General features: G+C 41.8%; 5 protein-coding genes and 1 non-coding gene across 10 annotated transcripts; 4 read left to right on the top strand and 2 right to left on the bottom strand.

The window, feature by feature from the left end:
* The first annotated feature begins 22,475 nt into the window (after window positions 1-22,475).
* On the top strand, window positions 22,476-23,884 carry LOC131246911 (zingipain-2-like). The gene is made up of 2 exons (XM_058247377.1): window positions 22,476-22,911; window positions 23,140-23,884. The coding sequence occupies exons 1-2, from the start codon at window positions 22,476-22,478 to the stop codon at window positions 23,730-23,732; spliced, it is 1,029 nt and encodes a 342-aa protein (XP_058103360.1). The 3' UTR covers window positions 23,733-23,884.
* Window positions 23,885-26,585: 2,701 nt separating this feature from the next.
* On the top strand, window positions 26,586-41,773 carry LOC131245318 (cell division control protein 48 homolog C). 3 transcript variants are annotated; one of them, XR_009170827.1, is made up of 11 exons: window positions 26,586-27,633; window positions 30,733-31,343; window positions 32,611-32,763; window positions 33,848-33,964; window positions 34,107-34,211; window positions 39,865-39,930; window positions 40,030-40,094; window positions 40,192-40,393; window positions 40,518-40,658; window positions 41,252-41,469; window positions 41,545-41,773. XR_009170827.1 is itself a non-coding variant. In XM_058244681.1 (10 exons), exons 1-10 carry the CDS (start codon window positions 26,676-26,678, stop codon window positions 41,297-41,299), a joined length of 2,466 nt encoding a protein of 821 aa, XP_058100664.1. In that variant the 5' UTR covers window positions 26,586-26,675; the 3' UTR covers window positions 41,300-41,773. The 3 variants fall into 3 exon arrangements, 2 of the variants coding, with proteins under 2 accessions (XP_058100664.1, XP_058100665.1); XM_058244681.1 differs by having other exon boundaries at window positions 41,252-41,773; XM_058244682.1 differs by lacking the exons at window positions 40,030-40,094; window positions 40,518-40,658; window positions 41,252-41,469; window positions 41,545-41,773 and having other exon boundaries at window positions 40,095-40,335.
* Window positions 41,774-43,388: 1,615 nt separating this feature from the next.
* LOC131245317 (pentatricopeptide repeat-containing protein At1g06270) lies at window positions 43,389-44,569 on the bottom strand. The gene has a single exon (XM_058244680.1). The coding sequence runs from the start codon at window positions 44,519-44,521 to the stop codon at window positions 43,472-43,474; it is 1,050 nt and encodes a 349-aa protein (XP_058100663.1). The 5' UTR covers window positions 44,522-44,569; the 3' UTR covers window positions 43,389-43,471.
* Window positions 44,570-66,793: 22,224 nt separating this feature from the next.
* On the top strand, window positions 66,794-72,910 carry LOC131245316 (peroxidase 19-like). Of its 2 annotated transcripts, none has more exons than XM_058244678.1 (3): window positions 66,794-67,188; window positions 67,574-67,774; window positions 72,190-72,910. In XM_058244678.1, the coding sequence occupies exons 1-3, from the start codon at window positions 66,940-66,942 to the stop codon at window positions 72,763-72,765; spliced, it is 1,026 nt and encodes a 341-aa protein (XP_058100661.1). In that variant the 5' UTR covers window positions 66,794-66,939; the 3' UTR covers window positions 72,766-72,910. The 2 variants fall into 2 exon arrangements, with proteins under 2 accessions (XP_058100661.1, XP_058100662.1); XM_058244679.1 differs by having other exon boundaries at window positions 66,795-67,185; window positions 72,190-72,812.
* An 11,499-nt stretch (window positions 72,911-84,409) lies between these two features.
* LOC131245315 (uncharacterized) lies at window positions 84,410-103,133 on the top strand. 2 transcript variants are annotated; one of them, XM_058244676.1, is made up of 8 exons: window positions 84,411-84,589; window positions 84,681-84,772; window positions 97,237-97,303; window positions 98,210-98,240; window positions 98,379-98,519; window positions 102,219-102,244; window positions 102,333-102,397; window positions 102,842-103,133. In XM_058244676.1, exons 1-8 carry the CDS (start codon window positions 84,548-84,550, stop codon window positions 102,882-102,884), a joined length of 507 nt encoding a protein of 168 aa, XP_058100659.1. In that variant the 5' UTR covers window positions 84,411-84,547; the 3' UTR covers window positions 102,885-103,133. The 2 variants fall into 2 exon arrangements, with proteins under 2 accessions (XP_058100660.1, XP_058100659.1); XM_058244677.1 differs by lacking the exon at window positions 102,219-102,244 and having other exon boundaries at window positions 84,410-84,589.
* Window positions 103,134-104,834: 1,701 nt separating this feature from the next.
* Window positions 104,835-104,907, bottom strand: TRNAE-UUC (transfer RNA glutamic acid (anticodon UUC)). Its single transcript has one exon. It is a non-coding gene; the product is annotated as a tRNA-Glu (tRNA).
* Window positions 104,908-120,001: the final 15,094 nt, after the last annotated feature.

The raw sequence follows: 120,001 nt of genomic DNA, 5'->3' as shown, positions 1-120,001 counted from the left end.
AGTCTGCAGCCCTGCTTGACACTTGTGGGGCCACGATTTGTCTGCCTAGAGAGCCCACAAGCCTACCTGGCCATGGTCCAATAACAATGTTGAGTTTGACCAGCGGTGGCCCGGGCTACTATTGTGCCCGTTTCTCTTATTCCTAGGTCTTGCGATCGGTTTTCCAGACCGAGCCTGTGGTGGGCTACTCATGAGCCTAATGTTTATGCCTCTGGAGTGGGTGGGCCAGGCCAAAGTTCAGGCATGATTAATATCACCCCTGGCAATTTAATACAAAGTATGCAATTCATATTCAAGTCACGGTGCATGACTTATACGTTGAGTGTACTTAAATTAATGGGTCGCCATATTTGCTTAGAGGCGTAACATTATATGTATTCCAAGTTTTCATTTCATGCACCATTCACATGCGTTAGTCATCAAAATATTTATAAACATCTAACCCACGTATATTTAATTTTCATACACATTTAAGACTTTATTAAATCATTAACCAAACAGATATTTTTAAAAAAAAGTCACAAATTTAATTTTCAAAACTATAATAAATTATAGAGCATAAATGAACAAAAAAATATTAATTCCATTTCAACATGGTACTGATCCAACACATTCGACTCATTTTCCTTTAAATAAGGTCACTGCCCATGTGGATCATCCACTAGCTGAGTGAACCTAATATGGTTCATGCACGTTGTAATTATAATAGTAAATGCGTGAATGCTATGCAATGTGTCATAAATGCGTTAAGTTGATTGATCCATCCACTAGCTTGACTTGCATATCCATCAGCCCGTATCTACCTCTCTATGGGCATGCTTCTATGACCTTGATAGGCTTCCACACTGTAACGCCTTAAATTTTTGCTATTTTCGATTGCAAAAAATAATAAATTTTTTATTATTATTATATATTACTAGCCTACGTTGTCACTTATTGACTCTTGTTGTTCGGGGTAAACCTATACGTAGGAGGTATCAGTAAAGAATTCGCCAGATCACTTAAACCTTAAGTCTAGCCTCGTGAATTGTTCATTTATGGTCCAAATTTAACTAACTTATCACTGACTAATCAAGACAGGCATAACTAAATTAAAAATCTAACCAAAACTGAGTTAGTTATGGCCTAGATCTTAACAACGGACCAAGTCAAATTATTTACCCATTTAGCCTGAGAACCAACAGTTTAGAGTGATCATGACTGAATCACCATCTTTGCTAATTTCAAATAGGCCACATTATTAACTTAATTAATCCAATTCCTAACAACTGCACCCAAGAAATCTCCTTACCCAATCCATCCGAAAAATGTACCGATTATCCGAACAAGATCCAGACCACTCGTCAGTGGGCCACTAGTTTTGAAATTATAGAATAATGTCTGTCTCATTGCGTTTGTTGTCCATCGCGGGTGGTGAACTACGAAACTGCCCGAACTGTTCAAGTTGGGCCAAAAGTTAAATACTTGAAACGCGCAAATCCCTTAAGCTAAAATTTGAAAACTCAAGTGAAATAGACATTCCGCTCTTCCGCGAAGTGGTGACTTTTCGACCATTAGATCACAACCAAACTCGAGGCATGAGGTAAAGATATTTCTCTACTCATATTTGTATGATTGTGGGCCCGGTCAATCATCAACGACCGCTGATCGCAAATCAGGGCCCCGTGGCCAATCGGGTCATCTGTTTGCCGTCAAATTCGAACCAACTACTCATCCAATAATGGGGCACCTACCTCATGACACATATGGGCCAGGGGGCCATTGGAATAGCCCTATGGGCCAAGATCCAATACACTAGGGGCATGCATATTTGAAAAAGAACTCATAAGGTCATAAAAACACAATGGACTCTGCAATGGAGAGAGGGAGTGGAGAGAGTATAGGAAGGGAGCTCCTTGGGGGAGCTGATTGGGAAAAATCTCTCTTGACGTTGCCCATAATGGACTCTGCAACCACGCCACACCATAGAGAGCAGCCCACCGACGATAGAAAGCTAACCATCTAACCCCTTTCCCAAATTTCAGCATCTAAGGTCACTTGCATACATTCTAACATGCAAATCATATTGATACAGGGCTCCAACACTCTAATCCGCGGAATCGGCATTGTAACACCCCGTCCAAATATAAACAGTGTCTTAAGGCACCCACGTACGAACTGGCGCAGTACCATATAAATTAACTACACGTGTGAATGGATTTTCAATAAATTAATTTAAGTCAAGCCACTAATGAGATGTTAATCCAACTATGCTTGAGCTGAGCACGGGTCGTAGAACCAATCAGTCCAATAGCCCTGGCGATTGCTTGTGCGAGCCGTACACTGCACGGGTTAAGACCGAAATCCCCAGATTTTGTGGAGGACTAGGGCCTCACTGGACTTGAGGTCCATGGCGGACGTCAGGCTCAGATGATGCTCAGAAATGGTCAATTTGTGTTGTCCAATCAGCACTTGCAATCCGCAAGTCGCCTCACTCAAAAATAAGTAGCTGAATTTTTAAAACAATTGACCTTATGACTTAAGCCAATGATTATGGTCATTTCAGCCATTGGATCTCTTCTAAATTTACATCGAAGGCCATAAATAATTCTCTATACTTGCACATAAAATCTGATCGTTGATTGAGGGATGGTAACCGCTGATAGCAAATCGGGTCATTGCGCTAAAACCCTGCATCCATTTGCGATTAAACTTTGCTCAGCCCTTCATCAGGCTATCACGCACATGTTCCATGAATTAGATGGGCCATGGGTCCATCAGGACAGTCCCAATAATAAAAAATGGGACCGCAGGGCCATTGGAGGAATTTCACCAAACTACGGGACCAACTGAAATAAATCTGGACATATAAATATCCAGCCCTCTTTCTCACCCTTATAAACTCCAGCAACTAAGAGAGAGCAAGGGAGGAGAGAGAAAGAGGATTTTGGGGGTGTAATTGGTTGTGGTGCTTGGGATTTGGGAATCGCCACACCTACACCTCCCTATTGCCGGAAAACGTTGACCTAAATATCCGTTGGAGCGAAATTTCGCCCAATCTAAGGTAAGATAGGGCTCCAAATTATGTTTCCCTTGATTCTAGCTACATGCATGTGATTTACCCTCTACTCCATGCAATGCAGGGCCCCGGCACATCGAGTTTGCGGATCAAACAGCGCTAAGATGATCTCAGCAACTTCTGGTCAACAATAGGTGTGGAACATTACCTTAGGCGACCGATTGTCGTGCCTAGCTTGGGTTTAGTGAATGTGTGTGGTGCATTGTAAGTACATGTGCTGAAAAATTTCATTGGATTGCATGAATATGACTTTAGGGCTAGGACCTCTTAAAATTTCGAAAAGGGGCTTTGGCCCGAGCATCTCAATTGCATGGAATGCTAAATTGCATGTTTAATTAGGATATAAACTTCAATTTCTTCAAGTAATATTGATCCATTGATTTGACCTTGTTGCATGCCATGTATGTGTGGTGTTGTGGTGATTAATGTTGATAATTTTCAAAATTGCTGAATTATTTTCATTCAATTCTCATTTCATGGCTGTTTGGTGTAATTTATGTTGAAATTTGTGAAATTGAACTACTATATTTTGATGTATGGCTGCCCTTATGAATGTATAGGCTGAATCATGTTAGACATGACCTGTATGTTTGATGGAACTTCATGTGTTGCTATCCATGTACTAAATTTACTACTTTATGTCTCTCATGTGTGAATGGTCCATAAAGTAGACAATGTTTATTGTGCATAGATGCATATACCCTTATGGATCGGTCAATTATCTGGAATTATTTGGGCGATCTCTTACTGGACCTGCCCGCAAGTAATTCTGGCTCGATTAGCTGAACTGTTGAGTTGTTAGCCGTAGTTGGACTACACGAGACACCATTCTCAGGCCGATTAGTTATGGTTCAGCTTATTGGGGTACATTAACTCATAATCGGTCATCTTTGTACGTTAATCATGTTTGATCATGCCTGTATGAACCCGAAGTATCCTAAGACCTTTGCGCCCACTATTAACTGTAATTTACAGCCCACAAGACTCATGAACCATAGATAGTGGTATGGGATACTATGCCCGTACTGTCGGCCTGTGCTGTGGTGGCGACCTCCCTATAATGATCGCGAGTAGGACATTTAAGTCTCAATTATCTTCATCTGAGGTTAAGGATTTCGAGATTGACGACCCCATATAGGGCTAAGGTTCCGAGAGTCATACGACCACAGCCCTTGAGCCACGCGATCGGATTTGGGTAATAACTCCACTAAGGGTATTCTGATTTTCCCAACATGCCGGATGAAAGAACCTACTTAATCAACTAGGCTAACATGTTTCACAACGTTGCATTAATATTGTGGCGATTCGATAGTCGAGATCGCAACTGAGGGAGTGTTGGTCATTGTGAACATTAGATGTCGTCACTTGAGGGAGTATTGGTGGTGAGGGGCATGCACCATATTATTAAGACATGCATTGCATTAACCAATAGCATCTAGGATTCTATGATGCATGTTATTCATTAAATGTATTTTATGCATGATAATTTATGTAGCCTATTGCTAATGGTACTACTGAGTTAGCTACTCACACCTACTCTAGGATTGTGACACCTGTATCCTATCCCGTACCATTCCGTATGCCCCCACAATCCTCCCGGTCGAATTTCGACTACTCGCGATTTATTGTCGGTATTTGCGTGCCATCCTAAGTCGTGTGCAGTATATTAAAGTTGGCTTGACTCGAAACTTGTACTCTTACAACCGCACCGTCGCCGCGTATTATGCGCCAAGGCGATACCCAGGCCAGGAGATGTGGGCTTGCGTTCAGTTCAAGGAAAATGTCGCGCGTTGCAAATACTGAGAAAATCTCTACGATACATCACATCAATCAAGTACACATCACACCCCATCACTCACCCATCCCCAAGTACAACCACCCCTCCCCTAAAGTCAACTCTCTCTTAAACAAGTACACATCACTCACACCCATCACACCCATCTCTCTCTCTCTCTTACACCTCTCTCTCTCATCTCTCTCTCATTTTCAAACTCCACCTCTCCAAGCAACCCACGTCCATAGCTTCCAATAGGAGAAGCTAGTGTGGCCCACCTTCCTAACTCTCATTTCCACCATCCATGATCCATCTCAACCGCTGAAGTTCGTCCATTAGAGCTCTAGGATGCTTTGGCAATAGAAGGAGGGGAAGATCAAAGGTGGGTGTTTCTTTTAAGGTTTGATTTGTGTGATTATGATGGTTTAAGGGCCCACTTGAGGTGGGACCCATCTTGATGTACGTATTATGATCTAAGAGGGGCCCATACTGGCAAGGTCCCTCCTCTACTCCGATCTCTCTCTATCTCTCTCTTTCCCTCTCTCTTTTGATGTCGTGCGGTCCACCTAATGCGCATGGTGTATCCATGCCGCCCATCACGGTGGAGCCCACCTTTGTATATGTGAGAAATCCATGCCATCCAGCCCCACGAGGGAACTCACCTGACTGAACGGATTGACCAAGTACCTCACACCAGTTATATAGCTAGTGTAATTAACGCCACCAAGCTCAGTGGGTCCCACTACTGTGGCATCAGCAAGCTCTATGGGGCCCACAACGGGGTAATGCTAGGTCCAGACCGTCCAAAGGGATGGTGGGCCCCAGCAGCATCAACTGCTGATAACGTCAGTAAGCTTCATGGACCCCACTGTAATGAATGTTTTGTATTCCACAGTCTTTCTGTTTTGAGATGAGGGCCACCCCACACTTGTGACACGTGTGGAGTGGGACCCACCTTGATGTAAGTATTTTACATCCATACTGTCCAATCATTTGGGATGTGGAGCCCACCATGCTGTATGGATTTCATCTGCATCGTCCGTGAAGGGCCACTGTGATGTACCTGTTAACCCTGTCATCCATGCATTTGCAGCCATGTGGGGCCCACCCCACACTTGCTACACGTGTGGGAATGGGCCCACCTCATGTACACGTATTTTAGCATCCAGGCCGTCTGTTCCTCTCTGGACGTTGGATGCTAGATGCATCGCATTTTTTTATATATATGATATTATAATATAATATAATGTATATTATAATACTGCATTATGATGGCCCCATGTGGGACCCACCAGCAATATTGCTAACATTTGATGTCAGCAAGACCTGTGGAGCTCACGTGCAGTCTGTGTTATATCCTGACCCTCCATCTGAGGGTTTAATCATGAGATCTATGTTATATTCGTGTCGTCCGTCCGTTTTGGATGCTTAGGGCACACCACACCTATGATACATGAGGGATGGTGGGACCCACCTTAATTTATATTTTGTATCTATACCGCCTATCTAGACAGGCAGGTGTAGGCCACCTTGATGTAGTTGTTTTATCCACACCGCCCAGACCATCTAGACGGTGTTGGATAATTTGGATAGTGCTACGTGGCCCCCCTTTGATATATGTGTTTAAGCACACCAGACTATTTGAACGGCGTTGATGTGCTGACCAATGTTTGGACGGTGCTAATATACATAGATAATGTTTGGATGGTGTTGATGCACCTGAACAATGTTTGGATGGTGCTGATTTATATGGACAATGTTTGGGCAGTGCTGGTCATCATTAATGGGTCATGTGCCCCATGGATTAATGGTGTACGATGATACACATGTTACATGTGCAACTATTGAAATGATTTTTGATATAATCCAAGCTCCCGTCTGTGAGGCCCACCTTGATGTATTTTATGGCCCATTCGAGAAGCCCACTTTGATATAATTGTAGCCCACCTATGAGGCCCATTAGTGCAGCCCATTGATGCAACCCACTTGATATGTATAAGGCCCATTAGTGCGGCCCATTGATGCAACCCACTTGATGTGTATGAGGTCCCTTAGTGCGGCCCATTGATGCAACCCACTTGGTGTGTATTAGGTCCATATCGTGCGGCCCATTGTGAAATGTATTAGGCCCATTGTGAAATGTATTAGGTCCATTGGTGTGGCCCATTTGATGCATATGAGACCCATGCATAGGGCCCACATGTTATGTATTTGAGACCCATGTGCAGGACCCACCTGTTGTGTATTTGAAGACTATATATTCCGATCCTTGAATGAGGCTCGAATTGATGTATTCATGGCCCATTGTGATATATTTTCGGCCCATACGATGAGGCCCATTATGTTGTGTATGAGGCCCTTGTGAGAGGCTAGGGGCCCACTATATGTTTGGCCCTATGAGGGCCACTCCTTAAGAGCAATATTGGCTAAATGGCCACGTTGTTGGGAGATGATGGTTGAATGTCCATATTAATAGGCAATGATGGTTGAATGTCCACATTGTGACATTCCCTTAGGCCTTGTTAGGCCCATTCTCGCCGATTCTGATTTTCATGACCGATTACCGATTTCGATTGACGTGACCTATTTTGTCGATTCTAATTATCGATCGATTCTGATTATCGATCGATTCTGATTGTTGTGACCGATTTACCGATTCTGATTATCTATCGATTCTGATTGTCATGACCGATTGCCGATTCTGACTGACGTGACCGATTTATCGATTTTAATTATTGATTGATTCCGATTGTCATGACTGATTGTCGATTCTGATTGACGTGACCGATTTATCGATTTCGATCATCGATTGATTCCGATTGTAGTGGCCGATTGTCGATTAGCGATCGAGGTCGATTATCATTACCGATTGTCGATTCCGATTGACATGACCGATTTATTGATTCTGATTATCGATCGATTCCGATTGTCGTGGCCGATTGCCGATTAGCGATCGATGCAGATTATCGTGATTGATTGTCGATTCCGATTGACGTGATGAATTTGCCGATTCTGATTATTGATCGATCCCGATTCATCGAAGCTGAGTATCAAGGCTGATTCCGATTTGTCGAGGCTGAGTATCAAGGCCGATTCCGATTTGTTGACGCCAATTGTATAGCCTTATTCTGATTGTCGAGGCTGAGTATAGAGGCTGATCTCAATTGTTGAGGCCGAGTATCAAGGCCGATTTCGATTTGTCGAGGCCGATTGTACAAGCCGATCCTGATTATCGAGGCCGGGTATTAAGGTCGATTCTGATTTGTCTAGGCCGATTGTATAGGCCGATTCTGATTGTCAAGGCTGAGTATAGAGGCCGATTCTAATTTGTTGAGGCCAATTTTATAGGCTATTTCCGATTGTCAAAGCCGAGTATCGAGACCGATTCCGATTGTTGAAGTCGATTTCGATTGTCGAGGCCGATTTTGATTGCCGAGGTTGATTGTTGAGACCTATATGATGTATATGCGACCCAAAGTTGAGGCCCGTTGTGATGTGTATTCGGCCTGTGTGATGTATATGCAGCCCATGTTTAAGGCCCAATGTAATGTATATACGGCCCATATTTAAGGCCCATTGTGATGTGTGTTCAACCCGTGTTTAAGGCCTAATGTGATGAATATGAGGTTTATGTGATGAGGCCTATTATGATGCATTGGAGGGTCATGCGATGGAGTCCATTGTGATGAGGTCCATCGTAATGTGTTAAGCACTTGAGTGAGGCCCAGGGTATTGTATATTTAGCCCTTATGTGAGGTTATGGGTCCACTATATATTAGGTTCTATGTGGGTCATTCCTTGGGGGAAATGTTCGTTAAATGTCCATATTGTCGAGGTCGATTGTTGATTGCCAGTTATTGATGCCGATTATGAGTATGTGACAGCATGGCATCATGATACAGGCCCATACGCATCATCTGTATGTTTGTTATGAGATGTGGTTGACCATTACATATGTCATTGGATAGGTTGTTATGAGACTCCCCGATAGACGGTGATTGTCTCACATAAGCGTACGGTATACGCAAGATTGATGCATGACTAGATTGTATGACTCATGCATCTTGCATTGTGTGTTGTGATTACTTTACGCCTTAGCGACATCAGGGTCGTAGCCTCCACAAACATGTCGTGGATGACTAGATGGGATACCAAAAATCTGTTATTAGCATCGGGCTGCCATAGATGGCCCTAGGTGAAAATCCCTAAACCCTCTTGGTACTAGAGGATGCCCCAATGTCGAGACCGAGTGGATATACATGAGCGCCCGAGTGCCGAATACCAGGAAGCGGCGTCTCCCACCGTGTCATGGTCGGTTGAGAGGAGGTTAACCTTACCCGCCCAAGGGAGTAGGCATAGCTAGGCTGAGTTTGACCAGCTCATGAATATGTCCACTATCGACGTGCCGGGTAGATATTGGATGACTACTGGCTAGGCGGATAGTGATGTCTCTTCCACTTACTCAATTGCGCGCTTGATGGGGCGGCAAGCTGGGTAGAGTGTACTAAACTCCGGTGATGATCCCAAAGATGAACTGTACTGATATGTAGACATATTGAATAGGAGTTGCATACTCATTTATTCATCCATTCACTATCCACTCAGGTTAGTGGTGCGCAACTATTTGTTACGTGTACCTTCGCAATAACCAGGATTTCGATTAGGGCTCGCGACTAACTTGAGATCAGGAGTTTACCACATCGAGTCTGACTATCCAAATTTAGGTATAGGACTGGTTTGGATAAAAGTCCCTTGTGATGGACCCTACAACCTGCGATACTATGTACTATTATCCCGACTTCACACTCAAGCATGGTCGTTTTATTCGCACTGCATATTACATTACATCCATGACATATGACATTTTTGGTTTCTATGTTTCTGCGTTTATATGGTCTAGATACGGTTGACGCTATTCGTGAACTCATCAGAAATTGCATGTTGCATCACATCCTTGGCATATGATATTTGGCTCTTTATGACCCCTCATTCGCATAGCTATTCTATATTGCGTATTCTGATATTGATTGACTCATGGACTTATCCGTATTTCTATTTACTCGTGTTATCGTATGATTTATGATCTTGTCAGTATTTCTGCTTACTCTGATAATTAATGATCTTGTCAGTATTCTTGCTTATTCCGATAATGTACGATTTATGGAATACCAGTATTTTCGGTATTGTATGATGATGGCATTGTATTAAATACTTGACACTTACCTTGTGCACACACTCTCACCATCTTTTAAGCTTTTTATAAGCTTATGCACGATAGATATATGCAGGTGATGTTGGGTTGCAGCAGTGTTGAGCTTGGAGTGTGCAACGGTCTTCTGGAACTTGATTTTCGATTTATGTATTTCCCTTCCAGTATTATACTCAGTGATTATATTAGTGGATATGTGATGATGATGTTGCCTTTGTGAATTGAGTAATCTTGTGGTTATGCTTATTACGAGTCAAATGTACATTAAAAAAAATCCTCCTTGTAGGATTTCAGGATTGGAATCTGGTGTATGGACGCTAGGAACCGAAAATGGGGTACTACGGATGTTGTCGACACCAGATTCGGTGATCAAAATTCCTGTAAATCCGATTTTCAGTTTTGGGCATGACAAGGATGGTGTTCAAAAACACCAACCAGAATCCGGCGTAGATGCAGGTACCCTGGAGCAGGATGCGCTGGACGATGTCGGTGGAGATAACGACGAGGAGCGAGCATATTTCCAAACATTTAATGGACCCTACTAGCGAGATGGATGATGGCGGGATTGGGCCAAAGCCCAAATCATTTTGGGGAGTGACGTGTGGATGGAACAGGATCCCTAAATGACGATACTATGAATTGTTGGGTTTATTTATGGAGATTGAATTTATGTTAGAGAATTTATTTAATTTAGTAGCGCTTGGATCTTGTTTAATTGGTTGAATGTTAAACATGCTTAGTTTAATTCTCCATTGCCTACTAATACCTGATATTTACATGCATTCGTGACTCATCAGTGCACACATGCCATTTGAAAATTCGGTAGCCGAGTTCTTACTCGGCCCTTGAATTTCGGGCCATTACAGGCACCTTGGGAGCAGCTCTGCAAGCCGTCAAACCATTATAAGTATGAACCATTATCCTCAGGTAGCCATTTATCAAACCTAACCTAAGATTAATGAATTTATATGAGAATTTTGTTGTGCATGTTATTTTCTAAATGAAATAATAATAGACATTCGTTTTAATTTGATTAAACTTGACTAGAAGGGAAATACTTTAGCTCCAAGCTATCTGATGTTTTCCTTGTTTGAGTTCATTTTCACTATGAGAAATTTGAGTATAGCCCATCCCCAAACTTGTAGTAATTTTGGAAAAATGTGTTGCGTGCCTTCCATGCATATGAATTGAGATAATTGACTGCATAATTAATTGCATGCATGTTTAAATTTCTGCAATTAAGAATAGTATATGTTATTTTTACAATATTAAGTGAATTGAAACTCTTATATGCTTGCTTAGAACTCCCTTATAATTTGATTTTTAGCAATATCAAATATATGAATTTACTACTTATCCGTGCTTAAATTTTCAACAACTAGAAGTAGATCGTAATATATATATATGTGTGTGTGTGTGTGTGTGTGTGTACACACACACACACACACATATATATGTCTAAAAATACAATCTCCCTTACTGGGTTGGCCAGCAAACACAGAAGCCCGTAGTGGCAGCCCCGTCGATAGGGCTATCTAACGACCAATTTGGCCCATTTAGTTCGAGAACGGATAGCTGATAGTAGTTGGACTACATGGGACGCTCGCTCCCAATGTCGTGTTCCGTAACTTACTTGAATGGGGCAAATTGGCTCAGTAGCTGACCAATTATGTATGTTAACCATGTATAGTCATGCTTGCTTGAATTCGAAGCGTCTCATACCTTTGAGAGGCCTATTGATAACCGTTAGTGATTCGATCATATTAAGACTCATGAGCTGGGCATGGTGGAATGGGACATCGTGTCCCAGCTGTCAGCCTACTCGGGGTGATGTGCCTCCTCGTAGTGACCAGTGAGCAACCAAGTTTTGGGAGCTGGACATGGTGGAATGTGACACTATATCCGTGCTGTCGGCCTACGCTGGGGTGACGAGCCTCCCCGTAGTGACCAACGAGCATAAGAGGTGACAGGTCCTTATTTGAACGGCCCCATCAAATTACCCGGTTAATGTTTTCGTGTTAGAGTACCATTCGAACGACCCACACATGAATGAGATTGGGTGACGAGCCCTTCCCTATAGTGATTTGGTTTGTAACAAGCTCACACCTTGAAACTAAGTGATCATACTCGTTGCTTGGGTGACGACTCATACTGAGTTGATCCTCGTATCTTTGGGTATCATGGCTTACCTTTGAAATTATTAATTTGTGAGACCGATGGATAATACTTGAATTTGGATCATGAATTGCAGGCTTAGAGCCGCTACGACCGTCTTGGGCCTAGTGATCTAAATAAGGTCATTGATTAAATGGAGGTATTTCAGTTTTCTCAATCTTGCTGGATGAACGGACTTAACTAAATACTTGGCTAACATATTCATGATTGCATCGCCTTAATTAGGTTGGCGACTCAGCAGTCGAGGTCACATTGAAAGAGTATTGGTCATTTGTGATAGTAAAATGAAGTCGCTTGAGGGAGTGTTGTATGACAAGGGCACGCATTATATCACAATAACATTCACATGAATTAATAAGAATAGCTAGGAGCTTTGTGTTTAGATGCTTCTCATTAATTTCACCTATAGAATTGATAAGCTGTGTAACTTATTGCTATTGGAATCCATTGAGTTGATCACTCACTCCCACTCTGAGACGGTGTTTTAAAATACTAACCAGACACTTTTGTAGATGCAGGTAGTATTTTCAGCTCTTGGGAGGGCCATTGTAGGTTACCTTAGGGCCAAGACATTTTATTTTTTGAAACCGTGTGTATTTTACTGAGATACGGACCTATATATATATATATATCTTGTTAGTTGGATTTTGAGTTTTAGTTATAATAATTTTAGTGTATGTTGCATGATCCATTTTAATTCTTCAAATGCTTACATGCCAAGTAAAATGAACCATAGAACTAGCTTCCGCAAGGCATAAGTGACACTCGTGATATAGAGAGTCGAGTATATACTCGGCCTCCGAAATCCGGGGCATTACATACATGTTGTGGACATACAAGGATAGTCTCATAGATCACCTGGTACCGCATGTACCTACATGTCTTTCAAGGCGTGCTTACAGGAGTTTGCGCGAAAGCACTATACATGAAATGATTGATACATTATATTAACAATTTGTCGTATACATCATCATATTTGAGTAAAAGTGTTTTAGCTTAAACAAATTATAGTAAAGCAAACAATATGATGAATACAATTAATGTGGCAATCAAATGGATAATTTAATCATAAGAGAGAGGGAGCGTGTTGGGTTTGCTCACCTATATTTTGGTGATGTAAATTTCAAAATGTTATTCAAAGTTTGATCAATTGACCACCACCTAAATAAATATCATAATCATACATATTTTATGTCTCAATGGTTACATAATCAGTCTCACTTGGTTAATCACATCTAATTTAGGACCCACACAAAGCATTTAACCATTAATTTGAATTCATTTAAACCACACTCTAACATATGACCATGGATGGTTATTCTTCAATATGGGGTCCACTTAATCAACCAAAAGTGGTACACTTATCGTTATGATTTCAAAATCAAAATATCACATTCCGAAATTTTAACAAGATTTCCAAGGCTCCATCTATCGATATCGATCAGTCGATGATCATTTTAATCGATCAAACTCCAATTGAATACTACGTTGATTGATAAAAAATAAAAATAAATAAAAAAATATTAATTTTCTTTCCCAACTATATGGGCATTTTTTTTTGTCTCTTTTGATTGATTGGAATTGCTCTCTCAATCAACGAACACACTTTCAATCAATCAAACTTTCTACTTGATCGATTTAAAATCATTTCAAGATTTAGAATTAATTGTTGGACATATTTTTACTGCTTTCGATCAATCAAAGAAAATAAGAATTTTACGCTTAATTAATCAACTCAGTGTTGTTACACATAGCTTACACAATCCAAAATTTATAACCTTTTATTATTCACTTTATTTTTCATACTTTTTAATGATTTACTAAACTTATGGATCAGATCATATACGAACAATCCATTGACTCCTACACTCCCAAATTAGGGACGGGTTAATAAACCGCTTAGATCCGAACCGTCTATGATTTGAAATTCTAAATCAATGCATGATTGTACAAATTTCCTTTCATCTATCCTTATGGCCCACCTAAACAGTCATATCCTTCTCAAATTTCGATTATCGATCGCCATGGATCCGATTAATCATTTGTATAGATGACTCATATTAAATATAATATGGCCGATGGTTCATAATCTTAATTTATATATGATTTCATATATGTGATTAGATCTTATTGTTGTGGCCCACTTGTTGATTAAATTGATATGGAATCTAGGGCTCTCCTGAATTCTGGCCTTAGAAGTCGTTTAATCTGCTCAAATTCGATTCGATACAACCAAATAACACCAAATTAATATATATATATATATATATATATATATATATATATATATATATATATATATATATATATATATATGGGAAAAGGTACTATGCGCTCGACCTCACGATAAGCTCCCGTGAGGTCGAGCTGTGTGGGGCCCACCGTGATGCGTGTCGACCATCAACATTGTGCATTTGATGGGTCCCCTCTAAATTATAGGATATCCCAAAAATCAACTGTATATGGAACTCAGGTGGGCCATACCATCTAAAATCATGTGAAGACACCGTTAAAACATATAAAAGCACTTGGTGGGGCCCACCTGAGTTTTTAATGCTCCTGAAACTTGGTCTAAACCCTCATCCAAGTGGGACACACATAATGGATGGGCTGGATTTGCACATCACATCTCGATGGGCCCAAAAAACTGATTGTGAATGTTTTAATGGTGCATGGCCCCTCCCCACTTCTGTATGTGGTGTGGCCCACACAAGTCACGGATTGACTTGATTTTTGAGACCTAGGCCCATGATGGAATGGTGCATCTGACTGATGGGGTAGATTTTCAAAACGCATCACGGTGGGGCCCACACAGCTCGACCTCATGGGACAGACTCGTGAGGTCGAGCGCGTGGTACCTTTTCCCTATATATATATATATATATATATATATATATATATATATATATATATATATATATATATATATATATATATATATTGGCTGGCCCACCTCTTATTATAATGCTCCTAGGCTTGGGCCTAATTTTAGGCCCATTATAAAAATGTTGGCCTACACACATGAGTCTTAACTTAAAAGCCCAAGGGTGGGAGGCGGTTTGCTTAGTGACCCTAACACCTGGAGGTGTATATGAGTCGAGTTAGCTCATTAGCTTGCTTGGATCGACTCCAAAAAGCTTGACTCGCCTCGGATCAAAACTGTGTTCGAGCCTAGCTGAGTCGGTTTTAATGAGCTTGAAACATTTTGAGTCGAGTTCGAGTTGGACCCAGCTCGACTTGACTCGACTTGGTATTGAGCTCAACTCAACTCGGTTTAGCTCGAATTGATTTTTGAGTTGAGTATATATAGGTTTTTTTTATTTTTTTTATAAAAAAAACCTTTCCCGTTTGCCCAACCCTAACCCCAGCGGCCAGTGCCCAAATCCTAACCCGTTTGTCCAACCCTAATCTCCATTCGGCCAAATCCCCTCGGCCGTTTGCCCAAATATTCTTAGCCGTCCGTTTGCCCAAATTCAAACCAACTGTTTGATGAAATGACCCAATCAAGTGTCGGCTGGTGGCAAGGAAGGTACGTATGTGAAACAAATACCCCCTTTTCTTGATTTTCATGTTGCATATGAGGTGTTTGATGAAATACTTGTAAAAACTGCTGCCGCTGTTTTACAGACAATGAAATTTTGAGATGTTGTCCATGTGTTTGTGAAAATGCCATAGTGGCAAACTCAACTCGATCTTGGCTTGAACTAGGCTTGAATTGACCCGAGCTATTGATCGAACTAAGCCGAGCTGGCCAATCAGGCTCGAGGACTAAGCCAAGCCAAGTTCGAGCTGGGGTCGGCTAGTGGCCGAGCCAAGTCGAGTTGTGCCAAGCTCAACTCGGATCAACTTGTGTACACCTAACACCAGACAACCAGCTAGTGTCTAAGCTCTGTGGGCCCCACCATGATGTTATGTTTTATCCATGTCATCCATCTACTTTTGCCATATCATTTTAAGTCATTAGCCTAAAAATGAATTAGATCAAAGTCTTAAGTGGATTACACCACGCAAAATCCGTGTTGACTAAATGCCCACCATTAAAAACTTACTAGGGCCCACCATAATGTTTATTTGCCATCCAACCTATTGATAAGGTCATGCAAGCATGGACGAAGGGAAGACAAGTATCAACTTGATCCAAAACTTTTGTGGCACAAATGTTTTTTTAGTGACAAACAGACCATAATAATATTTATTTACCATGTAACCTGTTGATAAGGTTGCACAAACCTAAATGCAGAAAAAACACAAATATCATCTTAATTCAAATATTTTGTGGCCCAAAAATGTTTTCAATGGTAAGCGTTCAATCCCTATTGTCTTTGTGCTGTGGTCCACCTAAGATTTGGATCTGCCTAATTTCGGGCTCATGCCCTAAAATAAGCTAGCAAAATAGATGGATGGCGTGGATAAAATAGATACATCACGGTGGGCCCAGAGAGCTTTGACACCAACTAGTTGGCTGGTGTTGGGGTCACTAGCTAAACTGCCTCCAGAGGTCCGTTAGGGCCTATTTGGATGGTGGGATTAGAAGGGATTAGGTGGGATGGGTTTTAAAAAAGGTAATAATTGGCTTTGTCAGAGAATTGTCTCAATACCGTGGGTTTTCTAATTCCATCGACTCCCGTGCCATGGTGTTTAGATGGCATAGGAATGAAAGGTTTTTACAACTCCTATTCTACATGATGTTTGGATGGGAGGTTTAGATGGCTGCATTTTAACTCCCATCCCATAGGATGTTTAGATGAGAGGTTTTCTACAACTCCCATACCGTACGTAGAATATAAAGTTAAAACGAATGTGGTGTGCATATATTTATATATAGATATAATTGCTGGGGCTGTGTGGGGCCCACAGAGATGGGCATGACAAAGACACTCCGTTTATCTTTTTTCAAATATGACAATCGGTCGGGACTTTAAACCTCAGGTGGGCCACACAAAATGAAATACTAAAAACAGAAACATCCACCATCGAAAGCTTCTTGAAGTCGATCCTCCAACTATTTCCAAAGATCAAATGTATCATGGACCAAAAGCTACGCCTTATTTTATAAGGACGATTTTTAGATTGGTGGACATTTATTGGACGGTTAAAACTGAAAATATACAATGGTCCATCACACTGCCAAAATATCAAATGACTCCCCGCAGTCTCTCTCTCTCTCTCTCACTCTCACTCTCTCATTACAGCAGCAACAGTAAAGGAGGAGAAGAAGAGAAGAGGCCGTGACTCTCATCTCTTGATACATCTAATCACAACCATCAAATTATGCCTATAGATCTCATCTACCTTCTTCTCCTAGCCTTCCTCATCTGTACTTCCCCTTGCCCAACATCATCATCATCATCATCCATAGACGAACCATCATCATCATCATCTTGGTCCGACGATAAAAACCTACTAGATCTGCTTCTGGAGCTCAAAAGCCACACCGCAGGCCCCATCCTCACTCTTCCCCTCTTCTGCTCCATCCACACCCTCAATTCCTTCGAAGTCTGATCGCATCGCCATCCCATCACCATCATCCACCATTGAAAGCTTCTTGGGTTGGCGTAAGATTTCCGAGGCGGGATTGGGTGGGATTTGCTTTCATCCCTCCAATCCTTTGCAATCCCGTGCATCTTAAATTGATCATCTTCAATGTCGGCACGATATCTAAGAAATCTCATCAATTCCACCTTGAGCCCATCCCCAAACAGCCGGCACCTGGAAGAGTGGGATTACGAAACCCACTCCCACTTACGCCTACTTAATCCCACCGCCCAAACAGGCCCTTACCACCCATACTCGTCTCCATTATCTCCACCGCAAAACATGGCATGTCCAGATTATACCGGCCATGGCCTAAAAACCACATTGATTTGACAATCCCACCCATCAGATGAGTGCAACAAGTTTAATGGGCTTGATTTGGACCCATTTACACCTTTGATTGTTTCCAGCATTTCCACCATACACTTGGCCTGTATAGGGTGTTTGGAGCCGTTCATATGGCGGATCACTACGTGCACATGCCATAGCCCAAAAAACACATTGATTTGATCATCCTACCTATTAGATGAGCTCGGCCTGATTGTGGCCCATTACCCTCCATACTTGTCTCTATCATCTCCACTATACATGAAGCCTAACTATGGCACGCGGATCCTTGACTCGGTGGATCACTGGTTTCATGGGCCATTGTCCAAAAACCACATTGATTCGATCATTCTACCCAGAAGATGAGTGCAATTAGTCTTATGAAATGCCTTTTCTAGCTCTTTTGGATAGTCCCACAGGCAAACAAAGGTGCGGCTGCACATATCTGCCATACACGGAGCATGTTGATACTCTGAAATAATTATCGACTATATCACTAAAATCACAGCAGTAGAATGATATAAAATGTCTAGAGGTTGGCCAGCTAAATGGACCGTTGAAAAATATCGTACCATGTCAATCAATCAACCTGCCTACTTTACTACATCTTGACCAACCTCATGTATATGGATCCACCATATCAACGGCCTTATACCCACACTGTTGGAGATTCGCCAAACCCACCATCATCGTTGCGTGTCATGATAGACGGTGATGGAACCACCGAACAATCTACCACTGTAAGTCTTGGTTCTTGTAAGAGGAGTTCGACGCTAACCCATGTTCGGATCAAGTGACAGCAATAGCAGTGGACCAAATGACATTGGTAACAATGGTGGACTGACTAGTAGATGTGGCAAATGCAAACATGAATGTGGGGGACATGGAGATGCTCATTCTATTATATCTCGTCTTCCCAACCATCTAAAGGGTCATTTGGGAGCACTTTACTTAATATGCATGGACAATTACCATATAATTGGTGATAAATTGAAATCCCTAAATCTATGTACTATGTCTGGCAAATTATATTTGGAATGCATTTTATATTATATTTGACAACCTACATTTGGAATGCACCAGCGGAGAGAGAATAAAAGAGAGTAGAGTCCATGGTAATTAGTATAAACTGCGCTCGCATGCCTACGTTGGGATTTCAAAACACTCCCTTTGTGTATTTGATGTGAATTGGATTCAAATTCATAAATCAAACACACTTTCCCAAATGCATTAATTATTACTGATTCATTACATGCTGTTGGGGGACCATGGAAGTATAATGAATTAAGTAGTGTAATCCAATTGCACAGAGAAAGCATAATGCAAACATTCTGAATTTTGCATCGTAAAAACCCTTTACGTTGAAAAACACTAAGCCGATTAGGATTTGGGCCTCCGGGTTAGATATGTTTGGGAATAATAGCATGTAATTGGGTCCTGTTGGGTTTTGGGTGTAGTGGATATCCGGTTGGGTTCAGGTTCTTCACCTTTGGTTAGAATTTGGTACGGGTTGGGTTCTCTTAAGATTGCGTTGTGCTCAGGTCTAACATAAACCTTGACCTGACCTATCCTACTCGAGTTGCACAGACGGTGTCTGGAACTCCCCAAACCGCAAACACGCTAGCCGACACGACCCATTTGCATCGGACACAGCACCTGTTCCGTGCAGTGTGGGGAACACCCAAGCTCTGTAGGCTTACCATGTTGCGCTTGTAAAATCCATTCCATACAACAGACTCCATTCTTGATTCTAGGCGCAGGGGCAATATAACAGCCAGATCCACAAATCAGGTGGGCCACACTACAGGCGAAAGTGAGGATGGTATGCTAGCTATAGGTTTGCGTGAGGGGAAACCATGGTGTGGATCTCTTATCAGACCTGTTAATCAGGTTCAAATACCAAGATGGAGTGAAGATACAGCAATCAAAACTCAAGTGTATCGTGCGGAGTGAACTTAGAGGTGTCAGGAGCAATTTTACATTGATCCCATTAATGTGGCCCATCCGAGTTTTTATCGGCTGATTTTTTGTTTGTATCGTTACAATAAGGATCTTGCCTGATGGACGGAGTGGATTTACATAAATCCATGATGGGCCCCACGGACATTGGGTGTTTTAGGCTCTGTGCAAATCAGGTGTTGCAGACGATTCCGGTTCGTTTGCATCCTGGACCACTGGTACGAACGGAAACGCCGCGCCAGCGTGAGTCGCGCACGTATATTGGGCGTACCTTCTCCTAAGCGAGTGCCACGTGGGGGAGCGTGCATGAAATCCAGTCCGTCCATCGGGTGCGCCACCTCATGTTTACCCTCGCGCAGAAATTTCAGGCTTCTTGAAAGCTCAGGTAGGCTACACCATAGGAAAGAGCTGAGATGGAACGCCCACCTTTATTTCTATTTGGGGCCCACAATGGTATTTACATGACATCCAATCCATTCATCCCCACGCTGGGATGAAGAGAACAAAGCACGTTATTCCAGACCTCAAGCGTGCTGCAACACGTGAATTTATATTTTCTCGTTTTGATTTTACAATGTTCCTTGGTGTGGCCCCCCGAGTTTTGGATGGTCTGATTCTTGGGAGAGGGTCAGACAGACTGGTAGTGGTGGCGCACCGGACGAGCATGGTGGATCTCATGCATCCATGATACCTCTTCTGGCGGATGGATCACACGGAAATGATTCAGTGGGGCCCACTAAGCAGGCCTACTTCCCATTAGTGGTCCATGTTGGTTAGCCAGCAGTTCGGAAATTTAAACAGAAAATGGTTAACCGTCCACATTCAGCACAAAGACGTGGCAAAGTGATTGCCAGGTTATCTGCCAATCGTGGCTCTTGAACTGCTGGACCACTGATGGACGACCCCACTTCACTACCTCCCCATGCTGGAAAATAGGCTCTGCTGAGCCATAGGTGGTGGGGAATACAACTTTCAGTGCAATCATGCACACTGAGCGAGATACGGGCCTATTCCCTGCAAGAGTAGGGCTGGGCTATCGGCCACCCTACCAATGGTCTAGATCTAGACCCAGCAAATGCAAAATTTTGAATAAGCGGCCCTGATGGCCCAGCCCAAACAGTTCAGAACCTGGGCCCCATTGACAACTTTGCTGCATGTACATTGACTGTGAACCATTTGGTATTCCCTTTTAACTGTCTATATTTTTTTTCTTAGAAGTGTGGCCCACTCGGACAGGAGCTAACCTAAATTAAACCAAAGAGCCCGCTAGATGAACGACCTAGATCTCAAACACGTGCCATCTTGGTACCTGGGGTGCTTTGTTGGGCTACTTGCAGTTGCAAGTAGCATTCGTCTTATGTTTGTACAGTACAGGCCTCCCTCATACCAGCAACGTGTGATCCATCTTCAAGTCCTATTGGATTATGAGGACTGCCCATTTTAAGGCCCAGATGATGAACGGTAGGAATCTCATCCACATGTTCAGTGCAAGAGAGTCTGGATGGAGAATATTCGAGTTCCTCTTACATCCCCATCAAAGAAACAGATATCTAGCTAATTGGAGACTGATGGTTCCAGTGCAGTTAAGGAATCTCTGAATTTACAAACCTATATTGGATTGTTTGGCAAGGATGCCAAGAAGAGAAGTGGGCCCGTTTGATCACACCGCCTCGAAGAAAATCCAAACACATGGCACCGCTCCTGATCACCGTCCATCGTCATCGGACGGCGATAAGAAGTAGAGCATTCCTTGCATTGATAGTGTCAGTGGGGATATGAAAACTGGCAACATCAAGACAGAAAATCTAAACAGAATCATTCTAATCATCTCATGAGGCCAGATCCACTGGAATGCTATGTAGGTTAGGCTTAACCTCCAATGTGGGGCCCATCGTATAGTGTGCTTCACATCTGATCCATCCATCATTTCCGCCCCCTCAATTTCTCTTCAGCGCCCAAAAACCAGGCGGATCTAAGGCTAAGATGTGCTGCACCATTCGAGGTAACACCTAAAACCTTTAACTCACTTGATGTGGCCCACATGAGATATGGAATAGTCTGTTTCTTGGAGTTTCCGTTCATCCTGATGTGATTCATCTTCTGAATGGATTGGATGGCATATGAAAAACAAGATAGCCCCACACTTTTAAATGTTGATCGTCCCCATCAAACAGTTGTGCAGGCCCACCTGAGTTTTGGATTATCCTATATCTGGGTTCGAAGAGAACATGGGTGGCGCACATGATAGATGGATCGGATGCCGTGTACATATCATGATGGCCCCACACATTGCTTGTAGGTTAAGTTTTAACCTACAAAGCGGTAGTGAAACCCGGCTTCTTGTAGGATTATCTCTCATATCATCATCACATACTCAACCCTCATTGATCCATTGCCTATATAACACAAAGGTCCACTTCTCACACTGCATTCCAACCATGGCTGAACAGATTCCAGACCGTGTGAGTTTGTCTCTTTTGCTCGTGTGGGTGCTTTGGATTTCCCTGGCCTCATGCAGGACTAAAGAGACCGAAATGGAGCCCATGATGAGCAGGTTCGAGCAATGGATGGCCAAACACGGCCGAAACTACACTGACGCATATGAGAAGGAACGACGATTCAAGATTTACCAGACCAACGTCGGCTTCATCGAAACATTCAACTCTCAAAATCGCTCCTACAAGCTCATAGACAACAAGTTCGCCGACCTGACAAACGAGGAGTTTAGAGCTACTCACATGGGTTATAGGTCCCACGTCGCACGTCCATACAAGGTGGGATGGTTCATGTACGAGAACAAGACCTGGACTCCTGAGAAGATGGATTGGAGGCAGAAAGGGGCCGTGACGCCAATCAAGGATCAAGGCGCATGTGGTATGTATGCCGCTCTTTTTTATCTCCATTGATTGATGGTGTGGGGGAATTTCGACAGGCTTATTTCTCCGTACTTTTTGAAATTTCAGTATGAAATATGCATCTAAATTCCCCCACGCCGCCAATTTACAGTGAATGTCATGTTGGTATTTTTTTAAGTTGTCCACATAGCCATTATAGTTTTTATTGAGGTTGAAATGGCTTGCTAAGAGTGTCCTGTTTTCACAGGCTCTTGCTGGGCCTTCTCGGCAGTGGCAGCTGTGGAGGGCATCAACAAGATCAAGACTGGGAAGTTGGTGTCGCTATCGGAGCAAGAGCTAGTCGACTGCGACATTAGCGAGGATGACGGCTGCAATGGAGGATTCATGGACTACGCTTTCAAATTCATTGAAAGGAACCATGGCCTCACGACGGAAGAGAACTATCCTTACGAGGGACGTGATGGCGTCTGCAACACTAAGAAGCGAAGGAATCATGCGGTCACGATAAGTGGCCACGAGGACGTGCCGGCCAACAGTGAAAAGAGTTTGTTAGTTGCCGTTGCTCACCAACCAGTGTCCGTTGCGATCGATGGCGGCAGCACGGAGTTCCAGTTCTACTCTGAAGGGGTGTTTAACGGCGACTGCACAACTAATCTCAATCATGGGGTTGTGGCGGTTGGGTATGGAAAGGGAGACCAAGACAAATACTGGCTGGTGAAGAACTCTTGGGGAACTGATTGGGGTGAAAATGGCTACATAAGGATGAGAAGAGGCATTAAGGCTAAGGAAGGACTGTGTGGCATTGCCATGGATGCTTCGTACCCTCTGAAGGAGTGTTAGGCTCCTTTGAATGTGTGGCTGTCAATGGGCTGGGGTCTGGCCCACTTAAACTGACAAAATGTCTAGGGCTGGTCGGATAGGCCTGGCCCGACTAGCCCAAATCAAACCGGGGCCTGGTCTGACCGTTGACTGGCCTAATAATAATCTTCAATATTAATAAACATGTTTTTAAGGGCATAACAAGCTTTTGTTAGGGAATCCCTATTTCATCATTTTCATCCAAACAGTTACATAGCAAGGTTGTGGCATGTAAAATAAGGGTCATGCAAGCAGGCTATCCTACATGTTCGACAGGGTTATCCTGCCATGAAAGTTTGATGGCTAGTTGAACCGGCCATCATGTGGGCTACCATATGAATTTAGAGGTTTTCCGTAGTTATTAATTATTTTATACGGCTTGCCCCATCTAATGATTGGATATGCTGATCTTGAGCTCTTAATTCTATGGGATATGCATAGAAAAGTAGGCTAGCTTCACAGAGGCAACAGCGCATAAATGGCTGAGTATGGGCATGAATGGGCAGGTGAATGCCATCAAATCTACATTGAATAACTTTTTACATTCATATGCATGACTTCTAAAATAACCTTGCTCTACAAGTACTCTTAGAGAAACCAGCATGAGTAACAGGGTTCTGCTTATGGGGAAATGGTTCTGCCATCCAAGCTGTTGATATAATGAGCCTCAACGCATATAATGCCTTGGAGTTCTCTTAGATTGACACATACGGTGCCTTGGAAGCCTCTCTTAGATTGACCTCAGGGCCCTTTAGGATGCTTATAAATTTTTAAGTTGTAAATAACTTTCACCTGGAAGTGCATGCTACCTGTTTGGATGCAAGTCACGCACTGAGAAGTAACTTCTAACCCCAGCCTCATGAAGTTTCCCAATAGTTTTGCCTATAAGTGATTAATGTTGGGTGCTTAAATCTTTTAATGGATGTGGAAGAAACCTCAAAACAAATCAAACACACAATAAATAATGAAAAAGAACAAGTAACTACAAAGATTTCCGCTTACATAAAAGTAGGCTAGTGCCTGTGGAATGCTGCGTAGCCTTTTAGAGTGCATTTGGATTGCAAGTTGCTTTACACAGGCTACTTAGTATGACAGAGGGTGAAGAACTATGTGATCAGGGTGAATTTAATATAAACATCACGGTAGGGCCCATCGGAACTACTGTTAAGGGACACGGATTGCGTGCTGACTCTGCTAGTAGTGGCTAGTGGAGAATGCTCCAGTGGCCCCACCATGATATATGTGTTTTATCCATGCCATCGATCTATTTTTCCAGGTCATTTTAGAGCATGGGCCCCAAAACGAAGCAGATTCAAATTTTAAGTGGACCACACCATGAGAAAACAATGGTGATTGAATGACCACTATTAAAAACTTCCTAAAGGCCACTCTAATGTTCATCTGCCATCCAACCTGTTGATTAGGTCACATGGACCTGGATGAAGGGAAAACACAAATATCAACTTCTTCCAAAACTTTTATTGGCCAGGAAGTTTTTAATGGTGCCTTCAATAACCATTGTTTCAGTAGTGTGTTCCATATGAGATTTATATATGCTTCATTTTCGGGCTCATGCCCTAAAATGATACAAGTCCGTAGAACATCGTCAGTCACGTAGCTAGTCGCTATGGACAGCGTGAGCAGGCAATCCGCATCTGCGGTTAAGAAATCTATGGTTGCATGACATTACTAGCTAATTGAAAGCCTTTTAAAATGTTTAGGAGAGAGGGACACGATCCTTGTTTTTTAGGGGCACACCATGAGATCTGCTCCCATAATTGAATGTGTTATCCTACTTAAAAAATCAATTTGACGTGTGATTTAGGTGGGCCATACCAAAGGAAACGGGTGATAGAGAGAAGTCCACCATAGATTTTTAAAGGGTCTACCGCGATGATTCTATAAATCTACTCTAACCATTAGATACCACACCAAAATATAGGCCCTGGGGCCATAAATCAGGTTCATAAGTGATTCAGGTGGGCCACACCAAAGGAAATAGTTGGGAGGATAAACGTTAACATGTACACTGTTTTCCATCGTGTGGTCCACCTAAATCACAGCTGGAGTTGAGATTTGGGACCTAAGCCTAACACCTAATGGTCAAGGTAGATTTCACATAAACATTAGGGTGGGGCCCACCCGAGCCATTACCTCTTTGTTGGCAAAGGCTGATCCAAGCTCTTAGAGATCGTTTGGCACCGTTAAGTAGGAGCCTCGAATCAATGGTAAGAGCTTGGGTTACATCTAAAATCCCTATGATAGTTGCATGTGTAATATGTGTGTCACTAGACTACACATGACCCACCAATGATATCCCAAAACAACTAGGGTATCAATTGCATCCCAATTTACTTTAATATGATGATCAGCGCCGTCCAAATATTGTCCATTTAAATCATCAGTTAAAAATCATTGATTAGTCACTAGGACATGATCTTGTACTCGTCGTCCATCCGAAACTTGAAATTTCATCATTTTTGGCCAAGTATATATTTCAGCGGGCTTATTATAACCATTATATCAAACATTACCTACATTCACTAATTAGAGAGAGTAAAATTGATTCAATAATTAAATTCACTAATTAAAAATATTAAAATTGATTTAATAATTAAATTCAAACTCATGTAAATATACCATGCATGTCTACTTTTGGATTAAAATTGATTCCCAATCTAGCCTATAAGGATTTCAGGAGTTTCCGAATCCACGCTCCCAAACGGGGCCCTTAGCTTATCGAAGACTTTTCTGAAAAAGATGGAAATGTGAATTCTATGACATTAAGGTAGTCTTTTGTAAAATTCCCAATAACTTTCAATAGAGTCTTCCTCTCAGCGAGAATCAGTTCCAGTCGCGAAAACCCTCGAGAAATCCTCCTCCGCTTTTCGCGAGCCAGAGAGAGAGAGAGAGAGAGAGAGAGAGATGGGGAAGAGAGTGAGAGGCGGCGGCGGCCGCCCTCCTTCGCACGAACTCCTCCGCCGCATCCAAGCCTGCAATTTCGACACATATAACGTCGAGCAAATCGTCGAACGCCTTCGCTTCAAGCATCCCGAATACCGCCGCATGAAGCAACAGCCCTTCAATAGGCTCGTCACTCAAACCCTAGAATTCCAGAAACAGAGGAAGAAAAACCTCTCTTCCCCCACCAACACTACTGCCGTCGACAACGAAGATGCAGATGATGACGACAACAACAACAACACCAGCAACAATCCCTTCCGCAGCCCTGCCCGTAAAAAGCCCAAGAAATCCGACCTTGACGAAGAACGCCTCCTCCGTACTGAAGGTGAATTCCTCCACAGGAGAAACAAGCAACGGATTCCATCATCGTCCTCGTCATCGTCATCTTCAACGGGGGACGAAGAGGACGGAGCTGTTTCGACTTCCGATGATGCAATCTATGGAATGAAGCTGGATCCGGAATTTGATCTGATGAAGTCGATGCTACGGTCAAATTACAGCGCTCCGAAGCCTGCTGTCGTGGCGAAGAAAGCAAAAGAAGAGAAGAATATGGAAGTAGAGGTCGTTGATAAGGCAAGAAAGATTGTTTCGCCGGATGAGGTGAAAAATGGTTTGGATGGGATGGAATTGAAGAGCAGTGGCAACGGGGGTGGGGATTTTGAAATCAAGGGACGAGATGGACCGAGGTTCCGGAATTTCGGAGGGATTAAAGGTGTTCTGGATGAGTTGATGATGGAGGTGATCGTTCCACTTTACCATCCGCAGCTGCCGCGGTGGTTGGGTGTTCGCCCGATGGCTGGGATTCTCTTGCATGGGCCACCTGGCTGCGGGAAAACAAAGCTTGCCCATGCGATTGCCAATGAGACAGGAGTGCCATTTTACAAGATTTCTGCAACTGAAGTTGTCTCTGGTGTCTCAGGTTTGTTTTTTTTTGTTTTTTTTTTTTTTTGACATCGCAACTACAAAAGATCTAATTCTATGCTGCACTGCTCCTGTACTGTGTTGCAATTTTGGGACAAATTGTTGTTTGGTTCTGAGGTTTTGCTTTTCTAGAATGTAATTATTTATTTATGGAAGCCAACTAAATATCACTTAAAAAAGAAGACAAAACCACAATATATACACCTAGGAATGAGTGCGAGGTGACCCTCTTCTCACTCCTCTTAAGCCAGAATATTGGCCACAACATTCCCAAGTTGGCCACTAATGATTTATCTTTAAAATACGGGAATCAGGTCTCCACAGCACCGCCTGATCAGACGTAGCACACTGAATAGCAATCTCCTTCAATGATCAACCTTTTCCATAATAAAAGGAAAAACATTGTAGAGTGGACAACTCGTAACATTCAACCCCACTCGCCAGATGGCCCAGTGAACGCCATGGCAACCTTCTCAATTTTATTTCTTCAGACACTACCCCAACGTGCACCCATTGAAATTGTCTTAAGAAGCCCAACTGAGGCAGCTCGAATTTAACCCCCATCCAATCCCACCATCTAGTCCCCAAGAAGATTCGACAATGAAATCCTTGGGAGCCCAAGTCTAGCAAGAGTCTTATCAATAATCTAAAAATGGGTGATTCTTTTGTGATAAAGTCAACTGAAGCTTCATTCTTGTAGAAAAATCCTCCTTTTCCTTTACTTCCAAAGACCCTACATAATTGGACCATAAGTTGTCATACACCAAAGCATGTTCCCTCTTGGCTGAGATAGGATGGCCTGTGTTGATGTCCGATTTACAGTTCCTGTCACGTGACAAGTGCGGGCGTGCCAAAATTGAATGTGCGGCTCAATTCAAACCGAGCAACTATGACCCCAAGCACCAAGATAGGCATATATGTAGTATGTGACCAAAATTGAATAAGATTAGTCGCCTATTCAACTACTCACACAGTGTGTTAAAAGGATCAGGCGATAGTCCGAGGGTAGGGTTTATCCTCTGATAATGGGTTACACCTTACTTTTGTATGAAATGACTTCTTAATATAGATATAAAAGAGGAGAATTTTTAGAATCGGTAGCAGATAACAACTGTAAAACACCTTCCCAAATGGAGAACGCTAATTGATGCTCAAACTGAATCCATCGTATGAGCGTAGATCTGAATTACAACTAAAGTTACCAGCTACTTGATTAATGCTACGGATTACACTATAGAATGTAAGCAGCGGACAAAAGTAAAGGCTTACACTAAGAAATGTAATTAACTGGTAGAAAAAGTAAAGGATTACACTAAGGAATGTAATTGACTAGATAATTGAAAAATAAATTTGGTTTGATTGGGTTAGTATGAGACCCTTTGCTTTATTGGATTCCTTTGATATTTATAGCCTTAACCTGATCATCTGGATGCTTCTCATGTTCTAACGATTGCTATAACTGTTTTAACATTACTGACCTTCTGGATGCTTCCCACGTTCTAACAGTTACTGTAATTGTTTAAGCACTATATGACATTCTAGAGACTTCCTTCTAAACCTGCCACCTATCTTATTAACCGCTCCTGGCCTCCTTGTTGACTCGACTGCATTCTACTTAGCTGCTCGGTCGAGCTCCTTGATGACTATTAGCCTATTGGTTTGCCTTTTGGATGGCTATCGGCCGCTTGGTTTGCTTTTGAATTTCTTTCAATTGCTCATTGTCTTGTCATTCTGTCAGCTGTTATTCTGCAAAAAAACACTCTAATCATTTCCCCATCTTCCAAAATCTGACCCGTTATTTCTAAGCTGTTTATGGTATTCACTTTTTAATGCAGGGACATTTTCACACCGGACTCGAGTGGGGTGGCCTGTGGGGTGCAAGGGCACACTCGGGGTGGGCGGCCTGTGTGAGGTGGAACCCATGTGATGTGGGGCCCACGAGAGGGGTTCGGTTGAGGTCCTAACTCATGGGATGTGGGGCCTGGGCTATGAGATAAATGGATTGATTCGCCATGCTCTATCAGTTCGAGCTTTTAGAGCAAGTAGTTAATTGTCCTACATCACTTTTCTTCTGAAATTCACTTCACTATCCCTTTGCTTCTAATATTTGGTCTCGGGTCCTCGCCCTGGTGGAAGTCTCATGGGTGATGCCTTCCTCCATTGATGGGTTCTTCTGTTTGTGGCATGCAGGAGTCGGGGGGCCCCTTGGCAGAAAAAAGTGGAGGATCATCTTCTTAGCTATCCTTTGGGCTATTTGGGTTGAAAGAAATAATCGTTGTTTTCGTAATTTAAGCATTTCCTCAGCTGGGGTGTTCAGCCATGTCTTATTGTTTTTAAGGTATTGGGCGTCTTGAGGGATCTAGTGCAGGGGCCTTTTCAGTCATGGGTCTGGTTTTGTTGTATTTTATATTTCTTTCTCTTTCATTTGTTTTTGTTTTGTTGTTTTATGTTTTTTGGCTCTATCTAATAAATTGCTTCATCTTTCACACACACACACACACACACACACACACACACACACACAAAAGAGGTAGAAAGTTGTGTTTCGATTGCTTCCTTCAGCCATGGGGCTTTTGAGCATTGCCTCCATGCTGTATCTTCTCGCTTCCATCACCTCTTGCAACGGCTTGTGCTCACTTGGTGAGGGCCTCTACCAACCACTTTCATTGGTACTCTGAAGTCGTTTTTTATAACATTTGAAGTGTTTTTAATGTGTGCTTCTAAGCATGAAATACTAATTGAAACAATTTTGGACATTTAAATAGGTAATAACAATGATTTATCATGGATTCGTATGATTATTGACTTTGTGTCTGCACTTATTTCATTTCACTTCTAATTACAGAAAGATGCTTGATGTGCATTCAAAAGAATTTCCATGATAAAGTACTCATGGGATGATGCACTTGACGCTTATTTTCCGGAATTTATATTGCGACTTTATTTTTGCTTATAAATACCTCTAAATCCTTCAGTTGGAAAGTTTGGAGGAATCTCTACCTTGTTTTCTTTAGTTATTTTGCTTAAGTGCATTCTCATTCTTGTTAACTCCATGCAGTATTATTTTAGCATGAATTTGATATAATAACTATTTCAGGGGCGTCTGAAGAGAATATACGTGACCTTTTCTCTAAGGCATACAGGACTGCCCCTTCAATTGTATTCATTGATGAGATTGATGCCATCGCTTCAAAGAGGGAAAATTTGCAGAGGGAGATGGAAAGGCGGATTGTAACGCAACTGATGACTTGCATGGACGAGTCACACCAGACTCTTGGTTCAGTTGATGAAGATTCAGAATCATCTGAGAAAAGACCTGGATATGTTCTTGTAATTGGAGCCACAAACAGACCTGATGCTGTTGATCCTGCCTTAAGGAGGCCTGGGCGATTTGACCGAGAGATTGTTTTGGGTGTCCCAGATGAAAATGCCCGGGTGGAGATCCTGTCTGTGCTTACGCAAAACCTTAGACTTGAGGGCACTTTTGATCTGCTGAAAATAGCCAGGTCTACACCTGGCTTTGTTGGTGCTGATCTGGCAGCACTGGCGAACAAGGCAGGAAACCTAGCAATGAAGAGAATAATAGATAGAAGGAAGCGTGAGCTCTCTATAGACATGGCAAACAAGGAGAAAAATGAAGATTGGTGGAGGCAGCCCTGGGTACCTGAAGAGATGGAGAGTCTTAGCATCACCATGGCTGATTTTGAGGTAATCTAGACATAGCATGACCATGTGCATTTCCTAGCTGATTACTTGACAGTAATATTTTCTCTGATTTCTTTCTGATTATAGAGGTTTTTAATTATGCTCAACCCACAACATATAAAATTTCTCGTTGGTCTCATATCTAATCTAGCTTGAGATATTTTGTTTTATTAGGACTCAGAAAACAATTGCTTTTTGAAGAACTAACTTCAAGTGGATCCTTAGATGTTGAACATCCTAGTTACATATTTATATTTTCCCTTAGTAGGAACTAAAGGGACATTCTTTGTCTGCTGGGCATCAGGTTTCACATTGCTTTCAACATAAAACTGTCCTAGCACTCCAACCTTCTGGAGCTTTGTAGCTGCGTCCAGATGGTATTGATGGAATGGATGCATCTTTTCTTCATATAAAATAGAATGGGTGAGAAACTGAAAATTACATTCTGTTACTTGTTAATTAAAGATTACTGAGACCCACATGGGGCTTGGGCGAATGGCTAGCGCCGTGGGTTTGCTCCCCACAAACGTGAGTTTGATTCCCTTCCCTGGGATTACCCAATGAACGTGATTTGCGGGTGATTGCGTGCATCCGCAGGGATTAGTCCCGCCTTAAAAAGGGGTGGGGACACCCTGCCGTCATCAAAAAAGAAAAAAAGAGAGTAGAAGATCAGTGAGAGTTCAACATAGAAGTACAGTGTATTCAAAGAAGGGTCCTGCCACGAGCTTTTTGCCTGATTTAACAAGTAATTGGGACTCAGATTAATAACTTTAGTATTAAGTCCCTGTATGTGATCTGGTATTCTAAACATGATTTATTTTCCATATTGTGTGCCACCATCTCCACGTGTGAGTGGCATGAAAAGATTTTGATAAATGATGAACATATATGTATACAGATGAATGCATAGTGATTGAATCTTCGATGATGTTCTGCACTTACATGTATTCACTCATTGCTGCTGTTTTCACTGTTTTGTAATGAGTTTCAATTTTGCTATCATGCAATCCTTGCATTCTTCACTGTGCTGTAGTCTTAACCACATCTAATATAGTTGAAGAACCTACAGCTTGTGTGGTATATACTTTTCAGAGAAGTCATGGAAATATATTCATGCTTAGCTTACCTGTAAAATGAACTTCAACTGCTTCTAAAATAAGCGTTACTTTTCCCTTCAGAAAAATTTACCGGAAATTCACGGGGATTTATTGTTTATGATTGATTTACTTAGTTGGAAATACCAACGGTTTTCTTGCATGTGCTTCTGCAGGAAGCAGCTAAGATTGTTCAACCATCTTCTAGAAGAGAAGGATTCTCGACAATACCTAATGTTAAATGGGAGGATGTTGGAGCCCTCGATTCTTTGAGAAAGGAGTTTGACCGTTATATTGTTAGGCGTATAAAGCACCCTGAGGATTATGAGGTAATTATTGCCCTTCTGTTCTAAGGTATATTGAGATCACAACGTATGTTGACTCTCAAGTAATATGTTGGGCTTTGTGCTGGATTACATCTTCAAACTAATATTCTTTTTATCATAAAAAGATTCATAAATAAAAAAGAATGAGCATTCGAATTCAAAATAAGTGAGAAAAATAAAGTTTAAATGGAACTATTAGATTTGGGACATCTATGTAATTGTAAAGAAACTGGAAGTTGAAATTCAATAGAAATCTTAAATGTTGGAATATCACCTAGCTTGGATATCACTCTTTCTTCTTGGTCTAAAGTGCATGATCTACTAGTTAGAGGAGATTGAGATGCCAGGGCAGCTTTGGGGATGAGTTCTAAATCGTGAAAATTAAACCACTTTTAATGCCAAAAGATCAGATGGAAGAAGATTAGATCAAGATAGGATAGAAGGTTCTTACAGAAAACTAAGTTTTTTTTTTTTTTTTGGGTAATTCACCTATCAATAAAGAAGAAACAAGTCTGAACACGTTTTGAGATATAACAAATGGGCATTTCAATTTTTTATGTTTATTTTTTAAAATCTTATGAAGGAAGAATTGAAACAAGTACTTCCGTGACTAAGGTGAAGCATCTACCTATCTGGCAAGTTTTGGGTGGTAGGGACTTATTATGCTGAATTGTAGTGCCCCTATAATCACAATCTGATGAATAAACACCAACCTTAGCTTTCAATTTTACTATCAGTTTTTTTTTTTTTTTTTAAATCTGAAAGACTCAGTCTGATTTTTCATAAGAGCAAATTCTAGAAAATCATCCCTTCACTCTGTAATGCTTGCTTCAATCAAATCTATATTGTAGTCACACATCCACTGTTGGTGATTTTTTCGACAAACTCAATGGATCTCATTGATTTCAATTCATCTTCAGGGAATCATGGTGCCAATCAGTTTCGTAGGTGGTTGGCTCATCTGTATATAAACTCAGAATGTCGTATCCTTTAATGCTTCCAAATGCAATTCCTTTGTGCTCTAAAAGTTCTCCTTTTAAGGTTAGGAATCTTTTGTGAGTTGTGACAAATCAGCTTTGTCTTTTAGGAATTTGGAGTGGATTTGGAGACTGGCTTCTTGCTGTATGGACCTCCAGGCTGTGGTAAAACACTGATTGCCAAAGCTGTAGCAAATGAGGCAGGTGCCAATTTTATACACATCAAGGTACGGCCCTCCCTTTTCTTCATTCTGTCTATCAGTTATAGTGTTGTCTGGTCTTTCTTCACCCTCTTTCCTGTAGTTTCCTGATATTGTTGTGCCTTTGTCTGTTGTTCTCATACGTTGCTTGTTGTTGGCTGGTTTGTAGGGTCCTGAACTTCTGAACAAGTATGTTGGGGAAAGTGAGTTGGCAGTTCGAACAATTTTTAGCCGTGCCCGTACATGTGCTCCATGTATACTTTTCTTTGATGAGGTAATGTCCAATGGTCACCATCTGATCTTTGTTTTGACAAATCATATATAAAACCAAGGGGCCAACGGCATCAGCTCTTCCCTGTTGAGTCTGAGCCTGCCGTGAGTAACTCTTGCAACAGCAGTGGTAAGGGCTGGCTTCCCTATAGTTGAGTTTATAGTAGCACGAAGAGGGACACAAAGCAGCAACAGATTTGGGTGAGGGAGGGGGGATTTGTCTGTTTCAAAATGTTAACTAACTATATATAAAAGAAGCAAACAAAAATGACAACAAGAAGATGGGTGTGCTGAGGAGGCGACCTGCTTACAACCCAAGGAAATACAAATTACAATCCTTTAGCTTGGAAACACTAGAGGCCTACTTAACAACAAGCAGCCTAGCCCTTTGGGAAATTCTTTCCACCTTGTGTTTCTTTCCTCCCAAACAGTCCACCAAATTGTAAGTAGAGCCATTCTCCACCATGACTTCGTCGTCTTCCCAATGTTCATCTCTTGTCAAGCATGCAAAAGATCATTTAGCGACATTGGGAAAGACCAAGAGACTTGTAAACGGCCTAGAAAATCTGACTAGATCGACCCCACAAAGGAGCAAGGCACATAGAGATGATCCACCGTCTCCTCATCATGCATTCATAAGAGGCAAATATTAGGAATCAACATGGACCTTTTCCGCAGATTGCCAATAATAAGAACTTTCTTCCTATCAATCAGCCACCCAAAAGCCGCTATTTTTGGAGGAACGTAATAGTGCCAAACGAACCTGATTTGCCCCAAATCCTGATGCCGATCTACTTCACACGCACAAGGGAATATAGGGATTTAACCGAGAATGATCCTGACTTGTCGGCCTTCCACAACCTCTTTTCCGGGCGGGAGCTAATCGAGGAGCAAAGGCAAATACGATTCATAAGAGCCACGAATTCGTCAACTTCCTCATCTCAAAGAAACCGCATACATGGGGGTTCCCCTACTACTTCCCTACCGACGTGGGAAAAACAATCGGTCACCAACACGGAAGGATCCAGAGCTAGCCAAAAAATACTAGGGAAATCGGCTTTAAGGGAGAGCTCCTCACCTAGACATCTTCTCAAAACCAAATATTTTCGCCATTCCCCAAAGTGAATCCTACCCCTCCCATAGAAGCCAGCTTCATGGAGGAGACCCCTTTCCACAAGGCCAACGCTCTATAGCTCGAAGAGTCCCTAGTCCGCCATCCTCTTTCCAAGCACCCATATTTATTGTTAACTACTGCCTTCCATAATGTGCAATCTTCCGCCCCGAATCTCCAAAGCCACTTCCTGAGCAACATCACATTCATGGTTTATATATATATATAAAGACCACTTTCCACAAGGCCAACGCTCTATAGCTCGAAGAGTCCCTAGTCCACCATCCTCTTTCGAAGCACCCATATTTATTGTTAACTACTACCTTCCATAATGCGCAATCTGCTGCCCCGAATCTCCAAAGCCACTTCCTAAGCAACATCACATTCATGGTTTTTAGATATATATACATACTTGCTCCTCCCTCTTCATATACCTTGCAAGCCTCATTCCAAACCACCAAATGGAATTTCTTCTTATCCTCCACCCTTGCCACAAAAAATCACTCCTAGGTCTCTTGAGCCTTGCAAGCACTGAAACCGGGCATTTAAAGAGTGAGCGATATGATATAAAGAGGAAGATTCAAGAGAGCCGCTTTAATAAGAGTAATGTGGCCGCCAAGCGAAAGATATCGACTTATTTATTTATTTATTTATTTATTATTATTATTTTAATGGAGCTAGCCTCCTCTCAAATCTCTCCACGACCTTATCCCAAAGATTAATAGGTGGTTTACTAACACAGAGGAAGACCCACGAGCATAGCCAGAAGTGCCCCAGCCGCACACCCAAAAACCTTGGCCAAATGCTCCACTTCAGCCTCCTCCATCTGCATCCTAAACATTTTGCTTTTAGTAATGTTAACCTTAAGACCCGAGATTGCCTCAAAATATTGAATAATTGTTCTCAACTTGTCCACCATATGTTCATATCGAGGTCCATATCACAAAATAGGAGAGTACCATCCACGAATTGGAGGTGAGAAATGGGAGAAGCCATCCCCTCCACCTTAAACCCACTTATCAAACCCTCTTCTTCCACCTTAGCTAGTTTCCTTCCCCAAAAGTTCTGCCATTATAACAAAAGAGGATAAGAGAGAAAGTGTCCTTGAAGACCCCTAGAGCATTTGAAGAACCTTTTTGGGTAACCATTAAGCAGAATTGAGAAGCACGCAGATCCGACACACTCGCGGATCCAACATTGCCATTTCTCCCTGCATCCCATCCACTGCAACATGCAATTAAGAAAGCCCCAATCAATAAGGTCGCAAGCCTTCTCAATATTCAGCTTGCACACGATTCCTTCAACTACCCTTTTGTCTCGAGTCGAGGCATTCGTGAGTGGTTAAAGCACCATCCAAGATTTGCCAGCTCGGGACAAAGGCACTCTGATTTTTGGAGATGACACTCTCTATAACGCTTTGCAACCAAGATGCATGCACTTTAGCTAGAATATTATGTGGCCCTTCAATAATGCTAATTGGCTTAAAGCCCTTTAATGACTCTGCACTAGAAACCTTTGGAATAATGGCTATGAAGGAAGCCCCTAGATCGCTCAACAGCCAACCCCTATTAGAAAATTCAGCCATAACATTCATAATATCAACTTTGACTACCTCCTAAAGAACTTGATAAAAGGCCATTGTGAAGCCATCTGGACCCAGGGCTTTGTCCCCGCCCAACGAGTCCACGGCCTTTTTCACCTCATCCTCCGAGAGCGGGGATTCAATCAAATTAGCCTCTTCAACTGTGAGGTGCTTGAAAGGAAGATTATTCAATCTTGGTCTTCTCCACTCCTTTGAAAGCAAATCCTTATAAAACCAAGATACCTCTTCTAAGAGACGGTCCTTGTCTTCAACGGGTCCCATTAATCACTATACTGCTTATTTTGTTAATTCTTGCTTGTACACGAGCAATGCTATGGAAGAACTTTGTATTTCGTCACATTCCTTAATCCATAAGCTCCTCGAACGTTGCCCCCATTTTATTTTATCTTCCTTCATCCTGGTCACATAGTCCTGAATTAAGTTGACCCTCTAGGACATTTCATCGGTGGAGAGCTCACATCCTTCAGCCTTGACATCAAGGGCCTGCAACTCTAACATAATTCTAGTATTTTCTTCTACCCTTTTCCTGAACTCCTCCTTTTCCATAACTTGATTTTATCCTTAAGTAATTTTAGCTCACGGCTTAGCTTCAACCTGACAAATTCTTCCATGTCAAAGGACCTCCACCAATCCTTTATCTTTTGAGAAAAACCTTTCATTTCGAACCAAAAAAAGCTCAAACCTGAAAGGTTTTGTGCTCCAGTTCTCCCCATTAACTGCAAGCAACACTGGACAGTGATATGAAGTTGGCTTTGGCAGGGCATCCTGAGATACCAGGGGATGTTTCTCAATACAACCTGAGGAGACGATGAAATGATCCATTCTGGACGTAACTGGCCTAGACTGCCCATTAGACCACATGTACTTACCTCCCTCCACAGGCAGATTAGACAGCTTGTGGAAATCCACCCAGCCAGTGAAGGCTTGCATGCTCCCAGTAACTTAACCCCCCTCAAATGCACCAAGGCCCACTGAATGTATTGCGGCAAGCTGATGGCTCTTCCCAGAAGTTCTATCTTCTCTCTTCCTGCTTAGGGCCATCGATTGAGGTGAACATCCAAAGAAAGTCAGAAGAAGAATCCTTCAGCAGTACTGAAACTAAATAATAATAATAATAATAATAAAGATCCTCCCCACCAATCTTCCTTAAACCATGAGTCTGAATCTCACTCCATGACCACACCACCAGATCTACCAGAAGCATCAATGGACACCCAATCCGCACTCTTTAACATCCCACAAAGTTCCCAGCAGCTTCCTGTTAAAGTTTTGCACCTTCGTTTCCTGTAGCGTAACCATACGACCTTTACATCTTCTGTAAACATCCTTAATTTGCCTTCTTTTTTGCTTGCTCCCCACCCCCTCGCATTCCCGGAAATAATCGTCATTTGGGAACGAACCTTCCCCTTCTTCCCTTTCTGGAACCCCCAGCTGAACCCCCCTGAAACAAAATTAATATCTGAGGAAAGACCTAACAGTTCCCTATTGCTTCTGGAGGGCCTGATAGAATTTTTGGGGGATCTCAAGCCACCCCTCGCCTGACCTCACTTCTCTTCAAATTGGAATAGCCTGTGGTAGTCCTCTACCCTATCACCAAAAGATAGACCAATCAACCTACCAATGTGGCCCAAAGCCTTCCTAATCCATCTCTTCTCTCTGACAACTTCCACCAGATTAGCCCATCTCAGAGCGGGCAGGCCTTCGAGCACTTGTGTGAACTCCGCGCCAACTTGCACCGCATCCTTAGATGCCACAACCACCTGGAGAGAAGCAACTTCTAGCATGTCTCTATCTACCCATTTAGACAACGCCCCTGAGAAATCAACTGTCTAGAAATAGCTCAACCAACGCTTGCTCTGCCCTCGCGTCAGTATTACTTCTGGTTGTCACCGAGATTCACTCCAAATCTTGATCCTCCATGCTAGGCGCAAGAGAAGACCCATCCTCTAGAGAACTCATGACCTCCCCATGAAGTAACTCTAGAAAAAGAGAAGAATCTCGACTTAGAGATAAAAACTCATTCTCCAATATGCGAGAAATAAGTTGGGATCAGACACATGCCAGTTTCAACGAGAAATCCACATGAATCAAAATGTTAACAGTAAACAGCTAGGAAGCGGTAGTGGGAACGTGAGCTTGAAGCCCAACTAGAAATGGCAGTGGCCTCTGGTTTGAGGATTGCGCCTCGTTGTAACCACCCTACAGCTATATAGTTGTTAACATCTGCTGTTGAGTTCACTTGTGCACATGAGTAGTTCTTGAAGCCTTATATTGAACCCTGCAATATTTCACACATGAGCACTGTTTAACTTTTTCATTTGGTATTTAATCCTGTAGTTCTTGGAATTTTCTTTAAACACGTTGCCTTTTAGATGTAACTTGTCTGCTCTCACTCATTGAGCTCAGAGCAACTGTCACTAGGCTGGGTGGGGGAAAGTTCTGAAATAACAAGTTTTTAGAGCTTGCTTTATTTGAATGTTGCACCCACAAATTTATCATGACCCGAAATTACCTATTAAAAAATAACCTATGAGAATTCATTGACTATCTACTGAAATATTGGTCAGTGATGCGTTTCCACCATGCCCATTCTTGGAACCATTTAACTTATGCCTGTTGGTTCAGTCGACAGCAGAAAATGCTCCTACGATTTTCTGACCCTATGGGCAGCTGGGCACTCTTGGGCCCGTGTTGAGTGTAACTCTGAAACAGATGCTGAATCATTTTATTGTTTGAAGGAAATTGTTTCTTGATGTTGCTTTAAAAAATCATTCCACTGCAGCTTGGTGGCATGATTTAGGTTGGTTTACGATCTTACTTCCAGCTGATGGCCCTTGTTTGTTGGCAGAGAAATGTAGGCATTTTAATTAGAAGGGCAGCCTTATCTAATTGCTTTGGAATTCATTATAACCTTGGGCATATGTTGCTCTTACACTTCTGCAGGTGGATGCTCTAACAACAAAACGTGGAAAAGAAGGGGGATGGGTCGTCGAGCGGCTTCTGAACCAGGTTTAACCAGTCTTTATTCCACTACCTATTAAGTATTTTCACCTCTAGTACAGATTTTATGCCAGGAGTCTGAGGTTGAACCATTGCTTCTAATTCCAGCTGCTCATAGAGCTAGATGGTGCTGAACAGCGTCGGGGTGTTTATGTTATTGGTGCTACAAACAGGTCAGGTCAATCTTATGTGGTCAATCTGCTGCTCTTGAATTGCTACTACGATGTCATCTTCCCAGTATTTATATCAGCTCTTGGTATCCATGGGCAGACCTGAAGTGATTGACCGTGCTGTCCTGCGACCAGGCAGATTTGGGAAGCTTCTATATGTCCCTATACCTGATGACATTGGACGTGGATTAATTCTAAAAGCCCATGCTCGGAAGAAGCCTCTTGCTGCTGATGTGGATTTGTATGCCATTGGACGGAGCAAGGCATGTGAAAATCTAAGTGGGGCTGATCTTGCCGCTTTGGTATGACTTTAAAATTTCTGCAAGGCTTTCTATGATTGCTGATGCTGGCTTCTTCTGTGGATTCTTTTTAGAGCTTGAGGGCAACATAAACTATTTATAAATGCTCTATTTTACGTTTCACCAGATGAATGAAGCTGCCATGGCTGCCCTGGAAGAGAAGCAGATGACAGAATGTGAAGGCAGTTCAGATATGAGACCATGGGTTATTATGGCATCACATTTTGAGCAAGCATTGAAGAAGATCTCCCCATCCGTCTCCAACAAGGTATTTGAATCTTCGGAATTGTTTGGGAACATTGAAAACATTGGAGAAGAAAATGATTTCTTTGGATATCTATTTTCCCCTATTTGAGGAAAAAGAAGTAGCTATGGAAAATTGTTTTCCATTTCCACATTTTTTTTCCTCAAAAAACATGGATATCAATTTCTTTAGAGCCTGTTAAATATAGATTTCCAAGGTCTTGACTCTTGAGAGAGCCATCTGACCTTTGGACTTTTAACATTTCCAGGGAGAACTATTCTCCAAACAAAACAATAGAATTACTGTTGGGATCTGCAATTTTCTGTTCCCTTAGGATTACATGTTAGTTTTCCATGTCCACCTGTTGGTTTTCTGTATCCAAACCCCTCAGGAAAAGCTACTGCTGCTGCTGCTGCCTCTCTCTCTCTCTCTCTCTCTCTCTCTCTCTTTTAAAGCATATATTTACTCATTATCTTTAGAAGCAAGAATCATATTTCTTGTCATCCACAGCTATATCCTATTTCCCTAAATAATCATCTAAAGTTGCACAGATGATGTTTTCCTTTTTTTCTTTTCTTTTCTTTTGTTTATTCATTTATTTATTTTGGTGGAAGCAGCAAAAGAGCTACTATGAGGTCCTCTCGCAGAGCTTCTGCACAGCTTGAGAGGAGAATCCCGATGCATACAATATTCTTTTTCTTGACTTGGTTGAGGCTGTTTTGGCAAAGCTGCCGGTGATCAGCCCACTGTACTGGAGCAGGGAAGATGTGCATAATAATGTAATGGCATATTGGGTTATAGTATTATGGTCTCTACCTCTTAACAACCACAACAGGTATATAGAAACAGAAAAAGAGAGTGAGATGGCGGCTGATTTGGATGTTGAAAGCGAGTTATTTGCTCTTTGTAGGTCCCATTTGGTAGTCTGCCTTCTGAGCTGCAGCAACAACATTGGTGGCAGAAATAAGTGGGCATATGAAGCGTTATCCCATCCTACCAGTTTTGTATTCAAGGTGGGTCTTGCTTGGGATTGGAGCACTTAGACTGTGTGATTTACCCCTTTATTTATGCATGTTATTTATGTATATTAGTGAACTGCAATTTGTTTTTGAAATGTAGGAACAAAATGGAGTGGCTAATGTCTCTCTTTTTATTGGTCTTTCATGCACATCAGTTTACTTTGCATGTTGCCCAAGGCGAAAAATCTGGTACCATAAGATGCAGGTCATCGGATTTACCGAACAATATACTTGTCGGTGTGCCATTGGTGGACAAGATGGGACCCTCAGAAATGTGATGGTTATGGTTGTGAGAAATGTTTGCTGCATGTGAACATCCATATACATTGCTTTCTTTCCCACCATCATGTCACTTGGCTAGAGCATCCCATTTGTGCAAAGCTCATACATATCACACAATCAATGCATTAGCAGAATAAGTATCTAGGCGAACACTTGTCCATGAAATTACCCAATGTTACAGCCTTTTGGGGCAATGGCCGCAGGGTGGTGAGTTCACTGGGCTGGTTCAAGCCTGGCCTTGGTTGAGCCGGGCTGGCATGTTGGTTGGGGGTCATAGAGATTGTAGATGAGTATGGTGGCAAAGCACCTAAGCTTCAGCGACTGTAGATCAGTATGATTGCAAGGCACCTAAGCTTGCGGTGTGGGCCTGCCCAGGAGTGAGCCTTGAGTCAGTTGAGGGAAGCTCTCATGAGATGAACTCGTGCATGTGGTGAGCTTGGGTTTGCTCCAAGCACCCTAGGAGGTATACTTGGGTGATTGTCTTGTTCTGGTAGGTTGGCACCGTGCTTTATGATGGTGAGAGGCCCACCAACAGCCGTTTGGGGTTAGGTCGGCAAGTTGGAATTATACATTAGTGCCCAAGCAAAGGGGAGTGGCGTGTACAAAGCTCATACAATAGGTTACCCAAGCATTGGCAGCAGGTACAAGGCAAGGTTGGCGTTAGGGATGGCAATGGACTCGGGTCAGCCGGCTGGTCAACTGGCCTCACCTGCTTTTGACGTGGGTTCCAGCCAAGCTAAATGGGTGGCATGGCGGGTCGGCAGGGCCCAGACCCGACCTGACCCACCCATATAGGTTATCAATGGCCAAAAACACAAAACAAAAGAGAGGAGAAATGAATTGATAATTGTTTTTTGCGTATACATGAATCCAGTCAAATGGGTCTGGTAGATTGAGAGGATAATGGGTCAGAATTCTTGGCCCACTTCATAAATGGGTCGGGCTTGACCTGACCCCGACCAATTGCTACCCCTATTTGGGGACCGTTGGAATCGAAGTGGGTAAGGGTTTGTGGATGGTTAGACAGCCTTTACGTTTTTCTTTTCAACGGGTGCGTTTGGTTGCACTAAATATCATCTGATTAATCAAATCTAATTTGGGGCAAAATATCATGAATTTGTTGCAATCAAACACGGCCTAAACTACTGAAAAAGTATTCAATTGAAATCTGAATATCCATAGAAAAATCTCCTCTTTTTTTTTTCTCCTTTATATTTGAAATATTAGAGAAACATTCAATTCACCATCAAACCAAAGGAAACGAGCACCATTCATTGGACCTGCAAGTTCACACGTCCGCCCCTGCTGACAGATTGCAGGCTTGATCCACTGATCACAGACCCTCTGGCCGTACCTTGGATTTATCTCAAGCACCTGACTTACCTCGATCAGTCAGCGGCAAGAATTCCCGTCGCACCGGTTCAGTCAGCTGGGATCCTGTTTGCAAAACACCGCTCCGCACAAGGTCATCTACAACCAGATTGATTCACCTACAGCGACAATCTCGATGCGGGTGCCTACCTCCGGAAGCAATCGCTACGAACTCAATTCAGCGAGCTTTCGCCTCACAGCACTTGCAAGATCCCTCTCCCCGATCACAGTAAGACCCTCCACCACCTTCTGCCTCACATGGATATATGGTATAAATCCCCTCCCCGCCATTTCCATCACCGCCTTCCCGGCAGCCACAAACTCCTTCCTCTCCAAACACCCTTCCACAACCATTTCATGGCTCTGGAATCCCACCCCGCATCCCTCCCTCTCTAAGAATTCCACCATCTCCGCGGCCCGCAGAACCTCCCGATTCGCTCGCATCGCTGCCACGATGCGCACCACCGTCCCCTGCCTCGGCGTCAGCCTTAGCTCCGCCACCATCTCCCTCACCAGCTCAGCCGCCGCGTCCGTCCGCCTCGCCTCGCATGCTGCGGCGATCACCGCCCCGTAGCTCTCCGAGTCGGGCTCGCACCCGGCACCGCGCATATCCCTGAGGATCGCCACCGCCTCGGCCAGCTCGTCGACCGCGCAGAGCGACGACAGCAGGTAATTGCAGGTGGTGCGGTCGGGAGAGTAGCCAATTGCGCGCACCTCGGAGAGAATCTGAGCGACGGATTTGCGGTGCCCGCTGCGACGGCAGTCGAGCCAGGCGACGGAGAGGGAGAGGCGGGTCTGCAGGGCGGGAGGGCAGCCAGATCGGAGGGTTGATTGGAGGACAGCAAGGGATAGAGGGAGGGAAATTGGGGATTTCTGGAGGGTATAGGAGAGAAGGAGAGAGTAGGCAGGAAAAGGGAGAGAGCGGGGGCGGAGAGGGATGAAAGATTGGAGGATTTCGTCGATGATTTGGGTTTGGAGGGGTTGTGGGAAAGAAGAGAGGAAGGAGAAGGGGTTTTCTGGAATTTTGTGAGGGGGTTTTGGGCATTTTGAGGAAGAGAGGAGGTGGAGAATCTGATGGAAGTTCTTGGTTTCGATTGCTGTTCTGATGGAGTCTTGGAGTGTTTGGGTGGTTGGAGAGGAAGGAATGGAATTGAAACGGCGGGTGTTTGGAAGAGAAAGAAAAAGGGTTTTGTAGAGCGACGTTGGTGGGGACATTGCTCTTCGTCGTTTGGAGGGATCTTGGGGGAAGATGAGAGTTTTGTGTTTTGCTGCTGGTGGGGTAAAAGGACTTTTGGTGATGGCTTAACAATAGGGCTGTCAATGGGCCGGTCTGACCCGCTTTGGTCCGGGCTTGGGTTCGAATACTAGGCCCGATGGCTGGGCCGGACTGGGTTTTACAATTTAAGCCTGTTTAATAGCTGGGCAGGACGAGGGCTGATTAGGTGAGACCCATCAGCTTTTGTGGCCCATTAATTGTCAATCACCACTGTTTCTTATGGTATGGTCCACCTGATAATTGGATCTGCTTCACTTTCGGATAATGCCCTAAATGATCTGGAAGAATGGATGAACGGTGTGGATACATAATAAATACATCAAGGTGGGCCCCATTCTAACCCCATGGTAAGGGCCGCATTGTCTTGGGTGAGGCTAGGGGTCTCATCGTATCCGCTCAGGACACGGGCTTCATTTTTTTTTTGGTTAGCTTGTTAGTACACCCTACTGTCAGTTCACACTTCACCGTTAGCCACCCCCACTAGGGAATCGATACCAAGACCTAAGTGTTGAAACGAGGTATTTCACTTAGTCCACCACTTAGCTATGGATCAGGGTGTAACTCGGGCTTCATTTAAGAGCCCGTCAGATTGGCTCCAGCCTTGCCATTTATAATGCTCCTAGTTGCATCCGTTCAGTTCCCAGACGAATAATCTGAACTGTCTGGTAACTCCTAAACACATTTCATGGAGTACCATGCAAAAAATCAGACTGATCAGATCATCCAATCCATCCTTGATTTGGCATTATTTTCTCTAGCCATCCCTTTTCAAAACCCATGAATGGGATGGTTATAGGCTTATGGCTAAATAAAGGGTTCTTTAGAGTCATAAGCAATCCATGACGGGCACTAATAAATAGATGGATCAAAATGTTTATTGGACATATTTTTATATGAATATGTTAAAGTCTCTTACCAGGGTGGTAGACTCCTTAGAGTTTCAACACCGGGTTAAGGGTTCGAGTACCCATGGTGGTGAAATCCCACGGCGTGCGTGTGTGGGGTGTGTGCGCATGTGGCGTGAGTGTGTGGGGGTGTAAAAAAAATAAAAATAAAAATAAAAAAAATGTTAAAAGTCCATTGATCAAATTGTTAATATTTTTTTCGAACTGGTGTGTTGTTGGCATGGTAGCTCATGAATGTGTTGGATGTAATAAACAGTCTAGATCAATGAATTGGACCAAGTGTACCAACACAATTAAGGGTACTATAACTTATATGGTGCTTTTAGAGCACTAAAGCATTTCTCTTCTGTTAAATCTCTTGCACGGTAGGCCATGCTTATGAAAAGGCTAAATGTTTCACAAAAGTGGTGTTTGGGCTCATGTTGCTAGTGTTGTGTGCTTGCAAAGCTACTGTTGATTTGAAGATCTTGACTTATGATGACCATAAATTCGTCATTAATGCCACAACTAGTATGTGGATATATTTTAAATTGTACGTGTATTTGAGTTCAGGGAGAAGGATTCCTTTAGTTGTGCTTGGGAACTCAGGATTGGACACCAGAACTAATTGAGGGAATGTTGTGTTCAATGGATCTTAACATCCTGTAATTCCATGATTACCTAGCAGGTTGTAAGATAAATTTGTAGTTGTTGTCATTCTTGTATGATCACCATGCATGAGAGAATCCATGATGAATTGGGATGAAAATTCTCCACCATTAGGTTTGATGACTAGTTGGTGTGCTTGTTCCCTACTCTACTTAAAGAGTGTGAGCGTGCCATGGGATAAGCCCTTGGTATTGGACATGTTAGACACTTATATTGGAGGATCAATTTAAGTCTTTAGATGAGGAGACTAATCATGCTTGGGCTATGATTGACTTGCGTATATACTAGATTTAACTAATCTTTGAATCTGAGGACGTATGAGAGTTTAAGTTCCTGATGTAATATACCTTGCCTTGCCTTACGAAGCCAATTGTAATAGCTCGTATGTAAGTGTTGATAAGTTCATGCATTAGAATGTGATTGATGTCTATATGATTTAACAAGGGATTTATTGATGTTTTAAGAGCACTTATGACCAAGCTATAATACTTATTGGTGAGGGACTTCATCATATATAGATCTTCTAGTTTCCTTTATATATTTAGGATTGATTTCTCATCTAGAACGTTGTACATAACTTCATCCAACGAACAAAGACGAATGATGCTCATAGCCTTCTCCCTAAATTTATTATAGTTGTTGTTGATGCAAAAATCCAGTTGATCCTTCCTAACTTCCTACTACCAGAGTACCTGTGATTTAATGGAAAATAGTTTCCTCCCTTGATTTATCTCACCTGCGCACCTTCTTACATGATCACCCATGCACGCCTTTGCACATGTGTCATATACACAAAATTCGAACGGTGCACGTGATGTGGCACCCCTCGATGTTGGGGGCGTTGCACAAAAACCTTAGGATCTCGCCTCCCAAAAATACCAAAATTATGGGATAATAAAGTAATGAAATAAATCAAAGCATAAACCACATGACACGAGATTTTTATGTGGAAAACTCTCAAAGAGATAAAAACCACGGGACCTCGTCCAGATAAACAATCCACTATGAAGTAGAACATTACAACCGATCACAAGCACACATCGCTTAGATTAAACCTTCTTCACTCACGCAGGACTGGATAAACAATAAGAGAATAAAGAAAAACGGAGAGATTTAACCGATTACGAGGTCGTAGAAGCGCTGAGATGTCGTGTGCACAATAGATCACCTCTATGAGTAGAACCTCCCTTCCACAAACTTTCTCTCTCTCTCTCTCTCTCACACCTTTGATAGCCCTAAATCCTTTAGTAAACCCTTGTAAAGCTTTATGAAACCCTCTTGCATTGCCTAGAAAGCTCTAGGTACCTCCTATTTATAGTTTAGGAAACTCCCTTTCGCATGGGTGCGAAAACTGCCTCAAAATTCCGTAATCCGCATAAATCGCGGAACGAATCTGCGTAAGCTTGACTGGTCGAGCAAAGTCCTCGACTAGTCGAGCGGCCCACTTGACTGGTCGAGCACCTCGAAAATTCGAAACCCATTACTTGTTGTACTTTAAGTCGAGCACCACTCGATTGGTCGAGTAGTGCTCTCGACTGGTCGAGCAGCGCGGTGATTCCATTGTTTGTGGCATCCGAACCGTACCACATCTCCTCTGACCTGGGAAGGAAAACTCGATCAAATATTTTCCTTTCCGACTCAGGAGGAATTCGCCATCTAAGAACTTGCGCGTGAACACACAGTGGTCCGACTCCGTACTGTCATACCCATGCTTCAACATAAACAAGTCAAACTTCTTGTACCATTGCCGTGGAGCTTTTTTCAGCCCATACAAGCTCTTCCTTAGCTTACACACCATATACTCCTTGCCATTGACTTCGATCTACTCGGCCTTTATCGTCGACAATGCTACGACCTTCTGTAGCTTACTTTGTCAAGAAACCGCTCCCCTTGTAAACGTGAACATTAACCTTGATGTAGACTTCCTGGAGTCTATGTCACCTGCCATAACTGCATTTGTGTAGCCCTCTAACACAGGTTTTCTGTCACCATAGTATAGGCTCAACCTGGATGAGCCTCTTAGATACCGCATTATCCATTTCACCATAACATAGGTATGATTTTTATGCAAGGATCTCATATCCTCTTGCATAGCTTTCAACTACCCCCCCTTATACTTGTCAGCCAGGGCCTCAAAATAATCTTTTAGATCTTCCCCATCAGTGAGCATAATGTACTCATGCGGCGAGTACCTCTTGAACGACTGTCTGTCCCTAGATGACTTCCTCACCTGTGGCTCAACAGGTGGATAGGTGAGGGCTGCTCCCCCGGTCCATCTTTTATAGGAACTCCCTTGTCCTTTACACCTTACTGTACTCCTCCGTCATCAGGCACCATGGGAGGAATAACCAGATCCATATCCTCTAGCTCACCTGAACTAAGCTGGTTCTTCTCTGGCTTACCAATGTCTTCTATACACTGATCTTCAAAGAAAACCACATCTCTGCTCCTGACGAGCTTCTTCTCGGCCGGATCCTACAATCTGTAGTCGAATTTTTCATCACCGTACCTTAAGAACACATACTGTCTGATCTTCATATCGAGTTTGGACCTCTCGTCCTTTAGTACGTGAACGAATGCCCTGCATCCAAACACCCTTAGATGACTATACGATGGATCTTGTCCAGTCCACACCTTCTCGAGTACATCTCCATTCAACGAGGTTGATGAAGACCTGTTTATCAAATACACTACTGTATGTATTGCTTCTCCCCAGAACATCTTGGGCAACTTTGCATGGGATAACATGCATCTAATTCTCTTAACAATGGTGCGATTCAATCGCTCAGCCACACCATTATACTGGGGAGTCTTGGGAATCGTTTGTTCATGCCACATATATAGGGACTTACAATACTTATGAAAGTCACCGATGTATTCACCACTATTGTCAGTGCGGATGTACTTCAATGATTTGCCTATCTCTCTATCGACCATAGCATAAAACAATTTAAACACACTAAAGACTCGTCCTTAGATTTCAAAGCATAAACCCAAACCGTCCTAGTTGCATCATCTATAAAAGTGATAAATACAATGCCCCACTTAAGGTTTTTGTCCTCATAGGACCACAAATATCAGAATAAACTAAATTTAATACATGCACTTGATTAATATGAGAAACAGTTTTAACAAATGAAACTCTATGATGTTTCCCTGATAAACAATTAATACAGGTTTTGAGAGGTATACCTATCACATCTGGAAGGAGCCGCTTCTTTGCTAGTACGTGAAGCTCTTTTTCACTCATGTGGCCTAGACGCCTATGCCACATGTCAATAGCTGAATCTTCCGCTGTGTTCAACCCACCCTTGCATACACTGACACTTGCTTTGTACAGGGTGCAACACTTCTTTCCTCTAGCTGTGATCAACGAACCCTTGATGAGCTTCCAACACCCACCAGCAAACCGGCTTTTATAGCCATCATCATCCAACCTTCCCATCGACATCAAGTTGAGGCGAAGGTTTAAGATATGCCTCACATCCCTATGAACCAATGTGCAGCTCACATCGGTCTTCACACAAATATCACCAACCCTTACGATCTTCGATATGCTAGAATTTTCCATCTTCACGGTCTCAAAGTCACCTGACTTGTAGCTTATGAAGAAGTCCTTGCGTGGAGTCGCATGAAACGAGGCTCCTGAGTCTATCACCTAGTCGGTGTCCTGACTCGTAGCCATGAGACAAACATCATGATCTGTAGAAAGAATAACTACAACGTCGCCATCTGAAGCGACCGCAGTGAAATCTGATTCATCTTCCTTCTCATTTCCTTTTCCTTTCTTATCGTTCTTATTCTTATAACATTTATGTTTATAGTGGTCCTTCTTGCCACAATTTTAGCATTCAATATCCTTCTTGGTGTTCGACTTGCCTCTTGATTTATGTCGGGCCTTCCCGTCCTTTCTGTTCTTTCCTCTCCCCCGTTCTTGTGTCACAAGGGTCTCTTGCTAAGTAGACCCCTGAGACTTCCTCCTTGTCTCCTCATTGAAGAGGCAGTTAGTTACTTGTTCCATGAATACCTTTCCGTCTAGCGTGAAGTTACTTAGAGACACCACTAATGTCTCCCAACTATCAGGCAATAAGCTAAGCAATAGTAAAGCCTGTAATTCATCATCCAGGACCATATTCATAGTGGAGAGTTGGTTCAAAATATTGTTGACCTCATTCATGTGCTCAGCCACAGATCCACCATATTTGAACTTGAGATTCATAAGTCGCTTTATCAGAAAAATCTTATTTTCAGCTGTCTTCATCTCATATAACCCTTGCAATTTCAGCCATAGGCTAGCGGTTGAGGCTTCCGCAGACACATGGTGGAATACGAAATCGTCCAACCATTGTTTAATAAACCCTACTGCCTTTCAGTCTAATTTATTCCAATTATCATCTGTGATATCCTTTGACTTTGCTGATATGCATTGAATTGGAGAATAGAAGTCCTTGTAATATAGCAGGTCCTCCATCTTAGCCTTCCATATGGTTTAATTAGAACCATTGAGATTGATCATCCTTAATGAGCCACCTTTCATAATTTAGAACTGATCTCACTCCGTTCAATGAACTTAGCTCTGATACCACTTTATTGGGGGCGTTGCAAAAAAATCTTAGGATCTTGCCTCCCAAAAACACTAGAATTATGGGTAATAAAGCAATGAAATAAATCAAAGCATAAACCACATGACACAAGAGATTTTTACGTGAAAAACCCTCAAAGAGCTAAAAACCACAGGACCTCGTCCAGATCAATAATCCACTATGAAGTAAAACATTATAATCCATCACAAGCACATACCGCTTAGATCAAACTTTCTTCATTCATGTAGGAGTGGATAAACAATAAGAGAATAAAGAAAAACAAAGAGATCTAACCGATTACGAGAACGTAGAACCGTTGAGATGTCGAATGCATAATAGATCACCTCTATGAGTAGAACCTCCCTTCCACAAGCTTCCTCTCTCTCTCTCTCTTTCTCTCTCTCTCTCCCCTTTGATAGCCCTAAACCCTTTAACAAACCCTTATAAAACTTTAGGAAACCCTCTTGCATTACGTAGAAGGCCCAAGGTACCTCCTACTTTGAGTCGAGCACCACTCGATTGGTTGAGTGGCCCACTTGACCAGTCGAGCAGTGCTCTCGACTGGTCAAGCAGCGCGGTGATTCCACTGTTTGTGGCATCTGAACTACACCACATCTCCTCTAACTTGAGGAGTAAAACCCCATCACTCGAAACCTCACAAGCCTAACTTTCAGTTTGATCCAAAATATAACAACTCTAAATTTTGGTACATTATTAAAAAACTAAATTAAATATTTAAAGATTTTATTTTTAAATAAAAAATAAAAACAAGTCAATAGTTGAGTTGGTAGCGAAATTCTTAGTTGAGAGAGAGGTTTAGGGATCGATTCTTGAAATGGTAATAATAAATTTTTTATTAAATATCATAAAAAAATTCAAATTCAGGATAAGGGAGGATGTGCTCATGGAAGGTTTTTGCATTAAAAAAATCAGAAATCCGAAACCCATTGTTCGCTGTACTTTGAGTCGAGCACCACTTGACTGGTCGAGTGGCCCACTCGACCGGTCGAGCAGTGCGGTGATTCCACTGTTTGTGGCATCCGAACCGCACCACATCTCCTCTAACCTGAGGAGGAAAACCCCATCACTCGAAACCTCACAAGCCGAACTTTCAGTCTAATCTAAAACTTCGATGGGCTATAGCAAAGAAATGCAAATCAAGGGAGGAAATTGTTTCCTTTTGCCATGGCCCACCAGAGTTTTGTATTTAGTTGAGAGTTGGGCTAGTGAGGTTTCAAGGGGTGCCACATCACGTGAACTGTTCAGATTATGTGCCCATGACACGTGTCCAAAGGTGCTCATAGGTACAGGTGCGTAGGTGAGCATTTCTCGCCGCATCACCACGTGGACCGTTTAGATTCTGTGCCCATGACATGTGTGTAAAGGTGCGCATGGGTTCTTATGTAAGAAGGTGCGCATGTGAGCATTTCTCACCCCTTGAAACCTCATAAGCCCAACTTTCAACTTAATCCAAAATTCTAGTGGGCAATAGCACATAGAAATGTAAATCAAGAGAGGAAACTGTTTCCTTTTGCCATGGCCCACCAGAGCTTTGTATCAAGCTGAAAGTTGGGCCAATGAGATTTCAAGGAGTGCCACATCATGTGGACGGTTCAAATTATGTGCCCATAACACGTGTGCAAAGGTGCACGTGGGTGCTCATGTGAGCATTCCTTATATATGTATATATATTCTCTTAATCTTATCTTTGCTTGACATAGATCAAGGGTTAGGATTGTCTCGTGTAGTCGTTATGTGGCATGGCTTGCTCGGTGTGGACATTTTCATTTTGGACAGGTGGAGGTCATCTCGTCTCTAGACCATTGTTCTGATTGGGCCTGTCTCGAATTTACCTTCATCTGGGACCTTGAAACAGACGGTTGAGAAAAGTAACACAACGGCCCTCAACTTAAAGAGGGTCGAAGCTAGGTCGGATCTTCGGATGTGGGGAGAATTTTCGCGCATGGTCCACGGCCACAGTTCCGCAAAATATAAAAAGTACCGTAGCATACGATGCAAAGATACACTCGAAGAATTAATAGCCACTATTGCACGAGGGCCGTTGGCGGAAGCTATGTGGGGCCCACCACGATGCCAGTGAGAAATTTACTGCCCAGCAGTATATAGCTAGATCAGGTTAAGATGTGAGCCAAAAAATGAGGAAGATCGGAAACTCAAAGTATTACAAACAATAGGAAATATTGGGGACTGAAATGCTCACTGTTGTAACCTTACACCATGATGTTTACATACCATCTAAATCGCATGAAGTTGTTTCTACTGAGATCAAGTGAAAGCACAAATATTAGCCTAATCCAAAACTTATAGCCCAGGAAGATTTTAATGGTACACGTTTAATTTCCACTGTTTCCTATGGTACGCTCCACTTGAGTTTTCAATCTGCCTTATTTTTGAATTCTGTCTTTAAAATGAGTTGGCGATATGGATGGACGGAGTGGATTTCTCACTAACATTGTGGTATGCTTAACATAATCTTCCTAACAGGAGCTTCCCGGCGGGGCCACAGGTTTGGACCATTAAAGGACATGCAATATTGTGGATGATCAACATAAAGTGCCCCTTAATCAGAGGTTACAATCATTCATTCAATCCAACTTCTTGAATATGACCTATATATAGTGGGCCCCAACATTTATACAGTTCAATGTTTTTTTTATACCCATACTAATACAATTTATAAGTGTACGCGTATCAACTGTCACATTGACAGAGTATCAAATCACTCCCTTTTCACCTCAGAGCAGACCATGGTCTCTCTCTCTCTCTCTCTCTCTCTGCAAAAAGGGCACAAACCCCACCAACGCTCTTCTGCAGCTGATCTGCAATATTCGGTCCCACCACCACGTCTTTCCCACAGACAAAAGCTGGTGTGCATCTTCTTTTCTCTCACCACTGCCCACTGTACCATAAGCTTCCGTTGCCAGACCATTTTTCCCCGCCTAATGTCACATGTGTAGAGCATCCACACCGTTAAAAAAGTGGGCCCTATCATGAAGATAATCTGAGCTAAAAATCACGCTGATTCGTTGTAGAAGTCTGCCAAAAGTGAATGTTGGTTAGATCGTCATCTGTTCATTGATTTCATCGTATGGCCCACGTGATTCTTGCATCTGGTTGATTTCCATGTCAGGTGATATTCACGACAACACATTCCCATTTTTATGGTTTGGATGTCTTACACTTATGACACATTGGCAGGGAAAAGATGTGTAGTATGGTATCCTCATGTACGGTGCGCAGTACCTTAAACCCCGTTTAAAACAATGCAGTACCTCCAGACATATTGTAATGTGATACGTCGGGACCTTATCCTTTGAATCTCCGTCATCTTCCAATGATCCAAACCGTTTATATAATGTGGCTCACCTTTTATTTTGGCTAGAAAACTTATAAATATCCTAGATTTTATTATTTCAACCATTTGAAATTTTGGTCTTTTGCTTTGAAAGTGGACGGTCAAAATAACCTTTGTATAATCAAAGAGTTCAGATATTCAATCTGATATAATTGTTAAAGAATCTCCCATCATGGGAAGCACTGTCATATAAAAGATCTGGATCACTTAAAAAATAATCCCAAATGCAGCGGCTCCAGTCCCAACGTATCATGTTACTATACATTGGAGATGTACCTCCCTCCTCTTAAAACATCCCTCACCAACCCTTCTCAGTTCTCAGTTTCTCGGAATTTACTCACGTCACGAGTAAATACAATGTTCAGTTATTGCCAGTGCGGGAGGAGAAGTGCTCCCATACAACGTTGCATGGGATCATTAAATTACATTTCCTTTCTTCCCGCTAATATACGATATTTTTATAAAATCCGAACTGTGTATATGGTAGAATGCATCATAAGGATCACTTTGGGAAAGCATAATGATGCTCCATTCATTAGATAAGTCACACGTTTAAAATCAATAGGAAGCCACTGATCTGATATGTTAATGTGTGCCGTCCATATACTAAGTGTATTGTCCCAAATTCTACTCCAGATCATATTTATAGTGTTTCCTACCGTTTTCACGTATCGGATTTTCAACTTACCTGATCCATTAGTAGAATTAAAACGATATCATATAAAGTCGTACGTGAACGGTTCTCATCGTACAACAGTCGACAGGGATGGTGAATAAGATGGACGCGGATGGGCGCCAGTTGGCACAGACCCGGAACCAGCGATGTGCGTGGTACCCTGACCGTGAGGCCCACCTCGATATACGCGTTGTGCATCTAGGCCGTCCATCCTTTTTTCCAACTAATTTTATGGCATGATCCCGGAAATGATGCACATAGGGCCACAGAAGTCTTATGTCCTATTACATGAAGAGCATGTAACGTCGGAGTTCCTTAGCCCATTTTAATGTTTTCGTGACATCCACCCCGCCACCATAATGTATGTATTTTATCCATGCCGGTCATACATTTTGACAGATCATTTTATTGCTTGATCCCAAAAATGAGAGGGATATAAATCTCATTTGGACCGCACCAAAGGAAAACAATAGTGATTGGATATCCACCATTAAAATCGTCATAAGGACCACTGTACTGTTTATTTCACATCCAATTTGTTGATTAGGTCATACAAACCTGGATGAAGGGGGAAAAACAAAGATCATCTTGATCCAAAACTTTTATGGCCCCCAAAAGTTTTTAGTGGTCGACGTTCATTCAACACTGTTTCCTGTAATGTGGTCCACTTGAGATTGGGATATACCTCATTTTTTGTCTCCTACCCTAAAATTATCTATAAAAACAGATGGACGGCATGGATGAAACATATACATCATGGTGGGGCCCACAGAGAACCGACCAGTAGCCAATCTGTTTCCCAGTCCCAGAATCAAGCTGATCCAAAGACAGGTGAGCCACACCTCAATGAACAGTGGGGATGGTATGCCTACGGTAGAAACTTTCGTGGGCCCACTGTGCTGTTTATATGCCATCTAACCCGTTTAACAGGTGGGACCCATGGAATGAAGAGACGGACAAAAAATAATTTTGATCTAATACTCAGGTAAGCTACACCGTGCGAACCAGTTAACCGTGTTCCAGTGGTATGGCTCACCTGATTTCCGGATGTATGTGAGAAGATGAGATGGCCCAATAGAAGAACGGAATGGATGTCACCCAAACGTGATCGTGGGCTAATAGTTTCTTGCAGGCTTTTCCTAAAACAGGTGATGAGAGGGTTACGGTCCTCCAATCTGAGAGATTTCTTGGTTGGTTTAGCTACCGTGGGGCCCATCTCGTCTGTGGTCACGATCGTCCCGCTGTTGGGACACCGCATGCTCACATAGAGAATCACCTGGTACACGGCTTGGATCTTGCACACGTGTGCCACTGCTGACCGTGATGTTTTGTATACGTTCCATAAAATTAATTCAAATGTATGGTATAGATTATTTGTGCCAGTTTAGATATACCATTAGACACAATTATGTTTCTTTCCTCATCTACAGATGGACATTTATTGGACGGTCAAAAATGAAATGTATCCAACGGTCTTCCTTCAACAAACAAGTGTCCATGAATCAGAGGTGAGAATTCTTCAACCAACCTGATTCTTGGAATCCTACTTAAGAAGAGGGAGTTCCATAGTTTAGTCGGCTTAGCTCGAGTTAATATATCCCATATGTACCAAATCTAAGTGCCAGCGTATCAAGCGTCATGCGCAGCCAGAGTATCAAATAACTTCCTTACGGGTAGGGCTGTTAACGGACCGGGTATGCGGGCCGGCCTTATTCAAGTTTCTGATTGAAGGCCCGAGACGGGCCCATTGACAACCTTGGGATTCCGATTCTCCTTCCGAGTATATCGTCCTAGCAAATTTTCTTCTTCTCTTTTTCTCGCGAGAAAATGTTATTTTATGGAAAACCATGCGACACGTAGACTCGCACTTTCAAATTCCTGTCAGCCGTTGGATTCTCTCTTTCCATGTCCATGAATCTAGTCATCAATTAAAGGTTGGCAAAGGGTCCATAGCTTTTACTACACTCACACAAAACGCATCCACATACGCGAAATGTAAGGTACACACCAATTGTCTTTTCTTTCGGAAAACTCCTGCGCACGTCGTAGGTACCTACGGGGCAACCTTCTCTAATCTTGTAGGAATGATTCAACGTACATAAAATCCACACCGTCCATCAGGTAAATCACCACTTTTTTTGGCCTTTTTCCAAAAAAGAGACCGATTCAGCACTGAAATAGTTTAAGATTAAACAAAAGTCTCTGAATTCTAGTGCTACAATTGGCATGAGTCTTGGAATACTGTAATTTTTAGGTAGTATTTTTATCATAACGAGGCACATAAGATGAATGGACTAGATGATATTTAAATATCACGGTGAACCTTGCAACAGATAACGGTGAACGTCCCATCCCAACTGTTACCTACGGTGCAAACTACCTGAATTTATTATCACCATGATTTTTGGGTTGCGGGTGAAGACGAGGCACCGTACCTGATGAACGGATTGGATCTAATGAAAGTTCCACCCAGATGGCTCTCAGTCAGCAGTAGCACCTTTGCGAGGTCTGAGCCAGGTAACGACGCGAGGTACGCTACCCGATTCTTTTCATTTGATATGCAAATTGAAATACACTGCTATTAAAATTCCTCTGCTGTCGCTATAAATCCAGACCGTTGAAATGGACCTGGATTGTGATATCGATGCAGACAATATTCCAACCTGACGTGTCACACGTGGCACGTGCTGTGCATTTAGTGACTTCCATTTCTTTGTGTGTTTGGCTGGCAAGTGGGGCTCACTCCATCCACCAGCAGCAGCAATGTAAGCCGTTATTTTTAATGAATGAAAACTGTTGCGTGACTCTCTTACGGATAAGGGGGGGTTACATTTGCTGACGTGGAGGGAATGGCTTCACGTGGATGAGATCTACCCCGTTCATCGGGTGGAAGCAGATTGCCTGGTGATTTGGTCACCAGGATATATCGACACGTATTGCCTGCGTGCCGGACTGCAGAAAGTTTCTGCGATGGGAAGCTAGGTGGGTCCACCGTGATGTTTGTAAGAAATTAAACATGTTAATCCATTTTGATGGCTCATGTTAAGATATAAATATCATTGTGCACTTTCCAAAAGTTTCAACGGTTCACATTTATCTACCTAATTTTTCCTATTGTGTGGCCCACTTGAATATTGGATCTAGCTATTTTTTTAGTAAAATAAATAGGCTGGGTAAATTTCTCCTAATATTATAGCGTGTCCACCTAACTGTCTAGAATAAAATCCTCTAATGGGGTTGTAGGAAATCTGTGGTGGGGAGGATTAGGTGAGGCCCGGGACCCACCAAGGTGCGTGGGGCCCTGACTGTGGGGCCCACTTTGATGCATGTGATTACATTCATGCTGTTCATCCGTTTTAGAAACTAATTTTAGAGCGTGATCTAAGAAAAATGAAACGGATCCAAATCTCGTATGGATAATGGTATAGGAAACAATTGAAATTGACAATTAAGAACTTATGGACCATCAAAGATTTGGATCAAGATGATATTTGTGTGGTCTCTTCATATAGGTCTTCGTGACCTTATCAACAAGTTGGATGGAAAATAAATATTCTTCTGGACTCCATGAATTTTATAATGGTGGAGATTCAATCTTAACTGTTTTCTGTGGTGTGGTCCACTTAAGATTTGGGTATGATTCATTTTTCGGATCCTGCCCTAAAATGAGCTTTGAAAATGATTAGACGGTCTAGATTTAAGTCACATACATTAATGTGATATGGGGTCTCACCTGGTGAACGTCTAAGTAGCCTGAATTTAATTGGGTTATATGATGGTGTGAGAGATGATACCCAGTAATCTACCATACAACTTCATTTCATTCATTGCATGAGCTCATCTCCCATGGCAAGCCAATCAAATCCTCTCACACAGGTCACCTCAGATATCCCTGGTGGTTCGGTCAGCAGCAATCACTTCCTCATTAGGTGTGCCACTTGTCTTGGAATCGGCTAAACATAATCCCTGTTCAGAATGCCTTAGTGGCGTCGCCCAAGCCATCAGGCCCACCTTAATTTTATGTGTTGTATATCCACACCGTCCCATCAGTATTTTCAGCTCATTTTAGGTCATGGTTACGAAAACGAAATAGATCCAAATCTCAAGTGAACCACTTATGATGGATTGTAGAGCACTCACTCATTTTAACTGTGTAGCTCACTTAAAACTTTCACCTAGCTCATTTTTACTTCAGCTAATACTATGACCGTAAACAAATGAGACAATCCCTTTGCACGGCTGAGATTCTCTGCACATACCACTCATTCGGTAAAAGAAGTGTAGGTTTATTTTTTTCGGTTAGCTTGTCAGTAAGCACCCATGTCAGTACACACACTCCACGTTCGCGAGAAGAAGTGCAGTTCAGTTATGGTACTGGTGGCCGTAAATGGACATTTCATTTTCCTTCGCGGAAAATTAGAGCTGGGCATCGGATCGAGTTAAATCGAATTCAGCCCAACTCAACCAGGTCCGGCTTTTGCATGGCTTGACCCGAACTCGGTCAGATCCGGGACCGAGTTTGGGTCATCTGACCCAATCCGATCTATTGTAATGTTAGACTAACCCGAACCGAGTCCGACTTGGTAAAAAAAACTGAGTCGGATCTGATTGGCTACTGTTCGGATTAAGTTCTTTAAAAAAAATAAAAATTTCACCGTTAAAAATTTTATAGAGCCCGCCATAATGTTTATTTTTTCATCCAATCTATCAATAACGTAACAACTACATGGATGTAAAGGAAAAACAACTTTCATATTGATCGGAAACTTCCGTGACCCTTAAAAGAGTTTCAACGGTAGATGTTCAACCCCCACTGCCTTTTGAAGTGTAGTCCATTTGATCTTTAGATCTGTCTTATTTTTCGGCTCAAGCCTTTAAACGAGCTTGTCAAATGGATGGATGGTTTGGATATAACACATACCTCATGATGGGACCCACATAATTTGCTAACGTCAATATGCAAAAATACACTGCTGGTGCACGGTACACCTGCCAAATGTCAGGACGTCTTGTCACGTCAACACGTACGCGGATTTTGTGTAAAAGCCTTCTACGAGAAGTTACCGCAGTTAGGTGGGGCACACCGTGATGTTTGCGAGAGATCCACACCTTCCATCAGTTTTGTGAGATCATTTCAGGACTTAAGACCAAAACTGAATAGGATTTAGGACTCAAATGAGCGGTAATAAAGGAAAATGTGTAGGGAAATTTCTGCCGTTAAAATATTCCTGGCGTCTATGGTGATGTTTGCATGCCATCTTTACCGTTTATTACGTCGTTCCTATTGGGTTGAAATGAAAACACAAATACTAGCATGATTCAAAGCTTCTATGGCCACACGAATATTTCAACTGTAGACGTTCAATCCTCACGTTTTTGGCCTACCTGAGTATTGAATTAGGATCAGTTTTTGGCTTGTGTCCTAAAATGAGCTCACAAAATGGATGGATGTGGATTTCTCAAAAAATAAAATCACTATAGGTCTCACCTAAGTTACAAGCGTAGGAACTCGTTGTGAAAGGCTTTCGCCCGACACGTACACCCACTACACAACGGAAACGGATTGCTACTCTCCCTGCCACCAGCCAATGGCTGGTGGTCGGTGATCTATGGGCCCCACCATGATATCTGTATTTCATCAATTCCGTTCATCTATTTTTATAGATTATTTTATGGTATTACAAAAAAAATGAGATATATCCCAATCTCAATTGGACCATATTATAGGAAACAATGTTTAATGAACTTCAACCATTAAAAACTTTTTGGGGCCTATAAAAGTATTGGATCAAGTTGATCTTTGTTTTTTCCCTTCATTTGGGTCTTTATGACCTAATCAATAGATTGGATGTCAAACAAACAGTACAGTGGGCCTTAGGAGGATTTAAATGATGGATATTCAATAACTATTGTTTTCCTGTGGTGTGGTCCACCTAAGATTTATATCCCTCTCATTTTTGGCATAAAGCCCTAAAATCATATTTAAAAATAGATGAACGGAATGGATGAAATACATACATCATGGTGGGGCCCACAGATCATCGACTGCCAGCCACAGGGCTAGTGTCAGGGGGAGTAGCCAATCTGTTCCCCTATGGCCCTACATAGCTTCTCGAAGAAGCTTTATAAATGCATCCAACTGCTCTAGCACATGTCGTGCGAAGACAACACGGAGCTCCTCGAGCTCTGAGCTGTGAGAACGGTTCAAAGGAGATCAAAGTTACATGGCCCCACAGTGATGTATTTATTATATCTACATCGTTCATCTATTTTTAGAGATGATTTTAGGGCATTATGTAAAAAATAAATCATATCTAAAGATCATCTAGACCACACCATAAATATTGGCGGAGATAATGATTTTCACCATTAAAAAATTTATGGGCCCACCATAACGTTTGTTTTACATCCAATCTGTTCATAAGGTCACGAGTACCTGAATGAAGAGGAAAAACAAATTTGATATTGATCCAAAACTTCTGTGACCCTGAAAAGGGTTTCAATGGTAAACGTTCAATCCCCCACTGCTTTCTGTAGTGTGGTCCACTTAATAGTTAAATCTATCTTATTTTTTGTCTTAAGCCTTAATACGATATTGCTAAATGAATGAACGATTTAGATATAACACATACCTCGTGATAAAACCCATAGAACTGGTTAACATTACACCAGCCAATCTGCTTCCGTCTAACTTTGGGTCTGCCTGTAAAGATGACGAAGCTTTATGCGGATGCCTGCTACGAGTATCTTTCCTTCTCTCTTTCGCATACTAATGTATACCTCTCTCCACTTGCCTTCTACTTGCTTTCTTCTTCAACAGATAGGGAGAGAGATTCTTCTTTCACGGACAGGGAGAGACATATATAAAGAGAACGACAGATATAAAGAGATAGAGAGAGATAGAGAGATAGAGTTGGGCAGGATTTTTTGGCGCCGAATGTAAAGACTAGGCGGTATATATATATATATATATATATATATATATATATATATATATATATATATATATATATATACACACACACACACACACACACCATCAAGTGGGTTACACCGTCCAGGAGGCTGGACGGTGTGGAGAACAATACATCACAGTGGGTATCCACATCCCTACCCAATCCTGACCGATCTTGACCATCGGTTCTGTTCGAATCGAGTCGGATCGGGTCTGATCGAGCCGGATCCACCGGTTCGGGTATGAAATGCCCAGCTCTACTGAAAATACACGTCATCAACTAGCGTACCATGTTACATAACTTGTCGTGTGAGTGATTGGAACCGTCCAAGGTATGGGAACGGATTGGCTACTCCCCCTGACACCAGCCAATCGGTGCTTTGTGGGCCCCATCATGATGTATGTGTTTCATCCATGTCGTCCATCTATTTTTACAGATAATTTTACAGTATGAGACCAAAAATGAGATATATCCTAATATCAAGTGGACCACATTACAAGAAACAGTGTTGAATGAGCGTAGACCATTAAAAATATTTTGGTGGCCGTAAAAGTTTTGGATTAAGCTTGTTTTTGTTTTTTCCCTTCATCTGGGCCTGTATGACCAAATCAGCAGATTGGATGTCAAATAAACAGTACAGTGGGCCTTAGGAGGATTTTAATGGTAGATATCCAATCTCTATTGTTTTCATGTGGTGTGGACCACCTGAGATTTATATCTTTCTAATTTTTGGGATAAAGCCCTAGAATGATCTTTAAAAATGGATGAGCGGAGTGGATGAAATACATACATCATGGTAGGGTCCACAGAGCACCGACCACCAGCCACGGGGCTGATGGCAGGGGGAGTAGCCAATCTGTTTCCCCAAGATATAGGCCTATGGGGGGTAGACGTATGATCTCACCCCACTAGAGATAATGGACTAGAATTTGTGCCGTTAGCTTTCTTATTAGTAGGCATTTGTTAATCAAGTGATTAGGATCATTCGTTAGGTTAAATATTTTATCTTGGAATATTTTTGGTCAGATCTTTATTTGAACGGCCACGATGAATCCTGGATGAATCCCAATAGAAATGAAATTAGTGCTCCAGAGGTGTACCCGCCTTTTGCCACCCGGAATACATATATTATCTGCATGCGAATGTGTACTGATTTCCAACAAAAGCTGTACAGAATCTCACCCCTCCGTTACTTTTTTATTTTTTTAGTTTTATCATAATCTAATAACTATATGCATATAGGAGTTATTTGATACTCTGGCTGCCTATCATGTTTGATACGCAGGCACTCATATTTCGTACACAAGGCATACATTAATGCAGATTAAACCGACAAAATCGTAGTACTTGGTATCTCTAATAAATCGGATTGACAAAGCAATTTTAACCTCTGATTTGTTGAAAGTTGTTTGTTGAGATCGGAGTGGGATATTCTTATTTTTAACCGTCCAATAAATTTTCTCCTATAATATAGTCAGCTAATTAAATAAGCATGAATTTTTGGTTAATGATATATTTAGACGGGGACCCACAGTTTGAACAGTTTAATTTGAATTATTCTAATTTCTCCTGAATGCAATATCTGAGTAACTCATAACTGCCTGCATATCATCCATCACACACACACACACATATCAGCCGTTTGTATATTATAATTTTTCTTCAAAAATATAATATATCATTGAATGAGAGTAGTGGGTGCATTCAGGTGGGTGGCCCGTGATTTTGGACGGTTCCTAAAATAATCATTGTGTGGATTATCTATATATAGCCTAAAAGATACCCATCAGCTATCTGATTTGGGGGACTCTTGCCTATAGAATGTGGACCGTTAATCATTTTTCTTTGGCGGAAGTAGCACCGATCACAGCTGCAACTTTATTATTATTATTATTCTCCGGAAAGAGAGGGTCTCAAGTGCAACCGGTTGGACTATGAGTTTTGGTCCACCCAGCCAATAATTTCTACCTTTCATGTGTGTGACATCCACCCTATTTAATATGTACGCCTTGTTGTAAGTATCACTTGTAAAGAAATAAAAAATATCTATTCATCAAGTGTGCCACATTTCTCTTTTGCTATTTATTAGTGGCTAAGAATTATTTTATTTAATGTGGCCCACTAAAAACTAGATAGATATGATTTTTGCAATAGATGATCCTCATTGTGGGACCAACCTATTAAAAGGGTTGGATTCACATGCGCTTGATAGGTTGTATGTTATCCATTCGTTGGACCGTACTTTGTGGTCCAACTAGTTGAGACTTACTCTTTGGTAAGACACCAGTGTGATGATTCACACGCATTCACTGGAAAACGTGTAGCCATATTAAACTGTCCAAATCTCGTGTCCTACTTTAATGGGTAATATACGAAAATTTATAATGTAATGTTGTTTTAAAAAGCCAATTGATGGACATCTATGGGATGGTCAAAGTGAGAAACAATCAGCGGCCCAAATCAACTAACAAATGTCCATTAATCAGAGGTTACGATCACCCAATTAATCAGGGTGTTCGGCTGTGGCAGTAATACATGCGAGGTATCAAAACCACTCTCTCTGATATTCTTCGGACAGTTCGCCGTCTCTCAGGTAAACTATCTGTTTTACACAGCTGACTAAAACACCCAGAGTCTTCAAATCCATGGTTTTTGAATTCCGCTCGGTCTATTAGCTGATAACCCTTATTTTCACCGTACATGCAAAAGATTAGTCTGGTAAAAAACTCAGACAGTCTGGACCAACAGGAACAATGTATAGCTGAGCCCAGCGGTTCCAAGTTCACTTGATGCGGCCCCTCTTACTTTAAAAAATAAAATAAAATTTATCAGGCTAATTTTTATATCTTCCCTTCACCATAATGATTCACACGAACGGGTTTGATGAAAGATATAGAGTATGGCAGCCCCATATTCAAACTTATGGTTAGCATCATATCTCCACCGTTCACCATTGACTATGGTGTGGTCAAACCTGAGTTGTATATGGATCTAACTGATTTTTGGACCCAAGCTCTGTAGGCCCACCTTGTTGTAAATGTTACCTCCACTTTGTCTATTAAGTTCTGTCCTTGGTTATAGTTCGTCTCAAAAAAAAAAAAAAAAAAAGTCATTCAGATCCACAACTCAGATGGGCCACACTGCAGGGAATAATGGAGATGAAATGCCACCCATATGTTTATATGTGGGGCCCACTATGGCGTGTATCCTGCATTAAACCCGTTAATCAGGCAAAAATCAACCTAATTCAAAATTCAGGAATTAATGCCACACCGAACATAAAGGTTTTAGGATAATTTTACATTGCTCCCATTGGTTTGGCCCATCGGATTTTTACGCAAGGCTGATCTTTTATATTTACAATTAAAATAAGAGTAATAACCTGATGGACGGACAAGATTTACATATACAACATGTAGCCCCAGAGAGCAGGATGTTCTAACTTAAAAATTACCAACGCCAACAAACGTCCTTCCACTAGGGGGCAATTCGGGAGAAGGACGGTAGCCATGGTTGGGGTGGGAGGTTTGCTACAATACATCCCTATGTATTGCAAAAAGATACGTCCGGTTTTATGGTTCAGCCACGTGCACTTGTGAGTTGTACATGACATGCGTAACTCAAGTTGGACCGTCCAAAAGGTGGGCCTCGTTTTGAACGCGTGAAGAAATAACAATTTGGGTGATTTAGTAGAGTCTAACGGTTGGTTTGAATGCAAAATACTGAACGGCCTGGATTCAACCAACAACTATGAATTAATCCACTGACAGGTGAAACCGATTTTAGAGCTAGTATCCATCTAGTTGTTCCTTCGATTTGGACGGTTTAATTTGCACGCACACATGGCACGTGTACAATGTCTTGGTGCTGCGTACGAAGCATCACACTACAGCCAGAGTATTAACTAACTCCCAAGATGATATTTACACAAAACGACGCTCATGCGTGCCAAATACAACCGAAGCATAGAAGCGATTGGCGTACGGGTTTTTTTGTCACGGCGCAGCGAAGCTGTCTCCGCAAAAATGTACCTCCAATCCGAATTGCTTGCATAGTGGGACCCACCGGATATTGGTTATCCCCCCAAAATGAGATTGATAGGACATTCCTGACCTCTGATCAATGGACTCCTTTTTATTGAATTTGGACCGTTGCACTCTCTTAATGTTTTTACCGTCCATTAGACGCCCACCGATCAGCAACTTAAATCCCCGATTTTAGTGTTTTTGTTTTTTGGTTTAACATCCATCTACATTGGATCTACTATTTGAACGGTTCTTATTTAAAATAAATGCCACATATATGTAGGTAGGGGAATTTCATTGAGCACAATTTCGAGTCTCCCGTGGTGTACATGCATTTTGAAGGGGCACACTGCGGAAGCGGATTGCGTCCTGCCCCCGCTGGACAATAATCCGTCCAGGCAGGGATCTTTGGGGCCCACCGTGATGTATAGTTTTTATCCACACTGTCCATCCATTTTTTTGAGGCATTTTATTTGGATAAAAATGAAGCATCATAAGGCTCAAATGGATCACAAAGTGGGGATTGAACTCTCACCATTAAAAACTTCCTGGGAGCCACAAAAGTTTTGGATCAAGCTGATATTTGTTTTTTCACTTTATACAGGTGCACATGACCTTATGAATATGTTTGATGGAAAATAAACATTACGGTAGCCCCTAGGAAGGTTTCAACCGTGGGTGTCATTATCATTGCTTCTTCTAATGGTGTGATCCCCTTGATGGTTAGACCTGCCTCATTTTTGGTCTCGTGTCCTACAATGAAATTCAAAAATATATGGACGGTACGGATAAAACTAATAAATTACGGTGTGCCCCACGGATCCCCTGCCTGGACGGATAATCGTCCAAGCGGGGAAGGACGCAATCCGCTTCCGCACACTGCACATGTTCTACCATGCACGTAATCTTCAGCGCATCCTGCGCATGATAGCATATTCCGATAATAGGGAAAAGCAACAAACCGAAAAGCTGATGGCCACCGTAGGTAATTCCTTCTGCCATTCCGGGCATTTTCATTCCGCGACTCAACAAAATACTCTCTCTCTCTCTCTCTCTCTTTATTTTTTTTTTCCTCTTCACGGGTCTGTGATTCTCTAACATGGCTATCTGTTGCGCATCAAAGCTGAACATCCTCAACCCATACTTATACTTCAATCATACAAATTGTAGTGTTCCCACTCTCAAAATATGTCTTCTTCTGCAGCCGCTTCGTCCTTTCTCGCCATCTTCTACATCCTTCTCACCTTCTTCATACGAGGTTCGATCTCTGCTACCTACTCTAATCCCAACCATCAGCTCTCTGTCGATTTCTACTCGAAAACCTGCCCTCAGCTCGAGCAGCTCGTCTCCTCCTCTACGGCCCAGCAGTTCCAAGATTCACCAGTTTCCGGACCCGCCACGATTCGTCTCTTCTTCCACGACTGCTTCGTTGAGGTAGTCCACCACCCAAAACAAGAAAATGCTGAAAAACCAAAAGCGGGCGCGCATTTTAGCAGCATCCGTGCGGCTTGTGCCGGGTGCTACAGCGCAACGATGAATCCAATGGCCGAGGTTCCCGACAATGTCTGGCTCCGGCTGAGCACCATGGTCACCGGCGCATTTTAGCAGGATCCGTGGGACGTGCGCCGGGTGCCGCATAGCAATGATGAATCCGACGGCTGAGGATCCCGACTGTCCGGCTTCGGTTCAGCAACACGGTCACCCGGCGCATTTTAGCGTGGACAGTTGCCAATTTTGCATGGAAATCGTGTCTCTATTTTTTCCTTCCTTCTCCGTTTCTTCTTTAGATCTCTAAATTTTTTTGCTTGATTTTGAAATGAAGGGCTGCGATGCATCGATTTTATTGTCGTCGAATCCGGGAAGCGGAGTTCCAGCTGAGAAAGATGCGCATGATAACAAGCCCCTCGCAGTCGAGGCGTTCAATACAATAGAAAAGGCAAAGGCGCTGGTGGAGAGCAAGTGTCCGGGCGTCGTATCCTGTGCAGACATTCTTGCCATCGCAGCGAGGGATTTCGTCCATCTGGTACTCTCTTACATTCTCACAACGCATTTCCTTCTAACGTGCGCCACTTGGTTGACGGGCTTATCCGTAACTCACCTAAATATCCGCGAACCCAGACACAAAGCAAAGAAGGAACACCGGACCGATGTTTTTGAGCGAAAATGACCAAAAATCCCTATATATCCGCAAATCGCGGTCATTTCTCACGTTTATTTTTTAATCGTTTCAGTTCAGCAACTAAAATTTGTCGATTTTTGAGAGTTTTGGCTGTTTCAGAAGTTTGCTCTTCCGTCATTCTTCTATTTCGGCGAGTAGGCAGGGAAGAGACAAGTTGTTGAAGAGGGTTAGTTTCGTCATTTTCCGGAGGACACGACTCTCGTATTTCTAGGCGAGCAATACGACTAAATCTGCACAATCTTCAAAATATAAGTCTGTTTACCTAGTTTGCCATTATGGAACAGTCGCAACTTGGGCCTCTTGAAAGGGTATGTTCGTCATTTGCTGTCCATTTTTATTTCCAGGACTGCAAGCTGCTGCAGTGCTGCGGGACACGGGTTGCCTGACACCGGGCCGGCGGGAAGTTACTGCGGTCGGAAGCCACACGAGCCCACTGAGGCGTCTGTGATAAATCCACCCGGTCCATCAGTTTCTCCGGCACATGTTAGTGTATGATCCAAAAAACGAGTCGGATCCAAAACTCAAGTGGACCAAACTACAGAAAATAGTGGGAACGGATTCCCCAACGTCAAAACCTTTGGGACACAGAAGTTTTGAATGTGGCTAATATTTAAAATATCACTTCATCCCAATTAGAATGATCTTATGAACTGTTTGGATGGCTTGTATACACCACGGTTGGGCCATGATTGTTTCAATAGTAGCTATTTCCATATGAGGATTCGTATTCACTCTATGTGAATACGAATCTGTATGGGCATACTCTGTTTGACACGAGCAGAAAAACATGCTTTCCTGCATTGTCATAGTTCACATCGTCAGCACTACTGCATCAAATGAGTACGACGATAATGTGGTTCAATTAGATTGCAATATGCAGAATATTTCGATCTATTGCAGACAGAGGATCCAGATTAACGGAGTGGCTACTCCCCCTGACACCAGCCCCGTGGCTGATGGTCGGTGCTCTGTGGGCCCGAACATGATGTATGTGTTTCATCCATTCCGTTCATCCATTTTTAAAGATAATTTTAGGGCTTTCAAATAAAAATACGAGGGATATAAATCTTATGTGGACCACACCATAGGAAAACAATAGTGATTGGATATCCATCATTTAAATCATCCTAAGGCCCACTGTACTGTTTATCTGACATCCAATCTGTTGATTAGGTCATAAAGACCCAGATGAAGGTAAAAAACAAAGATCAGCTTGATCCAATACTTTTATGGCCCCTAAAAAGTTTTTAATGGTCGATGTTCATTCAACACTGTTTCCTATAATGTGATCCAATTGAGATCGGGATATACCTCATTTTTTGTGTAATACCATTAAATGATCTATAAAAATAGATGGACGGAATGGATGAAACACATAAATCGTGGTGGGGCTCACAGAGAACCGAATACCACCCATTAGCTAGTGTCAGCGGGAGTAGCCAAACCATTTCCAGTACTGCTTCTTGCACTCCTCTCCGTGGAAACGGATTGGCTACTCTCCCTGCCACCATCCCGTGGCTGATGGTCGGTGCTTTGTGGGCCCCACCATGATGTATGTATTTCTTCCATTTTTACCCATCATTTTACGGTTTTATGCCAAAAATGAGAGGGATATAAATCTCAGGTTGACCACACCACAGGAAAACAATAGTGATTGAATATCCGCCATTTAAATCCTCCTAAGGCTCACTGTACTGTTTATTTGACATCCAATCTGTTGATTAGGTCATACAGACCCAGATGAAGGGAAAAAAAAAAAAAAAACAAAGATCAGGGTGATCCAAAACTTTTATGCCCCCAAAATGTTTTTAATGGTTGAGGTTCATTCAATACTGTTTCCTGTAAGTTGGTCCACTTGAGATTGGGATATACCTCGTTTTTGGTCTCACACCATAAAATGATTTAGAAAAATAGATGGATGACATGGATGAAACACACACATCGTGGTGGAGCCCACATAGCACCGACCGCCAGAGTAGCCAATCCGTTTCCCTCTCCGTGGCTGTATGTGCCACATGAATTTCCCGTTACCAGGGTCTTGGCGAGTTCCTGTCTAGGGTGATCCCTGGAGTCTGTATTATTTTCAGCCCATCAATTTCCCCGCCTCATGTTTGGCGGATGAGCCCAAAAACGGGTAGATATTTGTATTTTCCCTTTATCCCATTGGGAATTGCCCTATCAAACGGTTAGTTGGTATATAAACATATCTCAATAGTCCCTTAGAAGATTTCATTGGTGCCATCCTCACAGTTTCCTGCAAGTGGCCTACTGGAGTTTTTAATTTGCCCATCTCCAGTAGGCCACTGGAGTTTTTAATTTGCCCATCTCATGTCCTTGCATGACTTGGGAAAACCTATAGATGGAGTGAATGTCACACGGTCACACCATTATCCCATGAGGATCAAATCCACCCATGACTTTTTTAGCCTTTCATACCTGAATGATGGTCATTTAGGGCCCATTTGGATTGTAAGTTGCTTAAGATAAGCTAGTTATTACACAAGTAGCTTATTTTAGTTTTTTACTTATTAAGAAGATAAATATGTTTATCAAATAACATACTTATCACCTTCTCCCCTCTTGATGTTTCTTTTCAGAAATCATAAGAAATTAAAAAAGTTTAAAAAATTAACTAGAGCAATTAAATACTTTCAAGTAAAAAAGTTATTTATAACTAATCGTAAACCAAACTCATTTATCTTAAATAAGTCGCTTATTTGATGGTATCCGAACGTGCCCTTGATTTCCAATGTTTCTTGTTATGGGGGCTCACTTGAATTAGTGAAGCTGAAGGACAAGACGATGTAACAGCCATCACAAATGGCCCAAGAGGGATCATAGGGACTCCGGATTCGCTGACCTATAACATGCTAGCATGGCATCTGTGTTGGGAACTGAGCTTTGCAGAAATCCACATAATTAGAAAGGTTTAGTAACTCGTGAATGCTGACTATGAACGGTTGTTCTGTTTTCCGTATTTTTGGGCAGCTGCAGCCCACCGATCTCCGATTGAAGACAAGTGCATTGTTGGCATGCTTTGTGTAAGCTCTATTTATGGTTGACTTGCTTTAGGCGTATCTGTCACATGGGTTTGAAATCTGAACCGAAGATCACAAGATTGGGAGAATCCCAATCGGTGCATAGAGGGCACTAGGCTTAAAAAACATTTCCAGGTGGGGCATATTTGATGATTGGTTTGGACGCTGTACCCAATTAGTTTAGGTTGAAATATCATATGGTGTTGGCGTACCTTGTTTTGCATTAGACTCTTCAATCCCCACTATTTCCCGTGGTGTGGTTCACATGAGATTTAGATATGCCTCATTTTTGGGCTCATATTCTAATAACTGTTATAACTTCTTTCTTTTAATGAAAAAAATAAAATAAAATCTACTTTATTCCCGAAAGGGACTGTTACTGTTAGGTTATCATTATCGGCCGTATGTGTCAATCTTCCATAATAGATGTCACGACCGTTACAACCCCTTAATGCATACTGGTTGGCTTTGTAACCGTTTTAGAATACCTTGTCCACAGTGAATTTTCATTCTAGGCACCTCACAGTGATTCATGCATACCCCTTTCAACAGGGTCGTTTGGCACCTTGGATTTGAATTTTAACTTCAGAATTCAAATCTAGAATTCTAAATTTGGCACCTTGGATTTGAATTTTAACTTCAGAATTCAAATTTAGGATTCTAAATAGCTATGATTTCCATTCTATGGGCTTTCTTTTGCAGCCTTGATTTTCTATCTTATGGAATATAGAAACCATGTTTGGCAACTTAGATGGATCCTTACTCTTGCTCGGGTGGTAGACTCTCAGGAGTTTCAACACCCATTCAAGGGTTCGAGCATCCATGGGTGGTGAAATCCCACTTCGGCGTGAGTGTGTGGGGGTGTGCGTGCGGGTGTATAACCAAAAAAAAAAAAGAAGTTTGGCAACTTAGATTTTCTGAAAGGCCTCTTCATGGAGAGGATGAGAGAATAGTTAAAGCAGTTGGAAAGAATTGAAATTATTGGGTTAACTGTTTTCAATCCTAGCAAAAAAATCCACCAAATTCCAGGATTGAAAATCCTATAAGTTCAAAATCGATGCTGCCAAAAGAGCATGGATTCAAAGGGAATTGATGGAATTTCAGAGCCTTTTTTTGCATTCCTACTTAAAAGCTGATTTGCATATCAACTGGATTCACGGTACTGCAGACCAGCCCTTATTGCACTTTCGTAGCTAACCTTGGTTCTTTTTTCATTTGCAGGCAGGGGGCCCTTACTATGCTGTTAAGAAAGGGAGGAGGGATGGACAAGTTTCACTAGCATCGAGGGTGAAAGACAATCTTCCACGTGCAAACTCCACCGTCGACCAGCTTCTCAACCTCTTTGCATCCAAAGGCCTGAGCCAAGCAGACCTAGTGGCACTTTCGGGCGCACACACGATTGGATTCTCACATTGCAATCAATTCGGTAGTCGATTGTACAATTATCGCGGGACCAAGAAGCCGGACCCGTACATCGATCGAAGGCTGCTAAAGGCCTTACAAATGTCGTGCCCACATCGTGGCGGCAATAAGGACGTGGTCGTGCCGTTCGACGTCAACACACCGTTTACATTCGATCACATGTACTATGGCAATTTAGAGGCTAAGATGGGGTTATTAACCACAGATCAAGCTCTGTTTTTGGACCCGAGGACTAGGCCCATGGTTCAAGCACTAGGGAAGGACAAGACCCAGTTTTTTCAGGCATTCTCTATGGGAATGGAAAAGATGGGCTCTATAGGAGTGAAGTTGGGAACGGAAGGGGAGGTAAGGCGGTATTGCTCTAAGCGTCTTTGATAGTAGGATACACACATTTATTGTTTTTAGTGTGGGGTGTTTTTGCATTTGGTTTGGGGATTGTTTGGTCGTCCATTGTTTTAAAGAGGAGACCCATGTGAATGTTGCGGAGAGTAGTCGACTGAAAGCTGAAAATTGCATTTTATATATAAATGTTCCTAAGCTAGTGTGTGCGCGTCTCAAGAGAGAAAGTAAAAGGCTCATTGCTCTTTGACCGGATTCCTTGACAACTCCTAACCTGAGCTCCGTGGGCCCACCGTGTTGTGTGTATAATATCTACTCTGTTCATCAGGTTCACCTCTTGATGTTGGCTACCGGGGGCAAAAATTAGGCAGATAAAAGACTTAGGTCGGCCACACTACAGGGAACAATGGCGTGGGGATGCAAACCATGATGATTTTACAAAAATGGGCTGCAAAAGAAGACCAGGTTAGCAAATGGTGGCTGTAGGTGAATCAGATGCTCTGATAAGTCTTCTTTTTTTTTCTTTTTTCTTTTTTGTTGAGTGGTGCAACAATGCAAAATCGGAGACCGAATGATATTTGATTGTTGTATTTAGCAGTGTTATAAAATATTATCTTGAGAAATACACTAAACAATATTATCACACGATTTTATGTCAATTGATTTTAAAATGTTGCATTTTTATGGTGATATTAACTTGAAAAATTATTAAGGAAATTATTATATAACGTATATTTATATTTTAGATTTATTTAATAACTCAAAATAAATACTTTTATTTTTGGGGAGATTTTCCCAATAATATCCTAAGAAAAACCTAAAAATCAGATGTGGGCCATGTTGAGTCGAACCAACGTGTAAAGATGGATGGTTGTGAAAAAGGGAAGAGGAATGCTGTGGTGAACAGTTTTTTTTTTTTTTTTGGGTGGTAGTAGCATAATGAGCCGTAGACACTGGAGAAAACTTTGCATATGAGATCTACCCCGTCCATCAGATACAACATGCGGTGTTGGCCCTTGATCCCAAAAATCATGCTGATGTAACACTCGGGTGGGCCATATGATAGGGAATTATGGCTAAACACCCAGATTCTGATGTTATGGACCACCGTAGTTTTGGAATAGTGTGGTTTTTTGAGAATGGTTTCATCCTGATGAGATAAGTTAGACCAATGGATTGGATGAAATATAGACAACAATGTAGGGTTCAATACAAACCAAAGGTCGGCGGAATCCTATGGTCCCGCCTGCCTGCGTTTTTTATCATCATGATTTCTGGGTTCCAGCCTACCCGATGAACGGTTCTTATTATAAGTTGTCCACGGCTCAAAATCGCAGTTGCCTATTTGATCTAGCCATGTGGATCATGAGGACATAACCAACGGTTCTGAATCCACATGAGATGCGCGCATAAATGACATGGAGATTCAACAGAGGGAAAAAGCCGAATCCCAGCCGTCCACAAAAAATTTAAAAAACAAAAAAAAATCAACAGAGGAAAAAAAACGAAGAGAAACTTCCCACTGTACGACCCATTTATGGCCCATTTAAACGTTGAGGCCCACCTCATTTTCCCTTTCCAGAATAAGCCCCAGCTGTACGGACGCCTTCCCGAATGTCGAAAATGGTCCTGCTTTTTCCTTCAAGCGGATCGGCTGGTGCTCGACGACGAGCGCTGACGCTCCTCAAACTCCGAGTTGTACGAACAGTTCAAAAGAGATCAACGTTACGTGGCCCCACAGTCATATATTTATTATATCCCAACGTTCATTCATATTTCGAGATCATTTCGGAGCATTATAAAGAAAAAAGAAAAAATTATATCCAAAAGATCAACTGGACCACACCACAAAGAGCAGCAGAAAATTGATTTTCATAGTTGAAACTTTTGTAGGGCCCACCATAACATTTATTTTCCATCCATTCTATCAATAATGTCACAAAGACTGGGATGAAGAGGACAAACAAATTTCATAATAATCAAAAACTTTTGTGTCATTTAAAAGGATTTCAACTGTGGCCGTTCAAAGCAGAATGGTAATGCCATATGATATGGACAGACCTATAGCTACGGATTATAACCGTAGCAATAGATGGTCTATCCATAGCCATAAAGGACCGTCCGGCCCCCAGATCTGGCTTGTCCAGTGGGGCCGTGCGCACCTGGAGGCCCTTATGGCTACGGATTACAACCGTAGCCATAGACGGACTGCTTTTACAATTTATTATTATTTTTTTCATGGAGAACTTTATTCTACCTATAATTTTCTCTAACACATATTTATATATATATATATATATATATATATATATATATATATATATATATATATATATATATATAAAAGCATATAAAAAAATTTTCTCTCTCTTTTTCATTTCTTTCTTTATTCATTTAACAAAAATATCTTCTAAATTAAAATTAGTTACTTGATGTACCCTATATGATTTTGGGGTAAGAGAAGACACTTTAACCAACTAACCTAGTTATTTTTCAAGATTCCATCAGGTTAATGGTTGAAAATCCATTTCATTCACTTAGTGGTCAATTTCATTTATTTCATTTACTTTGTGATCAATTCCGTGCATTTCACGGTCAATTTCGGTGATTCCCCTTTGATTCACAGTCATTTCCATATATTTCACGGTCAACTCCCTTCACTTCACGGTCATTTTTATGCATTTCACGGTCATTTCCATGCATTTCACGATCAATCCCGGTGATTCCGCTTTGATTCACGGTCACTTCTGTGCATTTTATGGTCAATTCACTTCACTTCACGGTCATTTCCATGCATTTCATGGCCAATCCCCGCGATTCCGTCTTGATTCATGGTCATTTTCATGCATTTCACGGTCAATTCCCTTCACTCCACGGTCATTTCCATGCATTTCACGGTCAATCCTGGCGATTTCGTTTTGATTCACAGTCATTTCCATGCATTTCACGGTCAATTCCCTTCACTTCACGGTCATTTCCACGAATTTCACGGTTAATTCGCTTCACTTCACGGTCATTTCCATGCATTTCACGGTCATTCTCGGCGATTCCGTGTTGATCCACGATCATTTCAATGCATTTCACGATCAATTCCCTTCACTTCATGATCATTTCCACGCATTTCATGGTCAATTCGCTTCACTTCATGGTCATTTCACAGTCATTCCTGACGATTTCGTATTGATTCACGATCATTTCCACGCATTTCACGGTCATTTCCACACATTTCACGGTCATTCCCAGCATGGAAATGACCATGAATCAACACAGAATCGTCGAGAATGACGTACATGTGTGGAAATGGCCGTGGATCAACACGGAATCGTCGGGAATGACCGTGAAATGCATGGAAATGACTGTGAAGTAAAGCGAATTGACCGTGAAATGCATGGAAATGACCGTGAAGCGAAAGGAATTGGCCGTGAAATGAGTGGAAATGACCGTGAATCAACACGGAATCGCTGGGAATGACTGTGAAATGCATGGAAATGACCATGAAGTGAAGCGAATTGACCGTGAAATAAGTGAAAATGACTGTGAAGTGAAGGGAATTAATCGTGAAATGCATGGAAATGGCCGTGAATCAACACAGAATCACCGGATATGACCGTGAAATGCATGGAAATGACCGTGAAGTGAAGCGAATTGACAATCAAGGGAATTAATCGTGAAATGCATGGAAATGGCCGTGAATCAACATAGAATCACCGGGAATGACCATGAAATGCATGGAAATGACCGTGAAGTGAAGCGAATTGACCATGAAATGCATAGAAATGACCGTGAAGTAAAGGGAATTGACCATGAAATGCATGGAAATGACCGTGAATCAACTCAGAATCGCCAGGAATGACCGTGAAATGCATGAAAATGACCGTGAAGTGAAGTGAATTGACCGTGAAATGCGTGGAAATGACCATGAAGTGAAGGGAATTGACAATGAAATGCATGGAAATGACCGTGAAGTGAAGCAAATTGAACGTGAAATGCATGAAAATGACCATGAATGTAAACGGAATCGTCGAAATTGTCGGTGAAATGCATGGAAATGACCATGAAGTGAAGCGAATTGACCGTGAAATGCATGAAAATGACTGTGAAGTGAAGGGAATTAACCGTGAAGTGTATCGAAATGATCGTGGATCGAAACGGAATCGCTGGAAATGACCGTGAAACACATGGAAATGACTATGAAGTGAAGGGAATTGACCGTGAAGTGCATGGAAATGACCGTGAATCTAAACGGAATCGCAGGAAATGACCATGAAATGCATGAAAATGACCGTGAAGTGAAGCGAATTAACCGTGAAATGCGTGGAAATGATTGACTTCACAGTCAAATCCCTTCACTTCACGGTCATTTCCATGCATTTCACGATCAATTTGCTTGACTTCACGGTCATTTCCATGCATTTCACGGTCATTTCCATGCACTTCACGGTCAATTATCATCACTTCATGGCCATTTCCATGCATTTCACAGTCAATTTGCTTCACATCACAGTCATTTCCATGTATTTCATGATCATTTCCAGTGATTCCGTTTAGATTCACGGTCATTTCGATGCACTTCACGATCAATTCTCTTCACTTCACGGTCAATTCGTTTCACTTCATGATCATTTCCATGCATTTCACGGTCATTTCCAACGATTCCATTTAGATTCATGGTCATTTCGATGTACTTCACGGTCAATTCCCTACACTTCATGGTCATTTCCACGCATTTCACGGTCAATTCGCTTCACTTCATGGTTATTTCCATGCATTTCACGGTCAATTCCCTTCACTTCACGGTCATTTCATGCATTTCACGATCAATTCCCTTCACTTCACGGTCATTTCCATGCATTTCATGGTCAATTCGCTTCACTTTACGGTCATTTTCATGCATTTCACGGTCAATTCCGGCGATTCCATTTAGATTCACGGTCATTTCCATGCATTTCACGTTCAATTTGCTTCACTTCACGGTCATTTCCATGCATTTCACGGTCATTCCCGGCGATTCCGTGTTGATTCACGGTCATTTCCATGCATTTCACGGTCAATTCCTTTCACTTCACGGTCATTTCCACACATTTCACGATCAATTCGCTTCACTTCACAGTCATTTACATGCATTTCACGGTCATTCTCAGCAATTCCGTGTTGATTCTTGGTCATTTCCATGCATTTCACGATCAATTCCCTTCACTTCACGGTCATTTCCACACATTTAATGGTCAATTCGCTTCACTTCACGGTCATTTCCATGCATTTCACGGTCATTCCCAGCGATTCCGTGTTGATTCATGATCATTTCCATGCATTTCACGGTCAATTCCCTTCACTTCACGGTCATTTCCACGCATTTCACGGTCAATTCGCTTCACTTCACGGTCATTTCCATGCATTTCACGGTCATTCCCAGTGATTCCGTGTTGATTCACGGTCATTTCAACGCATTGCACGGTCAATTCCCTTCACTTCACGGTCATTTCCTCGCATTTCACGGTCATTTCGCTTCACTTCACAGTTATTTCCATGCTTTTCACGGTCAGTCCCGTGCGATTCCGTGTTGATTCACGGTCATTTCCACGCATTTCACGATCATTTCCATGCCGGGAATGACCGTGAAATGCATGGAAATGACTGTGAAGTGAAGCGAATTGACCGTGAAATGCGTGGAAATGACCGTGAAGTGAAGGTAATTGACTGTGAAATGCATTGAAATGACCGTGAATCAACACGGAATCGCCGGGAATGACCGTGAAATGCATGGAAATGACCGTGAAATTCATGGAAATGATCGTGAAGTGAAGGGAATTGACCGTGAAATGCATGAAAATGACCATGAAGTGAAGGGAAATGACCATGAAATGCATGGAAATGACCGTGAATCAAAACGGAATCGCCAGGATTGACCGTGAAATGCATGGAAATGACTGTGAAGTGAAGCGAATTGACCGTGAAATGTATAGAAATGACCATGAAGTGAAGGGAATTGACCGTGAAATGCATGGAAATGACCGTGAATCAAAACGGAATCGTCGGGATTGACTATGAAATGCATGAAAATGACCGTGAAGTGTTGGGAAATGATCGTGAAATGCATAAAAATGACCGTGAAGTGAAGGGAAATAACCGTGAAATGCATGAAAATGACTGTGAATCAAAACGGAATCGTCGGAATTGACCGTGAAATGCATAGAATTGATCACGAAGTAAATGAAATGAATGAAATTGACCGCTAAGTGAATGAAATAGATTTTCGACCATCAACCAGATGGAATCTTGGAAAATAACCAGGTTAGTTGGTTAAAGTAGCTTCTCCTACCCAAAATCATATAGGGTATATCAAGTAACTAATTTTAGTTAGAAGATATTCTTGTTAAATGAATAAAGAAAGAAATTTTTTTTAAAAAAAGAGAGAAATTTTTTTATATGCTTATATATATTTATATAAATATGTCTTAGAGAAAATTGTAGGTAGAATAAAGTTCTCCATGTAAAAAAAAAAAGAAAAAAAAGAAAAAAAAAGTGCACATATTGTTGTGATTGTGGTCCGTTTGTAGCTACGGTTATAATCCGTAGCCATAGGGGCCGTCAGATTAGCATAGCCTCGCCGGACAGGCCAGCAACTGGCACGGGGGCCACTAGTTCGGTTAGCCCACCCCGGATAGACCTTTATGGCTACGGATTGGGTATGCATAGGTACGGATTATAACCGTAGCCATAGATCTGCCCGTGGCAAACGAGATTACCATTCCATAGTAAACGTCTACCGTTGAAACCCTTTCAGGGTTACAGAAGTTTTGGATCATTATGAATTTTTTTTTCCCACTTCATCCCGGTCTTTGTGACCTTATGAATAGTTTGGATGGAAAATAAATGTTATGGTGGGCCCTACAAAAGTTTCAACGGTGAAAATCAATTTTCTGCTGCTCTCTGTGGTGTGGTCCAGTTGATCTTTGGATATGATTTTTGTCATTGATAATGCACCGAAATGATCTCGAAATATGGATGAACGCTGTGGATATAACAAATACATAACCGTGGGGCCATGTAACTTTGATTTCTTTTGAACCATTCGTACAACTCGGAGGTCGAGGAGCGTCAGCGCTCGTCTTCGAGCACCAGCCGATCCGCTTGAAGTAAAAAGCAGGAGCACTTTCGACCTTTGGCAAGTCGTCCGTACAGCTGGGGCTTATACTGGTAAGGTAAAATGAGGTGGGCTTCTTCGGGTAAATGGGCCATAAATGGGTCGTACAGTCATAAATTTCTCAAAAACGAATCCCAGCCGTCCACCAAAAAAACAAAAAAACGAATCTCAGCCGTCCATGTAAAAGAAACCCGTCGACTGTATAAAAACAAAAAATTTCCGTTGCCGGGACTCGAACCCGGGTCGTTCAGCCGAATATCCTAACCAACTAGACTACAACGGAATTATGAATATTGCTAAAAAATAATTTATTTATTTAATATTTAAAAACGGTTTCCATATAAAAAACAAAAAAAGTTTCTATTGCCGGGATTTGTAATCGGGCCGTTTCGGTGAAAGCCAGGTATTATAACCAACTATACAACAACGGCTTGGTGAACATTGTTAAAAATTATTTTATTTAATTGATTGTCCTAAGTTATTATTAAAAATTATTTTGAAAATCTCGTAGGAAAATTGCCAAGAATGAGACAAGTTTAGCCAGGGAGTTTTAGGAGCGCTGGTTCTTTAGCAACATGCCCCCAGGATTGATTCAACAACCCGTAAAGTGTATCTAGACTCTCGCCATGTGACCAGACCGACCGAAGTGGATTGACCGAAATCTGTTTGCTAGACATTAGCAGAGAGAATTGGAGGAGAAGATGAGTTTTCCTGTATTTCCAAAGTGGTATCAGACAGATTGGATGTCAAATAAACAGTAGTGGATGTTAAATAAACAGTAGTGGGCCTTAGGAGGATTTTAATGGTGGATATCCAATCACTGTTGTTTTCCTGTGGTGTGGCCCACCTAAGATTTATATCCCTCTCATTTTTGAGATCAAGCCATAAAATGATCTTTAAAATTGGATGAACTGAATGGATGGAATACATACATCATGGTGGGGCCCACAGATCACCGACCACCACCAGCCATCGGGGGTTGGTGTCAAGGGGAGTAGCCAATCCATTTCCTGTTTAAAAGAGGCATAAGCCCTTAGTAGTATATTTTATATAAATAAATATTTTCTTTTCTAATTTTAACATGGAATATAGTACGCAATTATGAAAAACTGCGCGCGCGTTATCAATCTTAACATTGATCAATCGACACTAACCGAATATCGATTGAGCATCACATGTTCGATCGAACATACTCAAAAGTGTTCATGGAGTTTTCAAATATTTTTGAATTTTATTAATTAATTGATTTAATAATTTGATCAATCGAGATTATCTAAAACTATCCAAAGACCAATCTATATAATTCGAAGTTCAATTGATTGATTGCGTTGATGCAATTTTTCTCTAGACCCCCCTTAATAGACCCTCAAGAACCTGCACACAGGTAAGAAAGAGACAAATGAGACCTTGGCTAGTACATGAGACCCTCTAATGCCTAAGTTAGGAACTTAAGTCTTTGTATGAGATGTTCTTTTTGGAAAAGAGTCACTAGTTGTATATATGATTGAGTGTGCGTACCTTTCATTGTCTATGGGCTTTCCTATTTATATAAGCGGGAAGATCACACCGTATGAAGAGTTCTCCATTTAGGAGCCCGGATACGTCGAAAATCTTCCTGTAAGCCGGAGATCTATTCGAGATTACGGGCGTTCGAGATCCTCGGAATCCGATCTTATCTCCTGAAGATCTTGGGATAGATTTTGGGTCGGTTGCTTGAGACAAGGTTGGTTAGCGAAGGCGGATGATGCCTTAGACATAGGTAATATGGAGCGGTTCGAAGATCAGCATTCACCTGAGGTCTCGATAGATCAGCATTCACTCAAGGTCTCAATAGATCAGCATTCACTTGAGGTTGATACTGACTGTCGACTTTATCAGAGACTGTGTTGAGTTATGGCTGACCTATAGCTGACTTATGGTCGTGCCGACTTATAGATGACCTATAGTTGCGCCGGCCTACTCAATAGATCAGCCAATAGTCATGTGGACCTATGACTATACCGACCTACTTCGTGGTCGGCCTTTCTTTGCTAGTAGGTATCTTGTGAGTTGTTTGACCCATAAGGTCCGTGCTGGTTTTAGAGTTGACTCGTTTTACATATCGCTCTCATTTCAAATAACAATAAAAATAAAAATTGACCGATTAAACCCTATTCCATATAAAGATTGAAGACATCTTACCATAAGGTGAAGTAACAACAACCCACAAGTTCCTTATTTACTTTAGCAGCAACATAAAAAATAAGTTTGTGCTTTGGGCCCACCATTGTGTGTACATTCTGTCCAACTTGTTCACTAGGTGGACTTCACCATACCAAGCAAGAACTAAAAATCAGCCCAATCTAGATGCAAGAGGCCAAATTAACGTGTGAACTATGAGGTGCGGTTGTATGTGTGATTTTACGTTGTGCCATATGATGTGTCCCACTTGAGTTCTAGTTCGGCCGGAAATTTGAGGTTATACAGAGAAGCATCGCTGGTAAAATGGAGTGGATGTCACGCTCACAAACTGATGGGTCCGACAAAGCTCGGGTGCCCCGTTCGAAGATTCTCATCCTTTGCTGCTGGTGATTTGTTCTTCCTCCCACTGCTCCTTATCAGCTACTCAACCATGCCACGAGGAGGATCACAGAGATACAAAAAACTCGAGGCTTTGTAGAGTATGATCGGGGTTCCATTCTGGCATGGTTGGGCAATCCAAACCATGGTTTTCTTGCATGTCACTTTGGATGAATCATGCCTCTGAAATTTGTTTGGATTGCAACATCTTACCCCAAACATAAACATCCAACCCGACTAATAGGTTGGCCTCACTTCGAGGAACACCAAGTTAAAAATTCATCCCTATCCACTACTCCAGTGGGCCACACTCTTATCATTGGATACTAAGTTTTTATGGTGTGGCCCAACGGATCGGTGGACAAGGCTGTTTTTTGAATTTGGTGATCCTCATGGTGAGGCCAACCTATTGGAAGGGTTGGATTTCACATGTATTTAACAGGTTTGAAGTTATCAGCTCGTGGACCTTATATTGTGGTCCAACCAGTTGGACTTGAGATCTTTTCTTTTAAACGGCCCATCTCATGAATGACTAACATATTTCCAATGCCCTCGTTGCTTTGCTCACAAGTGCGGATTGCCTGTGCTCCGAATAGAGGTGGGCATGGGATGACTCAATCCGACTAACTCGACTCGTTGGACTCGTTCAAATCCGACTCGACTCGAACTGAATGAGTGAGTCTTTTTAAACCGAATAGGCTTCACGTGATCCGAACTCAAACTGAGTTGACCTTGAGTTACCTAGTAACTTGACCTGACTTGACCTGAAACTCAATTCGACTAGACTTGCCTCGATTTGAAACTTGACTCGACTCGAGTTTGGATATATATATATATATATATATATATATATATATATATATATATATATATATATATATATATATATATATATAAACTAGTTTAAGAAATTACCTTATCCGCCGCACCTTACCTCGACTCGATCCCAAGCTCTCTCTCTCCCTCTCTCCTTCATTTTCTTCATCTTTCAAACCTGATAACCACCCACCGCCACCTCCATTTTTTTCCCCACACACGCGCACACACACACTCACGCCGTAGTGGAATTTCACCACCTATGGGTACTTGAACCCTCGTCTGGGCGTTGAAACTCTTGAGAGTCTACCACGAGAGCATGACTAAGGACCCTTCTCGTCGTCCTCCTCCTCTCTCCTCTCCACTCTCTTAGTGTCTCCCTCTCTCATCTCTCAATCAAACTCGGTGCCAACTCGATCCGACTCGGTACTTCTGACGGGATCAAACTCGGTCTAGATCAGTCCAGGCAATACTACAGTCGGATCGAGTTAGGCATGCTAGACTCGGTATTAAGTCGGATTGAGTTTGGGTCAGGCCCATTTCAAAACCAGATTGAGTCTGAGTAAGCCTTAACTCGGTCCGACCCAACTCGATGCCCGGCTTTGACTCCGAACTGGAAGTTCATGTAATAGGAAGTTGTGTGCACGTTTAAGTTCATGTAATAGGAAGATGCGTGGGACACACAGATTCCTGTGGCAAATCCATTCCGTCCATCAATTTTGCAAGACCACAGTACAAGGAATGGGCAAATCCATTCCGTCCATCAATTTTGCAAGACCACAGTACAAAGAAAATCTAAAAATAAGGCAGATCCCACACTTATGTGGGCCACAGAAAATGAAAAATTGGGAACCGAAATTTTCACCGTTGAAACATTCCTGGAGCTGGCAGTATTTTTATATGCCATCCAAACCGTTCATAGGGTTATTACCACAAAGATATCATCATGATACAAAACTTCTGTGGCCCCCACAAAATTTCCAATGGTGGGCCTTCAATCCCCGTTGTTTCTTGTGGTATGGCCACATGAATTTTGGATCTTCCTGATTTTTAGACTCGTGTACTATTGTGAACTCACGAAGCTGATGGACGGAGGTGATTTATCACGGACATCTCCGTGGGCCCCACAAAACTTTCGACTACAGGAACTTCATGTGGCTGGAGGCACAGGCAATCCGCGTCCGTCTCAAGCATCCGCACTCCGTAGGAGGACGAAGAAATGCTCATCACGCAGCGAGCAGCCGGTGCACAGACCATCACATTAGCGGTGTCTGCTATCTTACGCACTTGGTGAAGCAAATGAGGGCTGTAGTTCAGCGAGTCCTCTCTGCAAGCGTTGAGGTCAATCCTCTCTTCTCCCACCGTAAACCCTCTTTCTCTTTAATTTAAAAGGGTAAATAGATTATTGAATGGCGCATGATAGCAATTGCAGGTTGATGGGCACACGATATCGGAGATCGGCCCCGGCCTCCTCGTCCTCGTCGGTCTTCACGAAGCTGATGTAGAATCTGATGCAGACTACATGTACTCTCTCTCTCTCTCTACATGTACTCTCTCTGCATCGAATGCGCAATTCATTAAATCTTGCAGTCAATCGATAACAATAACAAAAACGTTATATTCCGAAGTTTTTCCACTAAAACTCGGCGTATAACCATCTCTACCATCCAATCAGTTCACATCTTACACGCACATATTTATTTATTTATAAACATATCTATTGTTAAGAACCTAACCAATACGCCAAAGGCCCTTGGACTGATGGAGCGCGTTAAGTTAGGCTTTTTAAACCTTTGGGACCCTTTCCAGGCAATGGCGGCTGCACTCTGGTTGCTCAGGTAGCCTTTTCCGTGCTATGGCGGCTTTCACTTTGGTGCAGGTTGCCTTCTCCACAGTTCACCCCTTTTGTTACTCGAGCACATGACATCAATACGCCAAAAGCCCTAGGACTGATGGAACTTGTTGAGTTAGGCAGAGGCTCTTTGAACCTTTGGGATAGTAACATCTACACAATCATCTAAGCCTTAACCCAATTAATTGGGGTTGTCTATATGAATCCTGTTCTGCCATTCCACTTTATCAGGGCCACTACTTTAGTTAGATGATAGGTCATCAAGTCTTTTCTTACAACCTTGATCCATGCCCTTTTGGGCCTTCACCTTGTTCTTTTAGAGCCTTCAACTTGTATCAACTCAGTCCTTGTAACCAATGTGGCTTTTGGTCTGCACTGCACATGACCAAACCATCTAAGTCTACTTCCCCTCACCTTAATACCTACTTGTACTGCTCATAAGTTCCCTCGAATGCATTCATTTCTAATTCTATTCTTCCTTGTCTTGTCGCCCATCCATCTCAACATCCTCATTTCAGCTACACTCATCCTATGAACATGTCGTCTCTAACTGCCCAACTTTCTGTCCCATATAGCATGTCTGTTCTTATAGCTATCCTATACAATTTCCCTTTTAGTTTGAGAGTGTGCGTGCGTGCGCATTCCTCCCATGTAGAAAAAACGATTCCCATTTTGCATGCACGCGCGCGCACACATACGGCGACCTCCCCCCGTGTGCGCACATGTGTGTGAGCGTGCAAAATGGGAGTCATTTTTTTCCTCCTTGGCAGCCGCACGCAGACACACATGCGCGCGCGCGCGGAGGGCGTGACTTGTGCCAATTAAGCGCTACATGGGAGGAACATGTACATGCACAAATGTTAATGTAAGGGCATTTTCACACCAGGTTCGAGTGGGGTGGCCTGTGGGATGCGGGGGCACACTCGGGGTGGGTGGCCTGCAGAACCCATGTGATTTGGGGCCCGTGTAGGCAGGTGGCTCGTGTGAGGCGGAATCCATGGATTTGGGGCCCACGAGGAGGGTTCGTTCGAGGATCTAATCCATTGATTTGGGGCCTGGGCTATGAGATAAAAAGATTAATTCGCCATGCTCTATCAGTCCGAGCTTTTAGAGCAAGTGGTTAATTGTCTTGCATCAGATGTATGTATGTATGTATGTATGCATGCATGCGGCGTGGCTCACATGAGAAACGGTGTAAAATTAGGCTAGAACCTCTAAATTCATGTGGTGTGGCCAGTGTTCAAATTGTCGGCGATATTATCGAAATATCACCGATAATTTCAGTGTTGCTGCACTGGCGACACCGAAACCCCAATATTTCGTTTCGTTTCCAGATTTCGCCGAAATCTCGCCGATATTATCGATATTTTCAAGATCAGGACGACATATCACTGTTCCCACCAACCACGGGTGGAACTGTAGCCACCAACCCACTTTTATCGATAAAAGAGGGGGTTGTCAGCGAAAAAATCACAAAAAACATAAGAAATACCTGTTTTTTCGCCCGGATTTGGAGGAAGACGCGAGTTCAGCTGCTCTTGAGTGCAGATCGACATTTCCGGTAAGATTCAACCCTAAAAATATCTTCTTTTTTCGTCGAAAAATCCTCTGCAAGTTGCGGAAACAGCTTGCGGGCCGAGATCTTGTACGAAAATAGAGGTTTTGTTTGATTTGGGATTAGGGAGAGAGACTTTCGGGTAGAAAATCTCGGAGAAATCGGTGGGAAGGAATGAAATTTCAAAAATTTTGGAAGGGGAGAGGGAATTTGGGGTTTTTATCGCGAATTGGGGATCGGGAGGGCCGCGGGCAGATGCGTACTCGGTTACGCGGTACGCTCTTATCGTACTGAGTAACGCCGTGGGGCCCACCGAGAATGCATCTAGTCTATCCATGCGGTCCATTCGTTTTTCCATATTGTTTTAACGGTTGAGACCAAAATTTAATGGCACAAAAAAATCAAGTGGACCACACCATTGGAAACAGTTTGAATAATGACTTCCACCGTTAAAACTTTTCTAGGGCCCACAGTGATGTTTATTTCTCATCCAACCGTTCATAAGATCACACAGACATGGATGAAGGGAAAAAAAAATAGAAGTTTGATCCAAAACTTCTGTGCCCCCCAAGATATTTTCAACGGTAAATGTTCAATTTATACTGTTTCCTATGGTGTGGTCCACTTGAGGTTTAGATATACTTATTTTTTAGGTTCAAGACCTAAAATTATCTGTTACAATGGATGGACGGAGTGGATAAAATACATAAATCATGGTGGACCCCACAGGTGGGCTTGGACGGTGCAACCTCACTTGGTTGCACACCACCCCACCACGAGCTTGGGCGGCTTGGGCTCTGGGTGCATGCTGGTGCTATGTGGGCCCCACCACGATGCATCTGTTGTATCCATTCTGTCCATTAATTTTTAAATATTATTTTAGAGCTTTAACCAAAAAATGAGGTAGATCTAAAACTTAGGTGGGCCACACCACGGGAAAATAGTAGTGATTGGATATCCACCATTTAAATCCTCCTAAGGCCCACTGTACTGTTTATTTGACATCCAATCCGTTAATTAGCTCATAAAAACTCAGATGAAGGGAAAAAACAAAGATCAGATTGTTCCAAAATCTTTATGGCCCCCAAAAAGTTTTTAATGGTCATAGTTCATTCAACACTGTTTCTTGTAATGTGGTCCAACTGATATTGGGATATACCTTTTTTTTTTTCTAAATATCATAAAATTATCTATATAAATAGATGGACGGCATGGATGAAACACATACCTCATGGTGGGGCCCACAGAACACGGCAGGGGAGTAGCCTAATCCCTTTCCGCAACGTGCGGACCAGGGACGCGGATTTCCTGCCGAAGACCGTCCGCTAGCTCAGGTGGGGCAGGTGGGGCCCACTGTGATGTTTGTAAGAAATCCTCTCCGTCCATCGATTTTGTGATTTCATTTTAGGACTCCTTGTAAAAAATGAAAGATATCCAAAGCTCAAGTGAGCCGTACGAAAGGAAAATGTGGTTTGGAAAATTCCTACCGTTGAAACCTTTCGACAGTGATATTTAGATGCAAACCATACCGTAAACTCTGTTGGACCCACCGTAAATGCATGTGGTTCATCCACGCCGTTCATACGTTTTTAAAGATCATTGTAGGCGTTGAGACCAAAATTGAAGTATATCCACACCTCAACTGGACCATACCACGTGAAACAGTGGAAATATTTATTTTCACCGTTGAAACCTTTCTAAGGCACGTGGTAATGTTTATTTTTCATCCAACCTGTTCATAGGATCTACAGATATGGATGAAGGGAAACAAACAAATATCATCTTGATCTAAAACTTCTGTAGCCCTCAAGAACTTTTCAACGGTAGAAGTTCAATTCACACTGTTTACTTTGGTGTGGTCCACAAGATATTTTTATAGGCTTTTTTTTTTTGGCTAAAGCCCTAAAATTATCTGGTAAAATGGACGAACGGGTTGGATAAAATGCATGAATGAAGGTGGGCCCCACAGAGTTTACTCAATACGCTTAGGGTACTCGGGGGTACACCATCCGAATCCGCCAGGGGCGCTGGGAACGGATTGGCTACTCCCCCTGACACCTGCACCGTGGCTTGTGGGCGGTGCTTTGTGGGCCCCAACATGATGTATGTTTTTCATCCATTCCGTTCATCCATTCTTACAGATCATTTTAGGGCTTGATACAAAAAATGATTGGAATATAAATCTTAGGTGGGCCACACCACAGGACAAAAATAATGAATGGATATTCACAATTAAAATCCTCTTAAGGCCCACTGTACTGTTTATTTGACATCCAATCTGTTGGTTTGGTCATAAAGACCCAGCTGAAGGGAAACAATAAATATCAGCTTCATCCAAAACTTTTATGGCCCCCAAAATGTTTTTAATGGTCAAAATTCATTCAACACTGTTTCCTGTAATGTGGTCCCCTTGAGATAGAGATATACTTCATTTTTTTTTATCATGTATAAAATGATATATAAAAATATATGGACAGCATGGATGACACACATACATCATGGTGGGCCCCATAGAGCACCGATCACCAGCCAATGGCTGGTTTCAGGGGGAGTAGCCAATCTGTTCCAGGGCGTCACTGAAGTGACGTCACCAAGCTTTGTGGACCCTGCCATGATGCATGTGTTGAATTCATACCGTCCATCCATTCAGAGAGAGAGAGAGTTTTATGGCATGAGAAAAATAATGAGATAGATTTAAAGTTCAAGTCCACCATATAAAACAATGGGGACTGATCCAACGTTCAAAACTTCCCCAGGGCCAAAGAAGTTTCCCATCAAGCTGATATTTTTGTTTTCACTTCATCTATTTCTATGTTAACTTATGAATAAGTTGGATCTAAAAAATACATAATGGTGGGCCTTATAAATGTTTCAACGGTGGGACCTGATTAGGGAAAAAGTGTTAAGCATCTATTGGTAGTATGGTGCACTTTAGCTGTATAGTACCTGATTAAATGCTTTTATCTTTGCCATCAAGCACCTCTCATCTCTTTACACGTGTGCACGTTTAGAAAATCTGGACCGTTCATGTGTTGGGACCTGTTATTGAGGGTCCATAGCCCATTTTCGATACTTGTCGGATATTCTCAGTATTTGATCAGAGAACTTGTTATTGCCATTGAATTTGTGGACGCTCCCTCTAATTGGCCTGGATCATCCATCCATTCATTTACCAATGTTCTAGATCTAATGCTCCATCAATAGCTTTGAAGGATGAAGCAATATGCTCGATTTAGGAACCTGACTTGTTCAGGTTACAGTTGGTACTTGTATAAGTAAGGCCCATGATTCAGTGATCTAAGCCATTGATATGGTGGGCCAAATGTGAATGCTCCATGCATCAAACTTGCGATGGAAGAATAAATACATCAAGGTGGGCCCCATAATCAGGACTGCACTGTCGTGGATGAGGTTGGGGCTGCACATGCACATGCATTCATAAAGTAAAATTCAATCCATCCGCACTTTTTTTTGTCGATTATTGCAAATTTGTATACTACTAGGGAGCACAATGTCGTCTGGATCGGGAAAAGGAGCAAGGGACATAGGGTGGAAACATGGACGGCCAGTGGAGGGGAATAAATATGGAGCCATATGCAACTATTGCGGCCAAGTGATACGGAGTGGGGGAGTGTCTAGGCTAAAAGAACATTTAGCAGGGGGATACAAGAACGTGAAAGACTGTCCAAGTGTAACAAGGCCAGTGAGAGAGGAGATGAGAAGAGTGTTGATTGAAGCAAAGTCACGCAAGCTGCAACAAAATGATTGGGAGAGGGATATGAGGGAAGAGCTACGAGGCACTAGACGGGGCGTAGGTGCTATCGACGAGCATGATGACGACGACGATGAGGTGATCGCATACCCAGATGATTGGGTTACGGCTCGAGAAAGGAGTGATTTTAGACAAGTGATTCATGAGTCTCGGGCTTCAGAGTGGGAGAGGGAGCAAAGAAGACGGATTAATGAGAGTAGGCCGTCGTTTGGGACGTCCCGACATGAGACTGGTGGGACCAGCAGACGTTTTGAGGGAGGCAGCGGGCATGTCATACAACGGACGCAAAGCGCTCGTGTCACAGATGCATCCATCGCAGGTGTTAATCAAAAAAGATTAAAAAATATGTGGAGCAAGGGGCTTAGGGAGAAAGTAGGTGGTGGTATATCTAGGTGGTTCATCTCGAGCCATATACCAGCAAATGCAGCAGCCAGTCCTCACTTTAAAAATATGATTGAGGAGGTGCAGCGTGCCGAGCCCGGCGTGAAGCCTCCCACGCCACAGGAGATTCTTGGCATCTACCTCGATCGGGAGCACAAGGAGATGCAAGCTTGGGTACGTGGACTCAAGCCAAACTGGAAGCAGTACGGGGTAACAATCATGTGTGACGGGTGGACGGGACCTACGAAATTGTCCATTATCAATTTCATGGTGTACTGTAGAGGACAACCAGTTTTCCTCAAATCCATTGATGCATCGGCCAAAATAAAAGAGCACGAATACATATATGCTCTCATAAAAAGAGTGATTAGAGAGGTTGGGTCCCATAATGTTGTCCAAGTTGTGACGGACAATGGCAGTGCGTTCGTTAAGGCGGGGAAGAAATTGATGAAGAAGTTCAATCTCTATTGGACCCCATGTGCGGCACACTGCATTGATTTAATGCTCGAGGAGATAGGCCAGAGGGATTCTGTCAAGAAGACTATCCAGGATGCGAGGAGAGTGACAAACTTTATATACAATCACTCATGGTTGTTGGCTGCAATGCGTGAGTGTTGTGGAGGGGACATTGTTCGACCAGGCACGACACGGTTCGCCACGAACTTCATTGCACTCGACAGCTTATATAGGCACCGCGTGGGTCTGAGAAATTTGTTCAGATCCGAGAAATACATGGAGTGGAATCAGAGGAAGACCGATGGTGCAAAGACCTGTTCGAAGATAGTGCTTTCCGATTCCTTCTGTGAAAAAGTTTACAACGTCGTTTCCTTTCTGCATCCGATGTACAAGGTCCTACGAGCCGTAGATAATGAGATGTGGCCTTCGATGGGGTCAATGTATGAGCTTATGAGAATTATGAGAGAATGAATAATGACTGCAATCCCCAGTTCGTATCAATGGGTGATCAGTATCATCGATGGACCAGGACCCTCCAGCATCCACTCCACCAAGCTGGTAAGTTTCTTAATACAACTGAGTACCTTAAGCATCACTTCTGTTTGCATGTTAATACAACTGAGCAACTAATATTTGGGTTTCAGCATACTATCTGAATCCCAAATTTCATTACAAACGTCGGCTCCATGAGAATCAAAATTTGACGATGGCTGTCCACGAGGTGTTCGAACGATTGTTCTCGACTGCACAAGCAGATTTCGGTAACCAGGTAATGCAATAAATTTTCTTCCTTATAGCCTCTAGAAATATGGGTGATTAAAAATAATGACCTGTGAATCTGTGTTTACAGTTATTGCGGTTTAGGGATGCGAGGGGTACGTTCTCATCTGCATTAGCAAAAGCATCGACTGAAACGATGATGTCATGTAAGTATGGTAACATAATTAGGTAATTGCATTTTTCGTTTAAACTTCATACTAAACTAAGCTCCTTATGGATATATAGGTGAGTGGTGGGCGATGTACGGAATCGACACGCCCGCACTGCAGTTATTAGCAGTCCGTGTTCTCGCACAGACTGTATCCTCCTCACCGTGTGAGAGGAATTGGAGCACATGGTCACTTATACACACCAACAAGAGGAACAGGTTGGCATATGAGAAGCTGCAAAAGCTCGTTTACTGCCACTACAATATGAAGTTAAGAGAGAGGCAGTTGAGGGTAGATCGAGACATGGAGGAAAATCAGGACCCACTGGACCTATTGTCTATAGGTAACATGGCACAGATAGGTGATGATGATGAAGACCCACTTTATGAGTGGGTCAAATCAGCTGATTTAGATGATGCGGAGGGAGGCCCTTCTCCACAGGTAGCCGAGGGAGCAGCAGCTCTAGGTATCGACGTTGATCAGGTAGTATCTGAACAAAAGGCGGATACAGACTCCTTTGATCCTTTGGTGAGGAGTTCGGCACGTTCCAATGAGGGTGAGGAAGCATCTTCACGGCCCCCACCCCATCATCAAGTCGTAGTGAGTGATGATGATGATGAGACTCAACCCCCACTCAACACTGGTCCTGGGGATGACGACGACAGCGATGATGATGACCACGGCGATGACAATGGTGATGAGAGAGGGGACGGAGGCACCGACACTAGTATAGGTGGTACTAGTGGGGGTAGGGGTGGTAGTGGTGGGGGATATACGACGGCTCAGAGCCAACGATCCGTTGGCCAGTTCACTGAGGAGCAAAGCTTTGACCATGCCACTCAGGACATGGACCATGGATCTCGTCCACCATCCAGGGCGAGAGCATCGGAGCCCACATATATGTTCGAACGTCGTTCGAAGAAGAAAGCTGGACGCGCCGCGGCTGATGCCCTCACACGCAGCTTGTTATCTATGGACATAAGTTCAGATCGGGGGAGCTCCACCTCTATCCCACCTTATGCTCATGGGGGATATCATGGGTATGGCCGTGACAGCTCTGACATTCAGTCACGCTCATCTACCCATGAGTACAGGCAGCCAGAAGATAGTTCTTCGAGTCATGACCCTTTGACAGGTGGATATTCGGGATACCCGTACGACTGGCAGCAATACTATCAAGGAGTAGGGGTTAGACTTGATCTGTTCCCTCAGTACCCTGCTCAGGAAATGCCATCGATGTATGTCACGCAATTCCCACGTCTAGGCGTACTCGTACAGTTTGGGGAGGATGATTATCAGAGGTACATAAGAGAGTTCCTCAATTGGTACGAGCAGAGGATGACTTGGGAACAGTACTGCCAATATGTTGGGCAACAGTACTACTCTCAACTGCCACGGGATCCAGACAATGATTACGAGCCACCTCGTCACTCTATGTGGGGATGAAAAATGGCTAGAAATGTGTATTTTTTAAATTTATTTACTTTTGCATGTCTTAATTGTTGTAAGCTTGCATTTGTATTATATTAAACTCATTTTGATTACTATTTGAGTGATTTCTTACAACAACGCATGCCTTTTGGCCCCCATTAAATGAAAACTTTTAATTTAATATATTCTTTTTGCAAATTTTTTATTCCTGAATATGTAAATATATGTATTTAGGCATGTCCTGAAGTTTTACTGAAAAATTCCACCATTTTCTCCATGTTTTCCCCTTTTTCCCTGCATTTCCGGTTATCGGCGATAACGATATTATATCGTTATCTCCGGCCAGCGAAACTTGTAGCGACACCGATAACTCGAACACTGGGTGTGGCTCACATGAGTGTTGGAATGTCATGATTTTCGAGGTGCCCCTTCATCTTGGTGGGGCATGTCAAATGAATATGTTGGATTGCATATGTGCACCATTGTAGACACCACACACAATTGCATCATTTTAGTGGTGGGTGTCCCTGTCTCGCCCGTTCCCTATGTTGTAACCCACTTGAGTTTGAATTGGCTTGGGTTTTGGGTCCCAGTTAAAACACATGGTGACACACCTGATGGATCTCATACACATGAAGTCGTTCATTCACGTCAAGGAATGGTTGTGCCTTCTATATGAGTGTGACTAGGAAGTCAACCAAGCGTTTTCATAAGAAGAAGCTTGCAATTTTTTCTACCTCTTGGGGTGAGTAAATGTTACATGAGTAGCTTTTACCACCCAACGGTTAAAGAAGAAGAAGAAGAAGAAGAGAAGAAGAAGAAGAAAAATTTTAGGTGGAGTCGCAGGTCAATACCCACAATGGCGTAAAATTCATGCTTAAAACCTCGAAATTCATGTGGTGTGGCCTATCTGAGTGTTGGAATGTATTTATTTTCAAGGTGTCCCTTCATCCTAGTGGAGCGTGTCAGATGAATAGCTCAGATGGCATGTATGCACCTTGATGGACTTCACACACAATTTGGACAATTTTATTAGTGGGATCCCCGTGGTGCAGCACACCTGAGTTTTGAATTGGCCCCCTGGTCAGAACACCATGAATGGGGTGGATGTCATCCACATGAAGTCGTCCATTCATGTTAGTGTATGGTCATGCCGCCAGTATGAGTATGGCTATGCAAGTCACACAAGTGTTTTCGTAAGAAATAGCCTGCAACTTTTTCCTAAGTCATGGGGTGTATAATGTCTTTGTGTTAAAGTTTTTACAACCCAATGGTGAAAAATTTGAAAAGTTTTAAGGTGGAGTTGCAGATCACTCCCCACAACAGCTCTCCCCTGTTTGGATGGTGGTTTGCTGAAAATGCCAAAAAAAGGGGGGTTGTATATGATGTTCTGGCAGAGTATTCAGGCACTCAAAAAATTCCAGTATATGGGCATTTTGTGGAATCATACCAATTCCATATTCTGCTAATAGTTTGTTTTGGTTATGGAATCATACCATATTTAGGATCAGCAGCGTGTCTTGCCACTTGGGGTCCAGATGCAGAGATGGTCAGTGATAGGAAGCGTTCATGTTCTGAGCACTAATTTTAGTGGCCTTTCTTTGGATGGTCACACTGAAAGGGAGATCCTGATCATTGTTTCTCTAGTGGCGCACATTCAGTTCTTATCCATGGTTAGAATTATACATTCAGCATAAGTTTCTGCTTGTCTGGGGTTTAAACATGAGTAGTTGTGATCATCTGAACACCTTTATAGGTGGCCTGAAATGGGCAACACATGCTCGTAATATGACAACACGGGTAAATGAACTCCTCTGCTTGAGCATGGCATATCCTACTCATGAACACAGTCAATGTGCACGTTTAGTGCATTTAGCTCTATTTTAAATGTCCAAATCGCAGGTCCCAGTGCTGTGAGGCTTAATCCAAAATCATACAGTGAGGGCAGTTGTAATTGTCCTTTTGGTGGCCACTGAGTGATCATAAATTCATAATAGCCTGATCGGATGCCTAGGATCATCAATGCAGCTTGATCTTTAGGTCAGCTCTTTCCTCAGTGCAATCACAACTTGGTGGTTTGGATTGAGCTACATGCAGGTCATGCATACAGTGCATGCATTTGATATGCCATACAATGGCAGAGGTACAATTCCTCCAACTTAGATATGTCATGCATTTGATGGATAAACCAAACTTTATTAGGAAAAAAGAAAGATTAAGATACAACAGAGGGATGAAGGAACAACATCCCAACCACCAGAAAAGCATCAAAAGCTACAACAGCTCCTGATTTAGCTAAGAAATTTGCCTCAGCATTAGCTTCTCTCTTAACTTGTGAAAAGGAGATCTCTCCTCCCCTACTCAGGTCCCAAACCTCTTCAATCATGCTAGCAATCTTCCATGGAGACTGCACAGCGGGCACAGAGCGGTCACATTTGTTGAAACACCTTTGATGATCGCAGGATAGAAGCCATACCGAACCACAACTTTTGTAGCTTGCAGAAGAGCACCCGCCTCCACGAAGTTTTGTGTCCTTGATCCCAATAGGACATAGAACTCAGCCATGATGTCCCCATTATAATCCCAAACAATGCCCCCAACTCCTACAGGGCCAGGATCACCAAAGAATGGTTTGCAGCCTGCAATGCAGGCGCATCTAATAGCTGACCCCTTGATTGGGCGACCAGGATCAATGTGCATAGGTTTCACTTGGATTTAGGTCTATATTAGTTCACAAGATTGCTAGTCTATATGAATTTGCACTTGTTATTTCAGTCTCGCGTTCTTTCTTAGACAAGTGGTGCATGAAAGCTTTCTTACAAACGATACGAACCAGCACTCTTACAATCAATATTATCATGACACTTGAAATTGAGTGTGTACGCATTCGCGTTCATTACCTACTATACCAAAATACTCGTGTATGCATTGTATATGATAAAAATACTTGGGGCCCTTTTGGATGCACTTTTTCTCAAAATGGAGTTTCTGGAAAAGGGGGTTTCAAGCCTGCTACTTCGCTCGACTTGGCAATCAGCGCTTTTAGCGCCTATTTTGTCGAGCGGTAGATGAGGCTTTGTAAGTGCACCCAAACACACAACATCAATTGCTGGTTGAATCAAAATGGCGTTTAGGCCTCAAATGCTCCTTCAGAGGGAATGTCAAAAAAAGCCCTTGTGCTTGTACCGGATACTTAACAGACTGTTGTACGAAATGGTTTAACCCTATCTTGTAGCATTGAGATTTTTTACTCTCTAAACCATTACATTTTCTTATTGTAGTGGCGTGGTTGGTGGGATGTATTTTAGTATTTATGCCATATATTTCACAAACTTGGGAGTCTTGTCCCATAAATTCATTTGATTGGACACCGATATCCGTATATGTATGTGAGCACGTCTGCATTTATGCATGGTTCTAAGCCCTGGTCTGAAAAGAGTTAAAAGTAGGGAAGCAGCACACATGAATCAACCTTAGATATTATTCACATTTTTATTTGCAACTAAAATAGTACCCATGTGTCTTTGTATTTTATTTGAAGTTCTATGGAGCTGTTTTATAAATTTTATTGACTTTGCTGAAGATAACCTTAGGAATGGTTTTGTTTTCTAGATGTAGGAAAGTATTGAACATGAGGCTATTTCCAAATGAGAAGAGCGGAAAAGCATGGGACCAAAATGTAAGTGTCTTCTATGACCTATTTTTATATTTAAGCACCATATATATATATATATATATATATATATATATATATATATGTATGTATGTATTTTATGCAACAATGCAGATAAATACCACCACCATTATCTTTGCATTTTCCCTACTATTTGAGGTTGGCTTTATGGTTCGTGTTCTGCAAATTATTTCTGTTTAGGCTATATCCTTGGTAAGTAGACATGATTTATATCCCTTCTCACCATTTTGATCCAAGTCCTTTTAGGTCTTTCCCTCATCCTTTAATACTCTTCAATCTTAATAAAAATCCTCCTATTTATTCTGGCCATCTGCTAAATTCTGGTTTTTACATTGGCCATCTCTGCTTCCCGTAGCAGATGGTCTACTTATCTCAATCTTTTCTCCATCATTTTATGTCCTACTGGGGCTACTCTTAGGCATTCTCCAATGACCTCATTCTTGATCATATCCTTCCTAGTATTTTCCATGTTTATCTGGCCAATTTGTTGAGAGTAGCTCTAGGGTCCCTTAAAACTATCCATCAACCTATTCATCTAAATTAAAACATCTTTGTTTTAGACAATACATGCGTGCTTTATATGCCATCCATTGCAGTCCCTTAAAACTATCCATCAAACCTATTCATCTGCATTAGGGCGCTTGACTCAACTTCCTCACTTGTTTGAATGGCTACCTCTTGTTGTGTCTTCTTAGCAAATTTTTGGGAAGTGGAAGCCTGTGAAGTTGAGATAAGAGGAACATCCAAGGCCCCAGTTATATTTTCGTTGAGCCAGATAAATGATCCTTCGTGTTCCTGTAAAAAATTTTAGTTATAATGGTTGAGCTTTGAATGATATTTGATTGACCATCCCTTAGTAGTCTTTTTGAAATGATTCTCAATTATTTGCAGGTCATGCAGAGGAATTTTGGAGTTCTCTTGGGTATTTGAAGTGCTACACAATTTTTGCAGATTTATGATTTTATTCTCTTGATGATAGGTACCTAACAGTCCATGTGATTATGACACTAGTAACCCAAATTACCTGATGCTATGCTTGATGTTTGTGTTGATTTCTCAGTGAGCCAGTTTACTTTATTTGGCATTCTAAAGGGCAACAAGCCAGATTTTCATGTGGCTATGCCACCTCAGAAAGCAAAGCCCTTCTACGATTCTCTAGTCGATAAATTTCGCAAATCATACAACGCAGATTCCATAAAAGGTATTCCTATATGCTATTGGTGACTATGTTTACTTCATTGCAACTTTTGTCTTCCCAGCTACAACATTTCCTCTGAAGAATTGTAAACAGAGATGGTCGATCAAATTCATGACCCTTCTTTTAGTTGATTTTTCCAAGAGATCATCATCATCATTCTACCCCCTATTCCAACTAATTGGGGTCATCTACATGAATCCTGTTCCACCATTCCACTCTATAAAGTACCATGTCCTTGGTTAAACAATTGGTCATCAACTCTTTTCGTGCTGCCTCCACACTCCACCCATGGCTTTTTGGGCTTTTCCCCTTGCTCTTTTAGAGCTTCAACTTGAACCAATTCACTCCCAAGTAGTGCAGTTCTTGGTCTCCATCGCAATTGACTAATCATGGAACTCTATTGTCCCTCATTTTACCACCATTTGATGCTACTCCTAAGTTCCCTTGAATGCTTTGATTTCTAATTCTATCATTGTCTTGCCACTCATCTATCTCAGCATCCTCATTTCAACTATGGTCAATTGCTCATCCTATGAACATTTTGTTCCTTTGCTGCTCCAGCATTCTGTCCCCTAAAGGACGGCTGGTCTTCTAGCTATCCTATATAATTTCTCCTTCAGTTTCATTGGTATGTGGTGGTCACATTCAACTCCATAGGCACATCTCCACTTTATTCACCCAACTCTAATTCTATGAGCAACATCCTTCTCAATCTCTCTACTCTCGACCCAAGATATTCAAAATGGTCCATGGGTAACTTATACATTAGATAATATTTTCCCAAGTCCTGGTCAATGTTGAAATCACAATCTATACTTTTGCTTCTCTAGTGCACAATCAAAAGCTAGTATTAGTTGATGCCTTTTGCAGAATTCAGTTAGGGCCTGTTTGGATTCATGGAAACGAAAGGAAACATTGTTTTTCATGAAACTCATTTTCCGTTATTTGTCAAGCCTTTCTTAGTGGGAAGTTGTGCGAAACACCATTTCTCACTCCTCACTTTCTTCGTTGGAAAATTAACAAATTTATTTTCCCACTTCCACTCCTTGCAAAAGCATTTTCATAGAAAGAAATTGGTTTCTTAAGGGTTAAGCCCCCAATCTTCAATTGCCTCATATGTTGACATGTGTTTATGTGCCAAATAAGCCATTGTGCATCAACTGGATGTGGATTGTTTGGTGATCCTGCCACCACGGACGCCTATGGTGGCCTGATGTGGTGGGATTTGATTGGGCCATGTGTTGTTATTAAAGTTGGGTCCACACAAAGCATGTTTAAAGGTTGTTAGGCCGAGTATGTACTTGACCAGGTCACATCTCTGATAGCGGCATGTTGTGCAATCAAATCCCACAATGTTGGGTCACCATGGACGTCTATGGTGGCAGGGTCACCATGCAATTCGCGTCCCTTCGGTTATGCCTCACATGTGCCAATGTGCCATATTTTGGCCATCCATATTCTCTTGTGACCCACATGTGTAAAGCATCCCACATGTGACACCATCCATCTCCTCTTGTGCCTCACATGCGCTAACAGTCTGCATACCACCATTCATCTTCTCTTGTACCCTACATGTGCAAAGCACTAAATTCACCAATGTGCCACATATGCCATCGTTCATCTTCAATTGCTCCAAATATGCCACTGCCAGTGGTGTTAATGTGTACAAGTGCTGCCATCTAGCTTCAAGTGCCCATGTATCAAATATGCCAATGCTCGTTTTGTGCTACTGTATAGCTTCAAGCATCTCACATATACCACGTGTGCCCCAATTCTGCTTCAAGCACACACATATTCTGCGTATGCCACATTTGTCACTATCTATCCCCACCCCCCACCCCCACCCTCACCCTGATTTTTATTATTTTTTTTTGTTTCCTTTCCAACAGTTTGAAATAGATTTGAAATTTCTAGGAAAATCTTAGGAAAAAATATTTCCTTTCCAACAGTTTCCTAGAAATAAGGTTTCCCAAGAAACAATATTTCCTTTCCTATGCTTTCCATGAATCCAAACAGGCCCCTAGTGTTATTTATATAACTCAAGATGCTTGAGTAAACTCAGATCTGAAATTTATTCGTTAGTACTTTCTTCTGTCACTTGAAACTAACTGATCTCCTTGAGAGGTACTGATAACTAAACTCGACTGTCTGGAAATTTTCAGAACTTCCTTTTATCACTTGGAACTAATTTATCTCCTTGTGATGTATTGACAACTAAAATACTTGTAGTAAGAGAATCGATCAGTACTTTCTTTAACTCACTGAAGAGTTGGTTCTGTCCGTTTGCAAGATTAGCTCTCTGACCCTTTTCCTGCTAAGGATTGGTATTGCTTAGAAGTAATATTTCATCTATAATTCCCGATTTGATGCCCCCCACCCCTTTTTTTCCTCTGTGATGGTAAATAACGTACTTAACCCAGTGGTTAGAGTACTGCTTTCATATGGCGAGAGTCATTCGTTGGCTTTTCCATATTGATATATGAACTCATCAACATGTTCCCTTATTTTATAGAGGAATGCCAACTGCAGTTACTCAACTAGGAAGATAATTACCTGGTCACATGAAGATTGGTGCTGCATCCATGTTCAAGGGTGGAAAAGAAATATAGCAGATAGATGGGACAATCCTAGCCTTTCATTTGTGGCCTGAAAACAGATAGACGGTCAAGAAGAGATATTCAGCAATGGTCCACCTTCAACTGAGAAAAGGCCTAGGATTGCTGTCTAGGATCTTCCCACCTGGGAAAGTTTTGGTGCATGGTTCATTCCTGTTCGGGCTGAACAAATCACTGGTCTAGATCAGTGGACCATGGGCCCACATGCACAAACTGAAAACCCAAGTATACTGTGCATATCCCTGGGTCAAGGTTCATATAATTCCTCTACGAGGGGAAACTTTGGGGACGTAGGCATATCAGGAATGGACCTAGGTGGGCCCTTGACGAATCTTGGAGTGACTAGGAAGGGTTTTCCTAGTCAGTCAACTTGGTGCTTTTGTCAAGTTTATCATTGCTCATGCGATGCAGTACAACTTGAAGGTATTGAATTAGGATAGGGACTTACCAATTAGAAGAACAATACCTCCAAGATCATGCTATATAATTGATAATCTCTCCACTTACAGCAGAAAATAAAAAAACACAGGAAAAAGGATAAATATGTTTAGTCACACTGGAAAAAAAGAGAAGAAAAAGGAGTGGCTATGAACGTATCTAGAGGCATCTCACCACTCGATTCTGCAACTGCTGTAGGATGTCCCATCTAGAATACTCCTACGCTTGCCTTCTGTTTGCATATGCCCCAAAGGAACCACTCAATTGGGCAGTGGGTCCCACAGTCCAATTGTTTCTTGTAAATGACCTATTGGATTGGTGTTGTGGGACCCAGGTCCAACCAGGCCACTAGGAACATCACCTGATTGGTCTTCTGGGTCCACACATCAATCAAATCTTTGACCCATTTGATTCATGTTGTGGGGCCCAGGTTCAATCAGGCCACTAGGAACATCACCTGATTGGTCTTCTGGGCCTACACATCAATCAAATCTCCCATTCTTCAATCAGACAGCCTGTGAAAATCCATCTTGGACCTCACTCGTATGCTTGCTTGATGGGTGGTCTGGAGTGCATCATCATGCCTACATTTCTGTTATTGAGTCTTTTATTTCATTGATTTCCACTTGGGTTTGGCCATTTCATGCAGATGGTGTTTTTGGAGCAATGATGAAGGTAAATTACCTGTACCGATTTAATGATGATTCTGTCAGTCTGCTTCCTTCAACAAGTTCTAACTTTTGTTTGTCCTGATTGTATGAAGGTTCACTTGGTAAACGATGGACCTGTTACCATGCAGCTTGATTCATCACATTTACTACCATCCAAGTAAGCAGATCATTGCAATTAATTTAGACATGGTGTAACCTTCGTTTCTTTGTTATTTTTGAGAGTTCTGGCAAGCACCCATGCACCTCTCCGAAGGTGGGCCTCACAGTGTAAATGCAGTGGCCCAGAAATGAAGATGGTTCATTCATCAGATAAGCTAATCATGTTTGAAAACGGTATGGTCTGAAAAATTGCTGATGCTTCACATTCAACTTATGCATGATCACCTATAGATCAAGTGACCTGATTTTGGGGCCTTCTAACATGACGTGGCCTGGCCGATGAGCTACCTGGATCTCTCACATGTGGTGCATGAGCCAACATGTGGAATTTGTGTGCAGAGGTGCATGTAGGCTTAATGGAACACTATTTTAACTGCTTGATTGATAGTTAGCAACGTTTAACAGCACCACTTCTGATGTTAATGAGATGTAACTCTTGTAGGAATAATACAAGTGAGGTGGTAGAAGAGGAGCCAGAACCATGATTGCTTTAGTCCTGCTTGAATAATGCAAAATCAGTATTAGGCACTGTGGGTGTGTATGGATACATCATACATTATCAAATCAAAGTACAAGTTGTAAGTGGAAATTAACCAAATTGCAGTTTTCAGTAGGACTGAAAAGGAGCAAAACTCGAGAATGGGGGCTCTTTCCTCATTACAAGCACTCTGAAGCCATCATTAAGCTGTGTCGTTTCCTCTTGATTAAAGCTGAATGTTTAACAATTCCGTTCACCTTTGCATCATCCAAACGCATCCTGAATGGACATGAATTCGCAATTTTATTATTATTATTATTATCATTATTAATTCGAACAGAAAATATTTGTGAAATCATGATCCTGATACTGTGCAGGGGAACTTCCTCTAGTTGCAATGGACTCTCTCAGAGGTTTGATATGCACACAAGAGCTCCCTCCCTCCCTCTCTGAAGTGGAACTGGGTTGGGTCAGCTTGCGGCTCAATTGGTCCGACTGACTTCTGATGTGGGTAGTGGGTTGGGCTAGAATGGCCCATTGAAGCTAATGGGTTGAGTGGACTTGCGAGGCAATTGGTGCCACTGGCTTCTGATGTCCAGGTTAAACATCAGCTGCCTAACTGGAGAAGGCTGGGCATGCCTTCAAGCCCAACCTGATTACAATAAAATGGGTATGTTTGAGCTTGGGCTTGGGTTTGATGGAGTTTGTGGGTGGGGTTTCTGGCCCATTTAGTACACTGGTCACTGATCCTGACTGGACCTGACCTATTGCCATACCTATATGCATGGGGGGAGCCGATTAGGTGCAGCCCCAGCCTCACCCAAGATGGCGTGGCCCTTACTGTGGGGCCATCTTGATGTTTGTATTCTATATCCACACCGTCCCATCTAGAGCATGAGCCAAAAAATGAAGCAGATACAAATTTCAGGTAGTATGGATACAAATTTCAGGTGGACCATACTACAAGAAACATTGGTGATCGAATGTCCCCACCATTAAAAACTTCCTAGGGCTCACCGTAATGTTTATTTGCCATCTAGCTTGGTGATAAGGTCACATAAGCCTGGATGAATAGAAAAAACCAATATCAGCTTAATCCAAAATTTGTGGCCCATTATAAGTTGTTAATGGTCAACCACAACCCGAGATTTGGATCCGTTTTATTTCTGGGCTGATGCCCTAAAATGATTAGGCAAAACAGATAGACGGTGTGGATATAGAATACATGCATCAAAGTGGGACCCACGGTAATGGCGCACCATCTTGGGTGAGCGAGCCCGGGCCACGCCTAATCCGCACACCATTCATGGGTGTGGTGCAACCAGATTTTTTAAAAATATTGAAAGGCATTTAGAACAGTAATATTACGTTCTACCTGAAGTCCAAATGCATGTACGGTTCATCCCGCCCCGTCTCCATACGATCATATGAACTCGGCGGTGAGGAGATTTTGAGAGATGTGATTGGTGGGGCCGTATGGTATCAGAGATTAGTCCGGCCTTTTTAAAGGTTTTTTGGTACGTACTCAGCACATCTCTATCCGTGTATGTCCCACCAATCACATCTCACCACGTGTCCTCACCACCTAATCTGTGTCCAATATTCATGGTTTCTTTACTAAGGCCCTGTACATGTCCTGCCTCGTAAATCAGGCCAATCTACTTATTAGTTTAGCCGTATGGCTCATAAATCAGGCAATCACCCGCTCGTACTTCACGTTCCCATCTTGTCCCCACAGCGACTGGATGGCCTGATTCAGGCCCAACGTGGTTGATATAGATCTTGCATACATCTACCACATGAGATGCGTGCATGAATGATACGGAGATTCAACAGAGGAAAAAAAACGAATCCCAGCCGTCCACAAAAAAAAAAAAACCAAAAAAAATCAACAGAGGAAAAAAACGAATCCCAGCCGTCCACCAAGAAAAAAAAACAAAAAAACACCAAAATTTTTTTCCGTTGGCGGGAGTCGAACCCGGGTCTTTCGGGTGAAAGCCGAATATCCTAACCAACTAGACTACAACGGAGCTGGGAATCTTTTGAAAATTTATGTTAGTTAAAAAAGTTTTGGATCCAGTTAATATTTTATATTTTTCTTTATCCAGGTAACGTGACCTTATCAACGGGTTGGATGGTAAATAAATATTATTGAAACATTACGTTGGGCTTTAGGAAGTTTTTAATGGTAGGCGTTCAATCACCACTGTTTCCGAAAGTATGGTCCACCTGAGATTTAGATCTTCTTCATTTTTGGGATCATGCCCTAAAATCATGTGGCAAGGATGGACGGCATAGATATGGAAAAAATACATCAAGGTGGGCCCTACTGTCTTGTGTAAGGCATGGGCCGCACCTAATCTGCTCCCCACCACTTAACTCTCTAATAAAACTTCCACCAATCCGCATTCAACGTCCATCCTGCTAAATGAATGGGCTTGACTTTCCTTATAGTGGGGTGCATCTTACAGTTGTCAGATTGGCACGTGTTCACGTGTGAAAGGGTGTATGACACGTGGGGTTGCAAACGTCCTATCAATGATCAATGTTCCAACGGTGATGGTTGCACGTCAGTAATGTTGCGGTTTCATGTCGCTTTAATGAAAAGGTTGTTCTATTATGAAAGGTTGGCCCACCAATGCACAGTCACGATTGTTAGTTGAATTCATTCAAACACTAGACTATGCCTTTATTTAGATTGAAGGTCTTTATTTAGATTTTGTGTGCAGCGTGTTTCAAGCTATGATTAACTATTTGTGAAATGGTAAAGGTTAGTCTTTTATAATTATATTTTTTCAATTACATTACGCCTTCAGGACTTCTCTTTCACTAATAATTATTTTTTAACATTTTTTTAAAAAATGTAAAAGAACAAGTAAATATAAGAAGGTTAAATAATACCAATTTTATTAATATTTGAATATATGACGTTTTACAATTAATAAAGTATCAAAATAACATAGAGAGATAAATAAACGAGAGATAAGTACTTGATTTATCAGTAAGAACAAATGATCGAGACGAATAGTTAGCAGGATATGACCAGAGGTGCGTGATCGCCTAAGTAAGAACTCAGTTGATTGCGATCCAATAATTTAAGGTTGTGTACATTTAATTTAATTTTACGGTATTGTAGCGGTGGACACTGGACAATAGTGATTTATGCTAAGACCAGGCTAGGCTATGCTATGCCTAGATAAAAGTAAAGATAGATGTACAAGATGTAAAAAATATATGAATTGTGTTTAGCGTAGGCCTTGATCTCTTCTTCGTGTACTCTTTTTATAAATTTTCAAGGCGGCAAAACTCTCGCTGGGTTTCCTTGCTGATCATGGATCTTCTACTCTTTCGGCATGCATTCCGAATAGGAAGGATTCTAGATAGATCCAAAATTGTTGGTTTTTTAAATATTCTTTTTAGAGTTGATCATCTTTAGGAAACAACTGCTTTTAGATTTGAAATCAATTACCAAAATATCTGCCGTTGATCCTAGACTTGAAATCGATCATGATCATGCATCTCGATGGCCCAATTAAACCACCTCTTGCATTTATCCTGAACTTTCTCTCCCTTCTGATCGAATTTCTGAAGGGGTTGATGGACTGGATCCACCTGATCCTAATCTATTATCGAACGGGTTGGACTAGATTTTTCATCGAGCTCTCCCATTTTCTTAATTCCGATTATTGTATGGATTGGAATCCGATTTCTCTAATTTTCATCCTCTCTTGATTTGGGTCCGAACCACAACTAAATTTACTTCGATATCAGTCTGATATTTGGATATTCAGAATCTTTGTGCTCTTCGCAAGTTCTTCGAGTGTCTCTGAAAAAATCTCTCATTTTAGAAAGACTATGAGAGATGGCCTTACCGAGTGTATCATAACTAAATTCATGGTATGATTCATTCTCTTTATGGGTCTTTGTAGAAGTGCTAGGCACACTGCCTTATTAATTAGCTCGTTGATCATTGCTACATGGCACACGAGGATTCGCTCCATTAAAGGCATGCATAAGAGTTTGTACCACCACATTAATAACAGAATGTGTATTTCTGAATGAAGATTCGTTGAATATATCTTTAGGCACAAGTATGATTTCCTTGAGTACCAAGCTTATATTATTGACACATGGCAATTTACCATTGATCCATATCAAGGTGCTAAAAATGGTGTAAACAATGCCCTCCACGTTTCTTCATATCGAGAGATGTGATGAGACGTTTGACATTCAAGTTTTTGCAGCCGTTCCGATGTGCGGCACGTGGTAGCACGGGGTTCATAATCGACCATCGTGCGAGTTAACATGAGCATTATAATTCTCTTAGCATGATTGCCAGCTTTTATTATGGATGCAAAATCCAATGGTTTATGCATAAAGTTAAAAAATGACACTCTCAATGGGCAGCGACCTAAGCTTGACAACTGACCACTATTTATTAATAGAATGAAAATAAGGTTCATAACAAAATTGGTCGAAAACATCGACTTTATAAGAAACTATGATCCATACCAATCTTTGTAATGACCAATTTTCTTGCTTTTTTTATTCCTTCATTCCTCATTCCGGCTGTCCTGATTAGTGGTCATCCCTTCTTCAGTTTGCATGGACTCTTATAGGGTTGGATTGTGCTTTTTTAAATATTGATCGTTAATAGAATTTCTGCTTTCTCAGCCATCCATTTCTTACTATAGATATGCTCATCCGCGTACGACTTTCTTAACTCTTAACGGTCTTTCCCATGTTAGCGACCACTTACCATACTTCTCTCCATTCGCTTTAATCGGTAGCTTGGTCTTCTACACTAACTCTCATTCAGAAAAGCTTTTCCCCTTTACTTTCTTGTTGTAGGATCTAGCGACTTTGAGTTTATGAACCTCCAGATTATTCAGGGCCTACATTCGAACATTGTCTAGCTCTTTTAGCTTCATAAACATGGACTCAGTAACTTCTTCACGGGTTAGCTTGTGCTGGTATGCTACCCTTAAAGATGAAATGTTAACCTCAATGGGTAATATAGCATCCCTGTATTGGTCCTTCGTGAAGTCTTGTAAGCCTATAATACTTTAGACAATGTTGTATGCCACGATCGCGGATTATCCCTTATCATCTATTTAATGCTATTCTTTAGGATCTTATTAGTAGACTCGATTTGTCCATTTGCTTGAACATAATATGGTGTAGAATACACAAACTTGAACTTGTATGCGGCTGTAAAAGCTTGTATTTTTCCTCATGAGAAAGTTGCTCTCCTGTTTACTATAATCATCCCAAGAATGTCGAACGGGTGAATGATATGTTTTTTTTAATAAAATTCATAACTTTTACTTTTCCAACTCCTTTCGTTGGTGCACTTTCACCTATTTGGTAAAGTAATCGGTTGCTACAATGATGAAATTCTGATGTTTTGAGGAAAGTAAATATATCTGTCATATGATGTCAATAACCCAACCTTAAAAAGGCCATGGTTTCATGATCGAATGTAGCTTTGATGCTAAGACGTGCACTATACCTGATATCCCTTTGCATACTTCATACAAGCGGATTCTGAATAGCCGGCCAGTAGTAACCATGCCTTTGGATTAATCAACACATCTTTTGACCTGCCTGATGTGCTCCACGGTGCCTTCATGTACTTCACCAATGACTACCATGGTTTCGTCTTCTCCTAAACACTTAAGGAGAAGACTATCGACCCATTTTCTGTACAAGACTTAAGTTGTTGTCTAAGATCAAGTAGTGCAGTGAGATCTTCCGTATTAATCGATTAGTCCCGGTACTCAGCCTCATCATATAGCGGCTCATTTGCCGACGTTTCAAATGACGCTATTTCAACAATTAAGGCCCTTTGTTGTACTGCAGGGAGTAAACGTTTCGTTTCTGGATAATAAAAAAACCTTTTAGATAATCCTTATGTGAGTTTCAACCTTGCCACGATCCATGCCATTTTATTGACATCTTTAGGGCGTGTTTGGCCGGGTGCTGGATATGGAATTAAGACGACATACGAGGGTTATCAGCTTACATCCTATCCCACCGACTGTTTGGACAGTTAGTGTACTTCTCCTGGCGCTGCCCTCGTAAACAGCACATGGAATGGGAGTCAGATTCGGCAAATCCCTCTGCCATTTTCACCATCCCTCGATATCCCATGGGATTCACGATGGGATGGAAGGACGGTCTTCAGACGGTGGGCGCAGGAGAACTGGTCGGGTGATGGAAGGGACAACTCCAAGCCATGGTTGCCGTGCATGTCCATATAAATTAAGAGGTGCTGGTTTGTGGGGATAGGCAGAAAATCGAGAGGTCATTTTTCTTCACTGGCATCACTAGCCAGGGTGTTGACGGTCACTGTTCGTAGGTTGAGAAGTCATTCTTCTTCCCCGTCGTTCATAGCCAAGGTGTTGACGATCACCGTTTGTAGGTAGGTATCCGAACCAACTCATAGAAAATGGGGATTTGCAACCTTTGTTGTGTTTGTGCCCCGTTTTTGTTGATAAACATGTCTTGAAATCAATTTTTGGGTGGGTTCACTGCTGGATTGGAATTTTCAACTTCTTTTGAGGAATTGGAAACCATTTATCATGAAAATGCTCCACATGACCAAGATGACCCAATTTATATAAATTGAGGTCTTGATAATTGGTTGGGTAAATCACAATAACTGCCAGGAGGTTTGGATTTTATAAACCATTTTTCTTGCCTGAAATTGTCTTAGTAGTTGGGACATCGATCTCATTGCCCACCACTAACAAGTTTCCTAAGCCCACACGCCTATAGAGCCCTGTCCATCCACATGCAAGCACGCATGCTAACATCAGATGCATGTGTGAGATCCAAGCTTTCCATCATGTGGGTAACGGTGGGCCTGGCGTTCTAGATGTATTCTCAAATGGACTGGATGTACAAAAAATTATTGCTAGAAAGAATTGTTTTGGCCATTCTTTTGTATGGTGTGGCCCATGTGAGGAACAAGATGACTTGTTTTTAGACCAATGACTATGAACAGCAAGGCCGGACAGATAGAAAGATCGGATATGTTTGGAACTGGGTATGCTGTTTGGAACTAATTGTTGTTTGGAAGACCATATGGTTATTTCAAATGCATGTTTTGTTGCATTCAAGTAGTTGTTAGAAATTTGTTACTTTATAGTTATTAATCACTTAAAGTGAAAGAAGCTTTGCTTCGAATTGATCAATCTGTAATTGTCAATTAATATTGATTGAAGGACCTAATTGATTAATATTTGCAGCTGAGCATGTTTCTCTTATTGGTAAATTGTACAAAGCACAAAACGGTTTTTTGCATATAGTTTCTTGTTTCTACTCTTCACTGTATGTGGTCTTAATTTGTTGTCAATGACCTTCAAGAACTTAAAGTAGGATTCAAGCTTGAACTTGGTTCTTTGAAGTATTTCAATGGTTTGTCACGTGGACATGAAATAGCTCCTTGCCAGTACAATACATAAATGCCCAATTTTGGAGTTCAGAATAATACATATGAATTTTCTCTGTTTTACAATTTTTAGAATCTTTTTATGGAAATCTGTACCCATGCATTGTCGGGGAAACTGAAAAAACTTTGTATTCTATGATAATTTTGGTCATACACCACGGGATCTCTTCTTGTTATGTTGCTCCAAGTCATGATAAATAATTTTGGTCAATCGATATAACAAATAATTCTAAGTCATTTTGTTATGTTTTCTCACTGGGATCTCTGGATTTTTCCTAACAAACTACTATTTCTATGGATAATTATTGTATGATTTTCCAAGTTTAAGTTATTGATTATTTTTTAGTGTTCAGGACACTGCTAATTGGTTTTGGTTGGTACTAAATGAATGCTCATTTTCAATTGTTTTCTTTTCTGTATTTCATATATATTTTTTAAAGGCATCTTTTCTTTATTTCATCAATTCGTTTATTTATTAAATATGCATTTAAGGAAGTGCCCATGTGTTTACAATCAGGGAGTTTACCGCCATGCAAGACACTTTGATAGCTGGCACTTGTGCAACCTGTTCAGCTACCATTGCTTGTCACTTAAGGGAACAATGGAATGAATTACTTAATTGTCTGTAAGAAATGATAATGTCATTGCAAATGACTTCCTTTTTCCTTATGATTGCCCAATGCAAGTCTAGGACATGAGAATAACACTTTGATTTGGCACAAACCATGTCTCGAATCTGTAGTTGTGAGAGAAATGGATGTTGTTTGTATCTCATTTCAGAATGTTTGTTATTGTAGTTACCCAAATGTTGAAAGTCGAAATAGGAAACAAGAAAGTAATGATAGGGGTTTACCTCTGTAGCATGGTTAATATCCTTGAAGGAATAGGACGACCCATGATAATGTTATTTTCCAATGTTTGTTTGTTTTGTTTTTTTATTTTCTTTAAATTTATGCATTCTTGTCAATGGAAACGGCAGGTAATGTCTAATTAAAGGTCAACTAATGGCATAGAATGCAATCTAACTGAACTAGTGTAGACAAGACAAAAAGGCCAGAGATGCAACTGATGATTTCATGCAAACGCCCCCAAATCATCGGCATGGCTTCACTTGGTTTTTAGTTGTACAAGCGAGTTCCATGGTTCAGTGATCAGGGCTTATGTTATGGTGGGTCTCACTTTGAATGAAGCATTCAGTAGGATCTCCTAGGTTGAAACATTGTACAAATCGAGTCCTTAGTAGGGATGAGATCCCAATTAGGTACACACGGATGAAGTCCCAAATTTATTATTATTTTTTCTCCAATTTTGGTTCATTTCGAAAAATGAATAGTTCTATCGAGAACTACTCTCTACATCATTCTCAATCCCACCATTCCATCACAATAGTATCTCCAAGATGAGTGCTTAATAAATATTGTATGGACACTAGAATATTTAAGGATTATTGATATTGGTCATATGAAAAAGACTAGTGATTTATATTAAACACAACTTCCCACAGCTAAGTGTAAGTGATCCAGTCCTCAATGTGGATAGTGAAGAGGATGAAGAAATGGAAAGAACCATTGTTATGCAAGCAATAGCAGCTTGCGTGGCCGCGGTAGGCGAATACTGTCGAGATTACATGTTCAAATAGTCGGCACGTCACAGAGAGGATGAACGGGCGTGGTTTATAAACTCAATCATTCGGTCCAGTGACCGGGATTGTTTTACTCAACTAAGAATGAGTTGGGAAGCATTTTTTGCACTATGTAATGAAATATGCGAGAAGACATATCTTACAGATACTCGTTACATCAGTCTAGAAGAACAACTTGTTATTTTCCTACACACAGTTGGTCATAACGTTCAAAATCGGGTGATAGGACACAGATTCATTTGATCGGGTGAAACCGTAAGCCGCCATTTTAACCGCGTACTAGATGTATTGGTGTCACTATATCCTCATTACGTTAATCAAACCAGACAAGAGACACCCGTTGAGATTCAAACAAACTTAAATTGGGCGGTATCATATTATCACTTAAGGTTTATTTTTTATATATCATTGTTCATACACAACTATTCAAATGCATTCTTCTGCCTTTTGAAATGTCATAAAATGCAACTAGGATTGTGTTGGCACAATTGATGGGACACATGTCAGTTTCTGCAACAGGAAAGGTGTCTTGTCTCAAAACGTACAGCGGCGTGTTCATTTGATATGAAGATTTTATATGTATTGGTCAGGTTGGAAGGTTCTGCCTTAGACGTGAGGGTGCTACACAATGCTCTGAGTCGCACTAATGATCATTTGATTGTTCCAACTGGTAGTCCTTAGTGATCTTAACCATTTTACCTACTTTTCTTTACGAAATCATGCTTCGAGTGGACCCTTAATAAAGCCATCATTTAAATGTGTAGGCAAGTATTACGTCGTCAATGCTGGATATGCTCATTCACTAGGATTTATAGCTCCTTACCATGGGAGTTAGATACCATTTGAAAGAGTATCGAACTGGGAGAGCACCAGCAAACATGAAGGAGCTACTTAACTATCGACATGAGCAGCTACGCAATGCCATAGAAAGTTGTTTCGGCGTAATTAAGGCCAGATTTCTGATTTTGAAAATGGCGATTCAGTATCCCTTCTATACACAAGTGAAAATTATGATAGTTTGTTGTGTCTTGCACAATTTCATACGATCAAATTGTCAGAATCATCAAGATCTACAAGATTCGGATATACCAGTAAATGATGTGGATAATAACCTTACACCACATGAAGTCTTAACAAACGATGAAAGCCAATGGTTACTTCGAACCACTCAAAGAGAGAAAGAAGTGTGGGTTAGAGTGCGAGATGATATTGCGCGACTGATGTGGGTAGATTCACAACAAAATAGTAGGACTAGATAGCGTATTATATCTCTTAATATATGAATGTTTTGATTAATGTAGCACAAAGTATGCATGAATAAAGGAAATACTATTAAGTGTCTTGAAATTATACAACATTTTCTATTTTGATAACCAGGTTATAGACATTCTTTTTTTAAAAATTAATTTGTGTTACCTTAAAAAATGCATCGATGCAACATGTAACTGTGCGTCATATGCGTAGGTCCAATGTCGATTTCTTCACCTATCGATGCATCGACACCGATACAGTCACCAATTAGGTCTGTAGTGACACCAACTCGAAGTTCACCTCGTGAGAAGACGATGAAATCACTTGCAGAACCATTGTCCCGGGTAGCGAAGGTCAAATGGACTAAACCAATGGATGAAGTACTATTTGACACTTTAATGGAACAAATTGTAATGGGATGAAAAGCAGACAATGGCTTCAAGAGAGAAGCGTATCAAGTAGCGGCTGATGTGGTAACAAAACATACACATGTGACTATTGTTCACTCCCCAAGTATAGGGTTGTGATGTAGTAATAAACTCGGTGAGACCTAGGTCGAATCCCAATGGATTGAAACCTGTACATAATCTGAAACTAAGTAGGACTAGAACTAGACTAAGATGAAATCTAAATCGAATGAATTTGAGAAAATAATGGTGAAATATTAATTTAAAACTTAAAGAATTCAAAGGTAGGAAACTAGGGATTCAGAGGATCCACTTGTAGAGATCAGGGGGATCTTATGCCTGTTTCAAGAACTCAACTGGACTTATAGTCTCATCTTTATCTAATGAAGGGTGTAACCATGAAAATCAACTGAACTTCTTTTGATATAGTTTTCAAGAGATGAAAGGTATATGAATTAAAATGGATTTCATTACCAAACCATGCCCAGGAGACAAAGTAAACAACGGAATTAAACTAATTAAAATCAATCAACATGATATGAGGGTTAGGAAAGGTTTTGTCATCCAACCATGCCAAGGAGACGATGGTGAACAGCAGGGCTTCCTGATATCATAATCAAAAGAAGGAAGGGAATATGCTCAAAATTATTGTAGACCCGTTGTAATTTTAGTCACAACAGACCATTAAAAACTGAAAACATTTCCTTAATTAAACTGGTATCAAGTTCAATTCAATTTAAACAAAAAGGCATAAACAACAAGTCTCCCCATCACGCTACAAGCTTCACCTCTTAGCCCTAGCTAAGAGGTTTAGCCCAACATGATGGGGTTAAATCTCTCAAAAATAATCATGGAAAAAAAAGAATTAAACAAATAAAAATTCAACAACTCTCTCTCTGCTCTTTTGCTTCACGTCCAGCCAAGCCAAGCTTCCCCTTGGAATCCCTCCTTCCAGCCCTCCTTTGGTGCTACAAGCTTCTCCTCTTTATAACACAAACAAGTCGGTCGGTGAGAACTTCCGCATAGAGAAGCGGTGAAGATGGCGTCTTCTTTACGCACAGCAGGTGCAGACGTTTTACGCATCAGCAACATAAGATACGTGCGTTGGTTCTTCAATTGCAGTCGATGGAAAAATCTACTCCTTCCATAGGATGCGGCTCGAAAATCCAATCAGATATGTTGATTTTGGCTCCGATTTGGTGTGGCCCACGGACTCTTTCTTTGTAACGCCCTGAAATTCGGGGGTCGAGCATAACTCAGCTCCCGAGTTTCAAAACATCACTTATGCAACATATTTAATGATGGATGTATGTTGTCTGTAAGAGTACATAAAACATGAAATAGATTAAGCCAAACTGCAAACATAATTCAGGGATAAGTGAAAGACGCAAGCGGAAGACTTAAAGAAACATATGTGTACATGTGCAAGTCCTTGAAATACGTATACATGCCAGGTCATACTTACAAGTGTTTATATTCAAATTACAAGTATTAAATGACATCATCTAGTGCAATTATAAGGAAAACCCAGAATCCCCGCATATATATCAGGACATGGCTCACGAGAACCCGCCTGAGAACTGTATAAAAGAAAACACGGCCTCATCATCCTCGAACTCCTGCTCTGCCTTAGGGGACGCGTCAACATCTGCATCTAAGACAGAGTCTGGTTGGTGTTTAAACACCACCCCAGAACGTGGGAGTGAGTGATCAACTCAGTGGAACAATACCGTAAAAGTTAACATGATATCAAATCAATTAAGCAGTAATGGTAAGGCAATACAATTAAACAAGTCTAAAGTACTCTTGTTAATGCAAGGATGTATGTATAAATGATGCATGCCCTCGCCTTACTCCTTCAGTGTCTTTATCTTACGTTATGCATGATATCCTCCTGCAGTGCCAACGACTTCCACACACATGCAAATGCGGTGCATGAACATGATTACCAAGTTATTATTAGTCCTTTTCATACAGCAGGATTGGGAAGCTAAGGTACCTTTCTCATATCAATTTCCACACAGTGATCCATTCTAGGGTCGTCAGTCCTAGGCCATCTCATATGATCATATGGTTTTAGGTCGCTGTAAAGGACTCGTCACCCATCAATGCACGCCTATCATACCTTCGTTACTACTCTAAGGCTCGTCGCCCTAATGCAGTATCAAGGTATGCTCGAGGTCACTACAAAGTGCTCGTCACCAATCAATGTAGGCCGACAGCACGAATATAGTGTCCCATACCACCATAATCGGCTCACGAGTCTGGTGTGCTCACTGGTCACTACGGGGAGGCTCGTCACCCCAGCGTAAGCCGACAGCTCGACCACGGTGTCCCATACCACCATGTCCGGCTCATGAGTCTTAGCGGATCAAGGTACAACGGTTAACGGGATTTCATCGGTAAGTTTGGTATCCTAGATTCAAACAATAGTGTCCATACATGGTGAACATACATTGGACAATCGGGTTACTTGACGAACTCGACTAGCACAAGCGCACGTTGGATTGAACAACATAGAGTGCACAAACACTCCGTGTGGCCAAACCACTGCCGACAACTCTAATACGACTCGGGTTCGTAAAATCACGTCCTTCATGGCGAAAGCAACCTTAGCCACGAACTCAAGGCCGATTACCGATTTCTTGGACTATTTCATAGTCCCAAACACATTCCATTATAACAGCTATGCATATACAATTTAGAACAGTAATGGAACAACAATTCAAATCATGTAGTATGTGAGCATTTGAAGAATATCAACTTAACATGGATTTACACATAAGTAATACTTGAAGTTAAACAACAAAGAATGTGACTTGCATGTAGGAAATCATACACACCAATAGGAGAGTTGAGAATCGCTTCTCAACGCCCGCAAATAGGATAATATATTACACTTTAAACCATTTAGACATTTCTACAAACACTTAGACTACATAGTTCAACATATATGACGTATGTTGGAATACACGCATTTGGATAATTCCTTTTGCCAAGGAGTTGACACACATACAATTAGCACAAGTACACGACAAATATCATGGCAAATACATGTTCATATTTTATACGTATACGATACTTCATACATATACATAGAATACACAAATCTCAATATAACACATACATATCAGGAATGCAAAATAAACATAGCATTTGACATGTGAAATTGCACCCATAACAAGAATAAACCATTAACTGACATTGAAAGCCTTGAAAACCATAACCTATACGAATATAGTCCGCACCTTAAACCAGAAAAAGCACAGCGAACTGATTTAGACGATATGTCTTCGTCAACGGCGACTAGATAACCTAAGGCAAGAATAGAAATGAGCTACATCAACACATAAACTATTCTAAGCTCCAAACAGATTAGGGTTAGATTCACTTACCCAAGAAGGAACTTAGAATCGCTGGAATAACGATTCAAAAGTGATGGTTTAAGGATGTAGAGTAACAGGAAAGAATCTTATGATGATTCACTAACTTTTCTCTCACTCTCTCTCTTTTCCTCTCTCTTTCTTAGGTAGGGTTAGGAAATTCGTATGGAAGAGAGAGTGAGGGTTTTAAGGTCTTTATATAGGCCTAACATTGGTGAAAATAGCCCCAGGGCCAAGGTATACTTAGGTTATAACCAAATTAAGCCTCTCTCGATCCAACGGAGTACTTTCGGTGGTCCTTTCTCCACGTGCGGTCGGACTTAAACTCATTGACCATGGATCTAGGTCTGGCTGAGTTTTCGTACCGATCAAATTTACAGATCAGCCGTGGCGGACTACACTCAATTCAACGGTTACCGAATCTCGATTAGGTCCACAAGCACTATGACATGCCTGAGCCATCTTCCCTGATCCGATGGTGAAATTGGGTCAGAATCCAACGGTCAGATTGCTTAAAATCGTCGCGCAAGCGACATGACTCAGATTTCATAAAATTATATTTAATTTCTCACCGTTCTCACACTCTTTACTCCGGACTCAATCAAATCGACCCAGGACATTATCTGGACTTGATTTTTGAGGTGATGGTCAAGTCCAACATGGTGACCATAACTGTCTAAGATAATCGCTATCAGACTTTCGACGCGCGGTCTAGGTCCGATCCAAAGCTTCTAAAAGTTCCCAAGAGCAACTGGATTTAGCGTTGAATCCCAGATTTCAGAGTAACATAGCGCTAACGAGTCTACAGGTTTTGAGCCCTGCAGATCAAATTTAAAGTGATTGATGCTAATTTCACAAGTAATCGAATTTAACGCTAATTAACTCACAAATAACTTCTAAGGAAAATAGAGGTAGTACTTGGGTCTTGGCACGAAATTTTTCGGGTCATTACATTCTTGGTGACGTCTACTGGGCATTTGAACGGTTGAAAACCAATCGTCATTGTCTTTTTCAAGTCCGTCACCTAGGCGTGAATGAGATGGAATGAGGGACTCTCTTGGACGGTCTGGATCAAACCGTTGATGTACGATGGTGGCCCACAAGATTCGTCCACAGGCTCTGTTGCGAAACAGAGCCTGCGCATTTAGCGCTGTGATGGCTGGTGGGTCCCAGATTGACCTCAGAAGGAAAATTCAATCCGTTCATTGCGTTCCTCTCGAAAAACTAACTGGAAAAGGGTATTTCTGTAAGTCTTTTGGTTCGGCCCATTCAATTTTTTCTTTCACCGTCCATCCTGCGTTTGATCGCTATTTATACGTGTGTGCATGCATGGGAATAGAAGGACACCTAGGCGGGGGTCCAGCCTCCCCTCTGGACGCGATGGACGGTCCAGAACTTGTAAACGGATGATGAGTGGGGCCCACTGGTGAAAACTGACTGACGAACGCCTGTCCGCTGAAACTGGTAACGCAAAGAAGACGGGTCAGCGCATGATGACCCGTTTTTTTGGTTTTTATGGCCATGCACATGGTGTACACGCACTGGCCATGTGGGATCCATCGTGATGTATATATACAATCCGTTCCGTCTATCTCTTTTCTTATATTTTTTTAACCGTTGGGACTAAATTTGAGGCATATCCAGATTGCAGGTGGGCCCATAATCTGGATTTTAGGGGCTAATTTGTCCGTTAGGCCACTTTCACAGGGATCGAACGGTTGAAATTTGACGTGTATGGTTAAGTCATGGTCCTCGGGCCATGTATGAAGTTTCGAGCCGAGCAGATGGTGGGAACCCTCTGATCTTGCATTCTGGACCAAATTTGAGTCACTTGAGCTTCAGTTTCTCGATTTTCTCGAATCTCTAGCATGTAAATCCGTCGATCTCACTCCCCTGGGGTCCATCCCTTGCCTTGGTGATTCTGGAGTGTCAAATCCATGCATTTAGCATCCTTTTTCAGTCCAAGCTTGTAAATACACCTTGCATCACAAACACGATTAAATTGAGCCGTTAAGCAGTACCATGTTCGTAAATCCATGTAATAAATGGGGTCTACTATGCAATATTTGACCCTCAACACAACCCCCAACCAGCATCTTGCTAGTCCCGAGCAAAGTATGCGAAAAATAAGTTGAGAATTACAGAACAATTTCTATAAACTCGAGTGATTTTTGCAGAATAATCCAGATACGAGAATTCTAAGATTCATGAATGTTAGGTATTACTTTCTCCTAGACTCAAGCATACGGTAAACTTCATAATCAAGTTCAAAGCATTAACCCATCCATCAGAAAAATTCTAAACATTAGGATCCATGAGTGTATAGACTAATCTCGGCTTATCATCATTAAAATTCATTTCTCTATTTCAGGATATCATTGGTAACCAACAAGAAAATTCATGATAACTAAGACTTAAACCAAAACTTGCTTCACAGATCATCTTTTTATTTTTTATTTTTTCAGCTTTTGATTTTTCTAGTAAAAGTAACGCCAATAAGGGGAATCAGATCCTCACCTATAGGGAGCAAACCTATGGTGAAGACTATACATCCAAAATTTTCACATATTATCCATGGGGAATTAAATCCACACTTATAAGGAGCAAACCTATGGTGTAAACCATTCGCTTAATCCTTTCAATTTCTCAGATTGGTTCCTTTCAAGCTTAGTGATCACCAAGTTAATCCTTTAATATCGAACTGAACCCTTAATGTGCAAGCGAGATGTGTTTTGTGACATTATGATTCAATCAATGTTTAAAACTTCTAATCATGGATTGATAAGTCGCTCTCAACTGTGAAATCTATCAAATAACTAAAGCCAAGAGACATAAATCACCAACATCATGTATCTTGTACGTCTAAATCCAAGATGGTCGTCAAAATCACTTCGAATTCATACGAAATTCCAGAAAAATTTAAAAATTTTCACAATTTCTGCTCAAGACCAAGAAAACACTGATTAGGTAACCTAATTTCCCTGG

This window comes from Magnolia sinica, chromosome 5 (genome assembly GCF_029962835.1).
Source record: "Magnolia sinica isolate HGM2019 chromosome 5, MsV1, whole genome shotgun sequence".
Classification (NCBI taxonomy): Eukaryota; Viridiplantae; Streptophyta; class Magnoliopsida; order Magnoliales; family Magnoliaceae; genus Magnolia; species Magnolia sinica.
The sequence above is the reverse complement of the archived record's forward strand: the minus strand, read 5'-3'. Positions and strand labels throughout refer to the sequence as shown.

Coding starts and splice junctions, on each gene's coding strand:
- LOC131246911 (XM_058247377.1), top strand. CDS start 22,476: ATGGCTGAACAGATTCCAGACCGTGTGAGTTTGTCTCTTTTGCTCGTG. Junction 22,912..23,139: donor CAAGGATCAAGGCGCATGTG/GTATGTATGCCG, acceptor CTGTTTTCACAG/GCTCTTGCTGGGCCTTCTCG.
- LOC131245318 (XM_058244681.1), top strand. CDS start 26,676: ATGGGGAAGAGAGTGAGAGGCGGCGGCGGCCGCCCTCCTTCGCACGAA. Junction 32,764..33,847: donor AGCACCCTGAGGATTATGAG/GTAATTATTGCC, acceptor TTTGTCTTTTAG/GAATTTGGAGTGGATTTGGA. Junction 40,394..40,517: donor GGGCTGATCTTGCCGCTTTG/GTATGACTTTAA, acceptor ACGTTTCACCAG/ATGAATGAAGCTGCCATGGC.
- LOC131245317 (XM_058244680.1), bottom strand. CDS start 44,521: ATGTCCCCACCAACGTCGCTCTACAAAACCCTTTTTCTTTCTCTTCCA.
- LOC131245316 (XM_058244678.1), top strand. CDS start 66,940: ATGTCTTCTTCTGCAGCCGCTTCGTCCTTTCTCGCCATCTTCTACATC. Junction 67,189..67,573: donor ACGACTGCTTCGTTGAGGTA/GTCCACCACCCA, acceptor TTTGAAATGAAG/GGCTGCGATGCATCGATTTT. Junction 67,775..72,189: donor CGAGGGATTTCGTCCATCTG/GTACTCTCTTAC, acceptor TTTCATTTGCAG/GCAGGGGGCCCTTACTATGC.
- LOC131245315 (XM_058244676.1), top strand. CDS start 84,548: ATGAGGGCTGTAGTTCAGCGAGTCCTCTCTGCAAGCGTTGAG. Junction 84,590..84,680: donor TCCTCTCTGCAAGCGTTGAG/GTCAATCCTCTC, acceptor TAGCAATTGCAG/GTTGATGGGCACACGATATC. Junction 102,398..102,841: donor TCACATTTACTACCATCCAA/GTAAGCAGATCA, acceptor TAACTCTTGTAG/GAATAATACAAGTGAGGTGG.